Here is a 122,125-nt window from a genome sequence, read left to right as displayed (position 1 = left end):
CAGACAGTGACTTTGCTATAGCATTGTGATTTATTCCTTTTTGGAAGGCTATCTAAAGTTCCTCTTGTTAGAGGTTTCTATTTTCTTTCTTTCTTTGGTGACTTGTCTCTTTATTTTTTAGATACTGAGTTTACTATCCTTTTGGTTCATTCTGATGCTTGTTTATGACCAATTGTCTGTTTCTGAATATGCTTTCTTTGTATTTGATTTTCTGTTTTTGGACTTTTCTGAATAAACATTATTTCTTAATACCATCGTTTTCTATGGCATGTTTTAAAATGCAGTTATAGGATGTGTGCGATCAGCAGCACTTTACAGAAAGGGACACTGCACAACAATCTGCCTTCCTGAACTTCTTTGCTGGAAAGTCAGCATAGGGAGGCCATGCTGTGAGCTCAACTGCCTTTGGTGTTGCAGTGGCCTGGCACATACCTGACACATGTCATTGCTTACTGTACTCTCAGGCGGTGAAGACTTTAGTTTTAATTACAAAAGAATACCCTGTCTAAATTCTTACCTGCACATCTCTCAGAAACTAGTGACAGTAATGCAGTACCAACAACAGACAAAAAAAGGCAATGAATACAGCAGGGTTTGCTGAATGCATTAAGTACAAGAGACATTCCATAAGTTCTTAGCCTTCAGTTCTTAGTGAGCTGCCACTGTGTTCACATCAATTGGAGGTCAAGAGTTTATAAAAATAGAGTTCCTAAAAATAGTTTATAAAAATACATTTCTTACCCACAGAAAGTCACAGCGAGTGGTACAAGGTTGGTAGAGTGGCAGGAGTGGAGGACACCCCTGCCTTATTCCGCACGAGCCATTTTTCCACCTTGACAATGTACCAGTGCACATTGCAAACCATTAAAACCATTGACCATTGAAATTTTGTCAAAATCTGGCATCCAGCTTGTTGAGCTGCTTCCTTATTTACCTAGTGCAATGCCATTTATGGATATTCTTAAAATTGAAAGAACCATTGTAGATTTGAGAAGTGTGATGAATTGACTGATGTGGTGAATGAGCAACTTGAGAGCTTAACTCGAGGTGTTTTTACTGTTTGCTTTGACAAATGGATCAAGAGCATGAAAAAGGGCATTGATGCTGTGTTGAAGTTTTTTGCCTTCATTGTTATTTCTTTCATGAAAAGCTAAAAACTTAAGCAATGACCCTCATACATAAGAACATAAGAAATTTGACAAATGAGAGGAGACCATTCAGTCTATCACTCTCATTTGTTTATCTAATAGATAAGTTGTCCCAGTATCTCATCCAGATAGTCTTAAAGGTTATCAAGGTTTCTGCTTTAACTACCTGACTTGGTAGATTGTTCCAGAGTCCCAGAACTCGCTATGTAAAGAAGTGCTTCCTGGCTTCCCCTTAATTTCCAATGGAGTCCTCAAGTACATGAATAACCCTTAAGCCTAAAGAATGTTGCTGGAACTACTTTATCAATGCTTTTGAAGATTTTAAATACCTAGATTACGTCACCACATGGTCTCCTTTGCTCAAGACTACACAGGTTTCATTTTCTGAGTCTGTCAGAGTATGACATGTCCTTAAGTACTGGAATGCACTTGGTTGCTGTCTGATGCACAGCTTCAAGTGCTGCTATGTCTTTCTTGTACCGGGGTGACCAGAATTGCACACAATACTCCAGCTGTAGTCTTACTAGTGCATTACATAGTTTGAGCACAACATCCTTCGACTTAAATTCAACAGTTTTTATGATATAAGCTAATATTTTATTTGCCTTTTTAATTGTTTCTGTCCATTTCTTAGTAGATTAAACTGTTGCATCAACATAAACCCCTAAATCCTTTTCAGAGGTTGCTTCCTATATGTCAGTGTTTCTGATCTCATATTTATAATGGATATTCATGTTGCCCATATGTAGCACTTTGTACTTTTCTATATTAAACTGCATTTTCCAGTTGTTCATCCAGTTCTAAAGGTTGACCAGTTCATTTTGAATTCTTTTTGCTGCCTTCTCAGTGTCTACCATCCCTCCAATTTTAGTATCATCTGTGAATTTGACAAGCTTACTAACTATACCAGAATCAATGTCATTAATATAAATCAGAAAAATTAATGGCCCAAGGACAGACCCCTGAGGGACTGTACTGTATGCAAAAGAAAAAATTATGTGGTTGTTGAGTAGCCTTCTGACCTTTGGATAAAACCATCCCTGAAGCTAGTGGTGTAAGTGCCAACAGTTCTGTACTATATACTGGAATATACAACAAAGAAAAGTTCCTGTATATCTATCTATCTATCTATCTATCTATCTATCTATCTATCTATCTATCTATCTATCTATCTATCTATCTATCTATCTATCTATCTATCTATCTATCTATCTGTACAAGGTGACAGGTATTTGATAATATTGTTTGCCTTTCTAAGGCAGCATGTAACATATACAGTATATAGTCCTGAACAGAGGGGAATGTATGTGCCAGTAATATTCTTTGCTTCAGCAGTGCTTTGCAGTCCAGAGCTAAAGATATGTTGCACCAGGATGATATGCAGCCAATAAGTATAGACTTCACAATGTGCCTGTAGATTACAGTGAGTTTATGTGGAAAAATACGGGCTTTCCTCAGATATCTGAAAAAGTAAAGACATTGGTGAACCTTCTGAACAACAACTGAGACGTGTTATGCCCACTTAGGGTCATCAGTGATGGTCATTATAAGAAATGTAAAACCACAGCATCCCCTACTGATGAGAGGTGAATGTAGTGTGCCTCCCATTTCCCAAGTTCTTTGGTTTGATCAGCTCCTTGGTTTTGCTGACATTACGAAAACATTTTTTATCCTGAAACTACTGTGTCCAAAGGCACAACTCTTTTCTGTAAATGACAGTTTGTGATCAGATCTTTGATGACTGTGTCATCAGCAAATTTAATGATGAATTGATGCTGTATTTGGCCATGTAGTTGTAGATGAACAATGAGTACAGCACAGAGCTTGGCATACTGCTCTGGGAATGATGCTTGTGTTGAGGATCAGCATGGAGGAAATGATGCTACCAAACCAAATAACTGTGGTAACCAATTAGGCCAATGTAGTACAAAATGTCAAAACAAAAAATATAAACATGACTCTGTAACTGAGTAAGGAACAAGTGGCCCAGACAAGCCTGAAGTGATAACCATGAAAATGTTACCACTAGGTAACAGCATGTGGGACTGTGATCTGTTGCTGTCCACCTGCCTGCTTTCTATATCTATGCTATCTTCTACAAACTTCACCCTCCTTACTGCCATCGTCTACACTGTGTTTCCTCTAGTCTGTATTTATGACTTTATCTTCAAAAAACATTTTCTCTTCTACTATCCATCCTTTCCTTGCCATATATCCCTTCTTTCCCATATGTTTTTATTTATTCTATTTCTCACCCATTTTTGTTTGGTGTCCCCAAGATTAAGTGTGTCCTTTTATTTAAACTTTATTTAACCTACTGGTCATTCTGTCTATATCTTAGTCTTCAATATTTCCCTTATTTCTGCTACTTCTTCCTGAAATGTCATCTCTGTCTTCTCCAACCTAAGTCTCCTTTGTCATTTTCAACAGTATAACATCTGAACTTTCTGCTGCATTATTTCTCCTAGTCTTTGTCTTCTCTTAATCCTACCTACTCTAGAATTAGCATTTCTTCTTCTACCTCTTGTCACAATTTATTCTACTCTCCATTTTTCCTATCAGATTGGATTCTGGACTTCAGTCAGCTCTCAGAGAGTCAGGGAAATAGTTGGACATATGGGTTACCTCTGACCCCAGGTGAGTTGGAGGTGTGTGGCATGCATGATGGGACAAAGGGGCAAGCAGTAGGGAGTATGTGGTTCCACTGAAGACCTAAGTGATGGGTGGAAACAGTGCTGAAGATACCAACAGTGCTTTTTAGGGCCATTGACCAGCAATTGTTATGAGGCTGTCTCTCGCACCCATAGGTTGTTACAGTACTGAACTGCACAAGATGGCAGTTGATTCAAGGACTATGACTAGGGAGACAGAATGAGTTAATAAAAAGTTGTGGTCATAACAGGAGTCAAAGACTACCATAAAAAAAGCCCTGGATGTGAAATAATAATTGCGATCAAGAAACAGAGTGAGAGGATCAGCAACCAAATGTCAATGTAACCAGAATCAAGACCAAAATTCTAGCCAGATCCAAAAAAGAATTTGTATCAGAGAAACTTCCATCCATCCATTATCCAACCCGCTATATCCTAACACAGGTTCACGGGGGTCTGCTGGAGCCAATCCCAGCCAACACAGTGTGCAAGGCAGGAACAAACCCGGGCAGGGTATCAGCCCACCGCAGATCTGAGAGACTTTATAAAAAAAAAAAAAAAAAAAAAGTAATGCTAGAGTTTTAGGTCGACTTCGCAAACTTGGACAAACTATGAAGTTCAAGTGGCTGATCTTTACAGCCCTTGACTTTTTTACATGTATCTATTGCCATCTATGACTCTTGATGATACTATTAACATCCACAGAGCAACTATCAACAATAAATCACCAAAATGTGGCATCGATACAAAAAACAAGATGACTCTGTAGGATCGTACAAAAAATAACTTACATAGGTTAAGATGCTTTGAAACAAAAAAAATGACCATTGGATTCCTGGATTTTTTAGCACCCCAGGAACTACATAGAAAAACTGGAATCAAATCACTCTGTTTACCAGCCACTACATTTCTTTTAACAAAATTCAGTGCTGTAGAAGGATGTCATCGGCACAGTGTGTAGAAAAAGTCCTTTTTGTCAAAGAGGCTTAATTTCATGTGTGAGTTTTCTTTAGTTGGTGAAAAAACCCACAAATGCATGTGGCAATTGGTTGTTTAAAGGAAATATTGTGTATGAGAATTGTGTTTGTGAGTTTCTTTAACAAATTTAATTACAGTAACATCTGAGCACTACATTTAAACTTCAAGTGACAATATAAGATGATCATTCATCTAAACTTTTCTCTTTATTCAACATTTGAACTCTTACTGTTTATATCTGAAGCCATCATTACTTCTTTATTGATAAAGAACATTGTAATGAATTCTCAAGGACTCTCACACTAGAAAACATAATGATAATAACAAAAGAGGCAACAATTGAAGAGAAAAATTCTCTGCACATTTTTGAGATGATACTCAATATCCTTTCTTGGGTAGTTAAAATAACATATTAAACATAACCAAAGATCATCAGGTTTATGTTAATACAATACTCAAATAATGAAATTTTCCAAAAGCCACTCAGTGAAAAGTCACCTACTTTTCTATTTTGTTTCAAAAAACCATAAATCTTTTTTTTTCTTATTTACTTTCCACGAACACAGTGATTTTAATTTGCTCAAGATTTTTTTTCTTTTTGCTTTTAATGAAAGAATTAAGCCTATTTCTTTTTTTAATCCTCTATCTTTCTAACATGCCGTTGACTTGTTTCTGTGGCTACATGGCTTTAGCTAACTGAAGTCTGCATTTATCTCTTCCATTGACATCATGTTTTCAGTGACACTGCAGCACAGGATGTACGTAAGGCATTGGGGAAATAGGATGTGTCTTTATTTACAGGTTTCGTGGGATAAAGACGGAGGGTGGAAATCAAAGTTAAGAGCTAATAAAGTTCTGACGACAGCAAAATGTTTAGGAAAATTTGTTTATGTGCTTGCCTGTTTTGTCACTCTGATCTCCAAAACCAATGAGATCTGAGGATTAGAGTGAAGATAATTTTAATACTTTTCTCATTATCAATCCAGTTCCCTGGCTAATTTGAAGTACAGCATATGTGAACCTGGCAGTCCCTGTTTGTCATCTCTTATACATATACAAGACAACACCCTTCTTGAAGGCTTCTTTAAATAAGGTTTGATTTGTTCAACTGCTTGAATCAAAGAGCCAAAGAAAAGAACTTTCTGTAGTAAGCCTATCCTGGACCTACAAAAAAGACCCCATTTTCACTTGTAATGTAGAAAGAAAAGACGGCTATTCAATTAATTTCAATTCAACTCAGTTTACTTTTGTATAGCGCTCTTCACTGAGTGCAAATGCAGAGTGCTGTGACAAGTTCTCAGGTAAAATGCAAGTATAAACGTTGCAGATTACAAAATACAGAATTAGTACACAAGAAGACAAAAAGTTTTTAAACGGACACATTTGTTTGTAACTTTAAGTTCCATAAAAACAAATGCAGCACCTCTCAGTGGGAAACGCACAGAAGAATTATTGTATTGGAATTAGCGTACTGTATTTGTAAACCAACTCTTAAATCTCTGTTAGAGAGAATGCTACTTTATTAAACAGAAGCTTGCAAAAAAATAAGCATTTTTTCCAGGTGCTTAAAACCAAAATTCTCCGAATTAATCTGTCCATTAAAATATCTCCACCATTCACTTCAGCTTTAAGCTCCATGCATGACCATGTTTAGAACCTCACAATTAATAATTAAAAGAAATTCCTTTTCCTGTTTGCATTTTAAAGACAAAAATGTTCAGAGGTTTCAGGTAAGGAAGGCAGAGGTTTCAAGGTAAGAAAGTTATACCAACTAATCATGTCTGTTGTGTGTTGATTAGCACACGCAAGTAAGAATTTCACTGTACTCCATAAAGTTACAATAATCCACCTCATGGATGAAGCATTTCAGTTATGAATTCCATGCCTGGATGTTTTCTGTGTGGAGTCTGCTCAGCCTCCCTGTGTCAGTGTGGGTTTTCTAAAAGACATACTGGTAACACTTTAGTTAAGGTTAATTTCCTCTTATGTAACAAGATCAAACAAAGACTTCTTTTGGCCTTCATAACACTTATAAAACATCAGTAGGTAGATTGATCATTTCTGTGCAGTGTGACTTATTGACGTGATGAGAAAGTCTTGTTAATATGTAGGATTCACAGGTCTTAAACTAAAAGTGTAAAATAAAGAGAAATATATCTCAGTAAAGCCACCTCAGACCACTCCAAAGTGAAGTTTTGTTAGTCAGTCACATTGCACAGCTGAATAAACACTTTACTGATGCTTTGTAAGTATTATGATGACCCAAAGAAGTGTGTGTTAAGATCTTGTTAACATAAGAATAAATTAGAAATACATGCATTTTTGCAGTACCTAAACAAAATGGTTACTGAGGTGCTGGTGCTGATTTAACACCAGACCTGTTTTTGTGCAATTATTTAACATTACTTTTTAAGCAGTGTGGACCAGTCTGGTATTAGGGGCCCTGAAGTTTAAGCTTCTTTAGTTTCATAGTAGATCCACCCCTGCTTCAGCTTTCTGAAGCCCTGAATTGGATTAAGCAGGTTTGAGAAATTTACGTTACCTGTTATTTGGTTGCTCAAATGTTTAAGGCTGGAGTGTGTCATGATGGCAATTGTGTTTAGTGCAGCTGCCTCTCTGCTCCAGAGTACTGGATTGAAATCCCTGCCAAGGCATTGAGTTTGCATGTTGATTGGCACCTCTAAATATCCCTGGTATGTGTATTACAGCCTACTAAAGGCCTAGGGGTGCATAAGTAGGCCGCACACAAATGAGAAAGAGAGAGAGAGAGCGAGAGAGAGAAAGAGAAAGAGAAAGCGAGACACCCAAAGCCAGACCATCCAACCTCAACTCTCCATATCATAAAAAAAAAACCTTTTTTTCATCCTCTTTAAATAAAATAAAATGGTAAATTACAAATACACAATTTTTATACTATATACATCAATACATTAATACAAGAACAAGCATTAGCAACTCTTTACCCTTTTTATGCTTAATAATCAAATTATAATTTTGAGCAATCAAAGACCAAAACATTAACCTCTGATTAGATTTATACATACCGTTTAAAAAGGTAGGATCTGTAAAAACAATTACAGGGAGTATAGATAAAGCAACATAAACTTCAAAATGTTGTAAGGCCAACAACTAAGCCAGGGTCTCTTTCTCTATAGTTTAGTTGAAGTTTGTTGATTTTTTGGAAAATAGCATATGGGATGTTCCACTCCATTCTCATTTTAGCAACCTAATGCTGACGGAAAACTCTGGATTCTGTACCTGAACTAGAATAAGTGTATTTGAAAATGGATGGATTAATTGTCTATTCTTTAGAGGCCCAATGTAGAGGCAGACAAGTATGGATTTGTGTACGTGTCATTTGGTGGAATGGCAGCCCTTTGAGGTTTGGTCCTGCCCGATGCTAACAAGATGGTCTTGGAGTTTTCTGCAAGATGGCATCTCACCATGAACTACTAACTTCTTATGCATATTTGTTTATGGTTTTCTCTCTCTGTTTCAATCGTGGGTTTTACTCTCAGGTCTCCCCCGTTACCTTCCCGTTTCTCAGTTACAGTTACGAAATTGTGCTTCAAGTTTACAGTCAAAGAAGCCGGGAACTAATTCCAGGAGTAGTCGTCGGATTGGGTGTTGAGAAAGCACCTGGATGAAGCACCTGGATCATAATTCTGCCTATGACTAATCATTTAGAGCTGCCATAAAATAGATCAAGCCTGAAATTACACACCCCATGCCTACATAGCCCCACAGTATCTCTCTTTGATGTGATAAAACTGATGGTGCGCCCCCCCCCCCCCCCCATTATGTTGTCAAATTTTGATTGGATAGAAGCATAGACAGATCTGTTTGTATTTATTCAACATTTCATCTTGCAAAAAAATAAAAGGGCTTGAAAGAAGTATCAAACTTTTATTCCACTATTTACTAAGCATATGGAAACGTAACTGGCAACTCACTACATTGCACCTCCAACACTGACATTATTACCGTTTTCTGTCGATTTGTACTGCCTTGTTGAAATAAGCTACATATACAAATATTTACACCTTTAAAAGTGAAACTGTCGAAATGAACATAACATATTTATATTACTCACCATAAGCCAAATTTTTTTTTCTAAGGTTGCACATACCAATCATCTTCAGCTTACAATCACAACAATGCTGGAAAAAAAAACAGATTAAAATGGGAAAGGCATTGGATTGAGGCAGTGGATATGTTTGTTCCTAATGGCTTAAACGACAAATAATAATTTTAGTAGGTTCCGCTTTAATTAATTTATTTATTAATTTAAGAATCTTACTTATTGAGATGTTTTAAAGTATATTGCGCATGCGCAGAAGCACATTTCGATAGGTTGCCATGTTAGGACAGATGCACATTTCGATAGGTTGCGTGGTTCGACAGAACACCGTGTTTTCCTTCATATACACATATAGCCTTCAAGAAAAGTATTTTATGGCCATCTACTCATACCTCGATTCATGTTGTGAACCATTTTTTCCATTATAGCGTCACTCAGAACCGGAGCTTATCCCGACAGAAAGGAGCAAAGACCAAGAACAATAAACTAACTTTTGCCGTCGTAATGCTCCAAATAAGTCAACAGCTTCAGCCTCGTTTTAAATGTCCAGTTCGTTCAAGAGTCTGCGTGGATTAAACACGACTGTTTTAATTACTCTGTTAGTTTAACAATACAAACATTTCCTAAACATTTGGCACCTGTTCTCGTAAACAGATATCCAAAACATCGGATAAAACCGAAATATTTCTATTTATATGACATATTTAATTTTATAAAGCGAAATAATAAACGACGCAACGCACCCTACGCGCAGTAAGAAAGTATTCTCAGTAGATGCTGATAGTTGAAATGAGGCTGGCTTCCAGAGAGAGCGACAAAAAATGCAAAAAGCTGTGGAAGAAAGCCGGATAAGGGAGGCGCAAAGAAGCGATCTGAGCTGCACACTGCGGACCGCGGCGGAGCGGCAGGTGAGAAGTTTTAGAGCAGGAGGAGGACCTCAAAATAAGTGAGTAAGACGGTGTTTTGGAATTAATTTGGAAAAGACATGCACGGCATTAAGGTGACCCATTTATGACAGTATGTGCGTAAATGTAATATGAAATGTGTGATTCCGTCATTTTAGAAGAGGAAAAAAGTATACTCGATATAGATGTTATTTGAGCTTTGCTTTAGAAAATGACAAAAGTGAAGCCACCAACAGAGAATAAGAGCGAAAAAAAGTGTAGAAACTAAGAAACAGTAGCTGGTTGACTTGCAGGTTAGAATAATACTGTTATCTGATAACGGGCATTGCGCACGACCCTATGCCGATGTCCTGAGCACCGCTGCCGCGCTCTGTCCTTAGCCGGTCAGCGGCTCCCCGAGTGCAACTGGGGTCACCTGCGGTCCAGTGAGTCCGTTCGGAGGACAATTTGGAGGTCGAGAGGCTGAAGAGTTATTAGAAAGCGAAGCGGTTGTCTGTCGGTTTTTATAAGAAAAAACGGCGAGTTGTGATTTTAATTATCTCAATGAATGAATGCGGCTACATAATCATTTATTATTTTTTTTATAAAGGTCGTATCGGTACTTCAGCTACTATAGTAATAATGATAATTAGTGTTCGCCATTGTATTTATTCCCTCTAAACTTATTCATCACAGAACAGCGCTAAAAAATAAATTAACTGCTTACATATCAAGGAAAATTGGTAAAATGGTAATAATTATTACTGTTATTATTCATTATTACTGTTAGAAATATTCCTTTTTACTGAGAGTATGTAACAAGAATGCAAGCATTTTAGAATTCTTGCTATTGTTTGTTCTATCCGTAATAAAAAAGGACTTAAGAAAAGGAAAAGGAAACACATTATGATTATCACTAATATTTATCTGGTTGTATTTGCCATATGTACCCAGCAGATTGGAATTCTTGTCTGCTTTGCTCTTTTATATTATGTAGTGTACATTATTATTATTGCTGCTATTATTTTTATTATTATTGTGGTTGTGTGTAGTAGCTGTTAAATGTATAAAATGCATCAAAGGTTTTGACAGCTTAGAATAACCTCTTCTGGAAATGTTTTAAGATATTTTTATTGCAATATTTCAGAACTTGTTTTGGTAAAACTAAATCACTGTGCGATTTTACAATGGAGTGTTTATTAGACTGAGCAGAAGGAAGGGAGCAATGCAGTTTACTTAGCACCTATGTATCAGTGTATGCACACGCTTAAAAATAAAGATGCCAAAGCGGTTCTTCAGATCAGCGCCATAGGGGAACCATTTTTGGTTCCCAAAAGAACCTTCCAAATAAAGGATCCAGAAAGAGCCATTTATATAGGTCTGTAATAGGGTCCATAAATAACCTTGAATAGATGAAAAGAGATTTGTGAAATGCCAAATGAATTTGTGCTTTTAAAAGGTCAGGTTTTCGTGATCTGTTAGTATTCTGCAGGTAGCTCACTATACATTAAAGGTGGCTTTTTTCTCCACAAATTAGCAACCTTTTTTTTTAATCCATATGCAAAGAACCCCTCATAAAATGAAATTGTTCTTTACCAAGCACAATCCAGTTAATTACAGTTACAGAGGCAATGTTTCTAAAAGTGTGGTTGTTATTTTTCATTTGAACCAGCACTTGATGTTAACTTCGTAAGGAATTTAATTTGGAGTTCCAGAAGGGCTTAAACTAACCACATTTCCCGGATGCCATATTAACCTAAATGGTGTGTGAAATATCTGTGTAATTTAGCACACTGACAGTACAAAACTCAGCAACCTGCACTCTTAAAATATGGGGTTTTAATGGCACTGGCTTGTGTGGTTCCTTATAGAGACATTGCTTGACAATAAACCATTTCATTCTGGGAAAAGGTTCTTTGCATATGTAATTGTTTCTTTGGGTTTTGAAATGAGTCCTAAAACCGAAATCTTGAATGTATAGTATAGGCTACCTGCCTCGTAGAAGGATACAACAGATCAAGAAAAGTCAATCTTAACGTTTGTTACTGTATGCAGCAAGAGTCTCTTAAAATGATGAATCCATTGATATTTTTACAAGTCTATTACCATCTATTCATATTTATGGAGCCTAATATGGATCCATAATTAACAAAGGCTTTTTCTGGAATCTTCTTGGTGATGTTTCTATAGGGGACCAAAAATAGTTCCTTGTATAACATTGCTCTGAAGGCACTGAGGCTAGTGAGGCATCTTTATTTTTTAAGAGTGTGAAACCATGCCTTCCTTTATGTAATGATCACTTTCTTTTATGTATGTAAAGGATATAGCTTTGTTTGTCTTAAATCCTCTGATGTGGGTCAGTTTGTCACATTTGCTTTCTGTAGCGTACAGCACTTAGACTACACCACATGAGCCCCATAATTTACTACTATTTGTTTTTCCCAGCTTATGCTAGTTGCCTTTAGACCAGGGTTTATTTTTTCTTTATTGCTAAGTTCCATCAGGTATATGGATACAATTGTAAATTGTAAACTTTACCTGCCATAAAAATCTGTCATATGGCATTTTTAAATACACTTAATCCAGTTCAGCTTTGCTTTGTGTTCTGCTTTCATCAGCCAAGTCCTACTCCCATTAAGCACACTACTCCACATAACTGTCAATAACATTACACTTCAATGTCAGAGAGGCTCCTTTAGATGTCAGAATCAGGGACAGTTCTTTGTATTTCTTTCACACACCTCTCACGCTCGCTACCACTGCTGTATCCACACTTCTCTCTGCATTCAACATGACACTAAAGCAGCTCATCCTCCCTACTTTCTCCAAAACAACTCCGTTGCCAGTATGTAAGTTTACACTTACTACATCAACATCCTGCACTCATTTAACACAAAACCTACAAATAAAGGGCACACACAACACCTGCCTCCTACTCTTTACAACAGTACAACTTTTTATGCAAACGCTTCCGACAAACAGTACCATTGGTTAGAGTCTCGCTCAACACCTTTACCGTGCGTGGCACATGGCCATGCAGCCACGTCCTCCATGTCTCCAACTACTTCACCTCCAGCCATGATCTTGGTCTTTCCTGTATTTACCTTGTGGCTTTTCACTTTAAAACTAGTTTACCTACTCAGTATCGTCTTGTTCAATTTCACTTCAATTTTTTCCATCAATCAAAATCATTAGCATACAAGAGCCCAACTGGCATGGCAGTGCTTTAGTCACTTCTCTGGTTGCCACCTCCATTACTGTCAAAAAAAGTAAAAGACTTTGAATGCATCCCAGGTAAAGTCCCACCTTCACTTCAAAATTTTCACTAGCCTCGTCTGCTGTTCTGACCACATTGACATCATTGCAGAGACTAACCATTCATCCACACTTTCTCAGTATCTACCTCACCATCTCTCATGGCACTCTCTCATATACCTTTTACAAATCTCCAAATGCTTATTACAGCTTCTTTCCTTTCAACTGATGATTTTCCTGCATTTGCGTGACAAAATAAATTACATCTGTTGTTCCATGCAGGCATGAGAACCAACTGCATTTCATTAACTTTCATTTGATCTCACATTGTTTTTGTTTTATATATCAATCTCTCAACCACCTTCATCACCTACTCTTAGAGCTTGCTTGCTCAATACAACCCACACTCCAATGGATCTCCCTTTCCTTTGTATACTGGAATAAGCACACTACTTTTCCAATCTTGTTGCACAGTGTGCCCACCATTTTATCTTCAGGAATGTCCACTGCCTACAGCATATCTGACACCACTCCAGTTGGGCATGTGTTTTACTTATCTTCATCTTTTTCAGTACGTTTGCAGCATCCTCTCTTGAAATCTTACAGCTTGATCCTTCTATCTTCACACAAAGAATATCATTATCCCATTTATTTGGCTTATTCAACAACTTCTTCATGTGCTTCTTTCAGATATCGTTAACCAAGTGATGCCCCTAGCAAAACTGGGGCCCAAAGCAGAATCTTCTTCTTGGACTCCCCTACCCCCCCCCCCCAACCTCCCCAACCTGCTTATAAATAAGTAATGCATAAACAAAGAAGCCTAATTATTAATAATAATGATAAATGATAGTGTGCCAATGAGCTATTACTCTTTGTTACTTGATATAGCCAACAGTATCACATGTGCAATGTGATACAACAGCAACAAAACAGCAATTTTAATACCATTAATACTACTACTACTACTAATAATAGTAATAATATAATACCACTACTACTCCTACTACTACTATTAATAATAACCTACTATGTAATAAAACACTAAGGTCTGTGTGTTCAATCCCTCAGATCAATCTAATTGGTCAGTTTGGCTTTGGTGTGTTTGGTTAGTTTGGCTTTGGTGATGCAATAAAAGAGAGTGCAAGTGTGAGATGCACGAGGAGGAGTAAAGGCCTATGTTGAGAGAATCGCTTTCAAAGACAGCAAGTATACAAGCACACAGGAGGCAAGAACGATGCCTCAAAATTAATGATGGAGTCTGAGGAACAGGCTTTACAAGAACATGCTTGAGAGACGGTGCACCAGTGAAGAGATGTCCACACACGCATGTGGATACAGAGGAATGGTGCTGAAGGTATATGTAGGACATAAGATAGAATAATTAAAACTATTTGCTATTACCTGTCTTTGACAGTTACTGTAGCTATTAATATGTAATACTACTGTACTACTATAATACTACTACTATTGAAAAAAATCAGTTGCGAGTGTCAGTAGGCTTTGTGCCCTAGGAACCAAGCTACCTGAACTATTCTAAAACATTTCAGTAATTATTTCCCACTCTGATACTGATCTTTCTGAAGAATTCATAATTAATTGCATAATTAAGGCATTTAAGGATTTCTCTAGAGTGCCTCTTTCTCTTGCACAATTTGGCTCAAGAACTAATGAGCACATCGTCATCTTATAACAGGCTTAAGTTTTGAGTTTGATAATTTTCCATCTAGCCATTTTAACTTTAGACTGTCCTCAAGTAACTGTGACACACAGACAGACACACACCCGTCATCAAGATATTGAAGTTTTCAGTATCAGGGGTCCCTAAAATATCGAGATCCATTGAAAAACGGAGATCGAAACTTTTGACTAATCTAAAGCTTTCACTCCTCCCTAATAGACGATAGGTTATGGTGGAAGAGGGTACAAAGCAAAAAAATAAATAAATAAACATAAAAACTACTAATACTACTACTGAATGTGCTTAGTAAACTTACTTCAGTAAATACAGGGTCAAAATGAAGCTGAATATTAAGATATTTAAAAAAAACAAACGTGAATTTATCTAAACATCATTTTGTCCTTACAATGAGAGCAGATAGTAATAAGGCATTAATTAAATCAGTAATATTACCTGCCAATTAAATTAACCAACAGCTGAAGTCAAACTGAGATAACTTCTCTTTTTGTATGTCAAAGTTGCTTGTGTGTTGCTTTCCCACAATTCAGCCAATAACAAACTAGTAAGCAAGAAAATGGTTAAATTTAAAATGTGTCCTCAATACAACACCACTCGGCGCTTCAGATGAGGATTAACATTAGCAGCCTTTAACAATGTGTAAAGGTCTCTGAGGTCTGTAAGGCGGAAATAAATAATCCTCAACCATGTGTCAAATAGTTACTGTAACATCAGATAGAATCTATTAAACACTCTTAACAAATCTGTTATACATAATACTATTGTTATTCCAATGTTACACCAGTAAACTGCTAGTTTTAGTACAGAGGCAATTGATGTAACCTTAGCTAGCTTACTGGAAGGTGGACAAATTTATATTTCTAAACATATCTGCAGCTAGTACAGAATGAGCTGCTTCTTCATGCTTTCATTTTTTTCCTTTTCTGTGCTCCGGACTGGTGAGATGGTGAAGCTATGTCTCTTCTTGTTTTTTTTTGTTTTTTTTAAATTTTATTTATTAATTTTATTGTAATCATTCCATACAAATAGATCAATTTACTGTATAACAAAAAAAATTGAAGACAAATCAAACCCCACCCCTGAGAAGGAGAGCTTAGCCAAAGGAGAATTGCTTAGGGCTTTTTAATAAGGCAACAATAAACAAAAGAAAGGAAGAAATATATATAGGTAAATAAAAAATGGAGAAGGGAAATAAATGCGGTAATAGTTATTTCCCTTATTCTAAAATAATATTGATTAGATCCTGCCAGGTTTTGAAAAAATTCTGTACAGATCCTCTAACTAAGAATTTGATTTTTTCCAATTTCAAATAATATAAAACATCGGTTTCCCACTGACTTATCAGAGGAGAGTTAGGATACTTCCAATTTAACAAAACAAGTCTGCGTGCCAAAAGTGCAGTGAATGCAATCACCGTTTGCTTGTCCTTCTCCACTTCAAGTCCGTCTGGAAGAACACCGAACACAGCTGTTAATGGGTTAGGAGGGATTGTGACCCCAAGGCTGTCTGAAAGGCACTTAAAAATTTTGGTCCAAAATTATGTTAGTTTGGTGCAGGCCCAGAACATGTGACCCAGTGAGGCAGGAGCTTGGTTGCAGCGTTCGCTGGTTGGATCTTGCCCTGGAAACATTTTGGACAGTTTTAAGCGAGACAGATGAGCTCGATATATAATTTTTAGTTGAATAATTCTATGCTATGCGCATATGGAGCTCGAATGAATTCTCTGCTTTGCTACCTTCCACTCCATTTCTGATATATTGATTAAGAGATCTTCTTCCCAATGTCCTCTTGGGTCTTTGAAAGGTAGGGACTCTAATAAGATTTTATATACTGTGGAAATGGTGTTTAATTCCTCGAAATTGAGCAGTATTTTTTCCAGCATGGTGGAGGGTACGAGGTGAGGAAAATCGGACAGTTTCTGTTTAACAAAATTTCTAATTTGAAGATAGTAAAAGAAATGTGTAGCTGGGAGGTTGAATTTGGAACGTAATTGTTCAAAAGATGCAAATATGTTGTCTATATAAAGATCTCTGAGCATTTTAATCCCAAAACTTTTCCAGGTACTAAAAACTGGATATGTTTGCGAGGGTTGAAAGAGGTGGTTCTCTTGCAGAGGTGTCACGGATAAAAGATTTTCCATCTTAAAATGCTTTCTAAGTTGGTTGCATATTCTGAGTGAGTAAAGCACAATTGGGTTATTAGTATATTTGCGATAACTTGCATTTATTGGAGCGCAGAGTAGGGAGTATAAAGAAGTACTACAGGATTTTACTTCTATTGCGAACCAAGCCTGTGTATGTTCATTTTTTTGTGCCCAGGTTTTTATGGCTTGTATGTTTGCTGCCCAGCAATAAAACTGAAAATTAGGTAAAGCCATGCCACCTTCTGCCTGAGGTCTTTGTAGGGTCGCTCTTCGGATACGTGGGTGTTTTGAGTTCTGAATGAATGAGGTTATTGTTGAATCTAATTGCTTAAAAAACTATTTATTGATATATATTGGAATGTTTTGAAATAAAAAAAGAAGTTTAGGAAGGATATTCATCTTAACAGCGTTAATTCTTCCAGCTAGAGTGAGATGAAGGGTTGATCATCTATGCAAGTCTTGCTTAATTTTTTCCATACAGACAGCAACATTTTGTTGATAAAGAGCTTTATGTTTACTTGTAATATTTACCCCTAGGCATTTAAACTGAACTGCTATGGTAAAAGGTAGGGTGTCCTATCTAATATTATATGCTTGTGAATTCACTTGAAAGAGTATACTTTTATTCAGATTAATTCTAAGACCAGATATCTTTTGAAATTGTATGAGTGCTGTTAAAACTGCAGGCACAGTGTTTTCTGGGTCATATATATAAAACCATATCATCTGCATATAGAGAAATTTTCTGTTCCAGTCCTTCTCTGATAATCCCCTTTACCTGATAAGAATTTCGACAGTGAACCGCCAGTGGTTCAATGGTGATTGCAAAAAGCAGTGGTGACAAGGGACATCCTTGTCTGGTACCACATTCTAGCTTAAAGTAGTCTGAACAGATGTTGTTAATACAAACTGAAGCTTCTGGATTGGTATACAGTAGTTTGATCCATGCACAAATATTCGGGCCAAACCCAAATTTCTCCAATGCAGTGAAAAGGTAGTTCCATTCAATCATATCAAATGCTTTTTCTGCGTCTAATGATAGTAATATCTCTGGGGTGTTTGATTTTGCTGGTGAATATATAACATTAAACAAGCGTCGGAGATTGGAAGATAGGTGTCGGCCTTTAATAAATCCAGTTTGATCCTGTGATATTACCGAGGGCAGTACTTTCTCCATCCTTCTAGCTAGAATTTTTGAGAGTATCTTAACATCATTATTCAGGAGTGAAATTGGTCTGTATGATGCACATTGTAACAAGTCCTTATTTTGTTTAGGAAAGACGGTGATTAATGCTTGACGAAATGTTTGAGGTAGTATTTGGTTGTCTCTAGCTTCTGTAAATGTTGCCAATAAGAGGGGAGCTAGCTGAGTGGAGAATTTCTTATAAAATTCTACGGGGTAACCATCAGGGCCTGCTGATTTCCCGCTTTGAAGTGACTTTATAGCATCTAGTAATTCTGTTAGCATCAGAGGTTTATCCAGTTCCTCAGCACTTAAAGCATCTATTTGTGGTGTCTGTAATGTATCCAGAAATGCATTAGATTGTGTGTTGTCTGCTTTGAACTCAGTAGAATTTAAGGATTTATAATAATCTCTAAATGCGTGCATTATATTTTAATGGTCAATGACTTCTTCTCCATTCGTGTTGGTGATTACTGGTATTGCATTGCGAACTTCTTGTTTGTGAATTTGTTGAGCTCAAAGCTTATTAGCTTATTCTCCGTGTTCATAGTAATGATGTCTTGACTTATAAATAAGTTGTTCAGTTTCTTTAGTTGTTAAGATGTTGAGTTCTGTATGCAGGGCCTGCCTTTTCCTGTGAAGAGCTTCACTTGGATGCCTGGCTTGTTCTTCATCTATTCTAGTAATTTCGCTTCTTAGCTCTGACACTTTCTTGGTTTCTAATTTATTTCTGTGGGAAAGATATGAAATAATCTGTCCTCTTAAGAAGGCCTTTAGAGTTTCCCAGAGTGTTCCTGCAGAAACCTCTGTGGGTGTGTTTGTCTCTAGGAAGAAGCTGATTTGTTTGGATATAAATTCTGTGCAGTTCTCGTCTGCTAATAGAAGAGGGTTAAGACGCCATCTACGAGGTGAGTGTGAGGGGCTTAATGATTTTAGCTCCCAAGATTAGAGGGGCATGGTCGGAGATAACAGTTGTGTCATATTTGCACAATTTAATCGTAGGCAGGAAATTATTATCTATAAAAAAAGAATCAATTCTTGAGTAGCTATGATGCACTGGTGAGTAGAACGAATATGATCTTGAGTTTGGGTTAAGAAACCTCCAGGGGTCTGATAAGTTGTGGTCAGTTAAAAACTGTGTAATTGTCTTTGCAGTGTTAGATGTCGTCCCCCTGTCACAGGAGTCCTATCTAAGAGTGGATTTAAAACACAGTTAAAGTCCCCAGCCATTATAATTTTATGAGTGTTCACATTGGGAATGGATGCAAATAGATTTTGCATGAATTCCTTATCATCGACATTGGGTGCATAAACATTTATCAAAATCATTTTACTGTTAAATAAGTTGCCCGTGACCATCACATATCTCCCTTCAGGGTCCGATACTACATCTGATGCTACAAATGGAACTGTTTCTTTATAAAGCTAGAATGGAACATTTGGCTTGTCCAGTCTTTTTGTAGTCTGAACTGATCCTTGCTTAGTAAGTGGGTCTCCTGTAAAAATACTATTTTAGCGTTTAAGCCTGTTAGGTGAGAGCATACTTTCTTTCTCTAATTCGTGATTCAGGCCTTTAACATTCCAGCTCACAAAGTTAACTGTCCCATCATGGAGACATTGATTCTGAGTTTTTAATGTCATTTTATAGTCTTAACTGGTAGTGAGGCAGTTTTAATCTTAATTTCAAAATTCCCCATGAGTTATTGCATTTTAGCCTATTGTTGCATTGATATTTATAGTTATAGGGATTAGAAGAATAGATTAGATATAGCGTGCTCTCCTTCTCTCCCCCCTTTATCTCCCCACCCCCCCATTTTGCCTCCCCACATGAGGCTTGATCCCACTTCGCGATGTCCCGGTCCTCTGACATAAAAAGAGACAGAGCACGTCCAAAACAAAACAAACCCCACCCCATAGCAGCGTTTGAGAATTAAAACAAAGAGATATCTATTGCAGCTGAATTCTAAACACTATCTGCCGAAAATTTAATCATTAACAGTCTTTAAGCTTAAAATAATCTTCAGCAATTTTAAGATATTAAGATAATAAAAGAATGAACCCTGGGAATGATTTTTAAAAAGTAGTCTAGGATAAACATAGTAAATCCTAATGTTATAGTATAATCTAATAGTATAAATGTAATAGTAATGTAATAGTAAAAGTAATGTAATAGTAGAAATAGCAATAAACCAAGAGTATGATGTTAAACAGTCTACTTTAAGGTAGCAAAAAAAAAAAAAACCACAAACCCTACTTTAATTACTTCCACACACACGTCTATAACTGTAAGACATAAACATATAATGTCCAAGTAAAGAAAAGGATGTATAATTAAAATACCAGTCTCTTTAAAAGTGGATCCGACAGCAGATGATAGGTCCTTCCCATGCCTTGACAGAATACGGCTCCTTATTAACTTTCAAAAGATTGTCGGAAACAGCTTCTTTAGTTCCTTTTCAGCTTCCTCCTTGCTTGAAAATACATAATATTGGTCTTGAACTTCCACTTTCAGTTTGGCGGGATACAAGATACAACCTCTGCTCCTTAGGGACAAGCTGACAGAGATGGGAGTTGATTCATACCTGGTGGCATGGATCGTGGACTATCTTAAAGACAGACCTCAGTATGTGCGTCTTGGGAACTGCACGTCTGACATTGTGGTCAGCAACACAGGAGCGCCACAGGGGACTGTACTTTCTCCGGTCCTGTTCAGCCTATATACATCGGACTTCCAATACAACTTGGAGTCCTGCCACGTGCAGAAGTTCGCTGATGACACTGCTATCGTGGGCTGCATCAGGAATGGGCTGGAGGAGGAGTATAGGGACCTAATCAATGACTTTGTTAAATGGTGCGACTCAGACCACCTACAACTGAACACCAGCAAAACCAAGGAGCTGGTGGTGGATTTTAGGAGGCTCAGACCCCTCATGGACCCCGTGATCATCAAAGGTGACTGTATGCAGATGGTGCAGACCTATAAATATCTGGGAGTGCAGATGGATGATAAATTAGACTGGACTGCCAATACTGATGCTCTGTGCAAGAAAGGACAGAGCAGACTATACTTCCTTAGAAGGCTGGCGTCCTTCAACATCTGCAATAAGATGCTGCAGATGTTCTATCAGACAGTTGTGGCGAGTGCCCTCTTCTACGCTGTGGTGTGCTGGGGAGGCAGCATTAAGAAGAAAGACGCCTCACGCCTGGACAAACTGGTGAGGAAGGCAGGCTCTATTGTTGGCATGGAGCTGGACAGTTTAACATCTGTGGCAGAGCGACGGGCGCTCAGCAGGCTCCTATCAATTATGGAGAATCCACTGCATCCACTAAATAGTATCATCTCCAGACAGAAGAGCAGCTTCAGCGACAGACTGTTGTCACTGTCCTGCTCCACTGACAGATTGAGGAGATCGTTCCTCCCCCAAACTATGCGACTCTTCAATTCCACCCGGGGGGGTAAACGTTAACATTTAACATTATACAAAGTTATTGTCTGTTTTTTACCTGCATTATTATCAATCTTTAATTTAATATTGTTTATTGTATCAGTATGCTGCTGCTGGAGAATGTGAATTTCCCATTGGGATTAATAAAGTATCTATCTATCTATTTGATATCGGCTTTCTGTAGCAACATTTTAATGTTAAAGTAGGCTGCGCGTTTTGCAGCTGTTAATGGTGAGAAGTCGGGGAAAATACGAATAAGATTATTTTCAAATATAATCTCTTGCTTGTGTCTGAGAAGTGCCATCACATCAAGCTTACATCGTAATTGTTCGAAGTGGACAATAAAAGACCTAGGTTTAAAGGTGCTTGATCTGTATATGCTATAAGCTGCTGCTATCTCAATGTCGAGTTTAAAATCATCTCCAATTATTTTAGAGAGTAATTCTACTGCAAATTTCACTGGGCTTGAGCTTATTCGTTTCTCAGGTATACCCTCAATTCTTATATTATTTCTTCTGCATCCATCTTCCAGGGCTGCAAGTCCGTCTCCAAGTTTTTTGCATTCGGAATTCGCAGCTGTAGCTTTTTCATCGGTGTTAGACGCCAATTGTTCCGCTGTTTCAACTCGAGCCGTGAATGCCTGCTTAACATCATCCAGCTGTTCTGTAACATCATTACTCTGGTCGGCAAGTATTTTCAGTTTGGATCTATTTTCTTCGATGTGTTCCTCTAATTTCTCCAACATGCTTTTAAAGTTCATGTCAAAACGTTTAAATAGACACGTTTCCCGGTCTTTGTTATCCTTCTTAAGCTCAATGTTAGACTTCTTAAGCTCGTTCTTAAGCTCATTCTTGTTATCCTTCTTAAGCTCATTTATGGCTGTAGCCATGGTAGTGGCCAGTGTAGTGATCATCTCTTTCAGTTCGGACAGTTTGTTTCGGATTTCGTGCTCCGCGAGTGGAAATGCAGCTCCTGTTACAGCAGGTGCTGCAGGCTCGCGATAAGTAGATGAGAGCACATCCTGCAGGGCCTTTTCTAGTCTCGAATGATCCTCAGAAATCGGCGATCCATCGCGACCTGTATCACTTGCACCTTCGCTCCCATTTTCACTCTAGACTGGAGACGATACAATGGAGCAGGGTCCCAGGAAATCTGCGCATTCGTCTGCCTGTTCCAGGTCAGTCTCTGAGAGGCCATACCTTGCACTTGGGCCGGATGTCTGTCCAGACTTTGATGCAGCTTTAAGTTTCTTTTCCGGTTCTTTCTGACTTTTCTTCTTGTTACTCATGCTTGTATATTGTAGTGGAAGTTCCTTGGTCGGGTTAAATACAGGATACCTCTAAATAATATGAAATACGTGGGAAAATAAAGCCGCTGCTAGCGGAGCTCTGCTTCAGACGTCCATCTCCTATAACGGATGAGACCAACTCCCCATGTCTCTTCTTGTTAATGGAAAATAATCATAATAGGCGACTGTCAACAACTTTAGTTTGACAATTCACAAAACAGCAATAACCCCAGAAATAAAACTTGTTGTTGCTTTGGGGAAATATGACCATGTTTACAAACGTCATACTCCCTTGTCAAAACCTTTTGTCTTTGTAATGTTGTGAAAATTGAAATAAACCCCAAGAGCTTGGCTAGAGGAAGGACAGAGGATTTTGCATAGGAATCTAATCAACTGACCAACACCTCTGTTTTAGAGGGGACAAAGAAAGACGATGTTTTGTTTTCCTCCTAACAAAGATTACATAAGTGTCCTACATGTGCAGAGGATAAACACAACTCCACTCTTAGTTTCTTTGTAAATGGAAGACTAGCATATTTTCCATTTATATTGGCTTCTTCTTTTGATAAGACACTGACACTGTAACATCTTGAAGCTACAGATTTACAGACGTTTTGACCCCTACTTTCTTAAATGGTTATTTACTCTAATGAACATCCTTTGTAGATCATTTCCAAATCTGTGTTAAGGTAATTAATGTTTTACATCTTTACAAAGTACATTATGAAAAGCTGCATCATGAATTTGTGTTCTGTCTGTTTTCTTTGTGGATATTGGGTGAACAAAGTGCTCAATTCCCTTTTTTTAAAGAGCTGTGGTAACACTTAACTTTGGTTTTGGTTGAGCCCTACCTTCTTCTAACTGTTTGCTTTTCTTAAATTCCTTAGGTGGTCTATTGCACCTTCTTAGACATGGTGAGTTGGCTTAGAGTTTCATTGTGAGTATTCTTCTGAACATGTTTAAGTCATATATTTTGGCAATATTCTCTGGATTTTATTATATGCTTGCTTATTAAGAATACCTTTTGCAGACTTACTGAGGATCAGTATTTCTCCTGTTTCTCTACTGACCTATCTTTCTGTTCATTTCACCCAACGTGAACCACCAATGTTGTTAGGCCATTACTTGAACTTTTAGTCTATAACAAATACACAGCTTGTGATGCCTCCACAGTTGATTTTGAATGTTTTTTTTATTTTTTTGGCATTTGTTTGAAGTTTTTCCAGCTTATCTACTTTCTACCACCCAAAAACATGATGGACATTTAATTTGTCACTCTACATCGCTCTGCTTGGGCTGTGTTGTGCGTGCCCTCAAATGGACTGCTTTGCCATCAACAGCTGGTTATTTGGCTCCTAGTTCCTCACCTCTTTGTTCCTGGCTATCTGGGGTGGTAATGGGCATATACAATAATGAATGGAATTAAGGGAATATGAAAATGGATGTATAATGAAAATAAGCTCCTATTATTTCCATTTGTGTTGCATTAGTGTAGATTAGTGCTTTTCATGTTTTCCAGTGCAATGGAGAGTGTTGATAAATTGTGAATAAACAGTATTAAGATTTCAGTTATTGAGTTTTATTTAACACTGTAATACTGTCATCTTCCTTCAGTGTTTGTCTGTGGCATAGGTAATGTGTGCAGTTAGTTAGGGTGCATTATCGTGGCTGGGTGCAAGGAGGCAATCCATGCAGTTGTCCCAGGAATACAGTATCTCCTGCGGATCTACACACAGTAAAGTAAAAAGATTATTAAGTCACACTTACTGTATTTTGATCATGAAATATAAGAAGGACCACCCCCCATCAGTTGTTAAATTTAAGGCAATGGGGCAGAATTTTGGTGAGGCCTCCTAGGATATAGGCTTTCTAGTCAAGTAAGATACTGGTGTTTGAAAATGTAGAATTTATTGTCAGTGTTATGCAAAGTAAATTAATTAATCATGCAGTTAAATCCAAATCACTTTTATTAACCAGTACTAAATGTACAGGAATTTAGCTGGTAGCTAAACACAACATCACATGCAAATAAAATAAATATGTTAAGCAACATACATAATAAACAGTTGCAGATTAGTGCAGTTATAAATAGAGATGAGCCAATAATGTGCAAGTGAAAGCGTGTATGTGTATAATGTGAATGCACAAGCACACATATTCATAAATATATTGCATCACTCTAGTCATTCTTTGGCATAAATGTCTATCTCTCTCTCTCTTGTTCACCACCTAACAGCTAATGTGTAGTGAGTGTACTGGTTCAAAATGGCTGCCATCACATCATCCAGGTGGATGCTACAACATAGGTGGTGGTTGAAGTGGCTCCCCATTCACTCACTAAGGTGCTTTGAGTAGTGAGAAAAGCACTATATAAATGTAAACAATTATTATTAGATAGATAGATACTTTATTAATCCCAAAGGGAAATTCACATTTATGTGAATTTATTATGTTCATATACTGTGCATACAACACACACACTCACACCTTCATGCAGTATATGAGAGAACACATGAATAAACGAGGAAGACAATCTAAATTATTGGGTGAGAGGAGTCAGTGGTGATGCATGCTTTTGACATGGTTTATGACACTTGATGCATACAGGTCTGCATTAGACGCAAGAGCACAGCCAAGTATTTTCTCAGCATTATTTTTATGGTGGACAAATCAGACAATAATGGAGAATGTAATCACACTTTCAGTCACGGCTTTATAAAATTGTACTAGAATGGACTGGGAAATATTTAAGTCACAAAAAGTACATTTGCTGCGGAGTCTTCTTAGTGATGGAAATGGTGGTAATGTCCCAGCTGAGAGTGTTTGTGATACTGTAGTTGTGCCCAAAAATGTGAAGAGGGAGAAGTTATAACTAAATATAATTAAATATTTATAAATAGTTACTGCGGTGGGTTGGCACTCTGCCCGGGATTGGTTCCTGCCTTGTGCCCTGTGTTGGCTGAGATTGGCTCCAGCAGACCCCTGTGACCCTGTGTTTGGATTCAGCAGGTTGGAAAATGGATGGATGAATAAATATTTAAATATAATTTAACTTTAAATATAATTAAAGTTTCCACAGTTTTAGTGGTATTGAGTACTAGGCCATTTGTAGCATACCAAGACAAAAATCGAGTTACCTCCTTTTTATATGCGGCTTCATTTCCATTAGTAATTAGTCCATAGATGGCGGTGTCATCGGCAAACATAATTAATTTTACTGAACGGGCAGTGGACCTACAGTCATTATTGTACCGGGAATAGAGTGGAGGAGAAAGTAGGGGCTACTGGGTGGATTACTACTATGAGAATGGTATAGTCAAGTTGAAGTTTGCTGCCAGAGTCAGATGTACTGCATGTACTGTTGCTTAATAACTATTTATACCAGGGGTCCCCAACTCTGGTACTGGAGGGCCAGCTGCAGTGGCTACAGGTTTTTATTCTAACCTTTTTCTTAATTAGTGACCAGTTTTTGCTGCTAATTAACTTCTTTTGAATTAATTTTAATTGACTTGGTCTTGAACACTCAGACCCTTAATTGTTTCTTTTTCATTAATTAGCAGCCAAACAATAATGAGATACAAAATGAACCAAAACATAACCAGCAAACTGTGTCCATCACACAATATCTGAAAATAAAGAAAGGTGAAGGTCACAGGAATGTTGATCTGCTCAGGTCCCCAAAACATTTGAACAGAGCTCTTAGAAAAGAGAACATCAACAATTTCAGAAATGCATGCAATTGCACAATGAGAGCAGCAGCAAGCCATGAAATTAAAGAACGGGTTTAATTAATAACAAGAATTGGCATCTAATTAAGCAACTGGTTGGAGTGAAATTGATCAGAGTTTGAGGCCCTGACTTAGTTGGTCTTCTGTTGGGTCACTCACTTCACATTTTATTTCTGTTTGGGTGCCATTTAAGGAAAGAAAAGAAGCAATTCATAGGAATGATGAAGAAATTCAGGGGAACAAATCTTAAAAAACAAGTCAATTAAAATGAAAGGAAAAGGAGTTAATTAGCAGTTTAAAACAGGTCATTAATTAAGAAAAGGGTTAGAATGAAAACCTGTGGCCACTGTGGCCCTCCAGGACTGGAGTTGGAGACCACTGGTTTATAACATTATAGGGCATGAGAGAAAGAGGAATCTGCATTGCTATGATTCTTAGTTTTCATTTCAATTTATATTGCATTCTTTCTTTCTTTATTCCTGTTTGCTCAGGGTGGTAACTTTGAATTCCTTCATACATTAAACCCTGGGAATGAGACAACCAGTTGTTTTTTTAAATAAAGTTGACAGCCTCAGGATCATATTATTTTTGTCTTTTGTTAATATCTTGGCAATAGTGCCATCAACGTCAGGGACATGGATTAAAATCCTGGTGTAGTCACTGTGTACAGTAGGTGATGTCTGCTTGTTCATTCTGTGTTTGTGTAGGTTCAGTTACTTTGGTTTCCTCCCACATACCAAATACATGGTAGGGGGATTAACAGTCCTGAATAGGCCTCTAAGTGAGTGTGAGCTTTGTGTCAGCAAGCCCCACAATGGGCCAGAAATTAGCAGTGTATATTTACAGAGTTGTCAGGGACAAACACTTTTCTGTCATTTTCAATAAGTCACTTTTGCTTGACGGTAATATTTGATACGGTATCTTTATTACAAATTACGCAGACACATTGGCTACATTAGTATGGGATTTGTTAAAGCAGTGTTACCCTTTGTGAGGTGCCATCTACTGGAATAAAAAATGTTTGTGATGTGCCATCTTTTGGAATGACAGACACCTAGCAACTGGATGGTCACACAGACAGACACACAAACACTTATCCTCTTATTAGGGTGTATAAATAAATATATATACATGGTATAATTATTTAAAGTTTGCATAAATTTACAAAACAGAATGTCTTAAATAAATAACCAGCATCATTTTGTTAGTGAATAAGATCTAGAAAGACTTTAAGCATGTTTAAAGAGTCTATTTATGGTAGTATGATATGATTCCTTTAATAGCCTTTCATTTCCTCACTTTCCCCAGTACTATTACTCTCAGGTACTTACCAGGATTGCAGAAATGTTTAATGAATCAATAATAAGGCTGAGAAGGAAATACATAGGCCAATTCCTTCAAGGCTGTCTCTTTTCATTTGTTGGGTGTTAGTTGTAACATTTTTGGAGTGTTTACTTTGATTCAGAATTATATCGAATAATTTCATACCTAGATTATAAGTGAGATGCCACAGGAATATTTTCATCTGCTGTTTACCTAAAGTGTGAACCTAACCATCTAGAGTGCCTCAGATTACAAGACTACAGTGTAGCATTTGCCAGTGGCAAACATTAGCTGCTAAAAAGGTTAGAAATAGGAAAGCTCACTCTCTATTCAATGAGTGATGATTGAACTCTTTGACCCTTGAAGGGTCTTTTGTTTGTTTTTTGGATTTCCTTTGATATTTTTCTGTTACACTCTGCTCAGCTAACCTGGCCTAAATCCCTGGCTTTGACGTGATTTCCGCCTTTAACTTTCCATGACCTACACTATATAACAGCACAACTGACGTTACATGTCTCCAGTAAATAGTCAAACTTCTATCTAATGGTGTTATTTAAGAGCCTGTATCCTACTACTACTGAATAACAAAATCATAAATGCCATATAAAATAAACAGTAATCTGAGTTAATGACGCAACAGTGTTATTTCCCAAAACATCCTAGGAAATGTGCACAGTAAACTAAGCTTCAAATGTTTACAAATGTTTTACCATGTAGCTCTACTAGTTTTCTCTAGTCTTTGAAAAGACTGTGTGAAGTCAGTGTGCCATTTTGGAGGTTAATTAAGTTGCAGAAATTAGGAGTGCACTATGAAAATTTTTTTGACAGATGATTCCCAATTCTGATAATGATGACTTCATTAAGAATACAGTCCAATACTGAATACAGAAACTGGTAACCTTCCCATACTTTATTTGATATAAAACAGTAGTATTAGGGTGTTGTACCGTGTTAGTCATTATGAATGTAGTGAGAAGTCAAGCAAAATGACACCTTTTATTGGCTAACAAAAATGATTACAATATGCAAGCTTTCGAGGCAACTCAGGCTCCTTCTTCAGGCAAGATGTAAAACATTTTTTTCATATTTTATTGTGTCTGAAATTGAAATGCGCCTTAGAATTGATATCATCTTACACATAATGGAAACAAAAAGTTAATAGTAGTGTAGGTGGCACATGGTATGGACATCCCAGCAAGGAGTTGGGAAGATATCTTACCCGGATGGGAAGCCCCGAGTGGACAGAAAGGCATGCAAGGTGAGAGAGGGAAGGGTATCGTACCCGGACAAAGCTCCCCAAATGAATGGATGGACATCTCAACCAATACAGAAGATAGTTCCTTACCCTAGTGGGAACTCCCGGATAAATGGAAAGGTGTCCTGACCAGAAATATGTGTAGCACCATCTCTGGGCGGGATAGAAAAGGAGGTCAGGGAAGGACTGTCTGTGGGGGATATTTTTTCCCCCAAGTCACTTGATGGCAGCGGCCCTCAATATTGGTGCCCATTTGGGAACTAGCAGGGAATGCCAGGAATTGTAGTCCGGCAGAGCAGCCCTACTGGGGTCCGTGGGTGTAGCAAGAGGGCTCTGCATTGGGATATACTCCCTGCTATGTGGGACTTCCAACTGCCAACAGTCCTGGCAACGGAAGTACTCCCGGGTCCTCAATAAAATGGACTGCACTTCATTGTCTGGGCGAGCTGTTAGGAAGACGAGCAACACTCAGCTGGAGTAAGGCAGTGTGGTGGAAAGAGGAAAGGTGATTTGGAGGATTTTGTGCTTCATTTGTGAGGTATTGTGATAGAAAACACCATTTATTTGAACCCAGGACCGTGTTGGTGTGTTCATGTTGGGGTTTGGGGATCTCTGGCACCCTCTGGCATTCACAGTAGACAGGCAAAGCAAAAACATTTGGTGTGGGAGTGATCATTTTATGCATGGTCATACTGTTAATTATTCTGTGTGGGCTAGAGTGTTGGGTTTAACTAATATAAATTGCTATTTAAAATGTCAGGAAAATTGTATTATTGTGCAAAACTGGAAGAAGTTATTCTGTAAGTAGAGCGGCATGTAAAAAGTGCTTCAGAACTGAACACAGACAAGATCTGGCCAGTCATATATCCTGTGATTGTGAAGTTCACTTCCATGTCAGTGCACACTCCGACCTTGCATATGCACAAACAGGCTCGAAATGTGCTAATTCAGCTTCCTACGCAAATGTCTTGATTTATAAAAGAAAATGTGATGCAAGAGCTCGCATATATTTATGGCAGCTCTTAACGACCTATGCATATGCAAAATTTCAGAGAAACTGGAAAATGACGACACCCTTGATCCAGCAGGGAAATGCAGCCAAACCAGCTAAATGATGACACACGTGTAGTAATAATTCCTATCACTTCTCAGGAAACTGGCTGATAGGTTAGGAATATCTCAGCCAAGGTGCTCTGCTAGAAGCTATTAAAAGAGCAGCGAAGCACTACATTCAGTTTCTGCATAATGTGTGTGTACATACAGTACATAAAACCTAACTTGCTTTTACCAAACAAGCAATTTGCAGCAGTGTTTAGTTGTTCTAATGTAATTAGAACACTTTACTACACTCAGATTGCAATAAGGGCATGCAGTGAGAATGAAGCTGCTTGTGTTAACCATAAGCAGTTACATTCTATTAATACACAAGTCATCAAACATGCGACATTGTGTCTCGGTGGCCTGGGTCAAATCATGATTCATTTATTTTGAGGCAAAGTAGCTTTGACAGATGTAATGGTGCTGTACATTGTAGCTGGCTTGTTGGTAAATGGAGAAACCCTCAGTGTTTAATATCTTCTTCTTTCGGCTGCTCCAGTTAGGGGTTGCCACAACGGATCATCTTCTTCCATATCTTTCTGTCCTCTGCAACTTGTTCGGTTATACCCATCACCTGCATGTCCTCACGCACCACATCCATAAACCTTCTCTTAGGTCTTCCTCTTTTCCTCTTTCCTGGCAGCTCTATCCTTAGCATCTTTTTTCCAATATACCCAGCATTTCTCCTCTGCACATGTCCATATGATGTCCATTCCCTGGCAGCTCGATCTTTAGCATATATACTAATATTATATATATATATAATACAGTATATATACATATAATATATACCAATATACTCAGCATCTCACCTTTATACATGTCCAAACCAATGCAATTTCACCTCTCTGAATTTGTCTCCTAACCGTCCAACTTGACCTGACCCTCTAATGTACTTATTTCTAATCCTATCCATCCTCATCACACCCAATGCAAATCTTAACATCTTTAACTTATAATTAAATTAAATTAAACTACAGTAAGTGTGTCAGATGATACTGGTTGCTTGCTCAGACGATGGTGCCTTATGCCTTTCCCGAATCCCCAGGGCACAGAGAAGAGGTGCTGTAATGCCATGCATTATCTTGCGCTCTCATTTGAGGAGCATAGCCAGATACACTTGAATGTAGGTATCGGGGTCTCGACGCATCAGGAGGGAGGTGCTCTACCAGCCAATGAAGTTCTGCAGCATCGTGTTTGCATACAGTCATATGAAAAAGTTTGGGAACCCCTCTTAATTCTTTGGATTTTTGTTTATCATTGGCTGAGCTTTCAAAGTAGCAAGTTCCTTTTAATATATGACATGCCTTATGGGAACAGTAGTATTTCAGCAGTGACATTAAGTTTATTGGATTAACAGAAAATATGCAATATTATATGCATAACAAAATTAGGTGCATAAATTTGGGCACCCCAACAGAGATATGACATCAATACTTAGTTGAGCCTCTTTTTGCAAATATAACAGCCTCTAGACGCCTCCTATGGCCTTTGATGAGTGTCTGGATTCTGGATGGAGGTATTTTTTGACCATTCTTCCATATAAAATCTCTCCAGTTCAGTTAAATTTGAGCATAGACAGCCTGCTTCAAATCATCCCATAGATTTTCGATGATATTCAAGTCAGGGGACTGTGATGGCCCTTCCAAAACATTGTACTTCTCTCTCTGCATGACTACCTTTGTAGATTTCAAACTGTGTTTTGGGTCATTGTCGTGTTGGAATATCCAACCCCTGTGTAACTTCAACTTTTTGACTGATGCTTGAACATTATCCTGAAGAATTTGTTGATATTGGGTTGAATTCATCTGACCCTCGACTTTAACAAGGGCCCCAGTCCCTGAACTAGCCACACAGCCCCACAGCATGATGGAACCTCCACCAAATTTGACAGTAGGTAGCATTTGTTTTTCTTGGAATGTGGTGTTGTTCTTCCGCCATGCAAAGCGCTTTTTATTATGACCAAATAACTCAATTTTTGTCTCATCAGTTCAAAGCACTTTGTTCCAAAATGAATCTGGCTTGTCTAAATGAGCATTTGCATACAACAAGTGACTCCTTTTGTGGCGTGAGTGCAGAAAGGGCTTCACCCTGCCATACAGATGTTCTTTGTGCAAATTGCGCTGAATTGTAGAACGATGTACAGATACACCATCTGCAGCAAGATGTTCTTGCAGGTCTTTGGAGGTGATCTGTGGGTTGTCTGTAACCATTCTCACAATCCTGCGCATATGCCGCTCCTGCATTTTTCTTCGCCTGCCAGACCTGGGTTTAACAGCAACTGTGCCCGTGGCCTTCAATTTCCTGATTACACTCCTTACAGTTGAAACTGACAGTTTAAACCTCTGAGATAACTTTTTGTAGCCTTCCCCTAAACCATGACACTGAACAATCTTTGTTTTCAGATCTTTTGAGAGTTGCTTTGAGGTTTCCATGCTGTCACTCTTCAGAGGAGAGTCTAAGGGAAGCACAACTTATAATTGACCACCTTAAATACCTTTTCTCATGATTGGACACACCAGTCTATGAAGTTCAAGGCTTAACAAGCTAATCCAACCAATTTGGTGTTGCAAGTAATCAGCATTGAGCAGTTACATGCATTCAAATAAGCAAAATTACAAGGGGACTCAAATTTTTGCACAGTCAGTTTTTCACATTTGATTTAATTTCATACAACTAAATACTGCTTCACAAAAATCTTTGCTCGGAAAACACCCCAGCACTCAGATGTTCCTAGGAAATGAAAGACATACCGCTGTTATCTTTTTTATTAAAGTAAATTATTATGCAGGCTGAGAGGGGTTCCCAAACTTTTTCATATGACTGTATGTATGAGGTGATTACCATGCTCCATGGGCGTTTCAGGCTGGCATTGGAGGCACATTCACGTAATCATATCTACAAGGTGATTGTGATTTATGAACGGTAAATTGTGCAAAAATGTGCGTATTCCAAATTTTATAAGTCTGAATTTTTTCATTTTTTTCATGCTCAAAAACCACACAAAGTTTCATAAATGAAGGCCCTGGTGCTACAAGACTTCTGTTGAGCAACTCTGTAACATTCCTTGTGGAGGGCCATAGTACCGGTCAAAACTGCACACTTTGCTGTTGGTAGTGGGAATTGTTTTTTCCTTATCCCTGCAGGTGCATTTTTAAATTTGTACTGTGTCTAAGAACTGATTTTGAAATAGAATCGAATAAAGATGGCATTTAAAAGAAATGAGTACTGCTGTATTTTCAACAGTAGGAATGTATGAAAGGGAAAAAATAATTTTTTATTAAAATGAGTTAATATTATTTCAGTTTAATTATTATTTATTACAATTAAGTAACAGAAACACATGCAAAAAGGAATTAACATTAAACCTACACTGGATCAAACTGTCATCTAAATACTGCTTAAATATACTTCTTGACTCAGTTAAAAAGTAGTGAAATAAAACAAGTTACCTTATTATATGAAAGTCTATAGACAACTCCATGATAGTATGAAATAATTATGAAGCCTTTACATTGAGTTACTCTTCTTATTTCTGTCTTTGCATGTAGGCAGCACAGAAGATAATCCGTTCGAGATTTGAAATGTTTTGTCCATTGACATCTTACCTGAAGTGGTCATGTTGTAGTCAAAACTTCATCCTCACAAACATTTTGTTATTGTTGCTTGTGCAAAGAAATTTACAATTTCTACTTTTAATTATGATCTTAACATTTGCGCATTATGGACAATATAGCATTGCTGCCTCACAGTAAGGAGACCTGAGTTCACATTGTTGGTTCTCCCTGTGTGGAGTTTACATGTTTTTCCTCTATCTGGGCTGGTTTCATTCCACAGTCCAAAGTTGTTCAGTTTTGGTGGACTGGTGATGCTAGACTGGCCACCTGTGTGTGTGTCTGTGTGTGTGCGCGTGTGTGTGTGTGTGTTCAAGTGTTGTTCCTGCCTTGTACTCAATGCTTGCTGGGATAGGCTCCAGCTACTCTGCGACCCTGCTCAGGATGAAGCAGGTTAGAAAAATGGCTGGATTTACACAACATATTAAGTTAAATTTTCTTATACCGTGTTGTTTACACTGACACCAAGCATTTAAAATGAGCAAGATTTGTAATTTTAAGCATGTGACTAGCAACATGGGACACCATACAGTCTTGTTTTTTGGGGATAAAAAATGCTTGGAAGTGGGTATGCTTTTATTGTATAACAGAATAAATAATCTCCAAGAGGCAAGAAACCTGAAAACTGATCAGAATTATTTTTAGCATTGTCTTACCCCCGTGCTATATAAATAAATGTTGTTGTTGTTGTCAGGTTTTATGCAGTTTGGAAGTCTAAAGGAAATAACATATCCTGATATAAAAAGGAAGTAAAAAGCTACAACAAAAAAATAGGTCTTGCATTTGATGGTACAATCCACATAATTAATAAGAATTACAGTTTAAGAGTTTTCACCTACTGTTCTACATAAAGATATATACATATGTCTGTGTGATTTCCTGCTTTATGGCGCATTTTTCCATTGTGTATCTGGTCAGACCTCATGCAGGCCTGAGCCGATGAGATGCTCTGCTCATCACCTGTAAAGCCAAAAGACGACATCAAAGTGGCGTGACTGTCTATGTGAGTTTTGCTATTTGTTTTCCTAAATGTAGTTAAGCATTTAACTTGCACTCATGCCAAACTTTTGCAAGTAAGATATTCAATGGCAAAGGGATTCTCACCATTTTTTTCTGTCTTGAACAGCCGAGTTTTCCTCCATGCAGCTGATTTCACAGCAGCAGGTCAGCAGTACAAGCAGGTATCCCTGAGTGTGACAGGGGAGTGAAGCACAGCCACCAGCACTAGTGGAAGAAAGCGATATTGTAGAGCTGGTACTCTTATCCACTTGTTTGCCGAGTATGTTACTTTCAAATTTCCATTTCTTGCAGTAAAATGGACGATCTTCAATTACTTGTAGGTTCTAGGATTGATTACTAAATTATTTAATCCATGATGAGGTTTTAATCCTTCTTGAATGTAACCTTTTTTTAAGCTGATCGAAGTTATGATTTTTGCAACACACATAAAGGTAGTGGACTATGATTCTTTATTAACATTTTCTGGTGCACAGTATTGGAGAGAAGCTGCTCGTCTTATCTGGAGCTCTTGATGATTAATTGCAAACTGCTTTTAACAGCCAAAAGAGTTTGCATTAATTATTCTTTTTGGAGTTTATGTTCCTCCTCAATCAAATGCTACTATTGCAACTAAATTTTTATCAGAACATGTTTCAGCTCCTGAAAATAAATTCTTGGACACCACAGTTATTATTGTGAATGACTTTACTCATTCTACTTTGGCATATCAGCTCCGTAAATATAAGCTTCTGATAAAATGTCCTACAAGAGAGGGAAAAGCTCTGGATTACTGCTACTGTACTGCACTATCATTTGCTTACCATGGCGTTTCAAAGGTTCCCTTGCAAAACTCTCAAGCCATGATATTTCTTGTCACCTCTTATAGACAAAAATGAAAATCAGGTAAACTGGAAATAAAAACAGTACCTAAGTGGACTGGGGAGGCTGTGGAGAGACTACAAGATTGCCTGGACTCTACTCTCTGGCAAGTGTTCAGAGACGTCTGGACTGGATTAAATGAGTATATGAACATGGTTATTTATTCCAATAAAACGGTATTCCAACAAAAACAATCACGAAATACAATAATAAAAAAACATGAATTTACAAAGAGCTGAAAAAGTTTCAAACAGATAAAGATTAAGCTTGCAAAAGTGGAAATAAAGGCGTTTATATAAAAAAAAAAAAAAAAAAACTAGACAGGGCAGTTAAAGATGCCAAAAGCAGATAGAAGATAAAACTTATTATTGTAATAATATTAATATATTTTATTTATGTAGCGCCTTTCCCATGCTCAAGGCACTTACAGAATATAATAAAGAACGGCAGGGTATACAGTATATAGCATTGTACAAACCAGATAAATAAATGAAGAAGATTACGACAGTGAATTCAGAGAAAAAAAAACCAGACAACATAATTGATGGTCTTGCACACACACATACAGGTTACATGACAATCTTGACAGAGAAGTAAACTGAGAGAAGGGTAATAAAGTCAAGTAGAGCTAAAAGCCTTCCTGAACAGATGAGTTTTGAGTTGTTTTTTAAAAGAATTCATGGAGTCAGCTGACCTGATTAATTTCTGTAGTTCATTCCAGAGTCAGGGCCTTCAGCTGTATAACGCCCAGTCACCCATGGAGTGTAGATTAGTGTGGGGAAGAACAAGATTGCCAGAATCAGAGGACTTTAGTGGGCTGGCAGGCACATAGTGATGGAGAAGGTCACTGATGTAGTTTGGCGTGAGGTTATTTAAGGCTTTGTAGGTTATTAGTAGGATTTTATATTCGATTCTGTAAGACACAGGGAGCCAGTGAAGACGGAGCAGGATGGGTGCGATGTGCTTACTGCTGCTGGTTCGAGTAAGGACTCTTGCAGCTGAGTTTTGAATAAGCTGGAGCTGTGATAGAAGATTAGAAGGGGCACCTGCCAGTAGGGAATTACAATAATCGATGCGGTTGTCACAATAATCTGCATCCTACAGCAGGAAAGATTGAGTTAAACATAAAAAGACATTTATTTAAAAAATAATAAAATCTCACTGCTTGTGAGTGACTCACGACTATGCATATACATAAATTCAAAATAGTAATTGAAGTAAGAATAGATGTTTTGGGGAAAAAAAATCGACTTCTGTAAACTGAAAAATGACAGCAGCAACATAAATTTCCACTAGAGGGCACCTTTGTGGTGCGATAGTCTGATCTTTTAATTTTTGTGCTCTTTTATGCTGTGTTTGTGCACTGTAAGAGTGCTTTAGGTAAATTGAGAGCCTACTTTATATTTTATATTGCCAGTATCTAGGCTTAGTTCCTGCTTTGCTTCCAATGCTGCTGGGAAAGGCTCTGGCTTACTATAATAATAGGCTAGGCTCTTTGCAGAATCTCAGAAAGAAAAGAAGCGTATATGTAACTTTGGATACTAAATACAATGCTGGAAGAAAATTCTGAATAAATAACATAATGCGTAATATAGCACAAACACAAAATTATCCTGAGCATTTGGATAGAGAAGTAAACCAAAAGACGTGTCAGAATGTTAGAGTTCATTAAAAGCCTTCTAAACAAATGAGTTGTTTTTTGAAAGATTGAATTGAGTTGGCTGATCTAATTAATTTCGGGAGGTCATTTCAAAGTCTGGGCTACGACACGCTCCAGAACTTTTGACAGCAAAGGTAAATGAGAAAATGGCCAAAAATTGTTAAGGTTGTTAGCTTCAAGACTGGACTTTATCAACGCTGGGGTTACAGAAGTGATTTTATAAGTGTCTGGCACATAGCCAGTGTCAAGGAATGTATTTACTGTTGCTGTAACAGTTGGGATTATGGCATTATGGCAGGATTTGAGAAGAATGGTGGAGCTGGGGTCCAGTACACAAGCAGCTGGCCACATCTTACAAAGCAGTCATTAACAACTGCAGGTGTAACCGAGGAAAATATAGAGAAGGAGCTGGATGGAGTGAGAAGACAGGGAATGATATACATGGATGGTGGATGTGGGTTAGTTGAATTATTTGGATTTTTAATTTTATTACTGAAAAAGTGGAGGAATCTTTCACAGACTTCAGTAGAGGAGGTAATTGGGCCAGATGCAGGTTGAAGTAGTTTATTTACTACAGAGAACAAAACCTTTGGGTTTCCATGGCCACTGTCTATTTTTGTGCTATGAGACATGTTCTTGGCTTCAATTAGTACATTTCTGTAAGCCCTTTGATGGCCTGAGAAAATCTGGACGTGCATATGGTGGTATTTACTCAAAATGTTGGCCAGCTGCTTTTATAGGCCATAATTCTGAGTTGTACCATGGACCTAAATGCTTAAAGGAAACATCCTTATGTTTTAAAAGAGCAGTTTAAACTAATGCTGAATGAAGGGCTGAGTTATAGTAGTCAAAAAGACTATCTAGTGGTGCTGGAATAGAGGAAGACAGAAAAGATCAGAAATAGATCCAGCAAGGACAGAGGGACAGATATGTTTAAAGTTTCTGAATGAAATTTGATGTTTACAGGTAAGAGCAGGGAGAGATAATGAGACAGTGAAAAGTGCTGCTTTATGATCAGAGAGTCAGTGCTGTAAGTGTTGCTGACAGATAAGCCAGATGTGTAGATCAGGTCTAATATATGACCACCAGCGTGGGCAGGAAAATCAACATGTTGCACCAAGTCAAAAGAGTTCAGCAAGGACAGGAATTCATATCTCAGCTTACATTTAGGATTGTCAAAATGGATGCTGAAATTACCAAGAAGAATGAATGTTTGGGAAAGGGAATGTAAGTGGGTTAACAATTCGGTCAGATCAGATAAAGATATATTGTATTCTGGGGGACAATAGAGAACAACAGGTAAGATAGGAACAGATTTTATTATTATTCTAATAGCCAGGCACTTGAAAGACAATGGACATACAATTGGGAATTCATTCAGTGGACATTCATTTTGATGTTACTATGATCATGTAGCACAAGGGTCTGAATCTGCAGGTGCTTGCAGCTTTTCATTCCTGCCCACTCCTTTATTAGTAATCAGTTACTGATGCTAATAGACATATTGCTTTTGTCTTAATTTTACATTTTTTTATTCAAAATCCTCATTTGGTTCTTTTTTCTCTAACCAGCAGCCATACAAAGATTAAATACAAACTTCATCCTATTTGCACCTATTTGTCCATCACATAATATCTGAGTATGTTTTCTAGAGTGCTACTTAGATTCAGAGTCTCTTTGCATTCCTTTTTCCTTCTTTCTGTACTCTTTGGTAAAACACTTTCAGAGAGGGCAGTTGGCAAGATTTTTAGTTTCTTCATTATTTTCAAAAGGATCAAACCAAAACAGGACTTCTGAGTGCAACTGCTCCCAAACTTTGTTTCCTGCCCTCTCCCAGAATGCCCCTAAAAACTATCCTGCTACCCAAAAAACACATTTGAATGTCATAATCATAATCTTTCTGAAAGTCTGGGAAATATCAACTTGTTCTGCATCACAAAACATTTCATTGATGCCCTCATAAAGGAGAAGATTGGCAGTTTTGGATAGGTCTGGTGTGTCGGAATGAGAGCACTAACAAGCCTAAAGTTTTTTATTAACAACAAGAACTGGTTTCTTATTAAGAAACTGGTAGGAATGAAAAAGGGTGGCCCTCCAGGAATTGAGTATAAAACCTCAAAGCGGGTCATCTGTTTACTTGCTTTGTATTTTGTTAGTGTTAGGCTGCTAGTTAAGCACTTTGAGCTACATTGTTTGTATGAAATGTGCTATAGAAATAAATGTTGTTGTTGCTGGCTGAGGGAAAAAAGAAACAAGACTTCTGAATTTTGAAAAGCAAGCCATTTAAAATTAAAGCAAAAAGGTATGGTCCATTAGTACTTGGTCATTAATTAAGAAAGTGACTGGAACAAAAACTTGCAGCCACTTTGTATATAGTTCTGTTTATCTATGCACACCGTCCAGAGACCTGTAGTCCAGAGAGACTTAATTATTTATGGCGCGGAACATACTTTTTAGTGCTTAGTGGTCTAAGATATGGTAAACATTTTAAAAATTCATATTATTGTCTTTTAGGTAAATTCTTTTAGGTAGTTTGTTTCAACAGAGAAGAAAATGAGGATACACTTATAATACACAGGAATTTGTACCTAAACTGTATGTGTTGGCAGAAGCAGTTCAGTGTCTCCAATGTTAAAACAGCTTTTTAAAGTAGCAATTTCAAGACTATTGAATATGAGCTGTAGGACAAGCTGTAGTTCCATAGAACAATATTTTATTTATCTGTGAGCAGCAGAGAATTAAAAAAGCTTTTGTTAATGTCAGAGCAGAAGAATAAATGAGGAAGTTAGCCAGATTTGATACACAGAAGTAACTCTTATCTTCTAACATGGTGTTTTTCAACCAGTGTGTTATGGCACAGTGTCCCACCGTGACAGCTACACAGGTGTGGTATGGAAATAATAGTATAGCGCACTTGGGTCTGAACCTGAGAGGGTCAAGACCTGTCTGAGGAGGATAGAACTACCTGGAGAAGCTGGCATAAAAGCAGCTCCATGATCACAATAGTAGAGCACTTCGGACATGTTTCCTGGCTGTGTGGTCTCACTGGGCTGGTGGATAGTGGGCATACGAGTTGCCTCTGAAGCAAAGAGGGGCGGGCAAAGCAGCTTGGAGATGCCACCAGAGTGCTCACTAAGTGCAGTGTCTGCGAATGCTGATCTTGGATCTGCTTTTTTACGGTCTTCTCTGGTAGTCCTGCCCCTCTGTACAGTTGAGTACATAAATCAGACAGAATGTGTTTGTGGTTAGTAAGATAGTGGTGTGCCTTGGAATGGTTTTGGTTACTAAAAATGTGTCACTACAGAAAAAAAGGTTGGGAAACACTGCTGATTGCACCCCATTTTTAGACAATGTATCATATCCCTCATTACAAAATTGAAGCATCCTTATAAGCCCAATTCAATCACAAATGACAAGAAATAAAAAATAACAAAGTATGGTCGGCACCACAAGCAGGTCCTGCAAGGGTTAGGGCCCCATCCAGACTTCTTTCCCCAACATGAATTCTTAACAAAACCTTAAAAACTGTGATTTTGATGGTAAGATTGCTGCAGAGATTCTGTTCCCCATCTTACCCAATTCAGCTCTTCTAATGGTGAGTTCTCACATCTGCCTTTGTGTGTGTGCTTTAAGCTAGCATTATCCACTTTGGTATAGTTTTACTTTATCTACAGTGAAGTATTTGATATAGTAAATATTAAGATGACAGTGTATCCACAGGGTTACTTTAGCACTCTTGTTAGCTGAGTGTAGTACTAGGCTAAACTACAGTAGAGTCATTCTTGAGTTTTTATGCTGTAAAGAAGACAGAAACAAATATAAAGGGTTGGGGGATCCACCCAGTATATTGCAATAACACAATAAATAGACTGAGCGAAATAGAATAGCCATCAAAGACTGAGTCAAGTGTGACTGACTTGAAGTGGAGTGCTTGGGTTTTCTAGGTGCAAGACAGGAAGAGGCGGGTTCTTAGGTGGAAGTGAGGTCTGTAGGAGGGTGGAGTTTAACAGCAGAAGTGGGTGGAGTTCTAGTTGGGCTTTCCTTCTGGTGGTCTGTGGAAGAGGGAAAAAAGGCATTGGTACCGTTCATCAACCCTTGACACTGCATCTTACCCTCAGTTAAGCTTTAGACTGCCTTCCATGCACGCATGTGTGACAAAGCCTACATTGATTTTTAAGTTTTAATTTTGCCTTGTTTTATGATCTTGCATTGCACTCAATGTTATATTCAGTATTGCATGCTAGGTTTTTTGTATGCATGTTTAATAGATATGACTTGGGCATGGCTTTGGCCTCATTCACCAGAAATTTGAACCATAACCGTTTTTTTTTTTTTTTAAAAGATGAAATTCTGTTTGCTCCTGTCTGTTGCATATGCACTCTCAGGCATATCTGTAGTAAACTGAAAATATTGTAACGGACACTGCTAAGGTGTCTGTGGATAGTTCCAAGGGGTAAAGCCTTTTAAAATATTAGCCACAGAAGGAGCCAATGCAGCATGGGGAAAGAGGGCACAAACACTTAGGAAGCTCTCCAAAATAAATCTTTTATCCCTGGTGTGTTGCTATTGTGGAGTATTGGAAATCTGGCACTAATCAGTTCATGGAGTTGGGGAGTAAGAGAAGGCTTTTGTGTTGGACCCCATGTGAGCTGAGGTGGGATTCCATACTGGTGAATGTGGTGTATGTAGAAGAGAAGAATAAGGCCAGGTTTGAAGACAGGAGTGAAGTTTCACTGGAGGGGCCAAATGAAACAGAGCAGTGTTGATGGAACACTTTAGAGAATTAAGAGTCGACTGCTGTGTAACAAATGTATGTTTTAAAGGACACCAATTTCCAGTGTTATATAAGTGATAGCCCATTCCTCCAGACAGTTACAATGCTGTGGGTTTTAGAAGATTTATAATCACACATCAGCCCCCTTGTGAAAACTGAATTCCTCCCTTCACCATCCTTGAGACAAAGAAACAGCAACAATCTCAAAAAAAAAAATAATAATCAGCCACATTGTTATGAGCTCAGAGTCTGAAACATACACAAGTCCTGAACAGTTCCAAAAATGCCCACTAGAGGTGGAAATCCCATCAAAAACCCTGGCTAGATGCAAAAAGGGCTAGGCAGAATATTTATAAAATAAAAATCTATTTTATAAAGAGGTCAATCTCCGCAGAGCACAAAAATGCAAAAAGAAATTGTCAGCAAGGCAACCCTTGGCAAACAGAAGTCCCAATATGAAACCTGGGAAAGAGAGACACTGTTAAAAGGGGCAGAGCCATCCTAAGAAGACCTTCATGGGGGATGTTGTATGTGGGTAGGTGTTGGCTTATGTGTGAAGGGAGAAAGAGAAAGATGAGAAAGCATTCAAAGATCAGAACTTACAAGACTTACTCCTCTGTTTAAGTCCATTGTGCATGCTGGTGACTCTTGGGAAGGATCCTGGTTTAGATCGCTTCATGGATTTAACTAAAGTGAGGGCAGTTGGTTTTACTGCTGACCCCAAATTAATTGCACGAAGTGAAATCATTGGTGTAAATGTGCATGCAGTGGATGTGGTAGATAAAAAAAGTGTCATGGAAGGATCCATAGAATAATATGGATGTGGCAGTGGCACTCTAAAAGGCAGTCAAGGAAGGATAAGTCCTCCAGTAACCCTATTACATTTATTTTACATACATAAATATTTTTGGCCGATGCTTTTATTTAGAGCGACTTACAGCGTTTGAGATACAATTTGTTACATTTGTTTTGTTTTTTTTTTTTCCAATTGGAGCACAGGCAGGTGAAGTGACTTGCTCCGGGTCACACAGTGTCAGTTCAAGGATTTGAACACACAATCTCAGAGTTTGAAATCCAAAGCCTTATCCAATACAGCACACTGTCCATCTTAAATGACGAGTGAGGGAGGGAAAATGCACTTCACAATGTATTAGGCTAACAATATCAATGATGATAAAGTGCCATACCATTTTCTAAGCTCACCTAATCCTGCACATTGTTGTGAGTATCTGGAACCGATCCTAGCAAGCATATGGCAGAAGACAGTAACAACATCTGGACAGCGTGCCACTCCATCGCAATGTGAACACTCGCACACACCACACACATACACAAGGGACAGTTTGACCTCCTAACCAGCATGCCTTCAGGCTGTGGAAGAAAACCATATAAACAAGTGTTCTCAACCTTTTTATCTTAGACATTGCATTTTGCAAAGTGTTTTGCTTATTCTATGTTCAGTTACATTTTGGAACTGTATATCCAACTGACTTATTAATGAATCACATTTTTCCAATGTGTATAAAAAATTTCTAAAAATTTTTACTTCAACTTGGTGTGTGTGCCAACTCACTGTTATCCACTATGGTCCTGAACTACAAGTTGGGTGGGATATAAGTTTTTTATTTGTTTGTTTTTTGGCATCAATGTATGTGGCTATGGAAAAAAAAATATTGATCATCATGTGTTTATACTGGGCCTAACAGATAATATTCAAATCCTACTTTTTGCCTTAATATTAAAAAAGTACATTTTCAAAATCATTTAAATGTAGGTTAAAAATCTGGGTGCAACATGTATGTTTATGCTTTATTTTATTATTTTATATGTCCCCACAATTGCGGTGGGTTGGCACCCTGCCCGGGATTGGTTCCTGCCTTGTGCCCTGTGTTGGCTGGGATTGGCTCCAGCAGACCCCCGTGACCCTGTGTTCGGATTCAGCGGGTTGGAAAATGGATGGATGGATGTCCCTACAAGCATTGATATTAATAATATTTTGCCCTTGGCACATTTCCAAAGTATTAAGTGCATTGGTACCTTGCAGAGTTGCTTAGAAGATGCACATGAACTTGTTTTTTTTAAAAGCACAGCCCTACACAAAAATAGGATTCTGAGTGCATAAAAAGTGATATATTCAAAAAGAAAGTGAAACCAGACACACTTCACACTGCCTGTAATGCACATATGAAATTCAGGCAGAATCACTCATACTTGTTTAAATATGTTAATGTACTCGTTACTTTTTCTACCAGCTATGCAGCTTTTGGGTCTCTGATGCCAGAGGATGTAAAGTCATCGACCCGCTCCCTTTTACATATATTGAAGCATGGAGATCATGTACTTGATCATCATACACAAAGATTCAGACCACTCAGTCTTGATGTATTTAACCTTGGTTAAGTTAACGGTGAGATGGACCAGATTACAGACACTTACCTGCTTCATTTAAGGCACATTTCCCCAGATAAAGTGCTCACATCAAGACCTACTAAGGTAGAACATTAAGAGTGAAGTTTTATAAAAGCATAACTGAGTTTTGCTTACTATTTAAACATGTACAGTATACTATCCCTATTCTACAGTAATCTCTTTAAAACGGGTCATTTTTGTACAGTATGGCAGGGCTTGCACTGCTGTATTCAATCCATAAGCGGTTGAATTGGTTCCTGCCTGATCATGCTCTCCTTGTATATACTAATAAATAATCAAGTTTTGTTTTATGTATTGTGGACACCAGGGGGTGCTCCCCAAAACATTCAACACAAGCAGGAATGGACATAAATATAAAAGGTACAAACAGTCTTTATTGTGGGAAACAATTCCAAACCAAGTGTTTCTTGCCAAGATAGCACCCAACAACTCTTTGTCTTCCCTCTGTCTCTCACAAATCATGGTCTCCTCCACTCCTCCTCATAAGTGTTGTCCACCTTCCTCCTGAGTCTTGCTCGTCCATGTGAGGCAGGCAGCTCCTTTTATCTAATCTCCATGAGTGCTTCCAGTGATGTGACACTGCATCTCCAATGCACTTCCGGGTGAGGATGGAGCCCTACGGAGTAGAGACTCTGAAATCCCACAGCACCCTCTGGTAGCCCCCACGGGATCCAACAAGGCTGTCTCTGGCGACTACAATACCGGCATGCTTTGTGGGCACCCATTTGGGGATCCGAGCCTGGGCTTGCTGCCATCTAGCGTCCTGGCGGAGACAAAGCCCTGTGTAAGCTGTCTCCCCCTGTCCTTCCACCTCAAGGGCATTCCGGCCTGGTAAGAATGAGGGTTGTCAGTCACAATATGTTATGAATGCAGAGAAATGCCTGCAAGCAGCTTTTCACATTCGCACAAATGGCTGTTTATAATGTACAATAAGCTATAGGAGACATTCCACTGACACCTTAGTGAATAATAAAAACAGAAATCATAATGTTTACTCTTTATAGTAGTGGACCTAAGTAAAAATATATGCATCAGAGCAGTTGCCTCACATCCTGTGTTTTGATCTGGGCCAAGTTCTGTGTGGAGTGTGGACTCTGCACGTTCCCCCCATTTCCACATGAACTTTTCTCCCTGTACTCTGGTTTATCTCCCACATCCCAAAGATGAGCAGTTTATGCTGAGTAATGTTTTCATATTGGCTTTGTAGGAGGGAATAAGGGTATGTAAAAAGAGTGATGTGTTGGACTTGCACTACTTCCATGGTTGTTTTCCACCTTGCACCTGTTGCTGCCAATTTGTGCACTAGATTCCTATGACCCTGAGTTAGGTAAAGTGAGTGCAGAAAATCGATCGACACATTATGTAAAGAAAGAATAATAAATCAACCAATCATGAAAAGATTCACAAAGCAATCAAAATTAAGTAATTGTTGAACAGCAGCACCATGCATGGGACAGGAGCCAACCCTGTTTGATCAAAGGGCACAATGACTAACATTAACATGCAGATCTGTTGGAGGTGGAAAGAAGGAAGAAATACTTAGAGAAAATCCAGATAAACACAGGAAATTGGGCAAACTACACGTCAAGGGTGATCTGGATGGAATCCAAACCCAGTCTACTGAAGCTGTGAAGTAGCAGCACCAAATACCGTGGGCACCATTCTTTGTATAACATTGTCATCCACTGTAAAACGTTTTTTTATTTTATTATCAATGCTTAGCTTAATACAAAAATATTTATTTAAATACACCGGCTTTAAATAATATGAATTATGATGTCTATAAATTACTTTGGAATGGTGATCACTATCAATCTGAATAAAAACCCAGAAAGACAGACTCCATACGGACTGACAGACTGGATTTCAACCTTGTCTCACAGAGCTGTGAGATAGAATTGTTATCCGCTACACCAACATGTCTCACCTCTTTAAGTAACATTATCCCAATACCCTCTATAAACAGGTTTTTCAAAATGTCCACTATGAAGAACTATTTTATATATATATATATATATATATATATATATATATATATATATGTTACGGCCAAAACCCGAAATTGGCCAAAGCGGGAAATGGCCAATGTTGCTGTAAATTGACCGGCCAATGTCCGATCTTTTCCTCGATTTCGGGATTTGGCCAGCCAGTTTGCGAAATGGCATGGGGCGATCGGCCAAAGTCGGAAGGAAAAAGGCATGAGCATCGATTTGTTGCACACTTAGTAGTGCAATTGCATTGAGTGTAGCCTTGGCGGCTCATGTTCAGAAAGCGGACGCCACTTGGTTGTTTCACAATAATTAAGATCAGGTATATAAGTAGATTTCACATTTCTGTTATCATTTTAGCAATAAAATAGTGACTTAACTTCAGGGACCTATTTTATTGACCTTAAGGTTAGTGTTTGGGCGAGGGGAAGGCCGTCTCAAGTGGCGTCCGCTTTGCTGAACAAGACCCGCCTTGAGCAGTTTCTCGTGCAGAATGGAAAACTCACTTCTGAATCTGCATCTGAAAATTTTTAAGCATCTTCGCACCTTGAGTGGACAGTCTTACATCAGCACATCGGATTTTGACCAGGGAGTTCTTGCCACTTCGCGAAATGGCTGGCCAAAGTAGCATATATGCTGGTCATTTCTAGTACTTTGGACTTTGGCCACACCTCACGGCCAAAATGCGAAATGGCCGGTCAATTCGGGAACTGGCTGAACTTTGGGTTTTGGCCGTAACACACACACACATATATATATATATATATATATATATATATATATATATATATATATATATATATATATATATATATATATATATATAATATGGAAGCGAAGGTCTGTGATACGGTTTGCATATTAGCAGCTGGAGATCCACAAAGGGAGAGAAATGAATCTCGTATAATAAAGTAGTTTTTATTCCTGAGCTTTCAGCCCCTACCAGGAGCCTTCATCAGAGGATAATGCTTAGTCATACTAGAATCAATGGCAATATATAGCAAAATTAGGTTAAGCTGGGTTCGGGGGGCTACAGGTCGTAACATTCTATTTATTATGAACATGTTCTACTTAAGTTTGCATATGCTGTAGAGGTCCAGGAGAGCCATGTGGCTTGGTCGGGGTCAGCATTGGCACAAGTGACCTTGTACTTTTAAGCCTTGTTTCTTAAACACACGGCTGTATGATAGTGTGATTTAATGTGACATGCAGTAATTGGTACGTACGTGAAGAGTTTGTGCTCGATTGCCATTTTTACTGGAGGAAGGAGCAGTGAGTAATTGGGGGATAGTAATTTTTTCTGTCATTCTTTCCTATTAGTCTCCTTCCTCTCATATGGAATTTGGCCATTTTATTTGTTCTCTATTTTGTTTCGTTGCCATTTGGTTACAGTTCAACAATTATTTAATGGACAGATGGTTTTGGTTTCCATATAAATTAATCAAGTTCTACTTTGTTTCCAGTATGTTTTAGCATGTTTTTATGTGAACAAATTCTGTATTTAGTAATTTGCAAAATTTAAACTTATATTATACATGAGAACTTGTCACAGCACTCTGTGGCTATACTCAGTGTACACAAAAAAAAAAAACAGTTGAATTTTATTTTCTTTCTCTTGCTGCTCTTACTCCATCATAAGCTAGCCCTTCTGCTTGCCTGCATTGCCAGTTTCATTGTGGGTCTTGGGCTGGTCCTATCAGAAAAGTTTTATCCAAGTATTCATCCCACTAAACTACAGAAAAAAGAGCTATGTGGGGTGGTAAAAGCCTTGTTTTCAGAAGCACCTTACACGGTGTGTGCAGCATGTTCCAGACTGGTTCTTTCTTGTGTGTGGAGGGCTGAAACAATCTGCTGTTGGGCTTATTGGGGACTGAGCGCAGGATTAATGTGTAACTGAGGTTATATAGCATTGCCCTCCTGTGAAAGGTATCGTGCAGGGAATTAATGTCCAAGGCAATGAAGTTGTACTGAAAAAGTGGCAAAGAGGCAAGCGCTGCTGGCTGAAACTAGCCAAAATGGCATGTTTCCAGTGTCCTTTAATGGAATCGATTCATCGCTCTAGGAATCTGTAAGAACTAGGATGCCAGGAGTGGAAGTTTATTTATTTATTTATTTATTTCTTCATTCATTCATTCATTCACTCATTCTGGCTGCAATTTTCACCTGCTCTAATGCAGCACCCCACAGAAGGTAAGGTCTATACATCAACTCGAGGCCGGTCTCGTAAACAGGGCTTGCTTGTATTTTTCAATTGTTGCAATTGTTAAAAGGCTGCAAATGCTTTATGATGCTTTAGATGGCCATCTACATCTTCCTTATGCTAGACAAATGTGTTTCTGTAAGATACTATGCATTGTTACTTCAGAAAGCATCTATTAGTTCTCTTAGTTATTTAAAGGGACTGGCTGGGTTAACTGAGGCAAAAATCAGTAAAGCAGCCACAGCATTCAAATGCTAGGAGAATCTCAAGAGTCTGCAAACAAAGACACTAAACACGTCGGCAGTCTGTTATTGTAAAGTCATCCTTGCTGAATTTTGGACTGGTTCTAATTATCATTTTTGTTGCTGAAGTTCTTGTTGTTGTTAGTAGTGAAAAACTCAACTAATATTATAACACTTTTAGCAGGTTATCTAGAGTTGCTTTGAATTGTGAAAAGTTGCTTTCTTGAGCTTCTTGTGCTTCTTTGTGTAGGGTGTTGTACCGTGCTAGCCATTATGGATGCAATGAGAAGTCAAGCAAAATGACACCTTTTAGCCAATAAAAGGTGACATTTTGCTTGACTTCTCAGGGCTTTGTTTGTCTAAATAGTGGTGTGGGGGACAATCAAGCAACATGGCGGTGAAGTGGTTAGAGCTGTTGAGACCTGCATTCAGTTCCCAGCACAGATACAGCCCTTGTGGATTTTAAATATTCCTTTACAGCATCTTTCACAGTGCACCATTACAATGTCTGCAATAATATTTGTAGTTTATTTTTACATATTTGTCAAAAATGGCTGTGTTCTAGCCTTTTCAAGGGTGAAGGTTCTTTTAGTGTCTGCTTCTATATAGAGTTAAGAATTATTGGACTAGCTGTTCTACCATTACAAACCTTTCAATTTTGAGTACTGTGAAAAGTGTTGTGTAGCCCTGATCATCCTGAAAATGCTATAAAATATAAAGATTGGTAAATTAATCTTTCTTTGTGTGATCTGCCCATTCATTTTCAAACCTGTAGAATCCAGTTTTTGCCCTCATCCCCAAAGCAGCACAGATTAGAGTTAATTGTCAATTGCACACTGACCCTGGGTGGTAAGTGTGGCCTGTGATGGACTGGTATATCATTGCGAGTTGTTTCCTGCCTTGCACCTGATGTTCCAGGGGTGGACTTTAGCTTCCCTCTCTCCCTAAACTTGTGTTAAGTGCGATTACAGAATGAATAAAGTATAATTAATATTGCACATTTTATTATTTAAACACTGGCAAAAATTATTATAGAAGTAACTGTTTAACTAGTGAGAGAGCAATGTGACAAAGGGCTGCACCTCAGCAGAATTACTTTAAGAAAGCAAATAAGGAAGAAAAACAGGATGGGGAAACCATTTTAATAATATGCTTGTCAAAAACATGTTATATCATTTTACTTAAATTATATCTATGTAACTTTAATATGATTTGATACTGCTGTAATGGCAATGATGTAGCATCATTGGTAATAGTAATTAGCTAAACCACAGTTCTTATTATCTTCTTCTTCTTTCGGCTGCTCCCATTAGGGGTTGCCACAACAGATCATCTTTTACCACATCTTTCTGTCACTAGTCATTGTGTTTTTCTCCTCTTTTTTTGTTTTAACTGGGCCAACATGGCTCAGCTGTCAAGCCTTGACTAGCTGTTGTTCTCTTCACCACAAACTGAAACACGGCATATGAAACCTGCCCATGACTGAAAGCAGCAACCCCAAAAGGAAGTGAAAAGGGTAGGCCCTCAGGGCTTTTCACTGCTGCCTTTTATTGTCAGGCTAATGCATACAATAAAGGCTGGTACATTAAACAACCAACATTTATTTTAAGCATGTTTTACAATGTTTAGTGGTCCACTTGAGTAGAGTGGAGGGGAGGAGGTGGGTAGACTATAGGAGACAGAGGGTATAAATACCATGCTGGTAACCCAGTGGTAGGCAGCACTTCAGGGTTTAAATCAAGTAATGTTCTGGCATGTTATCTACATAATAAATCTTTAAATTTGTTACATTTATATAGTGCTTTTCTCAATACTCAAAGCGCTTTACCTAGTGAGTGGGGAGCCACTTCAACCACCACCAATATGCAGCAACCACCTGTAAGATGCAACGACAGCCATTTTTGCACACATTAACTATTTGGTTACACCTTGCCTGATGAAGGGGCCTTAGCTGCCTCGAAAGCTTGCATTTGTAATCTATTTAGTTAGCCAATAAAAGGTGTCATTTCACCCTACTTTCTCCTGTAGTTAAGGGATGACAGAGGTAGATTGCCAATTAGGGGCAGGGCATGATTAGGGAGCCAGAATGACTAGGTCGTAGTGGGGAATTTAGCATAGACATCGGGATGCACCTTGCTAATTATGAAGGTTGCCCAGGAATATTTACAGACCACAGAGAGTCAGGACTTCGATTTTACATCTCATCTGAAGGACAGTGCCATTTTTATAGCACCTTGTTCCCGTCACTGCACTGGGGAATGTGATTCCATGCACAGACCACAGGGAAAGCACCCCCTGTTGGCCTATCCAACACCTCTTCCAGCAGCAACCCAAGTTGCCTCCCATCCAAGTACTGACCAGGCCCAAACATGCTTAGCTTCAGGTGGATTTCCTGTTCTGAAGTGCACGTGGTATGGCTGCTGGCTGCATAAGCTGTTTGTTAACTGAAATGCACTTAGAGTGTTCCATTTTTTTTTTATTCTTCAGGGTTGTAATTCCAACTTAAGTCCATGTCACATTGTGGGACTTTTCCAGTGGTTTTCAGTCATAGCCTTTATTTACATAACCTTAGCGATTCGAAGACATTTGGCAGTGCGCTCTTATGAAGGCCAGTCACGTAGTCTGACATGCCCACTGATTCACTCCAACTGTGAGCCATTCTGATAGACTCAGACAGGTTTGGGGCATAGTGGTGGGCTCTGTGTACATGAGAGCTGACAACTAATGAACACTCATCCAGAAGTACAACACATATAATGCCGCTATGAGGAATGAGATACACAGGTGTTTTGAAATTCACAAACAAAACAGAAGTTTGTCTGTCTGATGTCTTGTGTTTTACATACCACAACAGATTAGGTAAAAGAAGGGCAGAGACTACTGCACCACTCACCTTGACTTTTAACCCCTTGTGGAGCTTGGAGTCTGTCAGGCATCACACCATTGGATGTCAGAAAAAGTTGCAAGCAAGATTGCGCTGAAAAGTCATCACACAGTCATTAAATTTGACAAGTCATGTAAACTGACATGGTTTGGTGACGAGATCAGAAACTGCATTCGGCATATCTGACAAACTCTTTGTAAAGAAGTTGCATAGTGTGACATCAGCTTTATCCTACAACACATAGAAGCTCAGTTTTCACAGTTCAGTGAATTTCTAGATTTTTAAATAAGTAGTACAAGAATGTAAAAAAACTTAGACAAAAGAAGAGACACCAGCTCATATGAGCTCACCCATGAAATCTAAGGCACAGCCCAATCCGCCAATTGTGTCACAATCAGACATCACTCAAATTCAAAGGTGACTAGCATATTCAATATTTTTGTTCTTTTTTTCTTTCTTTTAATATCTACAGAACAAGGAGCGAGTCTATTTTAAAAGGTGTTAGGATAAAATAGGCAAAGATAATGGATGGAGGAATGACTTGAGAATGGGACAGTTTTTATCAGTGCTTCCTCACAGCACCAGACAGTTGACAGACCGATAAATGGCTGTGTGGTGTTTGCATGCTAAGCAGGTATGCGGGGTTTTTCCAACATGCTAAATACAGTATGTGCAGTTTAGATTAAATGATGGTGATATACAGTAAATTGGCTCAGCGGGAGCAAGTGTGGATGTACTGGGCGATGGACTGGCACCCCAACAGGAATGGTCCCTGCCTTGTGCTTGTTATTGTCGGGATATTCACCTACTAGATTAAGTTGTTCAAAAACTGTGTGGAAGGATGGATGGCAGAAGAGCACTTACAAAACTGTGACTGGTTTTCTGAATTGTAATATGTGTCTTAATATGTTAAACTCAATAAAAATAGATTGGCGACTTGATAGTTTCCAAAAAAAAAGCGGAAAATAATAAAAGAAATTCAAACAGATTAAAAGACACAGTATTTTAGTTTGGGTCAGTATAGTGGCTGCTTCAGTTTGCTGGGGCTGCTACTAGCTCCTCAGTGGTGGGCCTTCTGCGTCTAGTGTCTTTGTTGACTGCATAGGTTTTCTTTCAGGTACACCACTTTTCAGCCACACTCCAAAGACACACTAATTGGTTGATTGATAAATAAATCAGCCCACTCATACATGATTGTGCTGTCTGATGGATGAGTATCCTATGTTGAGTTGTTACTTGTCTGATGCTGCTCTTGCCAGGATGGAGTTCAACTTGCAGAAAAGACAGAATCAGAAAACGAGTGGATCAATAGATGATATGGGACACCCAAAGCTCAGCGTACCTTCCACATTGTAAAGTCAGGCTGCTAGACTGAGTTTACCATTACATGTATTTGCTTAGCAGATGTTTTTATCCAAAGTGACTTACAGGGTAAGTCAGCATAATTGAGTAACATCAGTCTAGGGACGGTCTTGAACAAGTTTAGCAGGACAGGTTACAAAGTTGATCACCACAAGTGAAGAGCCATAAAGCTAGCATAACATAAAATGGTCAATGTAAGAATATGACAGCAAAAAAAGAATCATTAATAATTTGACAGATATTCACAGAGCTGTAGGGTTTTCAATCAGTTAAACACACTGAGCGAGTCAGCAGTTTAGATGGAGGTGAGCAGTGCGTTCCACCAACTAGGAGCTACGTATGACTTGGTTTGTACATGTGAGTTACTGGGCACTGCAGGACATGACCCTCACTTCTTTTTGGTTTTTTTGTTCACACCAATGTAAGTTTTGTCGCCTTTACACATAACAAGTCACTCTCTTCTATCTGTTGTAAACTAGGATATGGGTGGCTGGCATTGGAGCCATATTGGTTGGTGGCACCTTTCCTGGCCAGGAGGCCTTAATGGAAGGGGATTGCCTTCCGGGACCAGGTGTACACCCCAATATGCTTGAAAGAACAAAAACAAAAAGAAAATGAAAGCAATTGCATTACAGATGAATTTTGTGAAATGTGCAGTCTTCATGAAGGTACAGTCAAAATAAAAGTACTTATTTGAAACCGGGGCCATTGTTATCAGTTGTGTCTGGGGTTGTATGGCTCTGTTACGTCCCCTACACTTCCTGTTGTGCATTTCAATGAACTCCTTGAATCTTTTCAAATTTTAAAGTTGTTGTTGCACTGTGAAATTTCATTGTGAAATATAACAGAACAATAAATCCTCTTAAGGGGCCTGTAGCCTGTTCTTCCATCAGTCTGCAAAGCTGGAAACCTCTCTGAATGGGGTGCCAGTCCCAGGGCCGTCTGAACGTATGGGCAAAATGGGCACCGGCCAGGGGCCCCAGCTGCATATGTGCCCACGATGTTTCTGATGCCTATGTATGTTTCAGTTTTGCTGTCAAAACTGGGGCCCCACGCTATACTTTGCTTGGGGGCCTATGATGCTGTTAAGACGCTCCTGGGTCTGTCACAGAGACCATTCATGCACATAGTTACAAACACCAGGGCCAACTCAGAATTTCCTATCAACTTAAAGCACACTCCTTTAGGGATGGGGGAGGGTATACAGACACAAACCCTCCCAGATAAGCCTTCAAATAAGACTTTGTTAACAGACTGCCCACTGCAGCAGGGTTTTTATTTGTCAGAGGAACTGGGCAACATTTTAGTGTTTAGAACTTTAGTGTGAAAGAGAGAAAAGGGCTGCAGGGAAAACCATTGGCATTAGTCGAGGGCAGCGCCAGGCACGCCAGCACCATATGCAGGGGAAGGTGACATGGACACTTCATGAACTTATTTCTTCTCTGAGGCCACTTGCTTCTTGCCTCCAAAGAACTGTCTATAGTCCATCACCACCCACCTTTGTCCTCTTTATTTAGCACTTTTGTCTTCTATTACACTACAACAAATGACCTTTCCTGACTTTTCTGGAAATAGTAAACGCTGAATGAAATAAGGCAATAAAATGTCTTGTCTCGTTGAGTTTCTTGGTCCATAATGTGACCTGTTGTGACAATATGTCCATGGTGGTACTTAAAACTTTTCACACTGGGCTGCATATTTGAATTACTGATTCTCATCTGCAGTCAGGTCAGTTAAACGATTGATCCTTTAGTTTAAAAATAATTCCCACTTAACCATGGTAATAGCTGCTTACATCCCAATTCCTACATATTCTTTTAAGATCTAAAGATGTCTGCTGTGACATGCAGCTGGTGTGGGAGCTCTACAGCTGAGGAACAATCACCCAAAGTACAGAGTGTGCCATTTTCCACTGGGTGCTCATGCCTTGGGCTCTTTGTAACAAGGAGGAAAATAAAGAAAACAATTTGTGCCTGCTGGGGACCATTAACACCAACCCCGACAGCGGTCTCGCAGGAGGTGATGAAGCATTTCAGAGAGCAGGAAATGCTGAGTGAGCAGCGTAAGAGAACGCAGACTGTCAAAAAAGCAGTGATCGGAAAAGGACAAATAAGGTCTGCCATTACTTTAGTACAAGTAGAAATCTTTCTGACCACATATTTAGCCCTGTTTGTAATGAATTCTATTTAAAAGAAAACAAACAGGGGAAGATAAAAAGAACTACAATGCTAAAGTCATATTATATTCTCTAAGAGTAAAACTGCTATGGTATGCTTTAAAAAAGCATCCCCTACACATACCTACATCAATATTTAATATGTAAGAGCTTCACCAAATTCAATGTCATGCAAATGAAACTGGTGTAGCAATCAAGTATTTGGTACCAGAGTGCACCCCGCCCAGCTGATGGAGTCTGTAACAGGTTAGATTTGCAGAGAATTTTGACATCACAGGAAAGCAGGGTCACATCACACCCTAGGCTTACACTGAGCAGGAGTGAATGTTCATGTGTGAGGTGCATGGAAAGCAGTTCAAGGGGATGCTTACCATCACTGATAAGATATTAATGTAAGGTTTACCGGAGAGGTTTTACTCTCTTTGGGACCACCACAAACAGGTTTTCCTAAATTTTACTTTTTACATATAATAACAAATATTAACTCAAAAGAATGCTACATAGGAGGTAATCAAGAACTACTTCTGCCTCACACCTTCAACAAGTTGGGTTTGATACCAGGCGCAGTCACTACCTGTATGGATTTTGTATATCTTTTCCATGACCCGGTGTATTTCCTTTATTGCCACAAGCAGTGTGTGTAAGCCTAACTAGGAAAACTGAATTTGACTTTTGTGTGTTTGCGCCCTGGTCAGTCAAGACCAAGATTACCAGATTTCATCATAGTACCTACTGTCAAGCTATGAGATGCCAGAAATTAACATCTTGACCTTAAAAGTCATCTGCGCAAATTTGATGAACACTAATTTGTTAAAACTAGTTGTTTGAGTGTTGTTAGGAAATTACTATGGTTGTCCTTATATTGCGTGTGTATTGACGTTGCTCACCAACTTAACTTTCATGCACATAACATTAGTATGTCAATAAAGTAGATAAGCTACATTTTTTGTAGGCATATTGAGCTGCTTGGTGAGTCCTTTTGTTTTCAAGTGAGAAAGCTTTATTGTTTCACAAGTCTCTGACATGTACCCGTTTGTGTAGTTACTCGCTGGCTTTAAAAAAGCCATTCACCAGTAATGTAGGGAAGCATGTTGGCATAGCTGGGTTCAGATCCCAGCCATTGTGCGATTTATCCCCAGTTTTTTCCCTAGTTTTTGGTCTGGCTACCACACTGCGCTGGTTGAAGCAGGTTGAGCTACTTTTTGCTCAATGCAGGGTCATAATGGTGAGAGCTAGCAAGACCCAACACATGACAGGATGCCAGGATTGAGAAGTCATTCACACATTACCAAACAAGGCTGATCTACAGTTAGGTGCCAGTTAACATCATCTTCCACTCAAGCAGTGACTAGGAAAGGGTTTGAATCCAAGATTTGTTATCATTAATAGCCTAGCACCATACATCCTGTGTTGTCCCACAGTCTAAAGAAATAATGTTAGGTGATCTGGTGCTCCAATGATGAATCCAGTCCAGTATTAATTCCCATTTGACTTCTAGAGTGAATAGATGGATGTGATTCATATTTATGAAACTAATGACAATTTCTGAAGAGAGAGAACCCGAAAAGTTATAAATGGACATCATTTAAAGAATTATTAATGTATGTGAAGGTAACCAGGTTCTTTCCCCTTTCCAGCTATAGGGTTGAAGCCATGTTCTGTTCATTCAGACCTTCAACTCACAAAGCAAAATACATTGTGGTTACAAGTCCTTGTGCTATTGAAAGTATTACCATTTGTGTTGACCAATTTGAGTCACCTGACCCTAGCTCCACCCTTTCCTCTAGAAGCCTTTACTTTAAACATCTCAACTATTACAATATGATTTATCACACAGAGACAATATGGTCAACATCCTCTAAATAAAGTGTTATCTCCCCAGATATAATCGTGACCAATGACAGACTTGTGTTCCTTGAATGTGGCTGATCCATCAGTCAGTCCTGTGCATTTGGATGTTGCCATGCCATCATGAGGTGAGCTGCACAAGAGCACAGCCATGCTTATGTGTGCGGACTGTCTCAGAAGCTTATCTGTGAGATCTTGCACTAGTACCTAATCTTTTTCCAGCTGCTAAAGAAGCTGAAATCCATTCCCTCTTATCACAATCCTGCCCCTGCATTTTTCCAGCGCAATTAACCCATTACTGCAGCTAAATGAGGCATAGTGCCGGCAAAGTCACGCCATCGCCTTGGCGATAGCGAATGTTTGCGGCAGGGCTGCGAGGAAGGTGAGATGTGACAGGCTTGCTGAGGTGTGACTGCCTCACCAACGAAAGATCACATTCGATACTGAAGCATGTGATACTACTTTTGGGCTGCTTTTAGGAAGACACTTCATGATCTGGAGAAGACATATGCCAGTGTAAGGTCACACATCTGGAAATCTGAAGGGATACACCAAGCAAAGAGACAGATGTGCAGAAATGAGGCAGGGGAGACACCACAGGAAGGCTTACATTTTAACAAGTGCCAACAAAAGGCCCTGGCAGTGTTCATCTAGGGGCTTAAAGTTTCCTTCATAAAATGATGTTTAAGAGATTAGGAAGACAGTGGTAAGAGTAGCAATGATGTATGGAGCTGAGACATGGCTGGTAAAAGAAGCCCAGGAGAAAAAGATGTGGCAAAAATTAGACCTTTGAGATGGATGTGTGGAGTTACAAAAAAAGGACAGAATAAGAAATGAGACAATCAGAGGTACAGCAAACATAGGAGAGATATCTAAGAATATACAGGAAAGTTGGTTCTAGTGGTATGAACATGTGATGGAAGAGACAATGAATATGTGGGCAAACAACTGATGGGGAAGGAAGTACAAGGGAAGAGAAAGCAAGGGAGGCAAAGCAGAGGTGGATGGATGAAGTAAAAGAAGATCTGAAGGGAAAGCGCTTGACTGGCATGGAGCTGCAGGACCAAGCTGGACAGAGAAGGTTGATTAAGCACACCAACTCCACAAAGAAGTGGGAAAAGATGAAGCGGAAGAACAAGAAGAAGACAAATAGGAAGAAGATGATTTAGGAAGTAAATTGATGTAACATGAATTTTCTTATGCCATGAGTGATTTTCTTGATGCTTAGATCACCTTTTAAACAGACCGTTTTAGGGTGCTATTAAATGCAAGCAACTTTAATCAGCCTTTTTTATATATAGCGTGAGCAACATCACAGATTAAAAACCGAACAAAAGGTAACACAAAGTAACAAAAGGGAACTACTTTCAGATACATTATAAAAATAAAATCACAGGGTACACTTTTGGTATTCTTTATTATATAGAATCTGTGTGGAGTCAGCTGTCACAGTGGTTAAAGCTTCTTTGACATAGCTCCTGAAACATGGATTCAAATGCTGATCAGATTCCTGTCTGGGAACAGACCTTCTTTTCATTTACTGCAGGGTTTCTCTAGGTTCTCTGGTTTCTTAAAGATGTCTATGTTGGGTTTACTGGCAACTATAAACTGGCATGATGTGAGCAAGTGTGGGTATGTGTGCAATTATGCTCCAGTATTCCAAAATTGATTTCCATATTGCACACAACAGTTCCAGGATAAATGTGGGTTTCCCAAAATACTGCAAAACAAAATGTGTGGGATTCCTCAAAATGCTAAAACAAAGCAAAAAACCACAGGATTTCAAACATTGAGTCCTTCTCTTTCATTCATGCAAATCGCATACTGTATAAAGGTATGGTGTCTATTTGACCTCGTAAAAATTACCATATTCCTGCAGTGGCACTTGTAAAGAATCTTTTATGGGCAGCAGTATTACATGTCTGCTCTATGCCCCATAGTGGCAGGATTCAGGAATTACGTACAACCAAAGTAAAAACTGATGATATAGTTCATCAAGTTGTAATCGCAAACACTGCAACCACTTTGATATAGTAGGTACTGATTACAGTGATCAATAATCAATATGGCCGTTTACTTTACCCATGCCCTACGACCTCAACTGATAGCAAGAAGGTCCACTAAATCAGTGGTCCCCAACCTTTTTGACAGCAAGGACCACTTTATTAGATGCAAATTTTTCCACGGACCAGTCAGGGGGGTTGGTTGGGAGGGGGCAGTTTTATACACAATTTACATAACATTTCTATTATTATTAAAGTTATTAAGCAGTTCGCATACGTTTGCAATCTGAGATTTTTCTTCTTTTTTTGCATATAACAAAGACATATGCTTTACATTTGCCAATCCAACAGATTGCACATCACAAACATTAACACTGCTATCTTTTTTTCGTGTCTGCCGTTTCTATAGGAGGGTGACAATGAGTTAAATTCCAATGGATGTTTTTCAAATGTTGACAAGCAATAAGCAAAAGGAATCACTGAAAACCACAGACAACAAAAACAGCAAAAAAAAAAAAACAGTACGAGGAAAGTTCGAAGAAAGAGATTTTTTTACAATGTTTCTGTTTGGGGATCGTTGTGCAAACCTGCACAACTGAGCTGCGACCACAGATCTAACTGCTCTGTGGATGATTCATTCAAGCATTTCAAGGTCACTTTGTTGTAATGAAAGCATCTGTTGAATGTACTTCGTAGTAACGCGATTTCTATAGACTCATGTCATATGGGGAAACTGTCGGGACCATAAAAATACTTTGTTGTAATAGTCTCTCACCTCGGTCTCTCTCCTCTCTCTGCACCGCTGCAAAGCCCCGCCTGCCAAGAGTTCTGAAAAGTCTGAGTGAGTCGCTGTTGCCGGCAGTTCTCTCGCGGCCCGGCTGTCAGACGGCTGCGGACCGGGGGTTGGGGACCCCTGCACTAAATGATTCCTTACAAAGCGCATTCCCACCTAACTGGGTATGTGAGAAACCTGCCACCACTAATTCTGTACCAGAGTGATTCAACTTTGTTTCTTAGACAACAACATTTAAATGTTAAAAATGTTTCACTCTTAGAAGTACCATACAATTGTGAAACCCTCTTAATCAAATCAAGGTATGTTGGGAGCCAGAGCCTTTCCCAGCAGCTGCCCTAGACAGGGTGCCAGTCTATTGGGGTTCGCTAACACTCAGGTAAATTTGGAATTGCCAATTAACCTAACTTTCAAGTCTTTGGTGACATGGGAGGAAAACTAGACTACATGAAAGGAACACCCACAAAGCCACAGGAAGAACATGTAAACCTCACATGGAAATGATGTATATGAGAGAAAGAGAGACAGGGGAAAGAGAAAAAGCCCCTAAGATACTATGCACCCAAGTAAAGGGCAATGTAAGCCCCTCATGGCAGATAATTCTCAAAATCCACCACTGGGAATCTGTGGTGAACAATGAGATCCTTCCATAAGAAAAAAAAAGAAAGCAAAGATTGCTACAAAGTAAAAACAGCAACACAGGCTAAGAGTCAGGAATGAAAAAGGTTAAGCCAAAAGCAGAAAAGTTTAGGAACAAAGAGCATATTTTTTGGACACAAGAATAATCAGGTCTTTAATGTATTAGAAACAAAGGGCAGATAGTTAGTGAGCCACAAAACCATGTGAACATATTCCAGTGACTGCACATGCATGCATGTAGGGGGAGCTGCTAGCATCATGCGGCATTAAGGCAAACAATTCTAAAATGAGGCTCATTAATGACTGTTATAAATCTTTGTTATGGCCTTCCTGGATTCTCAGGGACGGCCTCCCCTCCATGATACCTACTGTTGTGACAATGTGCCAATGAAGAATTCTACTCAGACAGTGTCACTGTCTGTATCATCTCCACATGCACATCCAAAGGCCATCAGTTAATGAGTGAGAATGTAAAGGAATTGCTGAGCATCGATCAGAAGCAGTTGCAGCCTGCTCATATCAGACTCCAGTCATAAACTGTAGGCAATGGAAACTGAGCGGTGGCACACATTGTAAAGACATTGTCTCTCTTCTCGGTACTCAAATGTGGCACTTGGTGCCACGGCCCACCTGCCAAGTTGTTTTGCCTGCCTAAGATAAAGTCATCCCTGATGGAGGATTGCAGGAATCGTGAGAAAGAGGGGTCCTTTCATCGGATTGGCTGGCCCAACACTGTTTCAGCCGTGGAATGGCCAAATGGGGGAGGCAGCTTGATGGATGAGGTCTCCAGGAGTCTAAAATTATCTAAATCTTATTATGTGATATCATCTACTGTTAAATTCTGCTCCGTACTTCTAAAAAATTTTTAATTTTTTATTGAGGATTTGTTCTGTTCTGTGTATTGTATTGTATTGTATTGTATCGACCCCCTTCTTTTGCCACCCACTGCACGCCCAACCGACCTGGAAAGGGGTCTCTTCTTTGAACTACCTTTCCCAAGGTTTCTTCCATTTTTTCCCTACTAGGTTTTTTTTGGGAGTTTTTCCTTGTCTTCTTAGAGTCAAGGCTGGGGGGCTGTCAAGAGGCAGGGCCTGTTAAAGCCCATTGCGGCACTTCCTGTGTGATTTTGGGCTATACAAAAATAAACTGTATTGTATTGTATTGTAAAGAGTCCAAAGAATGGAATTTAAGATGTTACTAGTTATAGCCGTTAAGAGTGTCACATGCCTCTGTGATCTGATGGCCAGATCCCTCTTCAGGCAAATTCATCTAGTGGCAATATGTGAATCAAATGAAATCATTTGCTAGATGGATTGCTAATGTTCATAATCATGTTAATAGGATACACTACTATTGCAATTATTCACTCAATTCATCAAAATCCTTTCAACAGTGGGGATCTACATGAATGCAGGAGACATGTAAGTATTTTGTCTGCCAGACTGTGAGCCTGAACAAACACAGAACACTGTGGATAATTTAAACTGATCCCAATAAACCAATATATCAGTAAAAGTGGCTGTTTTTTTATAATGGAATGGAGTTGATAGAGTGACGCAGTGATTTGCTGTGCAGCCTCACAACGTCAGGGTATAAAGTTTTAATCCGGACCTGGTCACTGCCGGTGTGGAGTTTGTCCATATCTATGCTGTATTTTTCTATTTGTGCTTATTTTTTTGTCATATTTCAAAGCGACGTGTGTTAGGTTAACTGAGCACCTTTAACTGGCCCATTCTCTGTGTGTGAATAGGCCAAGCGACTCCGGCCTTGTGCCCAGTGATGCCAGAATAGGCATTGGCTCACAAGACACAGAAATGAATATGGCAGCTAGAAAAAGGAAAGAATGGATGATGAAATGTCTATGACACGTACTGTTTTCACAGCAGTAATGAACTTGGGCAGGAGCAGGAATCAAAACTGCATATTATTTCCTCTTCCCTAATACCTATTGAGCTGAAAGTTATTGTTTGATATCTCAGTCACTTGATACAACAGGAACTTGAAATGCTATGCAAATGAACATCTTTTGGGTTTGTTTGTTCTTCTTTTGTTCATCAATCACTTCCAGCAAGCTGACAGAATATTTTTAGATGGCTTTACACTGATATTTTGTTTTAAAGTTCTATTAACGATTTTATTCCCATTTATTTCCTTATCAAAAATATTTACTTTGTTTCTGTTCACAGGATGTTAATAGGAAAATGGGCTCCTTTAGACAAAGAGGCTCAGTAATTTGTGATAAAGTCAACAACTGCTTTGGAAAAGAGAGATAAATACATATTTTGAGGATCAACTGGACAGCCAGCATGGGTAGAAAAGGCAACACATCAACTGCAGATGAAAGTTGCCCCAGTCCTAAATGTCAGATTTCCTGAGACTGTAGTCGTGGCTGGACTGAAATAAAATGAGGTTTCTCTTCTATCACCTGGTTCTGCTGGTGTTGCCCTGTGCCAGCTCAGCTTATGGGCCCAATCAAAGAGCTCAGAAGAAAGGAGACATTATACTAGGAGGACTGTTTCCAATTCATTTTGGAGTTGCTGCCAAAGACCAAGACTTGTCATCAAGACCAGAGTCAACAGAGTGTGTAAGGTAATCTGCTTTTTGATTTTATGTTAAGTGTGAGGCTTCCACATAGAAATGTGTGGCCATGAATGTTGTGTTATTGCCAGGAGAGAAGTGTGCATTTAAACCATTGTGGAAGATTGTTACATACAAGTGAAAATGATGGTAAAGACAAGTAAGGTGGCATTGGTAGGGCACTTGTGAATATTCTGATTCCCAACACTACATTCAGGCTGAACAAGGCAAAATGGAAATTGATCACATGCTGCGGTAAAGTGTATGGGTCTGACAGAATGAGACATCACACACATGGTGTGAAGCTCATAGTTAATCTCATGTGTGAGTTAAAAGATATTTACAGTGAAGCTAATTAGGAAAATGGAATGGAAATTGGAGTGTTTTGGTACAAAACATTTTATAACCAAGAAACAACCGCTGAGTCCATTAAGCATATTTGTTTAGTTAATTGCCAGGTTGCCCCAATATCTCATTCAGACTCTTTCTAAAAATTGTCAGAGCCTATGCTTCAACTGCATTTGTTTCATACTTCCATGTGTATTTTTTTGGGGGGCATGAGCCCCCTGAGAAATAAGTTCTTTTTACCCCAAACCTAATGCTAGACCACAAACCACCTTACATCTCTCAATAAAACATGAAAGTTAGAGAAAAGCGCACTAAAGTGTAAAACTAGTTAATGTATTGAAGACAAAGAGCACAGCATTAACGTCATTGTCACAAGAGTCTAGTATGACAGAAACATGGCCAAGTCTGCCTGTGATTTCTTAGCTCTTTGGCTGTCAAGAGTGGCTTGGTTTGGAAAACATCCAAAGACTGGATGGCTTAATGACTTCTAACAAGGCAACTCTTAGATAAGAAACCATAAAGACTCAGACAGCAGCAACAAGGTTTTGTAGTCTTATCTTCATGAAATGCAACTTATGATGACATTTGCCGGACAAGTGATACTTTTTAGGTCTGGTGCTGTAATTGTGTTTTGTAATTTTCCTCTAGAGAAATTGGTTAAAAAAAAAATCCTTGTTTTGCAGCTTATTCCCAGTTTAAGGCAAAATATTTCATATGTGTTTGTAAATGCAAATATAGAAATAAATGTATACATTTTTTCACAAGCATAAATCACAGTGACATTATTAGTTATTGAATATATTTCCTGCACACAACACCATGACTTTATTTTCTGGCTTCTATCGTAAATGCTCTTCCCCCTTAATATCTTCCTGTTTCCTTGATTACATGATTCACTACCTAGCAAGAAGAATTTCAATTATCAATTTCAATTTGCTGGGCTATTTTGAAGACTTGGTTGACACGCCTTCCCTTGAGGAAGCGGAGTGTGGGGACTTGGACGGGCAATCACCCATTATCACTGGAGCTGGGGTAATTAAAAAACGCTTTGGTAATGCCTCAGGGGTGGATGATATTCACACTAAGTTCCAGAAGGCTCTGGATATTGTTGGGCTGTCATGGCTGACATGCCACTTTAACACTGTGTGAAGGTCAGGGACAGTACCTATGGATTGTCAAACTTCGGTGGTAGTAACCATCTTTAAGAAAGGGGTCCACACTCTTAGCATCGTTAAGAAGGGCTATACCAGGGTTTTGGAAAGGAGGGTCCAGCTGTTGAATTACCCTTTGATGCAAGAGGATCAATGCGTATTTTGCCCTAGATTAGCTTTTTACCCTCACCAGGGTTCTGGAGAGTTCATGGGAGTATGCCCAACTAGTCTACATGTGTTTAGTTAACTTTAAGAAGGCAAGTGTATGCGGTACTGAGCCTGCTGTTGTGGACTATTAGAACCAGAGCAAAAACTTGGTTCACATTGCTGGCAGTAAGTCAAACTCATTCCTGGTGGCTGACGGACTCCGACAGGGCTGTCCTCTGTAACCAATTCTGTTCATAATTTTTCAGACAAGAAGTGGAAGATGTCCAGTGCTTTTTGTACATGATGTGGTCCTTTTAGTTTCATCAGTCTTTGACCTTAGACGTGCACTGGGGTGGTTTATAGCCAAATGTGAAGTGGCCAGGTTAATGATCAGCACCTCTAAATCTGAGGTAAAGTTAATGGTTCTAAGCCAGAAAAGAGAAGAGTATCTTCTCCAGGTTGGGGATTAGGTGTTGCCTTAAGCAGAGGAGTTTGCATGTGTCATGGTTTTGTTCACTAGTGAGGGAAGAAGGGAGTGAGAGATTGACAGACGGATTGGAGCAGTGTCCGCGGATGTTTTATCGGTCAGTCATGATGAAGAGAGAGCTTAATTGAAAGGCTCAATCTAAGTCCCTATTCTCACCTATGGTCACAAGCTTTGGGTAGTAACTGAAAGTATGTGATCACAGATACAAGTGGCAGGAAGGACTTTTCTTCACAGAGTGTCTGGAGTCAACCTTAGAGATTGGGCGAGGAGCACAGACCTTCAAAAGTACAGCTCTTGCTTCTCCGTATTGAAAGAAGGTGGTTCGGCCATCTGATTAGGATGCCTGCTGGATGCCTTCCTGGGGAGACCAGGAGAAGAACTTTGGGACAGCCCTAGGTCATAGTGAAAAGATTATACATCCCAGCTGGACTGGGAAGACCTCAGTATTCCTCAGGAGGAGTTGAGGGGGTGGTGGGGAAAAGGGACATCTTTGCTTAGCCTGCTTCACCCCATGACTCCGATCCGGATAAGTGGCAGAAAATGGATGGATGTAGGGACATAGACAAGGTGCAGTTTATGGTCACAGTCTATCAGCTGTACAAAAAAAGAGCTATTATCACTTGCTGTTTAAGTAATGACGCAAAAAGAGGTACAGGACATTTTAAAATTTATTAATTGTGCTGAGTTCCATCTTTAAGAGAATGTACAGTATGTTTTCAAATGGTTATCAACATGTTACATACTCAATGACCATGAGTGCGCAAGATAATCTGCCAGGACTCCGATTTTCAGAAATGTATGCAAGTAATTGTACTATAGTTGAGTACTTACAGGTGTAAAGCATTCTGACATGGTATTTAATACAGAAAGACATTATATAGAAATCATTGCTTATTTGTTTCTAAAACAAGTTTTTAAAAGTTCAAAGCACAATAAGATATTTTGTTGAGCAGACACTTAAAAACTATGAAGCACGTCATGAATATGAGAATTTCCTGCAGTGTCTTCTTATTGCTACAGTTAAAGAGTCCAGCTATACGACTAATATGTGCTGTGCAACAGAAACACAACATGTTCGCTCCAGTTTTAAAGATAGTTTACACCATGAATGAAATTTATTAGTTTCATTTTCAGAATTTACTTATTCTATTAGGCATATATGCAAAAATCGTTCATTTATTTGATGAGCCCAAGATTACAGGTGGTCAGAGCCAATTTCAGCATCATCCAGCATAAGGCAGAAACCGATCCTAGATGGGAAGACAAGTACATCATTGGACATATTATTTTATGTATTTCAGACACCTGGCTAAGTCTCCCATCAACCTAGAACACCTGAGTTACAAGTTGGTGTTGCACCATCTAAAGGCATTTTTGCACTAACATTTGGATTTTTGATGAATAGCTGATCTATTAGCTGTTAGTCCCACTAAAGTTTATACTTTTACTGTGAAACCATTGGTGTGTCAAGCCAGGACATAAACATATGGTATTGTCACCTCAAATCAGACTGATATTGCACTATGATCTTTCATCTAGCTGTGTGACAAAAAATAAGGCAATGAAGCAACAGCCAATTGCCAAGAAAGTGGTGGTTAACTTCTTGAAAAACTTGAAGTAAGCCAAATAAAATATTATGTGTGTTACTGCTGGGTTTAAAACAGAGGAAAGGGGAATCCATTCAAATTTTGTAGGATCTGTTAGTCATTGTTTTAAAATTACCCATTAACTAAAATGAGATTTTACTTGACTATAGAAAGGAAATAGGATTTCCACCAAAAAAAGGAAAAAATATCAAGGGAGGTTGTAGAAAAGGCAACAAAGCCCAGAGAGACAAGGCAATCAGGCGGACTTTGAGTTTTAGTTTCATTCTTCAGTACTCATCTGAATTTTACCCAGTACAGGATTGAGAAAGGTTTTCCAGATGTTTATGTGCATTAGTATGAATGCATTTGTTATCAGATGTTTTTGTAACCAGAAGAGAATTGCATTTTGTTGGCTATTCTATCTGCAGTATGTAAGATTAGTATTGTAAACACACTGGACATTTAATAAAGTGAGTGTGGATGATATTTGTGACTTAATTCCCTCCTTTGTACCCATTCATGTCAGTCCTCAGATGGAAAAAAACAAGTTCAGGAAATCTCTAGTGAGGTGATCTACTGTATATCTGGATGATCTTTTAGAGCTTGATTTGTTCCAGCAGGTTGTCAGATTTATGTATTACCAAAACTAGCTGTGCTACCTGTCTAAGATGGGATGGAAGTTAAGTAATTAATGTAGACCTCAGCATATTCAGCATTAATATTTGCAGTGCACCACCTATTGGAATGCATGTAGTAATAACATTTATTACATAGTCATTCCAACGGATGGTGCATCACAAAGTTTTGTACTGTAGTAATAAAATGCATTACTACAAATGTTTGTGATGTATCATCTTTTGGAATGACAAATGTAATGCATGTAATTACTACAAATGTTAGTGATGTGTCATCTGTTGGAATAAGAGATACAGAGCCACTGGACAGACACATAGACACTTATCCTAGCTAGGAAGGGATGCAATCAAGGAAATTAATGTAGTGTTTAGTGTTAATGCTTGCAGTGCACCATGCAATGCATATAGTATGTCACTGTGTAATTAATGCAAAAAATGTTCATGATTCTCCATCCTTTGGAATAACAGAGACATATCAACTAGATAGACACGCATACACTTATCCATTTATTAAGGTGGATAGCAGGAGAAGGGAAGCCAGCATATAATAATAACATCAAGAATACTGAACATTAAAAAACATATTGAGATGCTGTTTATTTTAGAATTTTTGTGTTCATAAAAGCCCATTAACCAGCTTTTCATTCATTATATTATTTCCTTTTAAAGCTAATAATGTGAAAGGAGGACAGTAGACCAATTCTTAAATCTATTTTGGTGCTTCTGGACAAAACTATCTTCAGATGAGTGAGGTTCAAAAATATAGGAACTTCTGCCTACCGGCTTTTACTAAGCCTACAGTGAATAAAGAAAAGTTGAGAAGAATTAGCATTTAGAACAAGTCATTTTGTATTTTATTTTTATTTTATTTTACCATGACTGAGTTTTTGTATAATGTTGTAATGTTTAATTATGTATTTTAGGAGCACAATTTTGATTTCTTGACCTCTCCCTTAATTCTTCTACAGTGAGTAAAACTACTTCTACTAGAGTAAAACCTCTACCTTCAAAAAACTGAAATTAACCTCTTCGTTCCGTACTCATTAGGAGTTCATGATTAAGCAGCTAAGATGGATCCAGCCATTCATTTTCTGAGACCACCTCTTGTGTTACTGAATTGCAGGTAACCTGTCCCAGCAGCACTGGAACAAGTCATGAACTAACCCTGAATAGATCAAAGGTTCTTAGGGTACGCTCACAAATATCCCCCAGAACTTTAATAAAGAACCAATAGAGTCCTCCAGTTAACCTAACAGAGTGCACTTGGAAGGAAGAAGGAAGAACGTAGGAATTGTAATTCTCACCAGGAGAACACCTACATGAAAATAAGAGGCCATGCAGATTCCTTTCTGAGAGAGCCATCTTACTATGATCTCATTGAAAATTAAAAAAAAAAAAAAAAAAAATTAAAATGAGGTATAAATGACAACTCCTTAAAGCAGATTTTAGACAAATACAGTGGAACCTCGGTTCACAACCATAATTCGTTCCAAAACTCTGGTCGTAAACCGAGTTGGTCGTGAACCGAAGCAATTTCTCCCATAGGATTGTATGTAAATACAATTAATCCGTTCCAGACCGTACGAACTGTATGTATGTATATATATATATATATATATATATATATATATATATATATATATATTTTAGTTTTTAAGCACAAATATAATTAATTATACCATAGAATGCACAGCGTAATGGTAAACTAAATGTAAAAACACTGAATAACACTGAGAAAACCTTGAACAACAGAGAAAACTAACACTGCAATAGTTCGCACTATAGTGCTAGGAACTGCTCGCTAAAAACACTTTTTTTAATGAGTTTTAAGCACAGGGGAAAAAATGAACATTTGAAAAATCCGTAATTTAATAAACCATGAAGAAAAGTAACATTGCAACAATGCAGGCTACGAACCGATCACTGTAAATAGAACTGAAAACAAAAACAAGCCTTCTCTACCTTATGCGTCCCTCGCTCTCTCCTCCCACGCCTGTGTGTGTGTGCGTGCGTCTCTTTTGCGAGCCTGGAGCGCCTGTGTGTGTGTCTCTCTAGAGCGCTCCTGTGTGTGCGCGCCTGTCTCGCCCGTGCTCCTGTGTGTGTGCACTGCTCTCTTTGTCTGAGTTGCCTCTCTGTGTGTGTGTGTGTGTGTGTGTGTGTGTGTGTGTGTGTGTGTGTGCCGCTCTCTCTCACCCTCTCTCTTGCTCACTGCACAGGAAATGCACAGGGAGAGACTGAACATGTACAAACCGAAAGAGAACCTGGCTTGTTCGTATACCGAGTGTGTGGTCGTGAACCGAGGCAAAAGTTTGGCGAACTTTTTGGTCATAAACCGAGTTGTACGTGTACCGAGACGTTCGTGAACCGAGGTTCCACTGTATGTGAAAACATACATGCAACACATTACAGCAATATGGTATCTATTGTTTCTCAGTGGGACAGAACTGTGGTAATTCTCAACTTAGATACCGTCTGAATGGAGACTGGATGATCATCCTTCCTTGAGTTTCTTTAGGTACTCAAGTGTCCTTACATATCCTAAAGTCTCTTATTTTAGGTTAATTGCCAGTTCAGAGCTAGCTTATTGTGAATGCTGGTGTGCATACAAAAGGTGTCATAAAATTGACTGGCAACTGGTCTACGATTGATCCCGGCCTTCTCGAACATTAGAACGGTTGTGACAAGAGATTTTCATTTTGCAACCAATTTTGTTGGTAATGGTTTTGCATTATGTTATTAAAGATAATAAAATTGACTAAGCTTTGTAGAGTAGATCAAAGTAGATCCTTAAAACAACTGTGCGTAACCTTGTATGATCCTAGAAAGTACAGTCTGTTCTAGCCTGGGCATCAGCATCCCATCAGATCCAACTGTATCTATTACAACTGCACCTTGGTACATGCTTTGCAATATAATGGTATGGTCAAGTCTGATGAAAATGCAGTCTCACTCCTCTTTGTTACACCTTGCCCTAAGCAAACAGATTGAGAAATGGGGATGACTGTAAGAGGAAAAAGAAACTGAAGCCAAAGTCAAAACCAGAGATTGGTCATATCATTCATCACTATGGAAACACTAATCAAAGAATTATAGTAAAGAGACAAAACAGAGAATTAGAGGTATTTTAGAGTACAAAGGTTAAACCTATATGTATGACATATTGTTTTTTGAGGATATCCACACACTTGAAAAAATAAGTGTCAGATGCTCTGCTTTTATATTGTCATGTTGACTGCATTAATTACAGTATTCCTGGAGATGTGCTCTGTAGAAACGATGTTATACCAATGGCAACTCAATATGGTGGCACCCATTATTAAAAAAAACTGACAGAAACACCATACTTGTTTTTATTACTAACTAAAAACAATAATAATGGAATCTGAAACAGACGATCAGGAAATATTAAAGCAGACAGAATCACATCACTCTTGACATCTCATTTTCACTTTTGGCCTTGAATGCAGCACATTAGAAGTCTCTGTAGCACAAGCAGAGTCTGTTTTCAGACTCGCTAACAAGCCTGAATGGAATTTCTGTTGAATGGGTTCTGTTTGTTTGTCAGTTTGTTTTTCGAGGGGACCACTTTTGTTTTTTTTTATCTAGTCACTATGATGCTGCGTGGCAGACAGAATGTTATTGCAACCATGTTATAAAAGATGGTCATGTCGGAAATTTTTACTTAAATAATGAGAAACTTAGCAAGAAACATTATAGTTCTTGAGGAATTAATTTCTAAAGGAAAATTCTGCTTTTTACTTATATTCTTTTTTGATTTGCAGTTTAGCTTTAATCCTTAAATTCTGCTTTGTAACCTAATCTATTTTGTATTACTGACCCCTTGCTTTGTTTTACTATACTTTTGGACTTTCCTTTAAGTTTTGCTGCTCATAAACATTTGCACATATCAGTAACATATTTTTGATCTAAATGGATGTGGCAGCTATACATTATGTTTCAACTCAATTTCTGAAAAATTCTCTTCACCAAACTTAAAGCTGATTTAATTTAAATATTTGACTTGACTTAATTAAATATTGGTTAAAACCAGGTGTTTCTGCTACTATTAAAAATGTCCACTACATGCAGCACATTTATCATTGTAATAAAAAACAAAATCCCAAACTGTAATGTTAAGCTTGAGGTCAAAGGAAAGGTGCAGTTGACTGGAGATCATTAGCTGTATCCTTATACAAACAATTTGGCATCCTTATGACCCTCTCCTGACTTTTGTCTTGATGTAATTAGCTCAACATTAACTTGAGTTTTAGTATAGTTAAAATCAATTTTTAAACTAAGTATAATTAAAATCAATTTCAGATCTTAACACACACACTTTCAAACTTAATTAAAAGCATTGATTTTTCCTTGGTTAAAAAAAGAAGGTGGCACGGTATTCCATTAAGAGCTATACTTGAAATAGTGAAATTGCAGGAGACCTGCCATTGCCTACGTCACCAGACACATGAATTCTAACATAATATTCCAAGTAGCAATAGGCTCAAGGCAATAACCTACCCTGAGTAGGTGGTCACAGTAATAATGCATTGTACGCGGTAATCTCTCTATATCCTCTTTAATAAAGTCCCTGTGTGTGCCCAGGTGTCCTTGTGTGTGTGTCTTCTGGTGAAGTGCGCATGCGCGGGGCATGGTGCGATGCGCGATATTACTGTCAGAGAAAGTTAGAGGCATTTTACGGAAATACAAACCAGTATTACTGCGAGAGGAAATTAAAGGTACACAATACAGTGACGCATATTATAGCCACATACAAGCCAGTATTACTGTCAGAGAAAATTAAAGACACACAATACACGGCGCAGCCCACGAAGAACGGTCAGCTCAGCAACATCAACAAAAGAAAGGCTGAAAGAAAGAAAAATACGACCAACAAAAAGAATGAGGTCAAAGTCCCTTGCCATTTAATATAGACTGTTCCTACTAATGTTTATGCACTACTGTTCTAGCGCCCGTTATTGTAACGGGCTAAATGACTAGTATATATATAAAATCCAACGTCTGTTTGTCTGCCTGCTTTTCACAAGAGAATTACTTAACAGATTTAGATTGGGTTTTTATCTATAATCTGCTTGAACATTCCAGTTGATTTTGCGACTTCTCTCATTGCGCTATGTATCATAGTTCACTTGCAGTACTGATTTATTTGCACGAATCTGAGAGAAAGAGGCCGCAGACCGAGGGCAATGGGGCGGACCTCTTCTCACTCACGCGCCAGCCTTGGGGCATGTACCTTACCTCTGCTTAGCAAACAAGAAAACTACTTTACGGATTTAAATCGATTTTTTCTCTGTAATTTGCTAGAACTTTCTAGTTGCTTTTGTGACTTCTCTCATCACGCTAAGAATCATAGTTCGCTTGCAGGAGAGATATATTCGTGCTAATCCGAGACAGAGGCTGCAAGCCGAGGCGGGTAGGAAGCAGGGCAGAGCCGTTCTCACTCATGTGCCAGCCTCCGTTTGAGTCAGTGTACTTCTGCGTTTTGAAGTGTACCTTGCCTCTGCTTAGCTAGCGATACCTGTTTGTTTATTGATTTTTAAAGTTTTTACAGTTTATCTACTACGTGGGTGGAGCCACAGGGGACGGCTAGTCATGAATAAATGTGAGCGTTTATATAATGCACTGAAAGATGAACATTTTTTATTATGCGGCAGTCCAAAAGAATACATCATTAACTATGAATATTCCAGTGGCAAAGTAAGAACATCATCAAGTTTGTGAAGTTGGTGTGGTTATCTGATTATATGATTTAAATTATTTATATGTCCCCAACTACAGATTACAGCTATTCTTGGCAAATCCTCAGGCAATCCTAAATCAGATGAGACATATAATCCTTTCAATGTGTCCAGGACCTGCCTCAGGGTCTCCGCCCAGTGGGACAGCTCTGGGAGTCTGGGAGGGGACCTTACACATGCCATAACCACCACAATCTTTTTTCAGTCTGGAGCAGTGACTCTACTCTTTGGCTCTCCCAAATTGATCAGCTTCTCACCTCATCACAAAGTGTCAGCCCAGCCAACGTGTGAATAAACACTATTTCCGTTGCTTGTACTTTCAATCTCATTCTTTCAGTCATTGCCCACAGCTCATGACCATAAGCGAGGACAGGGAAGTAGATTCACCAGTAAACAGAGTTTTGTCTTTAGACTGAGCTCCCCCTTCATCACCACGAACTGGTACAGCAATTATGGAACAGCTAGTGCCACTCCAATCCACTTGTTGCTCTCACATTTCCTTTTCCCATCACTTGTGAAGAAGATCCCAAGATACTCATCCACTTAGGGCAGTTTTTCTCTCCTCACCTGGCAAGAGTAATCCTTTCTTTTCTGAGATAAAACCATCCATCCTCTTCCGCTTATCCGAGGTCGGGTCGCGGGGGCAGCAGCTTGAGCAGAGATGCCCAGACTTCCCTCTCCCCGGCCATTTCTTCTAGCTCTTGCGGGGGAATCCCAACGCATTCCCAGGCCAGCCGAGAGACATAGTCCCTCCAGCGTGTCCTGGGTCTTCCCTGGGGCCTCCTCCCAGTTGGACGTGCCCGGAACACCTCACCAGGGAGGCGTCCAGGAGGCATCCTGATCAGATGCCCGAGCCACCTCATCTGACTCCTCTCGATGCGGAGGAGCAGCGGCTGTACTCTGAGCCCCTCCCGGATGATTGAGCTTCTCACCCTATCTTTAAGGGAGAGCCCAGACACCCTGCGGAGAAAACTCATTTCAGCCGCTTGTATTCGCAATCTCGTTCTTTCGGTCACTACCCATAGCTCATGACCATAGCTGAGGGTAGGAACATAGATCAACTGGTAAATTGAGAGCTTTGCCTTATGGCTCAGCTCCTTTTTCACCACGACAGACCGATGCAGAGCCCACATCACTGCGGACGCCGCACCGATCCGCCTGTCGATCTCACGCTCCATTCTTCCCTCACTCGTGAACAAGATCCCGAGATACTTGAACTCCTACACTTGGGGCAGGATCTCGCTCCCAACCCTGAGAGGGCACTCCACCCTTTTCCGGCTGAGGACCATGGTCTCGGATTTGGAGGTGCTGATTCCCATCCCAGCCGTTTCACACTCCGCTGCGAACCGATCCAGAGAGAGCTGAAGATCACGGCCTGATGAAGCAAACAGGACAACATCATCTGCAAAAATCAGTGACCCAATCATGAGTCCACCAAGCCAGACCCCCTCAACACCCTGGCTGCGCCTAGAAATTCTGTCCATAAAAGTTATGAACAGAATCGGTGACAAAGGGCAGCCCTGGCGGAGTCCAACTCTCACTGGAAACGGGTTCGACTTACTGCCGGCAATGCGGACCAAGCTCTGACACCGATCGTACAGGGACCGAACAGCTCTTATCAGGGGGTCCGGTACCCCATACTCTCGGAGCACCCCCCACAGGATTCCCCGAGGGACATGGTCGAACGCCTTTTCCAAGTCCACAAAACACATGTAGACTGGTTGGGCGAACTCCCATGCACCCTCCAGGACCCTGCTAAGGGTGTAGTGCTGGTCCACTGTTCCGCAACCTGGACGAAAACCACACTGTTCCTCCTGAATCCGAGGTTCGACTATCCGACGGACCCTCCTCTCCAGAATCCCAGAATAGACTTTTCCAGTGAGGCTGAGGAGTGTGATCCCTCTGTAGTTGGAACACACCCTCCGGTCCCCCTTCTTAAAGAGGGGGACCACCACCCCAGTCTGCCAATCCAGAGGCACTGTCCCTGATGTCCATGCGATGTTGCAGAGACGTGTCAACCAAGACAGCCCTACAACATCCAGAGCCTTGAGGAACTCCGGGCGTATCTCATCCACCCCCGGGGCCCTGCCACCAAGGAGTTTTTTGACCACCTCGGTGACCTCAGTCCCAGAGATGGGGGAGCCCACCTCCGAGTCCCCAGGCTCTGCTTCCTCATTGGAAGGCATGTTAGTGGGATTGAGGAGGTCTTCGAAGTACTCCCCCCACCGACCCACAACGTCCCGAGTCGAGGTCAGCAGCGCACCATCCCCACCATACACAGTGTTGACACTGCACTGCTTCCCCTTCCTGAGACGCCGGACGGTGGACCAGAATCTCCTCGAAGCCGTCCGAAAGTCGTTCTCCATGGCCTCCCCAAACTCCTCCCACGCCCGAGTTTTTGCCTCAGCAACCACCGAAGCCGCATTCCGCTTGGCCTGCCGGTAACTATCAGCTGCCTCCAGAGTCCCACAGGACAAAAGGGACTGGTAGGACTCCTTCTTCAGCTTGACGGCATCCTTCACCGCCGGTGTCCACCAACGGGTTCGGGGATTGCCGCCACGACAGGCACCGACTACCTTACGGCCACAGCTCCGGTCAGCCGCCTCAACAATAGAGGCACGGAACATGGCCCATTCGGACTCAATGTCCCCCACCTCCCTCGGGACATGGTCGAAGTTCTGCCAGAGGTGGGAGTTGAAGCTACTTCTGACAGGGGGCTCTGCCAGACGTTCCCAGCAGACCCTCACAACAGGTTTGGGCCTACCAGGCCTGACCGGCATCCTCCCCCACCATCGGAGCCAACTCACCACCAGGTGGTGATCAGTTGACAGCTCCGCCCCTCTCTTCACCCGAGTGTCCAAGACATGTGGCTGCAAGTCCAACGACGCGACCACAAAGTCGATCATCGAACTGAGGCCTAGGGTGTCCTGGTACCAAGTGCACATATGAACACCCCTATGCTTGAACATGGTGTTCGTTATGGACAATCCGTGACGAGCACAGAAGTCCAATAACAAAACACCACTCAGGTTCAGATTGGGGGGGCCATTCCTCCCAATCACGCCGTTCCAGGTCTCACTGTCATTGCCCACGTGAGCATTGAAGTCTCCCAGCAGTACGAGGGAGTCCCCAGAAGGTGTGCCCTCCAGCACCCCCTCCAGGGACTCCAAAAAGGGTGGGTACCCCGAACTGCTGTTCGGTGCATACACACAAACAACAGTTAGGACCCGTCCCCCCACCCGAAGGCGGAGGGAGGCTACCCTCTCGTCCACCGGGGTAAACCCCAATGTACAGGCTCCAAGTCGGGGGGCAATAAGTATGCCCACACCCGCTCGGCACCTCTCACTGGGGGCAACTCCAGAGTGGTAGAGAGTCCAGCCCCTCTCTAGGAGATTGGTTTCAGAGTCCAAGCTGTGCGTCGAGGGGAGTCCAACTATATTTAGCCGGAACCTCTCGACCTCGCGCACTAGCTCAGGCTCCTTCCCCTTCAGAGAGGTGACATTCCACGTCCCAAGAGCCAGCTTCTGTAGCCGAGGATCGGACCGCCAAGGTCCCCGCCTTCGGCCACTACACAACTCACACTGCACCCGACCTCCTTGGCCTCTCCCATAGGTGGTGAGCCCATGGGAAGGGGGACCCACATTGCCTCTTCGGGCTGTGCCCGGCCGAGCCCCATGGGTGCAAGCCGGGCCACCAGACGGTCGCCATCGAGCCCCACCTCCAGGCCTGGCTCCAGTGGGGGGCCCCGGTGACCCGCATCCGGGTGAGGGAAAACGCTGTCCAAATTTTGTATTCATCATGGAGGTTTTGTTGAACCGCACTTTGTCTCATCCCTCATCTAGGACCAGTTTGCCTTGGGTGGCCCTACCAGGGGCATAAAGCCCCGGACAACAGAGCTCCTAGGATCATTGGGACACACAAACCCCTCCACCACGATAAGGTGGCGGTTCGAGGAGGGGAATATGTGTTGAAGCTACTACATTCATTATGGGCACCCTGTATTATGAAGTGTCCTTTCATTTATTTCAGGATCACAGAGGCCAGAGTCTATGATAGCAGCAATTTATTGAAATAAATAGTTTTACCTAATTTACTTTCTCATATATGAAATATAGGGTAAGTATTGTAATCATCCAAAAATTCGATGTTGAGATTTTGATGAATCTTGACGTTTTAGACCCCTCTGACTTTCTCGTATACAAAGTATAGGGAAAGTATTGGAATCCTCCAAAAATTCCAATTCGTGATTTTGATGAATCTTTACGTTTTATACCTTCCCGAGTCCAAAAATACCATTTCTGGAATTATGTCTATGTGTCTGTCTGTGCTGTGGTGGGCTGGTGCCCTGCCTGGGGTTTGTTCCTGCCTTGCACCCTGTGTTGGCTGGGATTGGCTCCAGCAGACACCCGTGACCCTGTGTTAGGATATAGCGGGTTGGACACTGACTAACTGTCTGTCTGTCTGTGTGTAAACACCATAACTTGAGTACACTTTCACTTAGGCCAATCAAATTTTGCACACAAGTATTAATTACAAGATGTAGATTTCTATCAACCTTTAGGCTATTTCCGCTAACCAGAAATAGAACTTTACCTTTTATTCATGCAGCTGTAGAGTGATTTATTCAACTTTACTTTTATAATAATTGATCAATAAATTATTAATTTGATTTGATTTGTTGTTGATGGTTCTTTTAATGTACATAATATAATCAAGTAATCATCAATATAATCATTATCTTGCTGTTTACTCCTCAAATATCCATCCCCATATCTGAGTATATGAGAAAAAGTCTAGGGGAGACTACTTCCGATATTTTACTTAAAAGTATTAAAATGTTTGTTTTATTGGAAAGTTTCATTCGTTGTTAATTTTTATTGTGCTAGTGATAGAAAAAGGAAATTGAAATAAAGTAAGGGACAACAGAAGTTACCATGAGTGCAGGAGTACATCCATCACGCGTACATGCATGTCCTATGACTAACCCTTGCCCTTTCTTCTTTGTGAATTTGTGTTTCTGTAGATATAACTTCCGTGGGTTTCGCTGGCTACAGGCAATGATATTTGCAATTGAAGAAATAAATAACAGTAGCACCCTCTTGCCCAACATCACACTAGGATACAGAATATTTGACACCTGCAATACTGTGTCTAAAGCACTTGAGGCCACGCTGAGTTTTGTGGCTCAAAACAAGATTGACTCTCTGAACCTGGATGAGTTCTGTAACTGCTCTGATCATATCCCATCCACCATTGCAGTGGTGGGGGCGACTGGATCAGGAATTTCTACTGCTGTGGCTAATTTGCTGGGACTGTTTTACATACCACAGGTAAAATCTTCATTGTTTTCTTAATACATGCCTGATTCCCAGGCAAAAGGTACCTCCTAGTCCACTAAAGACATTGTAATTTTGTCAATGAGACTACAAAACACTCTGAATGATCACAGATGATTTCCACTCCCATTTACCATAATGCCACAAATTTATTCACCTACCTCTAATTAGGTCTGCACAGTTTGTATATAGAACCAAGAATTCACTTGTATCTCCATTATATGTTGCAACATTAGGATCTAGAAGGCACATATGCAAAACAATTATCAATACATCAGTGCATCCACCCACTTTCTGAACTATATTCCAGATCTCCAACCTGTTAATAGACTATATGGACAAAAGTATTGGGACCCAGACCATTATACCAACATGGACTTTAATGACATTGTATTCAAATACATAGACTTTAATATGGAGTTGGGCTCCCCTTTGTAGCTATAACAGCTTCCGATCTTCTTGGAAGGCTTTCCACAAGATTTTGGAGTGTTTCTGTGGGAATTTGTGCCCATTCATTCTTTCCAGTTCATTCCAAAGGCGTTCGATGGGGTTGATATCAGGACTATGTGCGGTCCAGTAAAGTTCTTTTACATCAAACTCATGCAGCTAATTCAACTATGTCTTTATGGACCTTGCTTTGTGCACTGGGGCACATTCTTGCTGGAATAGAATAAAGGGCCTTCCCCAATCTATTTCCATAAAGTTGGAATCATAGGGTTGTCCAAAATGCCTTGGTATGCTGAAGCTTTAAGATTGCCCTTCACTGGAAGTAAGAGGCCTAGCCCAAACCCTCAAAAACAGCCCCACACCATTATCCCTTCTCCACCAATCTTCATAGTTGGCACAATGCAGTCAGGCAGGTAACGTTCTCCTGGCATCTGCCAAACCCAGACTCATCCATCTGACTTCCATACAGAGAAGCATGATTCGTCACTCCATAGAACAAATTATCAGCACTCCATCCTATGTTTGGCCTTGGTAATGTGAGGCTTGCGTGCAGCTGCTCAGCCAAAAAAACCCATTCCATGAAGCTCCCACAGCACAGTGTTTGTGCTTACATTAATGTCAGTGAAAGTTTGGAACTCTTTAACTATGGAATCAGCAGAGCGTTGGCAAGTTTTACACACCATGCACCTTAGCCATCATTGACTCTGCTCTGAGACTTTACATGGTCTTCCACTTCGTGGCTGAGTTGCTGTTGTTCCTAAATGCTTCCATTTTCCAATTATACCTCTTACAGTTGACCGTGGAATATTCAGCGGGGATGAAGTTTCATAAACTGTCTTATTGCAAAGGTGGCATCCTATCACAGTATCCTGCTTGAAGTCACTGAGTTCTTCAGAATGACCCATTTTGTTTCACAAATGTTTGTACAAGGGATGTTCAAAAGTTTCTGCACTTTTTTAAACAATATTTATTAAGTATCTCAAAAACAAATTACATAACTTTTCTACATAGTCACCTTCCTTTGTGATGTAAATTTCCCAGTCACATGACACTCTCAGACACGACCAATTACTAGTCCTCTCGCCTTCACCGTTTCCAACGAAAATATAGAAGTGTGGAAACTTTGTGAACGGCCCTCGTAAATGGAGACTGCATGGCTAAGTGGCTAATTTTATACACCTATGGCAATGGGTATGATTAAAACACCTAAATTCAATTTTTAAGAGGTGTCCCAATACTTTTGTCCACATAGTGTATCTCAGGTAACCTGTGGTAGAGGAAATAAAAGCCATAAAAGCTTCCTTTAAGTGTGTTGCCATCAACTGTTACACCAATAACTTGGCCAGACATTTACATTTAATTGACACTGTCATGAGCAGCATAAACTGCATGTACACCTGCAGACACATTGGTGGTGCCACTCAGAAGGTGACTCTGAGCCTTCCAGTATAAAATGTGATAAAAAAGCATATTACCACCTGCTTCACTCATTTTATTAAGGTAACTAAATTGCCTGTTTCTCTCTTTAAAGGTTAGCTATGCATCCTCAAGTCGGCTTCTCAGCAACAAGAACCAATACAAATCATTTCTTCGGACCATACCCACTGATGAGTATCAGGCAACAGCCATGGCAGACATCATGGATCACTTTCACTGGAACTGGGTGATCACTGTGGCAGCTGATGATGATTATGGTCGCCCAGGCATTGAAAAGTTTGAGCAAGAAGTTCAGGAAAGGGATATCTGCATCGACTTCAGCATCCTCATCTCCCAGTATTCTGATGAGAAGTACATACAGGAGACAGTAGACCGCATTAAGAACTCCTCAGCCAAAGTGATCGCAGTATTCTCCAGTGGCCCAGACCTGGAGCCATTAATCAAGGAAATTGTAAGGCGTAACATCACTGACCGAATCTGGCTTGCAAGTGAAGCATGGGCAAGTTCTTCCCTCATTGCCAAACAAGAGTTCTTCCATGTGGTAGGGGGAACAATTGGATTTGCACTACGGGCTGGCCAAATCCCTGGCTTCCGACAGTTCTTACAGCAGGTGAATCCAAAAAAATCACCACACAATGGATTTGTACGAGAGTTTTGGGAAGAGACGTTCAGCTGTTATTTGCGTGACAGTTCAGATTATAAGACCGCAGGGCTGATGAATCGGCGTAACAGTGAAGTCCCTCAGAGTGGGAATGCGAGTGCAGGTTTTCGTGCACCCTGCACTGGAGAAGAGAATATTACCAGTGTGGAGACTCCATATCTTGACTACACTCATTTACGCATCTCCTACAACGTGTACGTGGCTGTCTACTCTATTGCCCATGCTCTGCAGGATATCCTCACGTGCACCCCTGGGAAGGGCCTCTTTATCAATGGCTCATGTGCAGACATTAAGAAAGTGGAAGCTTGGCAGGTAAAGTGTGGTATAGTTTTTCTGAAAACTAAGCATCTGTAAATGCAAGGGAAGCTGTTGTAGTTCAGTAACATGCAGTTCAATGGAGACAGTGATTGCAAGTTTTCTTTACAAACAGCATTAAAAGATACAGTATTTTCACCTATTAACAAAATATTTAATTTAGTTTAGTGGCTTGCTACCTACTACTGTTGTTTCAATTCGTGCACAATTTCCTAATATTAAAATTGTATTTTTCCTAAGAAAATCCACAAAATCCTTAATGGACCATACTGGTCTACTATTGTTCAGTTCATCTTATTTTCCCCTAAATATCTTAATAAAATAACTGAGTGTCAAACAGAGCAATAGAGGCTGGCAACCTCTGTTTCAGTACCTTAGCAGGGACCCAAGAGACACCTAAATCCTTCAACTCTCTCATTGTAATCCCTGAAAAGGCCACACAGTTCCAAGAGAATGAGGATGGCTCGTTCAGACATAAAAGACACACTCCGACAAGGCCAGACTGCAACCTTTGAAAGAACTAAAAAAAAAAAAAAATCACTCAAACAAGCTTGCTGGGACATATCTAAGTTTCACCAAGGGACTGTTCACACTTTACTAATTAATGTTTATTTGCAGAGAAACCAGGCATTAGATACTAGAAGTCAAAAGTAGAAGAAAAGATACAACCTGATCGATACAAATCAGTGTCCGAAACAGTAAGCATTGCTTCAGTATAACCAGTAGAGCTATCCATGCAACTTAAAGCAGCCAACTCGTTTAAAAGATGCGTCATATTGAAGCAGGTTTGTTCTGCTTGCATTTTAATTCCGTCCTTCGACTGTGTGTCATTTTTAGTGTGTCTTCAGAACTTCCTTTACAAAGCGAATACTATGTTCTCATATTAACACCTGCATCATTCCTTCATATTGAAAGCTGGCAAGTTCTCTGCCTCATGTCTGTCTCTCCCCAGAGCTGCATCAAACCAATCAATGCTTTCTTTTATACCATGGTTTGATGGCTGTTTTTAGTAACTGACATTCGTTAACATCATTAGCACCATCTGTTGGAATGATCGAGTCTCTGCAGCACGGAGCTTTCACCTTGGAGCTCCAAGTAGGTGGACCTAACATACTTACAGTACTTGGCATTACTTGAGTTGGATAACCATGCCAAAACCCTAATCTTAGTGATAGTTTAAAAGGGCAGAGCTCTGGAGGTCTACAGCTAGACTCTGTTGGTGCCCATTGGAGTCAACTCCACCTGCTTGGAGCTCCAGGGAGGAGACTTTATGATGCAGAGATATATACATGAAAATATCAGAAGAATGAGAATTTGCCCTTGGTCTTGCTGATCTGTCAACCTGAAATAACGTTAAGTGAATTATAAAGTAGAAGTTAAATAGCAAAAACCCGTACTTCCAGTTTTCTTACAGGCATATACACAATGGCTAGCTTATCTGAGCCTAAACATAAAACATTCTAAAATATAACAGTTCTGCCTAATGTTTGCTGCACATTTGAATGTTTCTCCCAGAGTTCTCTGTATTAGTATGTTTATTTGCATCCCAGAAATTCAATGCTGTGTTAAAAAAAATTTTGATTTTCAATTTGTGTAGCTGTGTAGTTCAAAAGAAAAGCAGATCTACTGTGTTGTCTTTAAAGCTACATCTGATTTAAATGAAACATTCAAATTAAATGTTGAGTCCCATTTAATAAACTAAAAAAAAAAAACTCATTTTTTTTAACAATTATTAACAATAAATTTAGGTAATAGCAGGGACTGACCTTAAATGAAGAAAACAGTTAACATGAAAACCAACACCAGCTACAATCTTCTGGTCTACTGCATTTACAGGCTTGACTTTATGACTGGCACTTTCTATTTTTAATTAATTAAATTCATCCATCCATTATCAAGCCTTCATAATTCTTCTGGAAAATGGGAGGAAAAATGGCATGTCCTACAACAAATAAGGCACTAAGCAAATATGGAAGCTGCACAAAAATAGACGTAACCTTAGGAATCTTAAGCTGTGCAGCAGCAGTACTAACCACTACCCCAACATGCAATCCTAAATAAATTCTGTGATTTAAAAAATACATTTTAAGAAGGGTATCAGTATTCATTGCTTATTTGGACATTTAAAATGGAATCCGGATGCCTGCAAACTCTCTTGCAGAGTACTAAGTAGTCAGGTGTTGGAATGATGGTCGTATGATCATAAGGAAAAATCCTACCATAGATTCAAAGGTTCATAGGGTCAATATTGTCAAATGCACTGAGTACCATGACTTTCTCAGTTATAAGTCTTAATTAACATGCAACACGTCACCACTCTCTGGCGCCATGATCAGTGAGATACTACCTTACCTTGATAGCTCTGTCTTTCTTACCTTGAAGCATCATCATTTAATTTCAACACATTTCTAAATGTCAGATTTTTCTGAATGGGTAGTGCACTATTGTCCTTTCAGCAACCAGCCTTTCTTTAACTAAAGAAATGATGCTACAATTACATTGTGGCTTCAGAGTTTATAAACTCAGACCAAACTTATGAAACATTAATAAATTTTACCACTATTATTTTTACAGACCCTTCTGGCAAGCCTCATCTCAAGCACACCAAGAGATGCATTCCAGGATGATCTAAACCATATCAAAACCTGAAACACATTCACATTACATCTGTGTACACTTTTGATGACTACACACAAGCACATTAGGCATGGAGATCACCTCAGAATAGTTCTTATATCACTGTAAATGTTGGAGTGAGGCAAGTGGAAATCATTCATTTGTGGAATAAAACACATACATTAGAATGAGCCAAGGCAAGACAAGCCATAACTCTGCATAAGTTATCATTTAGATGAACAACATCTGTAATTTTATTTTTTTATATTTGGCTAATATCCGTATCCAGAGTAATTTTCAAGTCCAGGGTTGTTACAGTTGTTTCAGACATGTTTTATTTATAGCTGCAGTACATACCAGTTAATCAGTAGGAATTAAACCTTGAGGTTTATAGTTCAATGCCATGGCCACTAACTACCCCACTGTAGCGGCTTTAGAAGCTTTGCTGGCGCCCAGGTCCCAGTGCCTCAGGTAAAGCTCAGAAGTACAATCTCAATATGATACCCACTGACACTGTCACATAAGAACATCTGCTAACTGGTTACACCATTACAGCCTGCCTGCGTAGGTATATAGAGCTTAAAGAAAGCAGGAAGTGTGTCTTAAATAGTTCACTGTTAGTATCCTCAATAACTACAGTCTTCTAGCAAACCAACAGCAACAGGGGCACATATTGAGGCCAGTGCCATACAAGCAGTCACTAATAGATATGTAAGCTGGCAGACTATGGCACGTTACCACATGTAAGAAGAATAGCTAATAAAATTGCAACGGTCTTGTGCAAGAACATGTGTATTTATTTTTAAGGTATCCGAGATATTCATTAAGGAATTCTCCACCCGAAAATGATTTGTTTTGATATTTTACTTACCTCACATAGCTTGTGTTGAGGGCCATGAAAAGTCTTTAATCTTGTAATGGGAAAAAAAAAACAAAAAAACAACTCACATTACTCATGTTGCATAATCCACTTATCAATTATCCAGTTGTATGCTCAAAACATGTAAAACACGTTTTTTTATCCATCCAACCATTATCCAACCCACTGAATCCAAACACAGGGTCACGGGGGTCTGCTGGAGCCAATCCCAGCCAACACAGGGCACAAGGCAGGAACCAATCCCAGGCAGGGTACCAACCCACCACAGGACACACACAAACACACCCACACACCAAGCACACAATAGGGCCAATTTAGAATCGCCAATCCACCTAACCTGCATGTCTTTGGACTGTGGGAGGAAACCGGAGCGCCCGGAGGAAACTCACGCAGACACGGGGAGAACATGCAAACTCCACACAGGGAGGACCCGGGAAGCGAACCCAGGTCCCCAGGTCCCCAGGTCTCCCAACTGCGAGGCAGCAGCACTACCCACTATGCCACCATGCCGCCACATTTTTTTATGTTTCAAAAAAGTTAAAAAGTCATACCCATGAGGCTTTAGGTTTCCTGTGCAATGCTAATTCTGTAAATACATATTTAACACTATTTTAGAAAAAAAGCATGCGTATTGCATGTTTTGAGCATATGACTAGATAACTGATACGTGGATAATGTGACTCGAGTTTATGTACGATTTCTTTTTCGTTTATACATAGATGTTTTTCACATCCTTTGCCATTGTTCTGCATTGATCACTATTGGCTTCTATTATATTGTGAACTTTTGCACTCTATTCTGCATGAATGGGATTAAGATTGTTTTCCTCAGTCATCACTATAAACTGCATAGGGTAAGTAATATATAAAAAATATAAATTTGGGTGCAGTATTCCCTTAGGATAGACTATAATGCAGACATAGAAAGAAATGGAGAGGATGAATTCAGTCATAGATAGATGGTTGTATGAATATTGTGAGTGCCGTGGAGGACAGATGGGCATCCCGGCTAGACGATGGCATGACCTCCTACCAAGATGGAAGGTGCCAGAGGATGGACAAGCAGAAGCCGGAGGGCAGGAGCAGTTCCATCCCATATATGTCAGGTGGCAGTGGTCTGCTGGAGGTGTCTCAACTTGGACATCCACAGGGGTTCATGGGAACTGTCATCAGGAAGTGCAGCTCTGTCGAGGTCCCTGGGTGACATAAAGGGGCGCTCTTGGGGAGAACTTCCCTGGTTCCCTAACCACCTAGAACTGCTCCCCACAAGTTATACCAGGTTACCGGAAGTCATTCTGCGTCCAGCATAAAAAGAGCCCACTGCCTTAGCTCAAAGAGTCAGAGTCAAGAGGCAGCGGGCGACACTCAACTGGAGTAGGCAGGAGAGGATAAAGGTTCATTATTTGTATGGTTTTGGCTGTGTGGCATTGTTAAAAAAGTGCTTGGTGGATTAAAAATCCATTATTTGAAACCTTGCATTATTGGGTCTGGGGTTTAAGGCTCGGTGGCGCCCCCTACCGGTTTTTATATATAGCTCAGATAACTAGAAAGAGACATAAATAGATAATTGCATTCCAAAAACAATGACACATTATCAGATGAATGTGTGGATAGACAAAAAGGGAAACTTGTACATTAAAAGAAAAAAAGTTACAATAATACAAAAATAACTACATATCTAGAGAAACCAAAAGGAAATGAAAAAAAAAAAAAAATTAAACTAGACCTGACTAGTGCATGCACAACCTAAAGGATCATTTAATAAAGGAAGGGTACAAATGTGCAGCAGTTAGATGTGTCACAAGTGCAGGAGACATGGACTGAACCCAGTCTGGCCACTTCACGTGGGATCTTCTGGTTTCCTTCACATTTCATTGTTCCTTTTAATATGTTGTCCCTGCTGTGTCATTCTGCCTTTTATGTAATTGAAGCTACATGTTTCTGCACTAGTGAAACTAGCTATAAATGTGCTTCATCATACTGAAGGGTATCATGACAATAAATAAAATGGCATTGAATTAAACTGGATAGAAAGAGCAACTCAAAATTAGCCATTGAATGGTATCTTGACCACTCTTGGTTGCTGGCTTGTGCCTAGTGCTCCCATGCTAGACTTTGGTTCCCCTAAACTCTGAAACTGGAACAAGCAGGCTGAGTAAATGGAGTGACTTAAAGTTAGGAAGTTGCAGAGTGTAAAGGTAGTCTGTCATGTTTCTTGTTGTCACTCAGGTGCTAAAACAGTTGAGACACTTGAACTTCACCAACAACATGGGAGAGCAAGTAGACTTTGATGAGAGTGGAGATCTGCTTGGAAACTACACCATTATTAACTGGCACCGCAACCCAGAGGACGGGTCCGTCATGTTCGAAGAAGTGGGGCACTACAACATGAATGCCAAAAGTGGGGAGAGGCTGTACATCGATGAGAGCAAAATACTTTGGAATGGATTCCTCAGAGAGGTACAAGACATTTCCAGTGTTTGTTTCTTTTTTCTTCAAGGTTTTCTAATAGTTGTACAAAAGCTGTTCTGTAATTTTAAATTTGTCTGCAGTTTCAATGGTACAAAAAAGAGGAAATTGAGAAGAACCCGCTTTCCCAGTTTCTGTACTTTGTCTCACGTTTTGGCACTACACTTTGGCTAGAATGTGCTCAATATTCCATATTTCTCTAGACCTTTTCCATGGTAAATACAGTTTGAGATAAAATTGCAATATTTTTATTCATCATTAGTGTTGATCAGTGAATTTCGCCAAAGCTTTATTTGCATCAAATTTTCTGCATATGTGTTTTACACTTTTATGTCAAAATATTTATTGATAATTCTTCTGGTTTAGGAGAACTTTCTCCCCAGCGCCCCATAATGCTTTGCAAGTCTAGCGCACCATCCCCCGGAGGTGTAACAGCCAACATCAGATGGGACTTAGTTAGTGGCTAAACAGATAAGTAAATAATGCAGGTTCTCGACATTTTATTTTTTATATAACCTATACAACATAAATTACGAGTTATCTCTGCTTGTCACCAGATGTGCAAGTTGATCTGCGAGCTTTACGTCAGTATAAGAGAAGAAGGTGTGTGCCCCATGCATGCATAATTAGCCACATGGAGATAAAAAAAAACAAACCTTAAAAGGAGCCCGACACCCATATAAAAACACAGGAGACTATATGAAATAATAATGAAAGATTTATTACTATTTACAAGACATTTCTATCTTTTTGATAAAAGAAAAAGTGCAAGGCATCAGCACAGACAGTTTAGAGAGCCTTCAGAGCGACATCAGAAAAAGAATGGGCCAGAGGCTTCAATTATGACATGCAACTTCAAATTTTCTGCATTTATGAATTTTAACTACATTTTTGACATTTCTGCTTTGTTTAGACGAAATATAGGATTGCACGTCTCTGACTGTGTTCTTTCTTCTCTGATCTCATGGAGGCACGGTGGTGCAGTGGTTGGCATTGTTGCCACACAAGTATAGTTGGCAGATGTTTCCCTAGCCCTCAGTGACTTTTTAAAGATGACTGCACCATTACAATCCACTCAAATCTAGTTCAGTTAGTCCTTCCCTATTGACTTCAATGCATTTCACAGACTTCAGCGATATTCATGAACACTTCCGTTATTTCTCCGTAATTGAGGCAAACTGAACACCGCGGATTTCGCTCATCACCTCGGTGAGGTGACTTCCACTATAAATCTGACAAACGAAACAGGCAAGATCTTCAATGCCTGACTAGAGCCCTGGTGGTGGCGACTTCTAGAAAGGATTTCTTCTGCTTGTATATCCAAGCATTTAAAAACATTACCAAAGAAATAGTTCTAGTATGCAAAGGATATTTAAATAAATGTAACAAGGCCAATTTATGTTGTTTTTATTTTTTAGGTGCCATTTTCAAACTGTTCAAAGGACTGCGATCTTGGTACCAGGAAGGGAATCATTGAAGGGGAACCCACTTGCTGCTTTGAATGTGTGGCCTGTCCCGATGGCGAATACACTGATGAAAGAGGTCAGTCAGTAATAGTACCTTTAAAACACTTTAGTTAAAAATGTAATTAAAAAATGTTTTTGAAGATATAAATGTAAATATGTATTTAAAAAACATGTATAGGGTACAATAACATAATGGAGCATCTCCAGCAGGCTGCAATAACCCAGCTAAAAACTAACCAACAAATTAAAAATGATTGGTTATTAACTAAACAAGGAAGGCTATACTAAAGGATAATAACAAAGTAGTAAAGCAACAGTAAATGTCAAGATATAATCTATTTCCCTACTTGGCCTTGTTCCAGATTTGTTTGTTCGTTATTCAAGTGGCTTTGCATAACCACATGTTCACCTCAAGGTGGACAAAGGCACAATAAATATCCCCCCATTTCATTCACTGTTCTCTCAGTCCATGTGTTGCCACAGTACTTGCATACTAGTGAACCTTAGTATAAATAATACCCAACTATAGAATGGTAGGTAATGGTCATATAAATCTAAATTTAACATTTAAAGCTAGGCCTTAATTTCAGGTTAACACAGTCACAGTGACATGGAGCCATTAGAGCACTTTTTCCTGCTTCTGGGGCCTCGTATATAAAACATTGTATGATTTCAAGCGTGAAAATATGCATATGCCAAAAAAACAGAAAAATGCGTACACATAAAAAAAATGATAAAACCTGGCTTACGCACATTTCTACTCAATTTATCCTTTATAAATCACAATCATCTTGTAAATGTGCATTTATGAGTGCACCTCAAACCCTTCTCAGTTCCACCCTCAAACAACCATATGTGGACTGTGCTAATCAACCTCAAGCATATGCGATCATGATGCCACAGACCTTTGTTGGCTGGTAGTGCAGCCACATGACGTATCCAGTAGTGTGAGATAGCAGTTCTTGTTTCTAAATTAGAGGCACACAAAGAATCTTTATTTGGTGGCCTAAGTGCGGGAGTCAGCAACAAGTAATAAAGTGTTGAATTGCAATAGGTTACAGCTGCTGTAACTCCAGCCACAGCACCATGCCTGATAAAAAAAAAAAAAAAAACAAATCTGATCTCCGGTGTCGAGATTGATAGTCACCAGCAGAGTGTGCGTGTCACAGGAGAAGGAAAAATACAGTACACATTTGTGCTCTCTGATTTCGATCTGCGAATGTTATCTGTAATTGGAGATGTCTTTTTATGCAGCATTATGCCAGAGCAGTCCTAACAATTGTCAGTCTCACAGATGTCACAGATGACCTGCATGTTAATAGAATGTAATTGCTTATGGTTAACAAAAGCAGCTTCATTCTTGCTAGGTGTCCTTATTGCAATATGAGTGCATTAAAGTGCTCTGAATATGTTAGTAAAAAACACTGGTGCACATTGCATTTTTGTACTGGTAACGTGTTATACGTATATACATCCACATCATATGAACACTGAATGTTGCATTCCGTCGTTTGGTTAGCAGGGGTGCCCAACTCCAGTCTTGGAGGGACACAGCGGCAGCAGGTTTTCATTCTAACCCTTTTCTTAATTAGTGATCTGTTTTTGCTGCTAATTAACTTCTTTTGAATTCATTTTAATTGACTTGATTTTTAAGATTTGTTTCCCTGAATTGCTTCATTTGTTTCGTTAAATGGCACCCAAACAGAAGTGAAATGTGTGAGCCAACAGAAGACCAACTAAGTCAGGGCCTCAAACTCCAACCAATTTCACTCCAACCAGTTGCTTAATCAGGCGCGGAGTCTTGTTGTTAATTAAACCCGTTCTTTAATTCCATGGCTTGTTGCTGCTCTCAATAGCAGACATTTCTGAAATTGTGGACTTTCTCATTTCTAAGAGCAGATCAGCATTCCTGAGACCTTCACCTTTATTTTCAGATATTGTATGATGGTCACAGTTAGCTGGTCCTGTTTTGGCTCATTTTGTATCTCATTATTGTTTGGCTGCTAATTTAGGAAAAGGAAACAATTGATGGGTCTGAGTCTTCAAGAGCAAGTCAAATAAAATGAATTCAAAAGAAGTTAATTAGCAGCAAAAACAGGTCACTAATTAAGAAAAGGGTTAGAATGAAAACCTGCAGCCACTGCAGCCCTCCAGGACTGGAGTTGGGCACCCCTGGGTTAAAGGCTTCAAGCACAGCAGGCATGATGGAGTGAAGCTTGGCTCAGATATTCCTGACCTGGCACCCAGTTTTTTGAGAAGCGACAACAGGTAGTCTAAACTGACAAAAAAAAAAAGAAGCTCTTCTGTTCAATTATGCAGTATTGGTCCTCTTAAAAAGGGAACTAAGATGCAGTCTGTACATCATATTTATCACCTTTGAGCTTTAAGATGTTTGTCACGTGAATGCACATTATAGTAACAGCCAGGGGGTTGGTGGCAGAATTGGCATTCCAGCCATCATAAAAAACCTCACACTGTTCAGTGTGGTGCGGAGGTGTCACCCATCCCAAAGCTGTTTCCTCTCTAATATAAATATTTTGCACTGCCATAAAGAAGTCTGGCAAAATGTAATAAGTATGCTACCATTTCCCCTGTCACTTCTTTCAATATGGTGGTCTTTCAATGTATCTCCTACTGGGTACTCTCTACAGCTAAAAGGGTTACCTACTCCTGGTGTTCCCGATTTACTCAAAATGTTTTTGGAGACAGTGTCACACATGAATGAAAAACATCTCTTTCTGAATAGTTTTTGTCAGGATCTTTTCCATCTTCTCTTGCACCATTCAGTGTCATTTCTACTCTTGCAGACTCAATGCCAGACTCTGCCAATCAAGCAGAGAGAGAACTGAATAATAAACGATTACGATAATGCCACAGTGTTACTTCCTATAAATTTCGGGAATGAATTCTAAAAGATTAAGAGCAGCACCCAGGCTTGGTCTGTAGGTTACATGACACTGGCTAAAGTGTAAGAAAAGGAAAAAAACAAACAAAAAAAAAAAAATCAGACCACATTTTGTATTCTCTGTCCATACATTTTCTGAGGTACTTTTGTTTTTTGTAAAAGTTTTATTTAAATATAACAATAATTCCATTACATTATACAACCTTTATACAACAAAAACAGTTTTGTTAAGGAACTGTCACGTTAAGGAAGTCTTTTCCCATTTTCATCTCTTAAACAAAGACTATCATCCCTGCAAAACATTGGACCAAAACATCCTTACTACACACTTACATTTCAGATTTAAAATCAATTTCCATTAAAGCCCTATTTCCCATTCCTCAATACCCACAAGCCTTTCCATCTCTCCTTATCAGGATACACCAGGCAGCATGCTTATTCCATTACAGGCTAACAAGGAGTCGGGGGCCTGGCGAAAAGGCAGGAACCAACTGTGTGTATAACTGACAGTTTTAATCACTTTATGTGGTAACTGCTATGCAGGACATTATACAGGACATTAACAACCTGCTCCTTTATATCCTGTTCCAAATCAACATCATACAATACTGGACTGCTTCATGCTAAAATCAATGCAAAAAAAAATTTGAAGCTGAACTTTTTCTCACAGACATACCTTTGATAGTTTTTACCAATCCACAGATTCCATTATCATTGTGTAACCCATGGTAAACATTTAAATAAAGAGGAGTGAAGGGAAAAGGCAGGGGCGAGGTAGAGAAGTGGTTTTCCTTTTAAAATAATTTGAGCAATTAGTACACTTATAAAACACAATACTGGGGTTTATAAACTTTTTCTTCTCTCCCACTTTGAAACAGTTTTACATCCTACCATTGCAGGCCTGAGATGACTCTTGTGTATGGCATGGCAAAATCTATTTAACAATGCGTCCTTGCTTGTATAAAGTGAGAAAAATGAATAAGAAAATAAAAAGCATCTCCACTGAAAAAAAGGAGAGATAATGTAGCAATGCTTCTTTGAATCCTCGTCACGCCGATAAAAACATCCGCCAGCGTTCGTGTCTCCTGCCTTCTTTCTGTTGACGTCTTCTACCAAGCACCTCTATTCCCTCCTTCCCATCCAGCAGTCTCCTCTTTTTCACTCCTGTAACAGAGTTACGTCTTCCTTGTGTCTTTTTCTTCTATCTGTATTTCAATGCAAATTGAGCACGAATAAAACTAAGAATTATTACTATTAACTCAAGATATATCTCTCTCTGTTTTTTTAAACTTGTGAGGGAAAACCACATTCCTACCTGGCCCCTGCCTTTCTCCTTCACTCCACTTTTTTTTTAATCTTTACCATGCGTTACATTTGGAAATTGGCAACAGAAACCCCTCCTTACCCAACTCTTATTGAGGACTGCACAATGTGATAAATTACAGATGACTACTGTGTCAGGACCATTATTTGTAACGTTTTGGTCATCTTTTGTTTTTCACATATGTTTTGCCATTTTGTCATCTGGCATTGCCTTTCAAAATAGACATCGCCATGATGCTGCATTGTTTCTGCAATATTTGTAGGCATGCACGTGTGTTCTTTGCACGTCACACACACACCTCTGATTACTCTGTTAATTTTCTCCCTTAAGAAAATTCTCAACTACTTGCTATTTTGTGCTGCCAGGATCTATTGTTGAAAGATCCAAATAGTTGTGACAAAGAGTAGCACAACAGATGCTACTGCTGTCTTCTAATTCTTTGGATCATCGTCCCACATCTTCACTGTGTGTGTGTGTGTGTGGAGTTTACATCTTTTGCTGTCATATTTTTCCTGCTGGTATTTCACTTTCTTGCATCCCAGATGGCATTTTAAGTGCTATATTTGCCATTATTTTAGGCTCAATTCATTTCAAATTAATATTTGTATTATTTTTATTGAATCATTTATATTTCACATTCAGTTGTCTTGAAGTGATTACATCACTAGAAATGTCAGTACAGTATATGATATCAAAGGCACCATTTTGTATTTGAACTAGAGAATCTTAGTACATCCTTGTCTGAACATTGATGGACGTCTATAAAAAATTAAAGAACAAACAATAAAATTGCATTTTAGACTATGTCACTACATTCTCAATTTGTAGAAATGCATAAATTATTGTTATATATTTTTAACCATTATTTTGGCGACATCATTTTGTTGGCATTTTGTATGATTGTTTTAATGTGTAGCATCATTTCATACATTCAGGTTGCCAGGATGGTAGAAATGTGATGCACGTGTTGTGTGATGCATGACATCCTCTCAGTCACATTATAAAAGACTAGATGTGCTACCCATCTAAGGCCGAGGATAAATCTAAAGGATTCCACCAGTTGTCAGTGTCCAGTTTTGGTGTGTTGTGAGTTGAGGGAAGAGAGATGTTAAAAATAAAAATTATTTGCATTCTGATGCTGAGGGTGCAAAAAAAAAAAAAAAAAAGATGACACAGTGACACAAAATGTCGTGACAGTATATTGTGACATTACGATGGGGAATATGCTAAACTTATATTACCCAATGTGAGAAATGGATAAAGAAAAGCACCATGAAGACATTTGCATGTTAGCATTTAAGTCTGATGATTTGCTTCACTGCATTGAAGCATTCATCAAACATCAAAGCACACATATTGATCCTGTTGGAGCTACAAGCCTGCCATCACAAGTTAATAGTCAACAATGATGCTGACATCACATACTAAAACTTGAAACACACACGCCACCTATATTTTTGCTGGTACTGCAACTCACGCACATGTCGTGTTAATATCTGAGGACATGCTCAGAGGATGCGTCAAAAGAACACTGCGAATGCGTGGCAGCCATGATTTGTGCGCATACAAGTTCTGAGCGTGAAATATAAACCTTCACTAAGACGGGTTAAAATCTTAAGTAAATCGACAAAGACTTCAGCATTAACATTTACAATGCATATCCCTGCATTATATGCCACTAGCTGAAATTCCCGGGAGGAAATAAGTGTTTTTTTTTTGTTTGTTTTTTAATTGTTTGAGAAAAATTTAAAAAACACAACTTTAAAAATAAATTAACAAACAATGAAGACTCAGTAATGTGCTTGTCTTGTGGTCTTGTATGTATGTTGTCATCCAGTTGACGCTTGGAACCGGCCGACTCGAGCAACAGGCGCGTGGTGGTGCTCAAACATAAAGAATGCCGGCAGTCACCTCCAGTTTGCCCTCTGGTGGTCATTTCGAGTGTCAACTGGATGATAACATGTATACAAAACTGCAAGATCACCCTCCACCCTGCCCAAAAGGGGGTGGGCTAGGGTTGATTTCACCCTACAGTATTTTTAGACGACCAATGAGAAACATGTGTACCAAGTTTCATGAAAATCGCTCCAGCCATTCGGAAGTGATACTGGAACATACATACATACAAACATACATACATTGACTTTTATATACCGTATATATTCACGTATAAGTCGGGTCTCGATCATAAAATCAGACCACGACTTATATACCTATTCAAAAATTTGAAAAAAATCATCTTGCCTCCTCCGATCTCGCATTAGTTTCTCAGATACATCGAATTTTGTTGCAGCAGCACAGTTACGAATTTCTTTCACTACTTCAATGACGTTTAATTTAAACCCAGCTTCATATTTTCTCCTGATCGAATGTTTCATCGCAGATAAAGGATGCCCTTACGATAAAGGTGTATGAAGGTGCGAGATACAAAAAACACAAAACAGTGCAAACGTCGCTTTGGAATAGTTTGGGTATTACCACGTGGTCACGTAGGCACGAGAGAGAGAGAGAGAGAGGTTAGGAGCACACGCTGATACAGCGCATTACCGCACCCACATAGAAAAAAGGCAGTGTGCTCCGTGGTTACTCTCTGGTGGGCGTTAGCATATCATAATCTCTTGGACCAATAGCGTGAGTTTTCTGCATTCAACTTATATGACCGACATTATAAATACCAGAAATTATATGGTAAAATCAAGTCCCGACTTATCTGCGGGAGAACTTATCTGTGAGTATATACAGTATATAGATTTGGTACGGGATTCATAAAAGCTGGGTTCTGGGGACAAATAAAGTTCTATCAGTGTACTGTTTGTGATCTTTTGGAATGGAAAAACACAATGCTTTTTATAAAAATGGATGTGATGTGCCATCTTTTGGAATGACAGAGACATAGCAACCACAGACACTTGTCCTTTTATTAAGGCGGATGGTTATATGACTTAAACACCATCAGAACTTAGTGAAAATAAAGGGAAGGCCTTGTAAGACACTTGTGTTTGAGTAATTGTAAATTAGGTTTAGTTTGAGATTTTGATTTTCTTCTGTAGTTTGACTTTGGGTTTAGTGTAGCCTTTGTTAACTTTGGTAATCACTCTCTAGTTTTAGTACATAGACATCTGCTACAATCTAATTATTTTTTGAAAGTCCCCTAAAGAATATCTATTTGGCCACTCTCTTTAAAACCTGCCTGAGAGGACTTGTATGAAATTCTTCATTGGTTACAATAAACATACAATTGATCTAATGATTCTCTTCATGCCTCAGTCAGTAAGATCAAGATAGAAAAGATGTGCAGATTAGGTTTATTAGAAATTGTAAAAATGTGGTCAAGAGTTATGTGTAATGAACAAGTGCTGCATCTACGGTTGATTCTTGTTGGTTCTACACATGCTCCTGGGACAGACCCCACACCTTATGCCCCTTATTTTGAAATATGCAGGTTCAGAAAATGGATGAATGGGAGGATACATCTATTTATATAGTTTAATTCAATATGTTAATACATTAAATAGGTAATATTGCTAACCATACTGTTTTTTATTCTCTTTAAAGATGCTAGTGAATGTATCAAGTGTAGTGAAGACTCCTGGTCCAATGAGAACCACACATCGTGCATTCTGAAGCAAATTGAGTTTCTTTCCTGGACAGAGCCCTTTGGAATAGCTCTGACACTTTTTGCTGCACTGGGGATTTTTCTAACATCATTTGTGTTGGGGGTCTTTGTGAAGTTCCGGAATACTCCTATAGTCAAGGCCACTAATAGGGAGCTATCATACCTCCTGCTTTTTTCCCTTATCTGCTGCTTCTCCAGCTCCCTCATCTTTATAGGAGAACCCCAAGACTGGACCTGCCAACTACGGCAACCTGCTTTTGGTATCAGCTTTGTACTGTGTATATCCTGCATTCTGGTAAAGACCAACAGAGTCCTACTGGTTTTTGAAGCCAAAATTCCCACAAGCCTTCACCGAAAATGGTGGGGTCTTAACCTACAGTTTCTTCTTGTATTTCTATGCACATTTGTGCAGATAATGACATGTGGGATATGGCTATACAACTCCCCTCCCAAAAGCTACCGTAACCATGAGATGGATGACGAGATTATATTTGTTACCTGTAATGAAGGCTCTCTGATGGCCCTAGGATTCTTGATTGGCTACACCTGCCTCCTGGCTGCAATTTGTTTCTTCTTTGCTTTCAAGTCCCGCAAGCTGCCAGAGAACTTTAATGAAGCCAAGTTTATCACATTCAGTATGCTTATCTTTTTTATTGTCTGGATCTCTTTCATCCCTGCTTATGTAAGTACCCACGGAAAGTTTGTGTCTGCTGTAGAGGTCATTGCTATTTTGGCCTCTAGCTTTGGCTTGCTAGCTTGCATCTTCTTCAACAAGATCTACATTATCCTGTTCAAACCTTCCCGCAACACCATTGAAGAGGTGAGATGTAGCACAGCTGCTCACGCGTTTAAAGTGGCAGCCCGGGCCACTTTGAGGAGGAGTACTGTCTCGCAGAAGAGATCCAATAGCATCGACAGCTCCTCTGTATCCACACCCAACTCATCTATCTGTAGCAAGACCAACAGTGAAGAACAGTCGCCCCCTGGTGGGAGACAAAGGGAGTGTAAACAAAAGGTGAGCTTCGGCAGTGGAACTGTCACCTTGTCACTCAGCTTCGAAGAGGCCAAGCGAAATTCCACAGGCTGCAAAAACATGAAAAGGAGAAACTCCCTGGAAGCTAAAGCCAGCGATGACAGTCTCATGCGGCAAAAAGCACTACTTCCTCTACAGAACAGTGAGGCGGGGAGCGAAATCAGCTTCAGAACAGCCAGCATTAGCCCCTCGCAGGAATCAGTCAGTGAAACTTGCAATTCCATGGATACAGCTCCTTTCTCCTCAGGGAATTCCATCTACCCTTCTAGCAATGCTGTTCCAGAGACATCCAACACCTCTTAATGGAATGAGAACGATTGACGGTTGTTCATCTGAGCTTTGTCTTTGGTATGAATTGGCTTCGGCCAAGTGAAGGGACTGGCTATAAAACCAAGGGGAGCCGTCAGTGTGAGAACTGTTTAGAAAATCAATACGCACTGATTTAGAGACTCACTTGTTACTTTTATACTCAAAGGAGTTCAAATAAATGTCATCTGTACCTTGTGACTAAAGTTTTAGGCTGTTGTACAATTAAGTTTAAACTTGTTTCTGTGGACAAAGCATATTTTGGTGTGCAGGCCCCATTCTAATCTAAGATAAATGTGTAAAGCAGTAATAAACTCAGCAACCACTGGTATTCAGCACTTTGTAATTAACCTTGTTGTTTGGAGTCGGCGATTTCCGGGAACATGTTTTTGGACTGGCACACCTGCCCCCTGGGTCATTCTTTACTAGTCTGAAATCACCAGCCAGCATGTGAAACAACACCAAGCAAGCTTTCAGTTTAACATTTATTACAGAGTCACATTCGGTCTTTTTTTTTTTTTTTTTTTTTTTAACAAGAGAAGATTGACGCCCATTTCCGAGGAGTTCAGAAACTGGAAGCCAGTGCTTAACTAATATTGCACATGGAAATCCAACTTTAAGATAAAAAAAAATCAATCATTTAAATTTGTTGGCAACTTTATTGATGTTTAGGATTCCAGATTGCTGTGCTGTGTGTTCCTGGCTATTTGTATGTTTGTTCCCACTGCCTAAAGGCCCACTAATTTAGAGCTTTACTGTTTTGTAGCTTAATATACCCTTGTAAATGTTGCAACTGCAGAATGTACTTTCTTGTTATGCCAAGTATCATCCCAGAATGTTTTCTGGGGTAAACAATGGGTGATCTTAGAAGAGTCTTTTAAATGGTCCGATATGCGAGATCAAATTTCACTCTTTAAAGATGAAAACCAAACACCTTATGTTATGTTTGCAGAGACTATCATTGTGTAAATTTAACCAAATATATCCTATTTATAATAAATACAAAGGAATTGTGGGACAGAGAAAAGTGTTAAACATATTATAAAAACGGATCAGAAAAGAATACTCCATATATCTAAAACAAATTGCCCTAAACGGGATGAAGTGGGAGCGATAATGGATGTTAAGCGGAGGTAACCATTAGTGTCATGCCAATAGACAATCTAGATTACAGTACTGTCTATCACAAAATACTTTATCTTGGCCAGGTCTAAAATGATTATCTTATGGACCCTGAAGCAGATAAAACAGTATAATAGCAAGTAAATGGTAAAATAAACAATAAAACCCTAGAACAGCAAACAACTCCAACCTGTAGAAAAAAAAAAATCATACAGTTACAATGTATTCTTCTTTTATCAAACACTTACTAAATTAGGCTAATATTATTCCATACGAACACTGTGCAAAGTAAAAATCTTTTGATCAGTGAGTCCATCTTCCTGGCTGACCAGACAATTTTCATCATACATCAAAGCAGTGCAAACACTGTGCAGCCTTGTCTAGATCAGGACACTGGCAAGCAGTTGCCCGTAGTGGGGAGCGCTTTGCACTGCTCAGTGTTTACTGGTTTGGATGTGGATAATGCAACTGCCTTTTGATACGTATGCTTCTCTGTTGTCATTCTTTTATATATTAGCACAAGTTCAAATTGTGATTAGGTGGATTTCTGGTTTGATACTGCATGACATCTGTGGTGCAGAGTTTAAATAAAATCACCCATTAAAGAATGTAACCTGAACTTCAAATATACTAAAAAAAATAGGCACTAAGGTCATCATACCCAACCTGCAAGCATGACTGTTGGTCCCCCCTCTGATTTATTCAAGCATCACTTTACATGTGTTGAGTAGTAATCTGTTTAGTATCTAGTTCTGTTTCTGTGCTGTATATTTGGGTCTCATCTGTCGTGTTGCCTTCTGTCGTCATTGGTTTTTCTTTTTGCCTACTTTCAAGTATGGCCAGTTTTTCATTATATGTTGTTTTCTCCTGTTCACACCTGTTGAAATGCTGACCTTGTAATTCATCTTGCACCAACAAATCCATCCTAAGTCAATGTCTGAAATGGTTGCACCCTCTCACACTCTGCAGATGTCTACCTGCTCATGAGATAGTTAACTACTGTAAGATGAAAACTCATCATGGGATGACTAAGCTTACAGCAGCGTGAACTACATAAATTGGTAGGAATGGTGGTTAAATTACGTGTATGTGTTTTTTTTCTGCTTATCCATTATTTAGTTGATCCTGAAGGTATCTGGTGATTTACCCTCCAGCTTGAGTCTCTTGTATCCTTTGTCACAATATTTTTTTAATAAGATGTTATACTATATAAGTAATGATGTCTCTACCAGAGCTCAATTCCCCGTTGATGAGTTTTCTCTAGGGCCAAGTACAGATTTTCTTGGTCTATACAGTTAATATAGTATAATGAAGAGTTCACAGACCGCTTGCATAGTGTGAGCAGACTGTTCAGCTGCATATTAACCTCCTTGGTGTTAGTCATGATGTCCCTTGGACTTAGAATTCCATGTAAAAATGTTTAACCTAGAGTGTCTCTTGTATTAAGCTGTTATGAACCAATATCCAGTTTTAAGCCCGAAAAACTCTCAGAACAGTAATCTGTTGTCAACTAGTAGGTAAAATACCATCATGCTACAAAAAATTATGAATATTTCTATGCATTTTGCCACTCTGTGGTAACTCATCAATATACAGGAATGGGGCGGAGCCTTCAAACAAAATGGTGTGTAAACAAAAAGATGTAAGGTCAGTTTTAGAGCAAACTGAAACTGAACCATTAGTTAAATCAAGCAATAGTGGTGACAATGTGAACTGGTCATTAGGTGTTGACATGGATAGTGAAACTGATGCATTTGGCACCATGCAGCCAAACTGTCGTGATCTGCCTGGTGAATTCAGCCACGTGAAGCTTCAGCTTAGCAAAAATACAAAATGACTGCGATTAAGTGGAAAGACCAGAAAGACATTAGTCTCCCCCTAAAAACTGTTTGTAATGCAACAACTGTCAATGTTCGTGTCAGGGAAATATGGAAGTCACTAATCCTTGCTCTGTAGTAGTCTACAGTAACACAATGGGCAGCATCACTCGTGCAGATCAGGCACAGACATTCTCATGCATAAGCAAAATAAAAAATATAAGAAAAGTGCACAAAGACACACACTTGTACTGTCCCGAATGCAACATCGGGTTGTGCATTGGTGGTGGCTTCAATACTTGTCACATGGAGGACATGTACTAAATCTGCATTTGTAAAGCAGTAGACACTAGACATACCTTTCCTACTGTATTTATGTTTAGGTATGAACATGTTTCTGTTACATATAATAACATTTTTGTTTAAAAAAATACAACACTTTTGGCTATTTTTTTTTCTGGGTGTAAGTATAACGATAAGGAGGTTAATCTACTTAACAAGTGCACAATGATCCAGTGATTATGAGGCTCACTCATAAATCCAGCATCAAGGGTTTGAATCCAAAGTCTGGACATTTTCTGTGTGGAGTCTGTATGTTCTTTTTTTATATATGTTACTGGTCAAACCTGATTTTAAGACAAACCAGTTTAAACTAGTGCTTCGGACAAACTGGCTTGGCCTAGTCTGAATTAGTTTGTCCTAAAATTAGGTTCGGCCTGTAATATACTGTATATGATATAAATTTTATTATATAATATACAGTAATCCCTCGCTATATCGCGCTTCGCCTTTCGCGGCTTCACTCTATCGCGGATTTTATATGTAAGCATATTTAAATATATATCGCGGATTTTTTGCTGGTTCGCGGATTTCTGCAGACAATGGGTCTTTTAATTTCTGGTACATGCTTCCTCAATTGGTTTGCCCAGTTGATTTCATACAAGGGACGCTATTGGCAGATGGCTGAGAAGCTACCCAACTTACTTTTCTCTCTTTCTTGCGCTGACTTTCTCTGATCCTGACGTTAGGGGATTGAGCAGGGGGGCTGTTCGCACACCTAGACGATACGGACGCTCGTCTAAAAATGCTGAAGGATTATCTTCACGTTGCTACCTTTTGTGCAGCTGCTTCGTGAAGCGACATGCTGCACGGTGCTTTGCATACTTAAAAGCTCGAAGGGCACGTATTGATTTTTGTTTGTCTCTCTCTCTCTCTCTCTCTCTCTCTCTCTCTCTCTCTCTCTCTCTCTCTGTCTTTCTGTGCTTTTGACGGAGGGGGTGTGAGCTGCCGCCTTCAACTGCTTTGTGCCGCGGTGCTTCACATACTTAAAAGCCAAACAGCCCTATTGATTTGTTTGCTTCACTCCTTTGAAGAGGAAGATATGTTTGCATTCTTTTAATTGTGAGACGGAACTGTCATCTCTGTCTTGTCATGGAGCACAGTTTAAACTTTTGAAAAAGAGACAAATGTTTGTTTGCAGTGTTTGAATAAAGCTCCTGTCTCTCTACAACCTCCTGTGTTTCTGCGCAAATCTGTGACCCAAGCATGACAATATAAAAATAACCATATAAACATATGATTTCTACTTCGCGGATTTTCTTATTTCGCGGGTGGCTCTGGAACGCAACCCCCGCGATGGAGGAGGGATTACTGTATACATATATAAATTATATAATGATACAGTATCATATACATATACAGTCTCGCATGTGCACCTGAGGACCACCTTAAAGGTTTTAAGAAGGTAAGCGATGCTACCTTAGAACAAGAGGAGGTGCTCACGCTAACCGCTTTGTTTGACAGAGCTCCGGCTGAACTGCCATACCTTTTGGCTGCTATGAGCCACTGCACTTTGTGTGTCAAAAGCAATAATTTCTTTATTGTTTGGACATACAATTAAATAGGGTTGAATGGTTGGCACCCTGACCTTTCTTATTGCATCCTTGGTTCGTTCACCCAGTCACAAAGTAACGTAATTGGCAGGATGGCCAGACCAACAGACCTCCAATCAGTGGTACAAGAGCTAGCCGAGCAGCTCAAACAGCTAAAGTCGCAATTTGCTGCACCCCAGATGGGACTTGCACAGTGGACGCTCCAGGACCTGGCACAAATACTCACCCCCTTTCTGTTGGGCAAATGGCAGCATGCCTAAAATGATTTGGATGAGGATGCAGCAACCAAATACCCAGCACCTAAAGAGGAGATTCTAGCTTGCTGTGGACTGCTAAAGAGTTCCGATCTTCATGGTTACTCCGTGCCGAGTTCATTCCGAGTTCTCAGATGATTGACAAGCAGCAGCGTGCAGCGATTGGTTGAGGCGCTCTTGTGCCGAGTTTTTTGTAAACTTTGATTGGCTGGGAAAGAGATGCGTTCCGAGTTCTGTTTCGAAAGACCCACCTCCCCGTCTAAAAGCGGCGATGTCATGTTTCGAGTTTTATTTTAAAGTGGGGCCCGCTGATACTATTAACATGGTACCATTGATGTTACAAGGATTATAGAGAAGTGAAGTAAAACAGATGTAGTTTAATCTAATGAGAATTCATTTGTTTCGTACATATTAATAAAAGTATTCTTTTTTTTTTTTCATTTTAGTAAACTGGTTTCAGTAATATAAATATCTGTAAATAGTCTGGACAGAATTGCGTTATAATTATGTTTGTTAATAATAAATAATAATAATGCTAATAATAATAATGCTAGCAATAGGAAAATGCAGTGTAACAAGGTAGTTGTAATATTATTAAAGGCCTTAAAAAAAGTCAGTACTAGTATTACTAACCATTTATATTTATTTTTTTTTTTGTGTGTCCCTTTACTCTTTCAGAATTAAGAATTAACAGTTTCTGGTATCTCATACCATGGCTGCCACTAGTATTCCTACGTGAGTCTTTGTTTGTAGTAGCAATGTTCCTCTCAAAACAAAGGAATCTTTCTGTAATTGACGCACTGGTTGATTGCGTTGTTTTAATAGACCCAACATCACCTGCGGTGTTGACATGTAAGTATTCATAGGTTAAATATCGCGAAGGTTCATTTGAAAAAAAAAACCCTTTTTGGAATATTGGGTTTGGTGCCTATAGAATTTGTTCAAAGGTGGAGGTTTATCATCCTATTGTTCCCTTTTTCCTTTTTGTATGCTCAGTTACTCTTTATTTGATCTCTGTTGAGGGCAACGTCGCTTGGTGCAGACTATATGGAGGTTGTAACCTATTAGTTGTTCCCTGAAGGCCAATTTGTAATATTCTGAAATTTGTTTTAATTTCAGTTTTTGGTAACCTAAACTTTAAATGTAAATGTCTGCCATTTTCCTGCGGATCTGTTTCAGGTCGCTCGTTGCATTCCAGCTGGTTAAATTTGAAGAAAAATAGGTGTTGTAAAACTTTGGAATGGAACTGTAACTTTGTCTTGGTTTATCTAATTTATCCAGCTTGAACCCTGTGCCACAGTTCCGCCGCGAGACCTCTGGCGAACTGACCCTCAAGGCCTCCGCCGAGGCGATCCAGGTCGCCAAGGCATACGGCCTGAGCGGCTCTGTGCCGTTCAAGGTCAAGTCGGCCGAGATGGTCAGGGAGCAGGCCAGGAGACGGGTGCGGGCAGCAGGTGGTGACCCCGGGGACTCCAAGCTGGTGCACAGCGCCAGCGAGCTCCAGTTTGGACAGTACCGGGGTCAGACTTTTAAATGGTTGCTGACCCATGACCTCGGCTATGCCGTCATGGTGTTGGCAACCCACCTGAGGGAGCGCGAAGATGGCCTGGTGTCGGATAGCCCGCTGGCGAGCAATAAAAACGCCTTGGAGTCCTACGCCTGGCTCTTCCCCGACGTGAAGAAGGCCATCCGTCGTCGCCAGGAGAGAGACGGGTCAGCCAGGACTCTGGACGAGGGCAAGAGGCTCGTCGGCTTCGGCCAACATGGACACCTGACGTTTGAGGCCCTTTACAATACAGAAGATCGGGAGGCCAAGAGGTGAGAGACTTTTGGGTGGGGTCCGAGGGGAAGGGCACAGCAAGGTAGTTGGGACCCTACTTCCATTTGTTCACCTGTTACCGTTCCCGCTGTTGTACCCCAATGCAGTTACATCAAATGGCTCCGGCGCCAGACCACCAAAGTCGGGACCAAGATGCATGCACTCCAGCTGTATGTGCAGCGGAGAGACGAGGCGAAGGCGGCAGCAACCTCCTCCCTTCCCAAAACCACCACTGTTGCCCCCACCGCCTCTCTCTCTGCAGCAGCCTCCGTCATCGAGATTCCCGATGACGTGCTGCTGTCGGCCTGCATGGAGTTGGAGGCTGGTAAGTGACAGCCACCCATGGAAACTGGTGGTGGCTCCTTCACTTTTTCTGTTTAACCTGTTATTTGTTTGAATTTGTTAACAACCTTCCCCAGCATCTACCTCCCAGTCTGCAACCAGTGGAGGGCCCTTGCCATCCCAGCGCTCCCAACCGACGGCTGATCTGGGAAAGCAGCCTTCGCAAACGCTGTCCGTAGCCAGGAGAGAGGTGAGTTAAAAGGATGTGTTTGTTTGAATTGCATTGCCGGGAAAGGAACAGGCCCTGTCTGATTGCTTTTGTTTGTTTTTCTGTTGCTCATGCTGTCTGTCTCTGTGTCTGTCTCTCTCTCTCTCACACACACACACAGCTACTTTTTCCCGAGAGCTGGAGGACTTCACTACCGAAGGAACAGCACGCGTGGTTAAGTCGGGTCCTTTTCACCAGGGGCAAGGACGGAAAGCCTTTTTTCAGCGCCCGTTCTTCCTGTGGATGCCGTGCCGCATGTGGGGCTACAAGCTGTCCTGCACGGCGTGCAGCCACAGGTTGTCGGGAGCCGGACTCTACAGGACCGTCCGGAGGGTCCTGGACACAGACGGATGGTACTTTATGGCCACGGAGTACCTGGAGTGCCGGCGCTGCAAGAAGAAGGTGGTGGGCTGGTCGCAGGATATCTTGGATCAGCTGCACTGCACCCATCGGGATCAGTTTCCAGCTATCCTGACTTACAGGTCAGACAAGGAGTCTCCGATCGCCAGGTCAACTCTCCACAGGTAGACGGGCACACATGGGCAGTCCTAACATCTCTGTTCTGTCTTAACACAGATTATCCTGCGACAAAAAGCTCATCGGACAGATGCGTGAGCGCACGCTGGGCAACGGGGCCACCCGGCTGCACAGATATCTGCTCGAGGAGCACGCCAGGTCCTGGTTGGAACGGTCCAGACAATTCATGTTCGCGGTCACCAAGTTTATTACACCGGGTGCCGAGCCACCTGCGACTCCGCCTCTACTACCGCGGATGACCCCGGTGCCCGGTACAAAGTGGTTGCTGTCCATCTATGCCAGAGTGGTGGCTTCGAGGTTAGAAGAGACCAAGGCCCGGATCACCTCCATCTTTGGCTCAATCTTGCAGATGGACTCAACAAAGAAGGTGAGCGATATCACCATCCTCTCCCTCCTTCCTTCCTTCCTTCCTTCTTTCCTTCCAGCTTACCGTCACTCTCCCTTTCATCGTTCAGGCGACCAAGAAACTAGCTGGTGCCGCGGCAGGAACGGCAGCCTGGGTGACCAACGTGGGGAACGAGCATGGCCAGATCTTGATCAGCGTTCTCACTGCAGCCGAGGGCGCTGGCCTGCACCCCATGGCCACCGGGCTGATGCGGCGATACCGTGATGCCAGTGTGTCCCCGCCTCTGGTCCTGTATGTGGACCGAGACTGCTGTTCCCACGGGGGACCCTGCAAGGTGTCCCTCTTATTCAACCAGTGGGATCAGCTGGTGGTGCGGCTCGACATGTGGCACCTGATGCAACGCTGTGCAGCGGGTGTCACCACGGAGAGCCACCCACTATACAGCCTCTTCATGGCGCGTCTCTCGTTCTGCATCTTTGAGTGGGACCAGGGAGACGTCGACAGGCCAAGGCTGGCAAGGCGGGGAACGATCCCCGAGGCTCCGGCTACGGAAGGATCCCACTAAAGGAGCTGGCCCGCCACTGCCGCCGCCGCACATGTGGGGCGGAGGAGACCGGCCGGCTCATCGACGAGATGCTGGAGGCCTTCGGGGACGCCACTGACACCATGGGTATCCCGCTTTTGGACCGCGCTAAGATCCAGGAAATCTGGAAAACTCAGAGGCGCCACCTCCACTGCATCCAGGACCCACCCGGCGTGCACCTGTACATGCAGACCGGGCAGCTGGTCAAAGGGGGGATCACGCTGCCGGTGTTCAGGTGTGGGCGAGGTTCAACTTCGTTGGAGTCGTTCCACCTGCATCTGGACCGCTTCATACCTGGTAAGAGTGCTCAGAAACCTGTTCTTTGTGACCTGTGTTGTGCGAGGGAGTGGGTGGCATTGCATTTTTATCTCTGTGTCTCTCTCTCTCACTCACTCACCGTGTCTTTCAGGCACTTCAGCCAGCGCGGCCCACTTTCAGGCCTATCTGCTGGAAGGCCTGGTGCGGTGGAACGAGGACCGTGCGGCACAAGCAGTGGAGGAAGCAGACCGTGATATGGTCTGCTACAGTGGCCAACTCCAGCACTCCGTCAACGAGCTGAGCGACATTGTATATCATATGAAGCTGGTTGACGATTACACCCGGCCTGCGAAGTACACTGGTGAGGCGGGCGTCGAGCCGTCTATCTCTCTCTCTCTCTCTCTCCCTCTCCCCTCCCCAACCTTTTCATTTTAAAACGGTTCCCTCCTTTTCACAGGTGAGCTCATAGGTATCCAGTACCTATTTTCGCAGACCGGTCGAGTGCTGGAGGAAGTGATGGGCAGGGATCCCGATGCTCCGGATGGGACTGATACAGACGACGATGATGACAGTGTCGACGAGGGCTTCCAAGAGGACGAGGGGCCGGTACAGGAACCTCTGGACAACACCCTCTTCGGCCTTGAGGAGGACTTCGCCCGACAACCGTTGTCGTCTGACAAGTCCCAGTCGCGCCCTGCCATCGGCGCCTCAAAGTCTGGGCCAGCCGACCAGGACACCTCCCCTGGAGACGAGGCCACTCAAAGCGTTTCCCATGAACTGGTAAGTCTCTCCCGACGAGTTGTGCTATACCTGTGGAATATCTGAGGAGTGCACCCCTTTCTCACTTTCGCTCTCTTCCCCCAACAGAATAGCCTTGGACCTGACACTGACCCAGGTTACCAGCACGTGGTCAACCTGGCCTCCAGTCTCGTGAAGCTGCGTCACCATGCCTACGTGACGCAGCAGCAAGTGGCGGAGATCGTCACCCTCTGGGAACGATTGCCGGAGGGTGACAAGGCCCCAGTTCGCTTTCCGCCACGCCACCAGGAAAGACTGGTGCAGGGGAGGTTCCGACGCAAGCACTCGCAGACCAGTGTCACACCGGGAGTGGAGAGCTTGCAACGGTAGGTGATCAACCTCTTTGGTGTCGCCTCTTTCCTTTTGATGGGATATCGATGGCATGGTTGGCTGACTGACTGACTGACTCTCACTCTCTGTCTGTGCGTCTCTCTCTCTCCTTCCCTCCCACCCCCCGAATTGTGTAGGTGTATGGTCGGCCAAGGAGGCCAAGCCGCACAGATGCCAAACATCAGCCGCCTTGTGGAGCCCGTTTGTGTACAGCTGTCCAGGATTCACCCCGAAGGAACCACCATCAGCGGCATGAGGGTGAACCGCTGGGCAGCTGTGATGCGGGATTACATCTGCATCCAGGAAAATATCCTCACAAATCCGGTACTCGTGGCCCAGACACGTATCCAGTTATTCCCCTTCAATCCGCGCACCCTGGCACAATGGTAAGTACACACTGGACAAGTACCATCCACATGCCCCTCTCCTCCCTCCCACCCTGACTTACTTTGCTTTCTGTCCCTGTAGGCACTACACTCGCACCAGGGAGCTGGTATGGCGGGCTCTGGAGATGGCCGTGCCACTGCCAACCAGCTCGGCCCTTGCTTCAGAGCCCACCCCTACCGTTCGACCACGACCCCCGAGCTGTCCGCTGCACAACCACTAGAATTCCATAACCCGCCTGACCTATCTGGTCAGGCGACGCAGCGACGTCGGGGCCCCATGGATGTGGCACCAGCCATCATTGGGCACCCCCCCAAGCCACATGACGCACCCATCACCCAGCCACTCTCCCTGCCGGCTGACACTGCCACTCCTCCGCTTCTACCGCCGCCGGCAGGACCCTCAGTACCCCGCACCACTGCCTGGCGGCGGAAGAAAAACGAGGAGGCGGACGAGCTGGCACGACAGCAAGGAATCCCCCCCAAGCAAAAGAAAAAGATTGAAAGTTACATTTGCAAGTGCTGTGGCCGTCCTAAAACAAAAGAGTTCGGCCACAGCCAATTTGGGGGGGAATTCTTTTGCTCCACCTCAGCCGGCAAAACTATACAGGAGTGGCTGGAGGAAAAGAGGAGGGAGAAAAAAAATCGTGCTGGGGGGGATAGCCATTAAAGAATTTTCTCTTTCTTTCTTTATTTGATTTGTAGATGGGCCCATACAGTGTTTTTTTTTTTTTTTTTTTTTTTGTTCACGAGGAGGTCTGCTATTGCCTGGCATGGTATATGTTGTCAAGGAGGCCTCCTTTTTTCAAGCTGTTTTTAATTTTTTTTTTTTTTTTTTGGCAATCTTTGCAAATGACTGGCACTTTATATATTGTCAAGGAGGCCTCCTTCTTTTTTCAGGATGTTTTTACTTTTTTTGTTTTTTTGCAATGACTGGCAGGCCTCCTCTTCCTCTCAATTTTCTTTTTTAATTTTGGGCTACATCTACTGGTTATGGTAGTTATTTTTTTATTGCAAAAATTGTTTGATATTTATTTATTTGTTTGTTTGTATATAGTTCCTTGGATTGTTGTTTGACTTTTATTTATTTATACTTATTTCATGTTATATTTATTGTATATAGTTATTTGATCGATTTCTATTTATTATATGTATATATTTCATTTTATAAACCTTGTTGATTGAATCGTTGTGTCTGCCTGCCTGCTTCTGTCCCGCCGCCGCTTTAAGGGCTCTCTGTTTACCTTCCCGCGACCGCGTGGCTAATCGGCTATGCGACCGCCCCTTTCACCTTTTACGGACCCGGCTCTGCAGAGCAGGCGACCTTCTTCCGCCACGAAGATCGGCTCCCATTTTTTATGCAAACACCAAGCCAATCCTGTATGTAGAGAGTCCTGGATTAACATGGAAGCCCTGACTGAGATGACTGAGCAGCACTGGATTGCCTTTTACTCCAAAAAGTGGAGAGAACAAGAAGTCCCCCAATGGCCAGGAGATTGGAACCATCTTCAGACATTGTTGAATAGGGTGCCCCCACCTGGGGCTAGGAATGGACTGTGGCTGGACCTTGGGAGAAAGGTACTGTTAGGCGTCCATGTCTAACCCTCTCACTTATCCTTTATCAGGCATAACCAAATTGAATGGACACCCTCTACAGGCCCCGTATGATTCCGGAAGCAAAGTGTCAATTGTTGCTCGCTGGTATGTCCAGTCACTGCATTTTAATGGGAAAGGGGTCAGTCTTGCCTGTATTCACAATGTCGTGGCCTTGTGCTGGGTTTGCTCCCAGGCAGGTTTACGGAACTGGGGTCGTGGTTTTGATGCATCCCTCCTTCACCATAATACTCGGCAAAAACTGGCCCCAAAGCAAAAGTAACAAGGACCGGCTACAACCTTAACACTCCCAAGAGCTGAGCCTGGCCTTCCCCTTCCCAAGGTTGTTACCCAGTATGTAAGAGAACAGGTAAAGCCATGACTACCCAGTGGGATGAGTTCAACTTTCAAGGATGCAGTTTTGTCAAGCACCATCCTAACATATCCATTAGAGGAAGAAGTTTCATTCCCCGGACCCACGTCAGACCCTCTAGCCACTAGGCAGCTTCAGTTTCACTCTCTGCCTTCTTCTTTCCATCAAGAAAGGCCCCCAGATCAGACATGTTATGAGTGACAAGTGGTTTGAAGATCTGTTAGTTGGGCCGGAAAATATTGCGTGGAAAGCCTTCAAAGGACATTGTTGACAATTTTCTGGGCAAATACAGAGCCCCAAACTACATTCAGCTGGTAGACAAACTTCTCAAAGCATACAAGAGAATGAAGTGCAACATGTCACTCAAGATTCATTCCCTCCACTCACACTTGGACTTCTTCCCTGCAAATCTCGGTGCTGTCAGTGACGAACACAGTGAAAGGTTTCACCAGGACATTGCTATGATGGAGAAAACGATACCAGGGCAACTGGAATCCGTGAATGCTTGCTGACTACTGTTGGGCACTGCAACGTGATGTACCAGACAGTGAATACAAAAGAAAATCAGGAGCAAAACACTTTTAATTATGTTGAATTTAATAGCTTATGCGAAACATAGTCAAGTCAAGTTGGGGAGCATGCACTGGTACAGTGCATTGCCGCACCCATTACACGTCAAAACAGCTTGGGATCCCGGTTGGCAAGTGTTACGTGGGCGACCCCTTGGCCTGGTCCAGTCACTCGGGTCCCCAACAATGAGGATCTTATGAGCCGGATCCCCCTTGGGGAAACGCGCCACATGGCCGTAGTGCCGTAACTGATGCTCCCTCACAATGCAGGTAACGTGCCTCATTCGGGACTCCATGAGCAACCTCTCATTAGACACAAAGTCAAACCAACGGTACCCAAGGATTTTCCGGAGAGACACAGTACCAAATGAGTCCAGTCTTCGTCTCCGGTCACTGGATAGCGTCCATGTCTCACAACCATATAATAAGACAGGAAGCACCAGGACTCTAAAAACTTGGACCTTCGTCCTTTTGCATAGATATCGGGAGCACCACACACCCCTTTCCAGCGACCTCATGACCCCCCCCATGCTCTCCCAATCCGTCTACTGACTTCACAGGAAGAGAGTCACCAGAGACATGAATGTCACTGTCAAGGTAAGTAAACTTCTTGACAAGGTCAACACTCTCTCCGCAAACAGACACACCGCTGATGGCTGTGCCCAAGAGGTCATTAAAGGCCTAGATCTTAGTTTTTATCCAGGACACTCACAAGCCCAGACACTCAGACTCCTCACTCAGTTTCTCGAGTGCCCCGAACAGAGCCTCCATTGACTCCACAAAGATCACAGTATCGTCAGCAAAGTCAAGATCCATGAATCTTTCTTCACCAACAGATGCCCCACAGCTGCCGGAACCCATGACCTTGCCCAACACCCAGTCCATACAAGCATTGAACAGAGTAGGAGCAAGAACACATCCCTGACGAACCCCAGAATCAACTGGGAAAAACGCAGAGGTCCTGCCTCCACTCTGCACAGCACTCACAGTACCAGTGTACAGGCCAGCCATGATATCCAGCAACCTCGGGGGGATCCCACGAATCCTCAGGATGTCCCACAGCGCAGCTTGATCAAATGAGTCGAACGCTTTGCGAACATCGACAAAGGCTGCAAAGAAACTCTGCCGATATTCGCGTTTGCGCTCTACGGGAACCCTCAGTGCCAGGATGCGGTCAATGGTAGACTTCTTAGGCGTAAAACCAGACTGTTCCAGTCGCTGGTAGGTGAGCAAGTGATCACAGATCCTATTGAGGATGACCCTAGCAAGGACCTTACCCGGCACCAACAGTAGTGTTATCCCCCTGTAGTTGCTGCAATCCAGGCGATCACCTTTCCCTTTCCAGATAGGGACGACAAGTCCTGTTTTCCAGTTAGTTGGGATGATGCGAGTCTCCCAAATGGAAGCAAAGATTGCTTGCAATGCCAGGAGGACAACCTTACCACCAGCCTGGAGAAGTTCACCCCGGATACCACAGATCCTTGCAGCCTTTCCCCCCACAGCTGGTTCACCACCTGTGCAATGTCAGTGAGACTGGGTGGTTCACAGCTAATTGGAGGATCAGCCTCAAGAACCATGGACCCAGAGATATCCAACATCCTAACTGGAGGATCAGCTTTGAAGAACTGCAGTGTCATCCATAAGGACCGTTCCATCAGCTGCCCTGACTGCGACTCTCCGAGGAACAGATTCGGAAGTGCGTAATACTTTGATTCCTCTGTATGCAGGATGTGGGTCGCTAGATCACAGATGGTGTGTTACTTGCTCACAGATTTCTCTAACAAACGCCTATTTATCTGCCCTCAGAGCCTTCGCAGCCATCCTTCTCAGTTCCCGGTACAGACCAGAGTTGCCATTGAGCCGTGCTCTGCGACTCCTCTCAATGATATCCAGGGTGCCCTGCGAGATGAAACAGCTCCTTCTGGGCACACTGGTAACACCGGTGTATTATGCGAAACATAAAACGTGACTAAATATGTTATTGTCTGCAAACATATAAAAATCTATTTCTCAGAGTTCCTACGTGATGCAGTAAAACCAAAACTATATTTGTGCATACCCAGTAGGTACCTGTCACAATCGGCAAAACCTTTTCAGGAAGCCAGACTTTTCAAAAAAATTGTTGTGCAGTGTTACCCGTTTCAATTCAAAAGCACACACTTTCCTGTAAAATTGTGTTTTGCAATGACCATCAATAAGTCATGACCATCATTTTGAAAAGCAGGAAAAAGCAGGAATAGAGCCAGTAAGAGCCAATCTTAGAAAGTTAAATTCATATTAGTGTTTGCTTAGTCATAGCTATAGACAATGGTAAAGCCTTTTACCTCCTGTAAGTTAATAAGAGATACAATGTTCTTGCTATAACTAAGATACCTTGTGCCAATTGAGTCAGTTGTTGTTTAGAAGAGGTCCCAGTGCTAGCTGGGACCGAAAGAAATGGGATATGCATACAGTTTTCTGACCGAAATGGTTCAGCTGTATAAGCAAACTTAAGGGAATGAAACAAGAATTTTAAGCTTTAAACAGAACTTTTCTTAGCAAGAACTTTTTTCTCTTTTTTGTGTGAACTGTTTTATTTTGAATTTTTACTAAAGTTTTTTAAAATGAAGATATTTTGCTTGTGGGATCATTTCAATGCGTCAAGCCTTTGCAGAATCCCATTTGCAAATTATGTTGCTAAACTTTGGTAATTTTGGGTAAATGCAGCTACAATTTTTCATCAGAAAAACCCATTTTAATTCAGAAGCACACACTTTCCAGTAAAATTGTGTTTTGCAATGATCATCAATAAGCCAAGTCATTTTGAAAAGCAGGAATAGAACCAATGTCGGAATGTCTTCCTTATCAACAGTTGTGCAGAGCATGTTAAAGAGTAAGCAGCTCCAGTGACTTAATATTATTACTACTTGACCGATACATTTATCCAAGGGTACTTTCAACAGTTGAGATTTGTTTTTTCCAAACAGAGCACAGGCAGGTCAAGTGACTTGCTCATGGTCGCTCAGTGTCAATAGCAGGATTTGAATTTTGAAGTTCAAAGCAATAATCCCTACACCACACTACCTACCGATAACATCAGCCACTAGTAAGAAAAAATCCCTACAAACATTATATTAAGAAAATCACTTAGCTAGTTACATCGTGCTTCTGTTACACCCGATTAACTGATGGCCATACACCCTTTGTATCATGAAACAGCTAGTATATCTCTCTCTGTATTTATAAAATCCAACATTTGTTTGTCTGTATGTCTGTCTATCTGCTTTTCACAAGAGAACTACTTAATGGATTTAGATTGGGTTTTTTCTATAATTTGCTTGAACATTCCAGTTGATTTTGCAACCTCTCTCATCGCGCTAAGTTTCATACTTCGCTTGCGGTACTGATTTATTTGCGCGAATCAGAGAGACACAGCAGGCCGAGGGGAGGGGGTCTGGTCCCTTCTCATTCACGTGCCAGCTTTGGGGTGCATCTTACATCCACTTAGCTAATGAACGAAAGAACTACTTAACGCATTTAGATCGGGTTTTTTTCTATAATTTGCTACAACATTCCAGTTGATTTTGTGACTTCTCTCATCGCGCTAAGAATCATAGTTTGCTTGCAGGAGCGATATACTTACGCTAATCCAAGACAGAGGCTGCGGGCCAAGGGGAGGGGGAAGCGTGACGTCAGGACTGGGGAGTCAGTCTACCTCTGCATTTTAGCTAGCGATACCTTTTTGTTTATTGATATTTAAACTTTGTCCTATTTCACTACTACGCTGGTGGAGCCGCGGAGAACGGCTAGTACAGTATATAAAAGGCAAAGCTGATTAGCTGATTGACTGATCGACTGACAAACTGACTCACTCACGACGCATGTACTCTTCAACAAACATTATTTCCCATAGAAAAAGTAAATATCTCAAAATCTAAAAAATGCTTTGGCAGATTTGATTGACATCTGGTGATGTTATAGTAATAAGAAAATTAGTTGATATGTGTTTTTTCATTTGTCGATATTTGTTGATAATAATACTCTACTGAGTAAAGTTTAATAACGCACCATGTCCTTTATTCCAGCTCAGCACTGACAGAAAGCCGAGACAGACACCATGCCACTTGGCTGTTTCCAGTTTGTGCAAAAGGCGACTGGCAGCAGAAGAGATAGGAGGGGCACACAAAAAGCGCCTCTGACCAATAGGACAAGTGGACGAGTGAATAAGGAACAAGGCGTGGTATGATCTGTGTTGCCAGATTCCCAGTAATTACCTGTTTCAATTCAAAAGAATACAGTTTATTTGTAAAACTGTGGTTTGCAAATACCATCAACAGAACCCAAGGTCATCCATTAGAAAAACCAAAAATGCACCTGTGGCCAATTGTCTGCAGCATGTTTTATATTAGAGAGCTCCAGTAAAATAATATTAGTCCCTGGTTAAAAATTATTGTACAGTATATAGAAAACTACTTATTTGGTTACATGGCACTTCTGATGCATCTGATTAACTGGTAGCACTACAACTGAGGTCAATATATAAATGTGAGAAGTTTGTTCTTGTATCATATATAAACATATATGATAAAGCTGAGATGTTATGAGAAGTATGTGGATTCTTTGGTACTTAGGAGACCCTAAACCAAACTCCTTTGAATGTGTGAACTTGTTTCAAAGTTAAGAGTGGGTCGGGAAAAGCAGTAATCAGGAAGCAGGTAGAAAAAGCAAAGAATGAGTGAACTCCGGCAGGTCTCAGCCAAGTCAGCTTCTAAATCAGTCTGACTGTCCTGTGGTGGCTGGCATCCTACACAACTCAGCGAGGCCTGAAAGAGGGTCAAGTTGAGTGCTCCTCTGAAGCACAACTAGAAGAGCTCTCTAACGCTTGAGGGAGTGTCTCGCAGAAGTCTTATTTCTTATGACAGGATGGATGTTCAACAATGTTTGGAGCTCTGCAGTTTTTTTACTTAGTTGTAATTTATAACCAAGCTTGTGAAAATGGGAACTGCTTGGTTAAATTAGCATAACCGAAGTGCTTTAGCAAAAATTGTGCTCATCCTAAAGCACAGGGGGTGCGTAACAAACTGTATTGGTTGTGCTGCTTAACCTGTCTGGATGAACCAGGCACAGTGATCATCCTCTTAATGACAACTAAAAAAAACGTCTGCGCTTAAAAAAAAAATATAGGACTCGGGTTAAAAGAAGCGTTGGAGTGACAGACAAGTAAAACCAGGAAAATGCAAAACGTCACTACATGTGATCTCAGAAAGGAAGAACACAATTTATTCTTAAATAGTCTGCTTCTACACCAAGCCAAGCAGTTACTCCGAGTCATTAACGTATTTCGTAAAAAGCCTGTAGTAGAAGGAAACTGCCTGAAGAAGGGGCCTGAGTTGCCTTGAAAGCTTACATATCTGTTCAGTTAGCCAATTGAAGGAGTCTTTTTGCTTGACTCCTCATTGCATTCATAAAAGGCCGACACAAATGAAATTCCTGCTGGTTTGAAATCTCAGTGTACTGAACAGTCAATGTCTGTGCAGTGTTTGAATGTTCTTCTTGCATCGGGGTGCTTTTTCATTGGAGTTATTCAGTTTTCCAACATGCCAAAGACATGCATATTCGGGTAATGTTTGAGCCTAAATGACACTGAGTGAGTGAGTGCCCGGCAAATGGACCAGTGCCTCATTTAAGGGTGGCTCCTGCATTATGCGGTCAGTATTAACAATGGCCCCCATGACACTGAACTGGTTTAGGTACAAAGACTACAAACAGTATTACATTTTATACAATAATGTTAAATGATTTGTGATGTTGCTCACTATGAAGAATGCCAGAACTAATAAACGTAATCTATCATCCTTCACTTTTGAATTACTATTGCTAATAAATTAAAGAAGATGCTGTATAGAAAATGTTTTTAAACTAATGTTTGCTATTCATGTGAAAGCACTTTTACATTCTATAAGCAGCACCCTGAGCATTACCAGATTAAGTTTTTTTTGTTTTGTTCTTTATTTCACCTTATACAATTTCTTGTATTAGGAATTTGTTAGTTTTCGCATACCCCTTGGGGTCAGAGCGCAGGGTCAGCCATTGTACAGTGCCCCTGGAGCAATTACAGGTTAAGGGTCTTGCTCAAGGGCCCAGCAGAGTAGGATCTCTTTTGGCAGTGACGGGGATTCGAACCAGCAACCTTGTGGATACCAGCGCAGATCCTTAGCCTCAGAGCCACCACTCCACCCCAAAGTTCTGGCCACTATTAACTTTAATCTGTATGTATGCACATGTATATATAAGAGGTCATAATGGGCAATTTCTTAAAGAGGAATATTTAGAAGGAAGTGAGTTAAAATAGAAGATGAAAGATGTTACGGCCTACCAAAAGGTCTAGGGGTATATAAATAGGCCGCACACAAGTGAGAGAGAGAGAGGTAGACAAAACACAGAAAAAAAACGAAACCAGCTTTTTTTTCTTTGTCCAAAAGAAAAACCTCACAAAATATGAAGAAAGTTACACAAAACACAAACAAGGCAGGAGGACAACACCAACTTTGTGACGAAGGCACTGTGACCCAGAATTAAAAGCTTAGAACGGAATTGGAGTTTCAGTAACCTCCCAATCCCTTCCAAGTGTAAAATTCATCAAAACTTAGCTAGATACACACTATCCACATTAATCACATAGATGGCTAGCTTACAACAATTACATTTCTTTAATAAGCAGTAAGAAACTAATATCCAAAGCCAGGCCATCCAACCCTAACTCTCCATACCTTGCTCTTTGAAACCCAAATCCCTCTCCTCTCACACACTCACTCTCTAACCTAAAACCCAAAGAAGCTTCTTTTACAATCAACACCCCACCCACGACTCAATAGGTGGGTAATTAGGGCAGGACTGAATTAGGTCATCAGCACCAAATTAAACAAGCAGAGGTTAACAAAAAGATGTAGAGTAGGTTGTAACACAGGTTCTGTGCTTACCTTGTGGTCAAAGCACACTGTAGTGGAATAACCAAACTCAGGTAAACAGACTTACCTTATTTTTTTATTGAGTTATCTTTCTATTTTTCTGAACACACTTCATCAAATACTGGGTTACACAGAGCAGTACTAAAGCATCTGGCAGGAACAGATTCTAGAAAGCCTGTCACTGGGAAGACTTACCGCCTCATCGACACACTGGCCAATTCAGAGGTGCCACTCTGCCTGACAGACAGATTTTTGGGATGTGGAATCCGGAGTGTACGAACATACTATACATGGAGAGAATTTGAAACCAATTCAACTGTGACAACTGTGCTACCTCCTGTACCAATATGCTTTCCTTTATTTTCTTCATGTTGAACCAGCCCAACGTAAAGCAAGTTTAGAAAAGTATGCAAGCTTGTGCTCTCCTTTATTAGGACTCACACAAAAGTTCCAAAATATGAGCCGTAGAAGCGAAAATAGAAAGAAATTTATGCAAGGCAAAAAGTGCTCAAGCAGCATCTGAAAAGTGAACATTCTGGGCAGTTCTGAATTTTCTTGAAGTGACACTCTTTGTGAGGACTTTTTTGTTTATAAAAAATAAATGTAATGAAGATGGGTAAACAAACCAAATATTCAAGACAATGAAGAAAGCATAAACAAAAAGAAAATTATGTGACACAAAAATGATGAAAGGTGCATGAGAGGTCTGACGGTGCAGGAGAGAAAAACGAATTCCAGAGAAGTATGTGAGGATTGTTAAGGATATGTGTTAGGGAGTGAGGACTCCGGTTAAATGCAGTGTTGGAGTGACAGACAAGATCCCAGTCAGAGAAGTTCTGCATCAGGGATCTTCTTCAAGCCTTTCCCTATTTGATTTGGCTATGGATGTGTTGAGTCACGGGATAAATGACCAAACCCCCTGCTTTTTGTTGATGCCATTGTGTTGTGTAGCACAGAACAGAGGGAGTGGAGAGGAAGTTGGAAAAATGGAGAAGGGCTCTGGAAGACAGAAGATTGAAGATAAATAAGAAGATGACAGAATATATGAGGCTTAATGATGATCAGGATTCAGACGTTAGCCTTCAGGGAGAACTATTGAAAAGAGTGGTTGTTGGAGATGGAAAATTAGATGGTGAGATAACCCATAGAGTGCAGTGTGGAATGAACAATTGGAAGAAGGTATCAGGAGTATTGTGTGATCAAAGAATTAAGGTCATAGGTTAAAGGTAAGGTTTGTAAGACAGTGGTAAGATCAGCAATGATGTATGGAGCTGAGACATGGGCAGTAAAGGGAAAAAAGGACAAGAAGTTAGATGTGGCAGAAATGAGAATGCCGAGATGGATGTTTGGAGATTAAAAAAAAGGACAGAATAAGAAATGAGACAAATCAGAGGTAAAGCAAAAGTGGGAGAGATAGCTAAGAAAGTGCAGGAAGTTAGATTGAAGTGGTATGGACATGTGATGAGGAGATGCATTGAATATGTGGGCAAAAGAGTGATGGGAATAGAATTACAGGGGAAGAGAATGTGAGGGAGGCCAAAGTGGAGGTGGGTAGATAAATAAAAGAAGATTTGTAGGTAAAGAGTCTGAGGAGGAGGTGCAGGACAGAACCGTATGGAGAAGGTTGATCAAGAATATGGGAATAGGTGAATAAAAGTGGGAATAGGTGAAGAGGAAGAAGAAGATAATAAAAGGTAAAAAACACTCAAAACAAAAAGAAAATCATTTAACATAAATGATACAAGATTACACAAAAATGATGAAACCAAAACCATTAATTAAATCTGCATAAAAGTGAAAATGCAATGAAAAAATTATGAGAATGCAGTCACAAATAATATATGTACAAACACAAACAAGGAAAGCATAACAAAAGATTAAAAATAAAAACAAAAAACCTGAACATGCAGGTAAGTGGAAATGCAATAAATAAATAAATTGTAGAATGATGAAAGTACAAATAAGAAGTGAAAATGGAAATAAACTGTAAAAATGCTCACGGAAAGCAAGTAAAAGCAATCAGAAGGAGAAAATGTAATCAAAATATAAATGTACTGAGAAAAGTAAAACCTCAAACATGATGAAAGTATAGAGACAATACAAAGAATGAAAGCAAAAGCTGAAAAAGAAATGATGTTACTATGAAAAAGAAGGTGCAGACAGGCAGATCAGAAAGAAGAATAAAAGAAATCACAGAAAAGGAGGCAATTTACATAGTGATTCCAAGTAAAAGTTTATCTGAAGTTTGAAAAGTTGTTTTCTATTGTTACAAAAAAGAGCTCAGAATTGATTTTGCAGTTTAATTGTCCAGTATTCAGCTACAAGCACCGACCTAAAATGATCCCCTTAAGAGCATGTCTATCATGATTCAGAGAAATGTTTCCAAACTCAAACACAAGAGTAATCCTGTCTTAGAGAAGACCAGTTCAGCTGGTAAAGGCAGTTCATCCAAAGTCTTGGTGTGGAGCCAAACTGCAAAACTCCAGACTCTAATTTTATAGTCATTGCAGATTAGTGTTTAGTGGTAGGGGAAAGCATCCACATGGCCTTAGAATATTCCTTTATATGACGGAGACAGAGTTCTAATATTTTTGCAAAATAAAATCAGCTTTTAAAATTCCTGCTTAGACTCCACAAAAGGGTATCTGATAGCTGCAATCTGTAAGACAGTTTCAGTAGCTCAAGCCTCACAACATGTTTCAACACACACTGATAATACTTGAGTGCCAATGCAATTGCCACAATCTGCAAAAGTCTTCTAGTGAAAACCTCTGCATCTTTCCCAGTTGATTCTGGGGTGTGTTCTTGCTTAAACCCTGTCGAATGCTTGCTTGGACTGGGTGTTGGGCAGGGTCATGGTGCCTAGTGGCTGTGGGGCATCTGTTGATAAAGATTCACTGATCTTAACTTTGAATAATGATGCTATGATTGTTGCGGAGTCAATGGAGACTCTGATCGGGGCGCTCGAGAAAAAAGGAGCAAGGAGTCAGTGTCTGGGCTTGCGAGTTTCCTGAATAAAAACCAAGATCCAGGCATTTAATAACCTCTTGGGCACAGCCATCAGCAGTGTGTCTGTTTGTGGAGAGAGAGTGTCAACCTTGTCGAGAGGTTTACTTACCTTGGCAGTGACATTCATGTCTCTGGTGACCCTTCCTATGAAGTCAGTAGACGGATTGGGGGAGCATGGGGGGTCATGAGGTCGCTGGAAAGGAGTGTGTGGCGCTCCTGATATCTATGCAAAAGGATGAAGGTCCAAGTCTTTAGAGTCCTGGTGCTTCCTGTCTATCGATATGGTTGCAAGACATGGATGCTATCCAGTGACCTGAGATGAAGACTGGACTACTTTGGTACTGCGTCTCTTCGGAGAATCCTTGGGTACCATTGGTTTGACGATGTGTCGAATGAGCGGTTGCTCATAGAGCACATTAACTGCATTGTGAGGGAGCGTCACTACGGCCATATGGCTTGATTTCCTGAGGGTGATCTGACTCACAGGATCCTCATTGTTGGGGACCTGCGTGGCTGGACCAGGCCGTGGGGATGCACTCATAACACTTGGCTGCAGCAGATAGGGGGTCATTGCTGGAGGGTTGGACTGGACCACGTGTCCACCTTGGGAGGTGCCATCCATGATACCAAGCTGTTTTTTTTTGTGTTGTGGGTGTGGCAATACGCTGTATCAGTGCATGCTCCTCAACCTGACCTGACCTGTACTGGGACTACTGGTTGTATTGGATTGCCATATTGTTTAGGGAAAATTGCATTGCATTTGTGCTCCATGGAGCTTCATTATTATTGTGTAAAATAAG

The 122,125-nt window shown here is 40.4% G+C and overlaps 3 protein-coding genes across 4 annotated transcripts; all 3 read left to right on the top strand.

The window, feature by feature from the left end:
• The first annotated feature begins 9,619 nt into the window (after window positions 1-9,619).
• Window positions 9,620-99,812, top strand: casr (calcium-sensing receptor). The gene is made up of 8 exons (XM_028800455.2): window positions 9,620-9,804; window positions 23,641-23,667; window positions 62,835-63,237; window positions 78,359-78,665; window positions 80,650-81,528; window positions 87,256-87,486; window positions 88,914-89,037; window positions 96,746-99,812. Exons 3-8 carry the CDS (start codon window positions 63,053-63,055, stop codon window positions 98,140-98,142), a joined length of 3,123 nt encoding a protein of 1,040 aa, XP_028656288.1. The 5' UTR covers window positions 9,620-9,804; window positions 23,641-23,667; window positions 62,835-63,052; the 3' UTR covers window positions 98,143-99,812.
• Window positions 99,813-104,161: 4,349 nt separating this feature from the next.
• Window positions 104,162-105,816, top strand: LOC127527654 (uncharacterized). Of its 2 annotated transcripts, XR_007934835.1 has the most exons (3): window positions 104,162-105,048; window positions 105,157-105,581; window positions 105,721-105,816. XR_007934835.1 is itself a non-coding variant. In XM_051927064.1 (2 exons), the coding sequence occupies exons 1-2, from the start codon at window positions 104,645-104,647 to the stop codon at window positions 105,380-105,382; spliced, it is 630 nt and encodes a 209-aa protein (XP_051783024.1). In that variant the 5' UTR covers window positions 104,162-104,644; the 3' UTR covers window positions 105,383-105,711. The 2 variants fall into 2 exon arrangements, 1 of the variants encoding a protein (XP_051783024.1); XM_051927064.1 differs by lacking the exon at window positions 105,721-105,816 and having other exon boundaries at window positions 105,157-105,711.
• A 1,299-nt stretch (window positions 105,817-107,115) lies between these two features.
• Window positions 107,116-108,793, top strand: LOC114651225 (uncharacterized). The gene is made up of 3 exons (XM_051926651.1): window positions 107,116-107,362; window positions 107,475-107,684; window positions 107,781-108,793. The coding sequence occupies exons 1-3, from the start codon at window positions 107,116-107,118 to the stop codon at window positions 108,146-108,148; spliced, it is 825 nt and encodes a 274-aa protein (XP_051782611.1). The 3' UTR covers window positions 108,149-108,793.
• Window positions 108,794-122,125: the final 13,332 nt, after the last annotated feature.

The sequence above is a fragment of the Erpetoichthys calabaricus genome, chromosome 4 (assembly GCF_900747795.2).
Source record: "Erpetoichthys calabaricus chromosome 4, fErpCal1.3, whole genome shotgun sequence".
Lineage (NCBI taxonomy): Eukaryota > Metazoa > Chordata > Cladistia > Polypteriformes > Polypteridae > Erpetoichthys > Erpetoichthys calabaricus.
Note: the sequence above shows the minus strand (reverse complement) of the source record. Positions and strands in the feature narration are given on the sequence as shown.

Excerpts from the sequence above, each read along its gene's own strand:
- LOC127527654 (XM_051927064.1), top strand. The coding sequence starts at position 104,645 with ATGGTCAGGGAGCAGGCCAGGAGACGGGTGCGGGCAGCAGGTGGTGAC. Across the intron at positions 105,049-105,156 it reads GAAGATCGGGAGGCCAAGAG|TTACATCAAATGGCTCCGGC; the intron begins GTGAGAGACTTT and ends ACCCCAATGCAG.
- LOC114651225 (XM_051926651.1), top strand. The coding sequence starts at position 107,116 with ATGCTGGAGGCCTTCGGGGACGCCACTGACACCATGGGTATCCCGCTT. Across the intron at positions 107,363-107,474 it reads TCTGGACCGCTTCATACCTG|GCACTTCAGCCAGCGCGGCC; the intron begins GTAAGAGTGCTC and ends CGTGTCTTTCAG. Across the intron at positions 107,685-107,780 it reads CCGGCCTGCGAAGTACACTG|GTGAGCTCATAGGTATCCAG; the intron begins GTGAGGCGGGCG and ends TCCTTTTCACAG.
- casr (XM_028800455.2), top strand. The coding sequence starts at position 63,053 with ATGAGGTTTCTCTTCTATCACCTGGTTCTGCTGGTGTTGCCCTGTGCC. Across the intron at positions 78,666-80,649 it reads GACTGTTTTACATACCACAG|GTTAGCTATGCATCCTCAAG; the intron begins GTAAAATCTTCA and ends CTCTCTTTAAAG. Across the intron at positions 81,529-87,255 it reads AGAAAGTGGAAGCTTGGCAG|GTGCTAAAACAGTTGAGACA; the intron begins GTAAAGTGTGGT and ends GTTGTCACTCAG.